At 48.6% G+C, this 105,684-nt stretch overlaps 1 protein-coding gene, 2 long non-coding RNA genes and 1 other non-coding gene across 4 annotated transcripts; all 4 read left to right on the forward strand.

The window, feature by feature from the left end:
• The first annotated feature begins 22,784 nt into the window (after positions 1-22,784).
• Positions 22,785-33,024, forward strand: LOC113984714. Its single transcript, XR_003539605.2, has 3 exons — positions 22,785-22,876; positions 24,457-24,841; positions 32,994-33,024. It is a non-coding gene; the product is annotated as an uncharacterized LOC113984714 (long non-coding RNA).
• A 1,268-nt stretch (positions 33,025-34,292) lies between these two features.
• LOC113984712 lies at positions 34,293-45,673 on the forward strand. The gene is made up of 3 exons (XR_005566845.1): positions 34,293-34,457; positions 42,793-42,925; positions 44,835-45,673. It is a non-coding gene; the product is annotated as an uncharacterized LOC113984712 (long non-coding RNA).
• LOC113984715 lies at positions 34,508-34,686 on the forward strand. Its single transcript, XR_003539606.1, has one exon.
• Positions 45,674-47,461: 1,788 nt separating the features above from the next.
• SEC14L1 (SEC14 like lipid binding 1) lies at positions 47,462-89,778 on the forward strand. Its single transcript, XM_039390257.1, has 17 exons — positions 47,462-47,552; positions 49,635-49,725; positions 71,788-71,937; positions 72,030-72,161; positions 74,232-74,360; positions 74,604-74,838; positions 75,565-75,674; positions 76,425-76,614; positions 79,725-79,813; positions 80,610-80,680; positions 82,234-82,405; positions 82,724-82,858; positions 84,589-84,723; positions 85,211-85,462; positions 86,480-86,658; positions 87,181-87,282; positions 89,223-89,778. The coding sequence occupies exons 2-17, from the start codon at positions 49,663-49,665 to the stop codon at positions 89,236-89,238; spliced, it is 2,160 nt and encodes a 719-aa protein (XP_039246191.1). The 5' UTR covers positions 47,462-47,552; positions 49,635-49,662; the 3' UTR covers positions 89,239-89,778.
• Positions 89,779-105,684: the final 15,906 nt, after the last annotated feature.

Here is a 105,684-nt window from a genome sequence, read left to right on the forward strand (position 1 = left end):
CACTGCTCTGCCACCACAGGCAGCAAATAGGGTCAGCTGGAAAGGAGCAGAGGAGCTCACGACCAGGAGAGGTGAAAATGAAGTAGCCCGAGCACAGGCAGAAAAGTTGTGTTCAGGAGTGTTGCTGGGGAATGTCCTGTTGCTTTGTGTCGCTGACAGTGCTGGAGCAGTGCCACTCACCTGCCAGCTCAGGGTGGGATCCCTGGGTCTGTGCATCTGGAGCTCCACGTGCTGGGTGGGAGCAGTCTCCGTGATGTCCCCCAAGCTGCCCTGGAGCAAGGGTCCCTCCCCGTGCTGAAGGACCCTGCAAACACGTTTTCAGGTGGAGGGAAAGACAGGCAGTTGTCTTGATCCCCTCCTTGACCCAAATTTCAGCCTCTTTGGAGCACTGCTGAGCTTCCTCTGCGAGGGCTGTGCAGACACTTGCTCTCCACTCGCACGCAAACACTTGCTTGGAGGCTGTTGCCTTTTTGCAAGCTTTCCCAGCTGGAACACGCTGCTGTGGGGTTTGTTGTTGCTTCCTCCTTGCAGTGGTGCTGAGCAGTCCCTGTAGAACATCCCTCACAGAGGGATCACCTCCTCCACACAGCCGGCTGCCCGTTGGCTTCGTGCTCTTGGGACCCGCTGGGAGGGTGGGAAGCACAAACCAGGATTACAAAGCAGCAGTGAGAGGGAAATGCCAGGGAGCCCTGGCCAGCCTTGGGCATTAAAATGCCATGGTTTTTCATCCCCTGGTATCCCCCCGCAGCGCCTCAGCTCATAACAAACCCTTCCACTGCTGAGCAGCAATCCCACACAAATCCTTTGGTATAAAGCTGCTTCCCAGAGGGGTTTTAATAAACATTGGATGAAGTCTGGTGATGTCTGCTCTAGTTCCCTGTGCAGACCAGCACCAAAGAACCCTGTATTTTCCCCTGCCCTCAGGGAGCAGCTCTGGCAGCGGTGAGCAGAGGTCACCAGCGTGGTTCTGTGCCCCCTGCCAGGCTGACAAACCAGCACGTGGTCCCAATTTAACCTCATCCTCCTTCCTACAGGCGAGTAAACAGGAAAACTGCTTTCCTCTTCACCTCCAGCCCCGGCTCCCTGGGCTCCTGCTGCCAGATGGCAGCGAGCAAAGGCTTCTCTGCCCGTCCCTCCTGCCGGCGTGTCACGGCCGCGCCGCCACCGACGGAGGAGAAGCTGCTTCCCAACCATCTCTCCAGTGCTTTGCACCATCTGCAGCAGGAGCCCACGGGGCTCAAGGCACTGCCTGAATGAGCAGCATCCTTCCTAAGCGTAAAACTGGAAGCAAGGGGAGCTGGATCAGAGGCGACGGCTGCGTTTGAACTTGCTGCCTTCCCTGCGTGCAGCCAGGGTGGATCTCCACAGTATCTCTTCTTTTCTCCATCTCCCTTTGCTTTTTTCCAGTGTCTTTTGGCGGGTGTTAAAAGCAGCCTGGCCTCGGAAGACACGCTGCACGTAGCTTTTATAGGTGGCTGTAAGTTACCTGCTGGAGGAGCCCCAACATGGATGTTTGCTGCCTGCAAATGCTCTTTTGCTCATTTTTTTGTGGCTGTTGCAGCTCCACGGTGTTTTGATCGACCAGGGAAAGCTCAGCCTTGGCCAAAGAGCAGCCACGAGCCCTTCTGGGGAAGGGAAGGGGGCACAGGGGGGTCCTGCTCATCCCCTTCCCCTCAGGGCTGAGCCCCACAACCATTCCCAGCTCTGGGAATGCTCGTGTGCACTGTCACCCTGAGCCACATCAGGCCAGGAACACCCAGGCTGGGGGAATCTGTATCCCCCTTGGCTTATTTCCAGAAGGAAATAATCCAATTTCCCCCCTGTTTTTTTTCTATTTGCTTTAGTTTTGAACAGGTTTTTTTCCAACTGGGAAATGGGGGAAAGCATCCTGCTGTGAGGGGCCAACTAATGGACTGCAGAGTAGGGAATGCTCAGGAAATACACTGTATAATGTGTGACAACTCAGGGCTTCCATTTCTGGAGCTCAGCTCTTGCTCTGTGAGCAGCAATGGGACCAGTCCCTGCGCTGCAGAGAGGATGGGGGGCTCTTCCCTGCTGTTCTCCCAGTTTTAAATGAAAGCTGGGATGCTACAGGAGGCAGTGATGGTGCCCATGGCTCTGTGCAAAGTGCTGGTTAGGCAGCTCCTACAGGATCCCCAGCTTGAGGGCTGGGACACATCACAGGAAGAAAAACAAAATCGTGCCCGTGTCAAAAGCAAGAGCTGAATCTGCTCTGCTGATTTCCCAGGTGAGATCCCTGCCAGTGTTTAAAAAGGATAAATGAGACGACCTGGATAATTACAGGCTTGTCAGCTCTACTTCGATCCCGGGCAAACTGATGGAGTGGCTGATGTGGGAATTGATTAATAAAGAATTAGAAGAGAATAACACCAGTAAATGAAAGGGAAGGCATGAGTGTCTATCAACAGGTTAAAGGCAGGAAGTTTTGCAGAAGAAGATTTTTGGGGCAAAGCTGGCTGGTTTGGAGAGTGGGTTTGTGTGAGGTGTTTCACTTGGAAGAAAAACAGAGCTGAAACCAGAGTGACCAGCCCAGCAGGGCACAGGATTTTGTGCCACCCAGCTGGATGTCACCGTGGGGGACTAGTTTCCTGTGCCTGTTGTCCCCATCCCACCCCAGCTTCAAGCTGTGCCCCTCTGGACAAAGTCCCATCCAGCATCCCATTGGAGTCACATTCTCCTGGCCATGCATGGACCAAGCACAGAGCTGCTGTGAGGTAACCAGAGGACAGAAAACACCAGGAAAAGGTGTTCCTGCCCTGCTCATTCCAGCATTGCGTATCCCCCCACGTTCTTTTGGCCTCCTTACTGCCAGGAAGGGATGTCAGCATCCGTGCAGGATCCATCCCAGTGCTGGCTGCAGTGCTTGCCTCCTTTTCCAGTTGCCATAGCAACAGACAAAGGCCTCTAAAGCATCGCAGTGGGGTGCGTGTCTAGGTCATGCTGGGGAGCAGGCAACCATTTTATAGTGATAATAAATTCAGGGAATTGGGAATTTGGCCGAAGTAGCACGCAAGGAAAGGACTTGAAAAGGCAGGATGGAGATAAATGAATGAAAATAATTTTATGACAAATGGCCATACGCTGTGCCTGACCTAGCTGAAATCCTTCTCTGGAGTTCAGGCAAAAGGGTCCGGGAACACAGATTGTAAGGAATTATTTGTCCCCGAAGCCTGGAGACAGAAAGGCGAAGGCAGCACCTGAAAGTGTTTAGGGACTATTGGATTTCAAAAAACCTTCATTATCTTCAGTCCCTGCGCTGTCTGGCTGTGAATTACTGCTGGCCAAAGATTTGCCATCTCTCCATTTGCATGACAGGAACCGGAGAGGCACCAAATCATCGGAGACGAGAGCTGGCCAAGCAGAGCCAGCCCTCTGAAGGTCATTGAGCATCTGCTGGCAATGTCTGCACGAGGCATGGAGGTGGATGGCTCAGTGGAACTCTACAGATCCCTGAAGGTCTCCCAAAGCAGCACAGGGCTTGGGGGTCTGGGAGGTCTCCCCAGGATCTTGGGGAGCTCCTGGGTCAGCTGGTGTTGGCAGAAGGTTGATTTCTGGAGCTCTCACCCACGTGTTCATACTTGGCTGATCCTCCTGTGCATTGTGGGGTAGAGATGCTCTCCTGCTCCAACCCGAGATGCTGCTTGGGTTCTCCCCACCACCCTGGCATACTACTTCCTCCATTTCCTGCCAGACCCATGTGCTATGCAGCATCTTTCTTGGTTGTTTTCCCCTGCCTGGTGAAGCAAAAGCAAACTCTTTGCCAAGTTGCTCTTTGCTAACAGAGCCCATCCCCTCGGTGTTCACACCAGCTTTAACACATCCAGCTCCTACAGCAAGAGTGTGGCAGCAGGAAACACGTGGGCAGTTGGTGTGGGAGATGGTGGCAGGTCACTGACTAGAGCTGGCACTCAGGACAGCAGTGTCCTTGCATGCTCCAATGAGGATGAGGGGGCTGAAAACTGGGAGGAATCAGGTGTATTAGGCAATCTCTGTGTTTTCCCAGCCCTCAGAGCACTAAGGAGGGAGGCTCTTGGGTGATGCAGCCCTCTGTTCTCCCCCAGCCCTGCACTGCTGGCATGGCACAGCAAGCTCCATGAAGCCCAAGCAGGTATCCCCCTCCTCAAACCCTTCTCCATCCTTCCCCTAATTGAGATTTGAAATGCATTTTATCTCACCGTGTCCTCTTGGCTTCAAGAAGCAGAATTTCTCATGCTGATTTAATCACCTTGTTATGTCAAACAAGTTCAAGTTATTGTGAGGATGGCTAATAGGTGCCAATTTATACCTCCTGGCAGCACAAGGTCTGTGCTTTGCCTTAGCACTTCTTTTTTGGCAAGAAAAAGAAAGACTTGAGCTTGTGCTTCGTACTGCAAACAAGGTTCAGCTGGGACCTGGGATATCTGGTGCTGGTGTTTTTGCTTTCAGCTGCTGCCCAGTTTGGTTTAACAAGGTGATTGATGGTAAGAACTAGGAAATTACTGAGCTGGGATGTGGCCAGAGCTCAAGTCAGGCAGGCACCAAAATCTGCAGCAGCTCTTCCCTGCTGCCACCTCCTTGAGCAGGGAAGCAGCTGTGGGGTGGGGGCTGCTCCCTCCTGGGACTGAGCCCTTTCCAAGGCTCTCACCACTCCCAGAAACCAGATTTCCACTTGTATGTTCCAGTGGAAGGGATTAGACTTTCCCTGTCCTTCTGTAGTCCCATCCACAGCCCTGGCTACAGGGCACCTTCCCCTGTGCTGGCTTGAGGCATCTCTTCTCTTTTCTGGGGGCAGGAGGATGATGGGGAGAAGGGTTGGAAAAGACCTCTAAGATCATTGAGTCCAACTGTTAACCCAGCAGATGCTCAGCTCCTGGAGCCAACATGGCTGTTGGCATGTGGGTGCTTCTCCCAGAGGAGGCAGTGGCATATTTAGCATCTCTTCCTCTGGGAGGGCTCAGAGGGAGCCCTGGGTGACGAGCTCACTCTGCCAATGCTCTTCTTGGGTGGAACAATTGATGCCAAGACACAAGGATGGGTAAGATATGTGTAGGAGAGCTGGAGGGACCCCAGCTTCTGAAGCAGATGTGACTAGGGAGGCCCAGCCCTGGGGTCTCACCGCTGGCTGATGGTTGTAGATGCCCCTCTGAAGCCTCCTGCCTCTTCCAAGCAGATGCTGGTAGCTATTCCCAACCAAGCCAAAACACAGGGCATCTCACGCTGCTCACACCCAAGCCCTTTCCTTGGAATGGGATTAGGGAAGGGGAATGTTTGCTCTATTTCAGGTTATGCTTTGTTCCGGGAAGCTTCTCCAACTGCACAGAGTGTCTGACACTATTCTGAGGTCCCTTTCCTTCCCTGCCATCCCCAGAGGCTCCTTGCTGAGCACTGGAATAGAAAAAAACAGATTATTGCTACATCTTGCTGAGCTTCTCTCTTTCATACAAAAGAAAGATGCTCTGGCTTGCTCAGGAGTGGGGGTGTGCTTTGGAAGAGAGTCAAAGCCAGACATGCCAGGAAGGAATTGGATTTTTTCCTCAGTGTCTTCCCAGGATGCTGCCATAGCCAGTGGGAAGGTGTCCCACCATGTCCCTGCGTGCCCTCTGGGCTGCCCCAGCTCCTGCTAAAATCCCAAAGCCTCTCTTCAGACGTCTCTCCATCTGCTCCCAAAGGACGACGCTTCCCCAAGAGCAGCGGGAAGGACCTTGGGAGCCTGGCATGGAGGAGTGTGGAGCCCTCGCTGCTCCACAGTAGTGGGGAACCCACAGGTGGTGAGTTCCTATGAAACTTGCATGTCCTATCCATAAAAAACTTGGGAAGGGGCGGATTTGCTGGCTGCAGGGAGTCAGGACCCCATGTCTCCACTCTGTGGCTCTGCGTCATCCATCGTTTCCTGAATGTTGTGGGTTGTGCATCAAAATGGAGCCTCAATCATCACCCTGCTTCTTTCCTAGTACCCCTGACTCTCCTCAAATCCCAGTTTTCTTTCTCTGATGTGTACAGTCAGGAACAACTGTGGGATAAGTGTCTTTCCAAGCCTGTGGCATTGGATGGAGCCAGGACTGGGAAGGATTGAATGACCCTGGGCAGCCCTTGGCACTTGTAATTTAGGGTTTTTAATCCATGGGAACTCAGCACCATCCTGAGAGCCACAGGATGGGTAAGACCTGGCAGGTCCCCTACCACTGTCCCACCATGTCCCACCACTTCCCACTGCATCCCTTGGAGTGCCAGAGCTGCCTCCCACCCTTCCCTGACCCTTCCCAAGGGAGGGAAGGAGTTTAAAGCTGAAGACTTCACAGATGATTTATTTCAGCCACTTATTTCAATGATAATTTAAATTAGCAGAGCAGAAAGCTTGGTTTGAATGATCCACTTTAATCTTGTTTCTCATTTGTAGGTTTTATTTACCTTCTTAACTTGATTCTTCCTTGTTGGTAACCTGCAACCTGCAGGTTTTATTCTTCTACAACTCTTCTATTTTGCTAAACAGAAGAAAACACTTTATGTGTGTGAGGTTACTTAGGCAATTATGTAGCTTAATGCACATTTATAGCAATTCTTTGTGTTTGCATTTTATTATGTTATAATATAGGGGATGATGCATTTCTTTTTTATGAGATGATTATTAATTTTGGACTCACAATGTGTGCCATGGTCTATTTGGATGGAAATTGGTTTTCAATTTAAGATGCCCAAAAACAGCATCAAAAATGGGTTTTATTAGTTAAATAGAACTATTTAAAATGTGCTAGCTACAGATGAAAAAATTAGCTTATCTGAGCATGCATTTAAAACTGATTTCCTAAAAAGATAAGCACTATCTGCTAGGAGGGAGCTGAGTGCTTTGGTCCCAATTTTCATATTCTTTATGGGCTTAAAATTAATATATTACTTTGGTTTTATTCACAGGCAGGAAAGGGCAAATGAGCTTTTCCATTTTTCCTCATCCCAAGTTCTTTGGGTTTGCAATGACTAAATTAGTGGGAAATGTTGATGCAGAAGGTATTTATTTTGCAGAGAGGCTTTTATTTTGCCTGCAGTTTCAGAGGGTGATAATGCTGGTTGGTGCTGAATCCATGCCTTGATCCACTAAAACTTCAGTGGTTTTAGAGCTTCTTTACAGAGCTGACAGCAACCATGTGCTGCTTAATGTTTTTATACAAGCTACTAAAATTACTGTTGGTTACATCTCAACAATAAACTTGATTTTTAATAAAGAAGTGTACTTAAGGTAAAGAGAAACTGCTCTAAAACTAGAAACACTCCAAAAATAAAGGTGGAAACCCAACGTGGCAGAGCAGGCAGGGAGCACTTCAGCCCCTAATCTTTCCAGACACAGAAATTATTACTATTATTTGCCTTGCCACAGCACAGAGTCCAGTCCATAACTTCTCTTTCTCCTTCCCAGGAAGGGGAATTTTTCCCCATTTGCAGGTCAGAGCCGACAGTAATTGCCCACCACTGCCTGGCTGGGGTTTTCACTTTAACAATCCCACACAAAATAAATGGCCTCGTGTTGTTATCAGCAGTTTTCTGCACACCAGGTCTGGTGGGTTATATTATCTCATAGAAAAGAATTCAGTGTGTTGAACACAAAGAGAGGCAGGGCCACCTTAATAAAGATAATGGATTATTTGAATCATAAATCCCCCCCGGGTGGGTGAAATCTCTCCTTTCTGGAGAGGCTGGAGCTGTTTTCAGGGCACATCCTGTAGCTTTGCCCCTAAAGACAGCGATGCTGGAAGGGAGATCCCAGGGCTGTGGCTCCTTCTGGCACCCTGGGTGAGGGGGAATTATTTGGCATTTCCAGGGATGCGACTCCTGTGAACTCAGGGGTGCCAGAGGACCAGCCCCCGTCCCCATCACAACCTGGGGATGTTTTGGGACCTCCTTGTGGGTCTGGCTGCAGATGCACCATCTGCCTCCATCCCTGGGCATCGCTCCCACTGCAAAAAAATTTAATAATGAAAAAAAAAAGGCAGAAGAAGGAAAACAGGAAAACAAGGCACTTCTGTGCTCTCAGTTCTGCGGCAACTGGCAGCAGTTTAATGTGTATATATCACTAGTGCTGTTTTATGAGCTCCAGTCCTACTGGCATAATTTTTTTAAAATCCCTTTTCCAGTGTAATTGCTGTTTGTTTTGTCATTTCTCAGTGGACAATTACAGTTCAAAAACAAGAGTGCCTTTGAAGATTGCAGGCGGCGAGCGCGGGCTTCATTAACACACTATTAATACTCCATCGAAACACACTTGAACTCCACCTGCCTGGGGCCTGGGACACGAAAATCTGGCTTTGCAAAGCGATGATTATTTGATCTATTTAAAATACTCACAGTATTACTCTGGTCTCCTGGATACATCTCAACGTCAGCAGTTTGGGAGGCTGAAACATCTCCCGCAGGTTTGTTCCGTTACTCGATCATTCAGAAAAACTCACTGCAAAGGATAAGCCTTATTTATTTCTTTTTCTGCAGAAGAGAAAGGGAGAGACAAAACCTGACTCAGGCTTGACACAGGATGGGGTGCTTTACCTGTGCCAATATTGGGATTAAAGTAATAGGAAGAATAGAAAGAGATTTTGGTTCAAACAAGCATTTCTCCAGCCAAAAGCAGCTAGGGTCACCCCACTGAGCCTGTCAGACAATGCCTTTAGGAGTGTATTGGAAGACTTTCCAAGCCCTGAAGCTGCAGTGATGTCAAGAGTGGGAAGATTTGTTAAAAAAAAAACAAAAACAAACATGGAGAGAAAATAAGAAAGTTTCCTGGCTAGCTCAGTTTTAAATTCTTACTGTAAGGGAACGTTTGCCCTGGCAAATCAGGTTAATTGCTCATTAGGAATGTTCTTCCTTAATTAATATTATTTCTTGTTCATGAATAAGCCTGTTTGCTGGGAACTGGTGCTCGGGGCTGTTGCCAGATCCATGCCCTGCCCCTGATGCAGCTCCCAGCAGGGCTAGGGAAGCATCCACCACACCGAGCTCTGGCCTCAACTGGGAGCTCGGAGCTCAACAATCAATTGGCAAAAAGATGCAAATGTGGCTCTGGACTTGTGTCCCAGGACAAAGAGCTTTTCCCAAAGGGAAGGAAGGGCTTTTCTTGCTGCTGTGCAAATAGGGTAAATGTCCCTGGAGCAGGAAGGTGTCTGCTCGAGGCTGTTGGAGCTGGCAGTGGTGGAGGGACCAAGCCCTGCAGTGGGAGCAGGGTAGTGATGGGCTGTGTTCCTGGGAGATGCTGGGCTGGGATGAACGGCTGTACCAGACCTCCAGGAGAGCTTGGGCATAATGGAGTGGTTCAGTGCATGTGTAGGTACAAGATTCTGGCCACTCTTCTGCGATTTCCAACATGCTCCTATTGCAAAGTGCAACCCTGGAGCCCCAGCACTGCCCTCCTTCACCGCTCAGCATTGCTGGGCAGGGCGAGGAGGTTGCAGTGGGTGATAAAGAGGCTGGATGGAAAAGGAGAAGGGAAAAGGGAGCTGCTTGAAACAGCTGCCATTAAGCCATTCTTTAAAACCCAAAAAAGCTTCCTCCAGTCAACCTGACGAGGCTTAAGAGACTGTGTCTAGCAGGGAGGCGAGCAGCCCTGGAATTACGGCGCAGTAATTGCTTGGTACTTACAGTCCAGGTCTAGAAGATCTCCAAGTAATAACTCATTGGAAGGATATTGAGCTCGCATCACAAAGAGGAAATATGGTCTCCAAACAGGCAGCTAATGGCATGCAATTTATCTGATGGCAAATCACCCACGTTCATTACTCTCTGCAGCACAGCCAGAAAGAGAAATACAAAATTAGCTGAAGGAGAGAGAGAAGGAGGGAAGGACACATTTCCTTCCAGCATTTCTGCAAGGTGGCTCCTGAAATCTGTGCAGCAGCTATTTGCACCCAGGGCTGCTGCCAACACAACCCAGCCAGGAAAAATCACTTTATGTGCATCTTCCTCCCTGGAGAAAAGAAAAATATTTTCCGCTATATTTTCACACTATTCAGAGTTCTTGTTGAGAAAAGCCTTAGCATTCATCAAGGAAAACCTAGGACTGGTGGAAGTTGTATTGTTCTTGCTCATCTTTGCCAGTGCCACAGCTCCAGGGGTGAACAAAGACCAGATACTCTTTTATGCCCTTCCAGCTCCTGAGTGTCACCATGCTGAGGCTGGGAATGCCTTATAGCTTCCTCTGCTTTATAGTTTCCTTCCTCCCTGCTTCTTTTGCTCTTTTCCAGGTATTTCTGGTTGAGGAAATGTCTTGCTGGCTGCCCCTGGCTTTTCCTGAGGGATGAGTAATGTTTTCCAACCAGTGATGTGGGTGCCTGGCAGGGGGACTGGCCAGTAGGAGATGCAGGGTGAGCCCAGGCAAGGAACACCCCAACTGAGCACCCCCAGAAAATCTCTCTATCCATCATCCTTGGGAGAAGAGACCAACCCCCACCTGGCTACAACCTCCTTTCAGGTAGTTGGAGAGAGCTTTGAAATTAAATGTAGCAAAACTCACTGGCTGGTGCCAAAAAATCCTCCTTTGTGCCACCAGCTGTTGTTGAAACTCCTGAAGGACTGACCCCTGCCCAACACTTGCAGAGGATCCATCCCCCAGCAGCAGCCCCCGGGCACTGCTGAGCATTGTCAGGTTGCACACACTGAAAGAAAAAAAATGCTAATTTTAGTTTCCATGTCCTTGCAAAGCAGAGCAAGTGCTTTCACCAGTTAATTATCCTTCATCTTGGAGTTACACAGGAAGATTGGGGAAAAAAACTATAGAGCTTCTTAACACCCAATTTGCCTTCTCTAGATGATCAGAGGGACAAAGTGAGTTGGGGTATGTTTGACTGAGGCTGCTGTGAATTTTGCCTCCTGTTTTTTGATGGCCAGGAGGAAGTTATAAAACTCTGACATAACCTTGATTTCTTGGGAGGGGATGCTTTGTTTCAAAAAGTACCTTTTCCTTCCCCCATGACTGTGAGAATGATCTAGAAACAATGTGAAATCTTATTTCCAGTTAGTCATAGACAAAACACATCCAAGTCATCATTTCATGCTTGGAAATTTGTCATTTTAATGTGACTGGAGATCCCGATGCAGTTCTGAGCTGCCACCAACCAGTGCCAGGGCCAAACCACTGCTGGGACTTTCCTGCTGCAGTGGCTCAGCCCTCTATTCCATCTAACTGTGTGCCTGGAAAAGAAATCAACAGCTCAGGGCACAGAGGGGAGACACCTCTTTCTTCCCTTGCTTGCCCACCATCTATTTTGGAAGGTGCTCTGCTCCTCTCCAGTGAGGTGGCTCAGCAGCACTGCTGCTGTTTTCTGCTTCTCATCCTGTTTTCTCAGATTCCCAAACAACTACCATTGCCTTCCCCTTGGACTGGTGCATTTTGGTGATGGATAGATGTCCTTGGAGTCCAGAGATGGAAATTAATTTAAGATGCATTTCGGTGATGGACAGATACATTTTGGTGATGGACAGATGTCCTCAGAGTCCAGAGATGGGAATTAATTTAAGATGCACTTTGGTGATGGACAGATACATTTTGGTAATGGACAGATGTCCTCAGAGTCCAGAATTAATAAATTAGGGTAAATTTGGGGGCAATTTCAACAGTCTGTTCCTGGAGACCTTCTTAGCAAGGCTGGCTGCTGGCAGGAGTCCTGCCTGGCTCAAGCCACCACCAGCTGTGGGTGTGAAGCACGAGCCACGTTGTCCCAAAGGCTTCACCACCCCACAGCAGAGACCTTCAAATTTCATTCCAATCTCGAAGATTCCTGCGACAATTTTTAATTCTCTAGGGATCAGCAAGGGGTGATGTCTCAGCCTTGGTGGGGGGGCAGTGGGACAGCCCAGACCCTGGGGACTGCCAGGGAAGGCAGAAGGATGCTGGTACCTGTGGTGGCTGTGTCTCCCCATCCCAGGAGAGCCAGGCTGGATTCACAACGGGAGCAATAATTTGCAGAGTGTGTGCCAAGCCAGGAACATTAAGGATAAATCACTCATAACTGGGAAGACGATAATAACAGAAGCCTCTGGGGAAATCTGTACTGCTGAACAGCAGCTTTTATTAGTTTTTTCTTTTTCACTTGAAGTCACTTAACGAACCCTCATGTTGAAATCTTCAGAAAGACTCACCTTAGGGGGTATTGGGAAATATTGACAAATAGTGCTTGGCACTTCTGAGGCTCTCAGAGAGTGGCACTGACATTGTCAGAGCAGATGGACTGGATGCCTCCGTGTTCTCCCACCCTCCATGGCTCTTCCTACCTGCCAGGTGCAGGCATGGTCCAGCAAGAGGTCGGCATCCCCCAGCCCAGCACTCACACCCCTTGCTGGAGCCTGATCCTCAGGGAAGGGGCTGTTAGCTCAGCAGGAAGATGCATTTAATCCCAAACTTTCCCAAGTAGCAATATATTAGCTGTAAAACAGCTTCCACACTTTATTTGCTGGTAATTTACAGCCCACACTGTGAGACAGTGTAATATTTGCAAGCAATTAAACAGAGGATGACTCAACAACAGCCACCTCGGGTCAGATTTTCGAGTGTTCATCGTTCATAATTAAGAAGGGATTTGGGAAGCAGTGGCTGCTGCCCCACTTCCCAACACTGCTCTGTCCCTGGCAGCTCCTGCCATCAGGCCTTGGGGGCTCTGGGCAGATCTGCTGATGGAGGGAGAGAAGGTATTTATTAAAGATGGGAGAAATGGTCCCAAGGAGCTCTAAGCAAAGATGCCTGACAGTCAGAACAAGGGAGGTTTTTGGATGGGGTCTGGGATGGTCCCAGCCAAGCCTTGCTGGCTGCAGCCCCTCACCTAGTGCACGAGGGGGACTAATGCAGAGGGAGGATTCCGTGACATCCCTCAGGCTGCTGCCCTATTCCAACAGCCTGGCACCTCCAACCCTTCCACTCTGTGCCTCCCATCCCAGACTCCCCAGCCAGCTCGGCTGCAGGCAGTGCAGAAAAGCAAGGAGGATTTCTTAAGCTTGGCTAACCCCCCAGCAGAGACCGTGTGTGCAGACTCCTGGATTTTCCAAGCCTTTCATGGGTGAAATCGGGATGCTCCGGCAGGAGGCAGGACCGGGAGCTGGCTCTGCCCTCCTGCCAGCTGGGGCTCTGCTGCCAGAGCTCATCACTGTCTGCTCTTCCCAGGAGATACAAAGAGGAAGTGTTTGACTTGGCTTTTACATCTCTCAGCAGAGATCCTTGCTGTGCTTTGGGCGTGTGACGTGTCACTGCCGCGCTGTGACAGCAGAGCCGGGGGGTACGAGCTGGGAAACTGAGGCACAGCACTGAAGTGGTACCTTGGCTGAGCCAGCAGGGCCAGTGGCTGTGCCAGCAGCATTCCTGGATGTCACCAGGCTGGGGACAGCCCAAACCTCCCAGCAGAAGGCAGTTTGCCTGTTGGGTTTCCTGCTGGCTGGGTGGGGTGACCCTGGACTGCTCTCCTCTCCCACCCAAGGGATATTGCACCTTCCCCTCCTTTTCACCACGTCCCCCTGACTCCTTGTTCCTTCAAATAGCTCCATTTGCTCCTCTGCTGCTCATTCTCTGTGTTAACCTTGCTCCAGAAAATGAGTCTATTTACCATCTGCTTTTTCTCATCACCGCTGGCAGCAACCAAACAACACCCTGGGAAGAGATGGGGGGCTGGAAAGGGAAGAAATGGGAGGGCACCGATATGGAAGTGGCAGCCCAGGGGGGCACCTGGCCTACAGGGAAGGGTCTCTGGGCAGATAAGGGTTAATGGCCCTTCCTGACTCGGAGGGAAAGGGAGAAAGGTGGTTGGCATCTCCTTTCCTTTTTTAGGGAGAGAGAGGACAAAGTCAGGTGGTGCATGTGGGCAGTGCAGGACTGAGGGCAGCCCCAGCTGGGCAAGGCTTGCTGCCCCATGGATTTCCTCCTTTGGCCCATGGTTTTTCCACCTGCCCCAAGTTTCAGAGGAGTTTTGATGCTGCTGAAGGCATCCTGGTGCCTTCAATCCAGAGCTACTTCTGACCCCAGAGCTCTGAGGTTGTGGCACTGGAAAAAGATTGGAGAGTCAGGGGTTACATCCACTTCTTGTCTCAGGTGGGAGCTGCCTTCCCTCTTCTTGGCTGCTGAAATTGCCCTCTAGTGTGTGCTGGCTCCAAGCCAGGCTGCCAGGGGCTAAAACTGGAGCTGGGTTGGGAGCAGGGATGGGATGGTGAGAGCAGCCACCTCATCTCTGCCACAGGATGGGCAGGGGGACTTGAATCCAGCAGAACCCTGGAACTGGCTGTAGCTGATGGAGAAAGGAGGGGCAGCCTTTGGAAATGGGGTTAATAACTAAAGAAACAGCCTTGTTGAATCTTTGGGAGGGGGGAAATCTTTTCTCACTCTCCAGGGACAGCTAGCAGGGCTGGGATCCTCATCCCTTGGCTGGCAGGGGCCTGGGTACCCCAAGGAACATGATCCCCTGGACCTGGTGGGCAGACAGCAGTGCTGGGTGAGACAAGGCTCCTGCTCATGACTCAGGTACACAGGAGAAAGCAAATATGGACAGAAGTAAACCTGCCTTGCTCTGCCTCGTGGCCCCTGCTGTAAATAAACAGCATTTCACAGCCAGGGATAAAATGCTGGAATAAATCACAACAGCCACGAGAGCAGGTACAGCTCCCTGGCCACAGTGGGTGGGCAGGGACATCATTGCTGGCAGGGCTCAGCTGATTTGTCACCCCTTGAGGTGACCTTGTGCCCTTCCCCTCCTGGGCATCCCTGCTTTCCAGACAGCCCCTGCTCCTTGGCACCTTGCCCAGCAACTTCCAATGATTAAAGGAAACCTCAGTGCTGGTCTATATAAGAGATGCTGATTTAACAGTTTTGCCATAAACCATTGTTCATTGTCTGGGTTTCACTGGATAACCTGGGCCCTGTTGGAGAAGTGCTATTTCTTCAGCAGTCAGCTGTATTTTAATAAGTTACATTACTGGTAAAACACCCCCAGAGAAAATCCAAGCATTGTTCTATTCATCAGCCACGGCAAGTTCAGAGTAAAAATATTCCAAGGTGAGGTAATGTGCTGTGACACTGTGCAAGTTAATTTATAAAAGAATTAACTGCGTTTAGAAGAGAGGATGAAACTCCATTCTCCAGCCAGTCAGGATTGGAGTGGCCCTAAAATGAAATGTACTGGTAGAAATAACAATTCTTCCTTAAAAGATGGGTTGTTTTGGGGGTGGGTTTTTTGTTGTTGGGGGGGGGCTTTTTTGTTGTTTGGTTTGGTTTGGTTTGGTTTGGTTTGGTTTGGTTTGGTGGGGTTTTTTTGTTTTTTGTTTGTTTTTAAAGTTCAGGTGCTAAAAGTGCAATGAATAGAACTGGAGTTTAAGTGGAAGGGCAGCTCCTTGGGCTGGTCAAGCCAGGGAGCTTTTGGTTTTGGGTAATTCCCATCAGCTGGAGCACTGCTACACCTCTGGCTGTTAATTAAGTAATGTTAATGAGAGCTCTGGGATGGTAGAGGACACCAAAGGCTTTCCTGGGCTATGGCTGCCCTGCAGAGCTGCCCCAGGAGCTCAGCAGCACCAGGTCTCTGGAGCTTCAGACCTCTCCCAGCCAAAGTTCACAGGTATTTGGCCACCACGGACACCCCGTGTGCTGTGAGGCTCCCAGTGGGGAGGGGGCAGAAGCACTGCTGTGTGTCCTCTGCCAGCAAAGGGTGCTGCAAGCTGTGGGTGCCAGCTGTAAAAGGCCTGGGATGCAGTTATCCTGAGATTTCCATGCTGGTTTCTGTGGCTGCGCTTCCCTGGGTGCCTTCAGGACGTGGGATCTCTTATGGGAAAGTCCTGGCACCTCCTTGGGCTCCTCTCCCCTGCTCAGTGCAGCCAGAGGTCTGGACACATCCCAAGGTGAATCCGTGGTGCCTGGGTGGGGACACACAAGTGATGCTCCCCCTGGCCCTGGGTCTGGCTGCAGGGATGCCCTGGTCCTGCACACCTGAGCTCCCACTGGCAATGACTGATGGAGCCAGGGATGACCCTCCAGAGCTTTTATTCCAATGAATGTTTGCAAATTTGTCCCCCTTATCTGGCAGCTTTTGCCTCTGCTTTGCAAAAGCAGTGAGGAGTCTCTATTCTGGAGCTATTTTTCAACATAATGATTTATAATAGATGAAGAAAATGAAACTGCTGGAGGAAGAGAGGCCCAGTCTGGGCGCTCGGATGGCCTAATGAAGTCCCATCCAAGTTCCCATTTGTTGTCAGCTATTAATTCTCCCTCTGATTCAGTCCCCAAATTACTTTCCCTAGAACTGAATCTAAATATGAAAATCAATTAAGAAGGGAACGAGTAGCTACATCTGGGAGAGGAGGCAAATATAATGACAAATCACCTGGTTCCTTTCGAGCATGCAAATTAACATTTAGAGTGTATTTTGAGGAAGGGGAGCTGGGAAATGCTGCTTCACAGAAACTGCTAGATCAATTTTCCGAGCCCGAGTGCTAGAGATTCTTCAAAGTTACTGAGGGCTCTGTCTTGGGATAAAAATATAAAAAAGACAAGAAATCAATGCTGATAATTAATTTAGCAGAATCTATTCGTTCTTTCTCCTTCCAGTCAATGCAAAGAGAAAATCATACAGGAGCTGAATTTTACATTTCCACAGAGATTGTGCCGGGACAAAATGAATAAACGCTCATAAATTAGTTCAAAAGCTCTGCAACATTGTTGGAGTGGGGCTTTTTAATTAACTGGAGGAATTTGTCATCACTTTCCCCCCTGCCCTTGTGAGGGAGAGCGACTGCCATCCAACGTGCTTGGGCAGCCCAGCCCTCCCGAGGTGATGCAGCTACAGACCAGAATGTGGAAGAGCTTTAAGCTGGAAAACATCAGTTCCCCAGCCTCTTTTTTAAGGGAGTGTTTTTTGTTTTACGTCATCTGGTGTTCAGTTTGATGTGCAGCCAATGCATTGCAAAGTCCAGCCTCCACATTGGGAGCTTGTGTCCCAACCAGGATCCTTCATGTGTCCTGCAAACAGGAGCTGACTGGGAGTTTGTGGGATTAATCTCCTGGGAACAGACTTCTTAGTAGGGCTTGTTGTGACAGGACAAGGGAGGATGTTTTTAAATTGAGAGGGTTAATTCCAGCTAGATAGAAAGAGAAAATTTTTTATTAAGAGGATGATGAGGCTTTGGCATGGGTTTCCTCAGAGAGGTGGTGATGCCTCATCCCTGGAAACACTCAAGGCCAGGTTGGATGGGGCTGTGAGCAACCTAGTTCAGAGGAACATGTCCCTGCCCATGGCTGGGGGGTTGGACTAGAGGAACTTTGAGGTCTCTTCCAACCCAAACCATCCTGTGATTCTATAGATACCTTGAGGTTTTCTAGGGTTCCTAAATAGTTTAGGGGGTTTGCAGGGTTAGTAAATAGTTTAGAGGGGTTGCAGGGTTTCCCCCAGGTGCTGGGCTGGGATCCTGGAGCAGGGGTGAGGGGCAGAGCAGCAGCACACCCTTTGCTCCATCTATCACAGCCAGAGAGGAGCTGGCTCTTAATTATTCAAAACTCATCTTCCCTCCCATTAGCAACAAATAGGAAGAGGATGGATTTTGGTAATGAATCCCCAGTAGGGTACTTCAGTTTAAAGCAAAACGTGTCCAGTTAAATGTATCCTGTGGAAATGGATTTGATTGCTCTAATCCTCCAACTTCAGTTTGGTGGGAGCTGTGGCATATTGCCAGACAGAAGGGCTGTGCAAAAATGTGAAAGATGGAAAATAAGAGGGGGGGAATGGTCCTGGGCAGGTTTTGCCTTTGTCCTCAGCTTCACCAGTGATGGGCAGGCTGTGGGATGAGGGGATTTGGGGACACAGGGCTGCAGCATCTGCTGGGGTTTGCCTGGCTCCCTCCTCCTGCCAAGCAGGGTTTGCCTGCAGAGCTGCCTGTGCTCTGGGAAAGGGAAAGGTCTGGTTTGATTTTTCAAACCTGTTTAGTGTGCTGTGGCCCAAACCATGCCTGGCTGAGAGGAGGGACGTGTTGGTGCAATGCCGACATGGACGAGCCCAAGGTGCTCGTGGAAAAAGGGCTGGGTAAAAACCAGGGCTGGTGGGAGGGGTTTGCTGCTGGTTTTGTGGGCATTTGGCCCTTGCTCCATCCGCAAATTGTTCATGAACTGATTGATTTCCATGAAAATATCCTATATTTCTTGATTAATGTATGTGAGACTCGGCCAAGGGTGGGGGGGTTGCTGTCTGGAGGGGTTTTGTGGCCCATCCCAGGCAGCAACTTCCCCAGGAACCCCAAGAGCTGGAATGGGGACCCATACCTCTAGTAAATCCAGGTTTTGCCCAATGTCCAGGGACAGAAACGTGGGATTTTTCTCATGTATGTACAAAACTTGTTGTTTTCATAATAGTTTGTGTATGAGCTGGGGGAAAAAAAAAAATCAATCCTGCTGTGCCAGGCAGCTGAATCTGCTCGGTATTGGGAAGGAGAAAACGTGCACCTGGTGCTTTAGAGTAAGGGATGGCTTCTGGGACAGGAAGGGCAGCTGAGGAAAGGTTCATTTATTATCCTTGTCATGGCTTTTATCAGCAAAGCTCTATTATAGGCATTTTTCTCTTTCTTCTTGCTCATTGTCTTTCCTTAGGAGTGGCCAGGCTGTTCCCCCCTGGTTGGGTAATGAGGGTGCAGGGTGCAAACCCTGCTAGTCAGAGCTGGAGGATGGGCTCTGGGGTACGTCCCAACCCTCATCCCAGAACAAACCCCATCCCCAGTTCAGCAGGAGCCAAATAAGCCTCCCGGGACCGGTCCAGGTGCCCTCTGGTCCCGATTCACTCGGTGCAAATCCACACGAGCTCCAGGGCTGTGTTTGGCAGCAGAGCTGAGCTGTTATTTTCCCTCCCTCATTAACAAATAAATCTCTCGGTGGAGGAGGTTTGTGTGATGGATATTGGCCATGATCCGAGTAGGGCAGGCGATCATGTTCAATTACTTTATTAGCAGGACGAGGCTCATCCCGGTGACGCCGGGCCCGGCAGGTCGGAGCTCCAGCAGGATCAGATGCTGCTTCCTCTGGTGGAGTGGCTGGTCCAGCCCTGTCCCCCATCCTCAGGGCTTCTGAGCAGCATCTGTCCTTGTCACAGGCCTGGACCACACGGCAGCTGCTTGAAATGAAGGAATTTCTATTTTCTTTGTCTTAAAAATACATAAATGATCTATTGGAACAGAGGATGATCAAGGGTTAAGCTTTTTATTGGATGGTTCAGTTGCTGTGTCTGTGTTTGGAGGTTTTGTGAGTTCCTGCCCCCAGTTTGATTAGCATCAAACCCCAGCACGTTTGTCATGGGGAAGGAGAACATCAACTGACATTTTTAGGCCAGGGCCAAATTCATCACTTGTCAGGCAGCTCTGCAGCAGTGTCTGTGCATTTGCAGGGGAAGATGGAAGGGATGCTCCCAGCCCAGGTCTAGCAGGGAAAAAAACCAGTCCCACACCACCTACTGTGTTCCCTGTCCCGTCTGCCACTGTCCCTTGGTCTGCTTTGTGTTCCAGCACATCTGGCCCGAGCCCAGCTGCTTTTTGGGCTGTCTGTCCTGCCTTCTGCTTGGGTTTGACTCGGCAAATGGAGCTCCAGGCTGGAATGCTGTGACCACTTCTATGTGTGTCTGTAGGGAGGGGGTTGTCCTGCATCTTACCCAGAAATTCCCCCTTCTCCCACTATAAATAGTGTGTGTGTGTGTGTGTGTATATAGATATGTAGAGACATATAGACAGATTTGCAAGTTGATATCCAATCATGCAGTGCTGGGTTAACACCTGGTCTCAATGATCTTAAAGATCTTTTCCAACCTTGATGATTCTGTGCTTCCATGATTACATATATATATATATTCATATAAATAAAATAGGCAGATTTGCAAGTTGATATGCAATCATAGAGTGCTGGGTTAACGGTTGCACTCGATGACCTTAAAGGTCTTTTCCAACCTAAAGGATTCTGTTCTTCCATGCACTGTGAGAAGGAGAAGTGTGGTTTTGCAGCTGGGGAAACTGAGGCACAAGCTACCTGGCTTGTACCTGGAGCCAGTGGGTGAAAAAATTAATGTTCCTCACATTTATTCAGTTATCCCAGTGAAGGAAAGGCCTCCCCTGGAGTTCAGCTCTGCACAGCAAACTGCACACAGGTGGGCACAGAGCATCACTTTATTTCCCAGGTACGCTGCTTTGTCCAATATTATATGAAAAATGAGATCTGAATTGGAATCTTGTGGGGGTAAAAGGTACCAGTGTGCATTGGGATTAGGGTTTTAGTTTTGTTGGTTTTGCTTCTCCCTTTATTTCCATGAGGAGTGACAGCAATAGCATCTTGGCTGCAAAGGCAGAGCTTGCTTGGAGAAAATCCAGGCTGGTTTGACACTCTGTTGCCCTGAATGACAAGAATAAAATTTAAAAGGGGAAAAAAAATAAAAAAAAAAAGGAAAAAAATGGAAGGGAAGAAATTCCAGCAGCCACTGCTCCTGCTCTGGCATTGCTAATCCAACAGCTGAAGGTTTATTTGTACTGACTAAGCTGGAGTGAGCAACTTAATTCCCTTTTAATTCTCCTCAGAAGGCTTCAAAAAGCCTAATAGCTGTTTTCCTGCATGCTGTTAACTCCGAGGCAGCCCCCGGCCTTCCCAGGCTCCGTGGATTTTGTGGTGGTGGCTGGATTTTTGTCAGCCCTTCCCAATAACGGGTGGGATTGGAGCCTGGAGCAGGACTGATGGAGGTGCTGAAGATGGAGGTGTTATTTCCTGGTGCTTTATGCATTAGTCAGGCAGTGACAGCAGGGCTGCCCTGAAGGCTCTGGCAGGGGTGGCCTGGCTCTGTGCCATGGGGTCACCCTGAAATTTGTCAGCCAGGGCTTGGCCAAATGTGTCTTTTAGAACCTCCCCTGGCCCCTGTGGCTCCAAAAGTGTCTCGGGGGGTTAATACACTGCAAATCCCACTTAGTGTTTCTGTGAGCATCTCCAGGCCTGCTGTGGATGTGGCAAAGCTGCTCAGTGCTGGTTTTCCCCAGCAGACTGAGCCCTGTACCAACACCTCCCATCCCTGCACGTGCTGCCTAAAATCTTGGGAAATATGGCAGAGCATCCCCCCTCCTCTGCCCTGAGCTGCCATAGGTTATTCCAGACCACCAAACCAGCCTCCATCCGACCCCCGTGGGTGCAAGGCAACCTTTACCTGTAAGAACACCTTCACCAAATAGACCATTGAAAAATAAATATCAAACCAAAAAAATTAAAATCAAACCAAACCCAAAGAAAAAAAATAACCCTCCAAAACCTGAAATCTCTCAATCAGTGTGGACTTTCAAGGACATTTCTGGATATAGGCCCTGCAGAGAAGAGGCTGCTCCTTTGTAGCCTTCTGAGTCCTGTAAGATATTTGGAAGGACAGAAATGGAATTGGAAATTGCACTTTCTGTGTTTGAGGGATGGGGTGTGTAGCAGCTGAGTGTCAGGACTGGGAACAGCGAGGACAGAGGGAGACCCCACATATGCACTGAGGAAGGTTGGCAGGAGAATGGGAGTTTTACCCTTCTGTAGTATTTCATACCTGTGAACCTCCAGCCCACAACCAGAGACAGTTGAGATTTTGATGCAAAGCACTTTTTTTTTTTTTTTACTAGAAAATGGTAATTTCAGGTGATATTTGCTGGGTTGGTCTTGATGGATTTTGCTGGAGGGAATTATTTCAGACTCTGCCTGAGTCCACTGGTGTTGGGAAACTGCATCTTGTCAGGAGGTTGCAGCTGATGTGTCATAATTCAATGAGCACAAAATCAAATTGCTCCGCTTGGTAACATCCTTATTCCTCATTTTCCATGAAAATGAGACATATTTGTTATGTGTCAATGCTGTAAGTGAGCCCAGCTTGCTGGAGAGGGGAACTGGTCCCATGTGGACAGTGCAGTTGGGGGGCAGCAGGAAAGCTCCTGGTCTGGATCCCTGGAGAGGGAGGATATGGATTCAGCTCAGAGGAGCCAGGTCAGGGGCTGCCCTCTGCCCTGAGAGCATCCCATTCTGGCTTGGTGCTGTGATGTGGCTCATCCCCAGTGAGGAAGCCAAAACAATCCTTCGTGCAAAGGGCAAAATCTGTTGCAACAGGAAAGCAAAGGAACTGTCAAGTCTTGGCTGCTTTTGGGAGGATGTTAAACAGTTGAGGTGGGAAGGAGTGGATGCTTTTAGGGGGATGTTAAACAGCTGGTGCATTATTGCTGGTGACAGGGTTTTGGGGACAATGCAGAGCCCAGGCTTGGGGGACAGCTGATCCCACAGCTCCCTCCGTGCCAGCCTGCAGGATGGTCCTTGGAAAAGCTGCCTCCTGTCCCTCCTTGCACACCAACAAGGTGTTTGTAGCACATCCTTCAAAGAAGCTGCCCGATTTCTTTCCTTTGCTCTTTTCACATGCTGTTTATCACCTAAAGAGGAGTAGTTCCCTGCTGGATGGAGGATGCTGCCTGCTTAGGGCCAGGAATGGGGAATTGGCCTCCTGAACCCTTGGCCACAAGGTTCAAAGGTCTCCCCCGCACCTCCCGAGGAGCCAGTGATGAAAGGGAGACCTCTGAACCACTGCCTGGCGGTGGCAGGTCACACTAAGTGTCTCCAAACCTCGCAGAAAGGGGTACAGTGGGGTACCCACATCCAAGCATCCTTCTTTTCTTTCCCAGCTCTGCTGCCGGGATCAGCCCTTCCCAAGCAAAGCCCCAGCTCCAGTCTTCACTGACATCTAGTGGCAGTGCTGACGCTCAGAGCTGGCAGGGGTTGCTGCTTGAAGCCAAAATGAGCCTTTCTTGCAGGTTCCCATCCTGGGTGGGATCCCACTTCCCCTGGGAAAAGCCGCCCCCTTGCACACACCGTGTAAGGGACCTTGGAAACAGTGTCCCTGCCACCACTTCGGCTCTGCAGGTGAGGACACTGAGGTGGGAAGGGGGGGAGTGGCTTTGACCCTTGTAGCTGCCTTATTCAGTCCTCTTATTTTAAGATTAGGGGAAAAGGATGGGGGGAGGATCCTCATCCTCCCTTGTGCTAAGGGGAAAAGGAGCAATGTGCTTGCTAACCTGAGGCACTCAGCAGGAGTCATAAATACTCCAGGGTGAAAAGGCTGTTTATGTATAAGGTCCAGGGTTAAAAGACTTGCTCCAGGGGGTTTTAAATATAACAGCAAACCTTTGCTGGCTGCAGGTTACCCGATCTGTCACCCTTCTCCACACTGCTCAGCAGCAGGGAGCACGGCTGCCCTCCTGAGCAAGGGAGGGTTTGGAACATGCTGCTGGAGGCATCAGTCATGAGGGCTTCTCACATCTTTCCCACCTTAAGGAATGGAAAGATTTGGCAGGATGGGTCAGCTTTGATCTGCTCAAATTGAGTTAGAAACTGTAAAATGGGGGAGGGTGGGAAGAAGTAGCAGGAGAGGCACCTGTGAAGAGTTGAGGATGCTGAGGCAAAGGGGCTGGAATGTGCCCAGCTCCACAGATTCCCCTCAGTGGAGGTGGGTGACACCCCACCAGGTCTTGTAACTCCACCAAGGACAATGGATGGTGTTGCTCTGCACCCACAAACCCAGTTTGTAAAACCTCAGCTGGTGCAGCCACCCAGTGCCACCCACCCTCAGAACTCCCACGGGTGGAGGGGCTGGAGCTGGCCCTTGCTGCCTGGACTAATTTATCTTCTCCGCCAAAAAAATGACAATTGATTAACTTTGTTGCCATGCAAACACAGTTTTATGGGTTTCTTATAATCTACACTATTCTGGATTTCCCTCCCAAAGTGCCACAGAGCTCAGCACAGCCTCCACACTGCTGGGAATCGCTTATACAGGAACACATTATTTGATAAGAATCTCCCTGGGTTTTTTTTCTTCCCCCTGAACATCCTTATCACTGCCCTGGTGTTGTGTGTGCAGGCAGGAAAGCGGCTCCTTCCCATTCATCTGCTGGATTGGGTCGATTCACTGCCCTCTGAGGACCATCAGAGCACAATGGTCCAGCCATCCCTTTTCTGCAGAACCAGAGAGAAAATCAGCAGCTCAAAAGCCCCATTCCCAGCTCCACAGAGGGGGGAGCAGAGCAAGGGCAGCCTGACCCAACTCCAAGGGGGAAAGTGGAGCTCCTGAAGAGCTGGACCCTTCTTCAGGCCCAGGCCCCTGATCTACACGTGGTACCTAATTTTAATCAGATTTGCTGATTTTCAATTAAATTAACTCCTGGGCAGATTTTGAAGCCAAGAGGCTCTGCTAAAAAATTTCTGCACTGAGAGGAAAAGGTTTGCCAAGGAGGCAGGAGCCAACAGCAGCTGGCAGGCGTGGATCTCCACTGCTCACCACAGCCAGAGCCCGGCACCGTACAGCCCAAGGTGTTCAAGGCTCAGAGCTAAATGCTTTTTTAATGGGGTAACATAGCCATGATATTTATTTGAGGATCATGTTTTGCATGCAAGATGGTTTTTTTTTTCACTATTACTCTTTTTTTTTTTTCCCTTACCACCAGGAAGAGGAAAATAAAAGCCTGTAATCTCTAGCTGGCAGACACTGAGGAGATAAGCTTCAGGTGCCTCCCGACGCTCACCGAGGAGTTTTGTTCTCCCACTTTATCTCCACCTCCAGGTCCCATCATCCTGGGGCTCAGCACAGTTCCTGGGGGGAGTGCAGAGCGCTGCTGTCCCATCCCTGCTCCGGACAGGGTGTCTGAGGGTGGGCTGTGATCCCAAACCATGCAGACAGCAGCGTGTTTCTCAATGATAACCCTTCTCCCAGCTGGTGCAGCTCAGCCACCACACGCAGACGCTGCTCCTGGACCACAAACCCATCCTGGCACAAGCATCCCTGGAAGGCCTTGATAATCAGGAAGAAACCAATTTTCCCCACCTCCTCAGGTATTGTAGCTTCCAGTGCTAATTATTGTGTGTTTTAATTCATCCATAACTGATATGATCTTCAAAGCTTAAATGTCTTGCTCTAACGCTTCCAGATTTTTATTCTTTTTTTCCTTTGAACTCCTGCAAAGGAGCCTCTGGGACCCTGCAGCTCTTGCTTTATGTTTACTTTTAATCAGCTTGCTTTCCTTCCCAGAAACAAAGACAAATAATGCTGCCACGGTTTCTCCTTGGAAATTTCTCCACATTGACAAGAAGAGAGGGGGAAAGCATGACTTGTTAACAGCTGAATTTCCTGATGTCTTTCCTCCTTTTTGTCTGGTTTGCTGCAAGACAAACGACTCTCTTAATTTAGCTGAGAAGTTGAAGGGCACCCATATAATTCAGGAGTGGTCCAGCCAGCTGCAGGCCTAGGGAACCACGGTGAGCAAGTGTGATGGGGTGTCACCTCCCACCTGACACTGTGGCATCACCAGGCCAGGGAATCTGGTCCTTGTGGCAGAACACCACACCAGGAGCGTGGCAAGAGTGGCACTGGTGCTGTGTGGTGAAACCTTGGTCACTGGGGCAGTGAAATAATTCTGGTAGGTGGCAGGAGGTTGGTTTGTGCTGCTCCAACATAGAGATGACAATGTGGGTTGAGGTGGTTCTTGGAGAGGGGGGAAGCATTCGTAGTGCCCATGGGTGCCATTCCTTTTTATTCCTTTATTCCTTCAAACTCCTGCAAGGGAGTGTCTCAGACCCCACAGCTCTCGCTTTATGTTTGCTTTTTATCAGCTTGCTTTCCTTCCCCAAAACAAAGACAAATAATGCTTCCATGGTTTACCCTTGGAAATTTCTCCACATTGAGAAGAAGAGAGAGGGAAAGCAGCACCTCAGGAAATGCTGAGTTTCCTGGGCATTATTCCAGAAGATGGATTTGTTGGCCAAAAGCTCAAGTCCTGCCCCTGTAGAGGACCCTGACATGAGGACTGTGCTGTGCAGATGCAGACACAAGGAGATGTTGGAGGTGGCTGTCCTGGCAGTGGTGACAGGGCTCAGAAACCACAGCACAGCCCCCGTGCCTGTATGGGATGGCCAGGACACAACCCATGCCAGGAGGTCATTTGCAGGGCCCCTTCTCTTCTCCTTCCAAAGAAGCCAAGTAGAACATTTTGGGTCATTTTTCTGCTTTTCTCATACTCGCTCCCTGCTGGAGCTGATTTATCCCTGCAGCTTGCAGAGCTACATCCAAGAGGGACATGTTTTGCCTTCGTAGTACATGAGATTGCTATAAATTATTGTCTGCTTTGTGTCAGCCAGAGCCTGACATGGCCCATAAAACCTTCTGGCCGTGTTACTGCACTTGAACCTGGCACCAGGCTGCTGCTGGTGAGCTGGCCCAGACCCAAAGGAAGGGGTTGCCAGCTTCAAGGATGTATTGTTCTCCACAGTGACACCCTCAGCCTTGTTCCTGAAGTCACACATGGACTTTATGAGTCCATGGAGCCCTCAGAAGAAAGAGCTCTGCCCTTGCTGTCACTTGTGTCTCTGGAGAGCCACTGCTTGCTCCAGGTTTACAGGGGAAGGTGCAGAGGATGGTGCCAGGCTCTTTGCAGTGGTGTCCAACAACACGACAAGGAGAAATGGCCATAAACTAAAACACAAGTTCCACCTCAACACGAGGCAGAACTTTCCATGGAGGTGGCAGAGCACTGGAACAGCTGCCCAGGGATGGTGTAGAGTCTCCCTATCTAGAGACATTCCAAAGCCACCTGGACACTTTCCTGTGTCACCTGCTTGGGGTGACCCTGCCTTGGCAGGGGGTGGGGGGTCTGGATGATCTCCAGAGGTCCCTTCCAACCCTGACTATTCTGGGATTCTGATTCTGCACCATGGCCACCCCTCCCCTGCGAACAGGTGGGCAAAGCACCTCACAGCATGTGTTAGTGAGATTTGCAGATGGAGTAATAATAATAATAATAATAGTAGTAGTGGTCATAATAACACTAATAGTAGTAGTAATATCATATTCCTTAAGCATAGAACCAGTGAGGTTAAAACTCAGCATTCTCAAGGCAAGATTGCTGCATGTTCACAATATTATCTGTAAGTGATGTGCATGGGAGGGCAGTGGGAAGCAAAGGGGGCCTCGTGAGAGCCACAAAAGCTGGACTTTTAATTTAAAACTACCTTTTCCTGTTTGAGTGTCTCTCCTGACAGTCCATCTTTTATTTCCCCTATGCAGCAGTGATCAGCAGGTAGCAAGGGAGAAAGGAAACCGATGGTCTCTGCCTGATTTCAGTGCTGTAAATTATAGATATATATGGAACAAAAGAGTGCTGCGATATTAATTTCTGTTGTTGAAAATCACAGACCCTCTACTTTAATTTACTGCTAAATAATAAATGACTTCGTGAGATACTCGGCAAAGATAAAGATGCCTCGGTAAATCAAACAGCTCATAAGCACTTATGGATCAGTCTGTCTTGTATGTGTACTTAAGTGGTTTATATTGTTCTCAGAAAGCAGAAATAAGCAGGCGTTTAACTGATGCTATCTGCCAAAATAAAGGATGAACTCGTGAATCAAATGGCTTCCTGCAAATCCTCATTTGCATTTGCAGAATAGAATGAAAAGTGGTGCTTTAGGGATCCTGAAACGTTTAGAATACAAGCTTAAAATGTGTCCCGCAGGGGGGCCGTCATGGAGAGCAGCAGGTAGGTTTATATAGGGTTTGTATAAGGTTTGTATAGGGTTTATCCACAGCTCAGCAGGAGGAGGAACGGAGCATATGGATAAGCCTGGAAGATGACAGGTCTCTCCTCATCCTGCCTCTGCAAAAACACCCCGAGAGCATCCATTCTCATGGCACTTCACGATAAATTGTGCAAAGGTGAGACAAGGATGACATTGGGAACCCAGATCTGCAGCGTGGATCTGCCACGGAGAGCCAGACCCCTGGCTGGTCCTGCCTCAGTTTCCCTCTTGGCATGCCCAAGAGGGCATACAGGTCTGTCTCCTGGCTCTACATGTGATTTTCTCTCCTCCCTGGGTCCTCTTGTGCTGGACAGCAGTAAAAAAGCCACTAATTCCATCTGCAGGGAAGTCAGGAGCTCTTGGGTGGCCGTAAGTAAGATGGGTGTTGGGCTCTGGGAGCACAGCTCCTGTTCCAGGAAGGTGACATCCTCAGCGTGCCAGGCTCCAGCTATTTGCAAAGGCAAGTTAGAGTCCGAAGGACGCAATTAGAGTCTGAAGTGAAAATAAGATATGGATGTGGCCGATTTTGACATTTATAGCACATGTTTGTTATGCAAATTGGCCAGACTCTATAGGAATGCAACAGAAGGAGATTGCAAAGGGCACCAACTCATCGGAGGCGCCGCTGCTGGAAGCGTCTCCTGCATGACTGTGGCCGTGTTAAACAGTTTGTCGGGGTGGTGGGGAGGCAGCCAGGGGCACAGGGGCTCTGTGAGTGGTGGCAGTGCCTGGCTGTGGGGATGGGGGACATTTAGGGATGTGGGTTTGACAGAGTAAGAGGGTGTCAGAGCAAGCAGACGTCAGTGTCGGTCCCCAGGGTGCAAATAGAGAGGCATTTCCTTGGGATAATTTCAGCAGCCAGAGCTCCTGGCCTCACTTTCAAGGGTACAGGGAGCTCCTGTGTGGAAAAACAAGTGCTTTGGGGTATTTCAGAGTGTGGCTACCTAAGCACAGAATACAAGGGACTGCCACAGTCCTTTAAGGGTTGACATTTGTCTCTGCACTGCCCAGCCTTCCTCCTGCTTACACATGGCTCTACTCTTAAAGATGCTTATTTACCCCCAAAGTGCAGGCACACTAAACTGGGCAGTTTAGGGAGGACTCTCCAACCCACTTTGGGATGTGTTTTTGCTCTGTGGAGAGGTCTGAGGATGCTGTTGTGCAGCACAGAGGAGCTCAGGGCTGGGCACAGTTAGTCTGTGCCTCAGAAGGCAGTCCAGCTCCATGACATAGTGCCTGCTGCTGTCTGCTGGAGAGGACAAACAACACCTGGTACAGCTGGAATGAGGGAAGCACAGTCCTACGGAACTGGGTCTGGCAGAAATTCTGCCACAGCAAGTTATTCTTCCAAAAAAAGCCCCCGGTAGGTGGGAGGCAGCAGAGTGGATGTGCTGCAATCAGCAGATGTCTGGCCACCACAGTGCTCCTCTGCAGGCCACTGGCTCTCAGATTTATCATCTTCGGAGTGGAGGACACCAGCCCAGCTGGCTCCATCTGAATCATGCACACAAACTGCCCAGCTGGCAGGCTGATAGGACAGAAACCTCCAGCTGGGGACAGTGATGAGTGCCTGAGAGAGAAAACATCTTTCCCCAGCACAGCTGGATTTGGTCGAGGATATTTCTCTACAAGCAAGTGGGTTTGAATAACAATCCATTAGATACACGAACCTCTGCAACCTTTGCTGACAGCGGGGGATTGGGGGCAGAGGAGATGCTGATGGGAGTAATTCTAGATACAACTGAGCTCTGTGGAGTAAGAAATTTTCACTTTGTTTTTTAGGTTAAGCCAGAGATCCCTGAGCTTTCAGCTCAGACACTCCACGGCACCGCGGTGGGAGGGATGTGTGCTCTGCAAGTGCCTTGGGCTCAGGTGGAGCCAGGTGGGAGTCAGCTTCTGCTCCCAGGGAACAAAGGACAGGATGAGAGGAAACAGCCTCAAGTTGTGTCAGGAGAAGTTTAGATTGAATATTAGGGAAAATTTCTTCACTGAAAGGGTTGTCCAGCCATGGAACAGGCTGCCCAGGGCAGTTCTGGAGTCACGATCCCTGGAGGGATTTATAAGGCATGTGGATGTGGCATTTGAGGACATGGTTTAGTGGTGAACACAGTGGTGCTGGGTTAATAGTTGGACTCGGTGGTCTTAGAGGTCTTTTCCAACCATAAAGGACTATGAAGTCCCTCAGTGTGAGCAGCCTCAGGAGAAGCAGGAGTTTGTGTGTGGTGGGAGCAGGCCAGGAGCACGTATCAAGTGAGGTTTTCACATCAGATACCCAAAGTACAAACATGCACTGGCCAAGGGCTCAGCTTCATGTTTCAAACTCTCTGGTAAGTGCTTTTAGCTGTTGAACACTGTGCCTGGACATGTGAGACCAACTTTCTGGCAAAACTGCCCAACCATTTCTGGGCAGAGCTGGGTACCACCCTCAGCATTTCTGGTCTTGCCAACAGGAGGACACAGAGAGGTCAAAGAGGTTTTAAGGACTCGATGCACTGAAATGTTCCTGTCCTTTGCACATCACCTGGAAAAGCTCTGGTGACAGCAAACCCTCTGGTCTGTGCATTCTCCCCATGTGTGTGCTGAGCTGCAAACCCTGGAGCTGATGGAGCTTCCCACCCTCTGCTCCCAAGGAGGCAGAAAGCCTCCACTCCCTGCTCTCAGGCACCACATGCTCCTCCCCGTGGAACAAACATCCCACAGGATACCCTTCACAGGGACAATGGATCAGCTGTGGGAGCTGATCAGGCCCCATCAGGACTCGCAGCGCCGTGTCCTGCCACGTTCCACACCACAGCAGCGACTCCAAACGCAGGTGGATCCAACCCCAGCATGACCAGGCTCCCAGAGCCACATGCTACTGAGTTCTGCTAATGCTGTTGAAAGACGGGGCAGCTCCAATTTGCCCAGAGCTGCTTGGTCGTAACGTGGCACGGCGGGGACGGGCTGTTCCCGAAACCACTTCTGACAGTGAAAGCATTTTGCCGGAGCGCAGCGAGAGAAAAACAAATTACTGTGGCATAAACGAGAAAATCCATCATCGGCGGGAAGAGGAGAGAATTGGTTTAAGGATCCACGTAGGAGACTGTGACAGTAATCACACAACAGCCCTTTAAATGTCAAGGGGGGCGAGCATGGTTTAATAGCAACCGAAACGCTGCCAAGCCGGGCGACGTGTAACAAAGCAGACGGATGGATAGATCCACCTATTATCTGCTCCCTGGAGAAAGAGAAGAGGGAGATAATTCAGGTCTGTGCTTGATCTACTGTGTAAATCTCAGAGAGGTAATGTTTTCTTTCATCAAAAAGGGAAAAAAAAAAAAAAAAGAATGTTGTTTGTTTTCTCAGCGCTGTCCCTGCTGTCAGTCAGACAGCCCGGGCTCAGCTGTACAAAGGAGATACACAACGTTTACAGCTGGCCACAGCCTGGGCAGTGCTGCACCCACGAGGAACGAAATCCTGGGGGTGTGTGGCAGCCAGTCAGGCAGTTCGTGGGCCTGTGGCTTGGTTCAGCAGTGCTGCGACAAAGAGGAGAGAGAAGACAGCGTGCGAGGGGCCAGGGCAAAGAGGGGCAGCAGGCTGGACCATCTGCAGCATCGGCATGAAATGCTTTTGCCTTCCCAAGTGAAATTCGTGGAAGGGTGTGAAATGCTTTTGCTCTGCACACACGTGCCCCTGTGCTGCTCCAAGGGAATCGGTGGCTCTCCCTGTCCACAGTGGGGGGTCTGGGTGCTTCTTCTACCTCCCTGCCAGACTGGTGATAGATAATGTTTTGAGGGTCTTAGAGCCCCTCTAATTCAGTTGGAAAAGCCCATCTCTTTTGTGAGAGTGTCAGCACAGCCTGGCTGGCTCATCCGGGCCCTTCAGGGAGCCTCAGGTGACCACAACACATTTGGCTCCAGGGTCCAGCCTCAGGCTGCAGGGCTCTTCCCCCGTGCTCTGGGCACCTCCTGGCACCATTAAAGGACTCGCTGCAGTCACAGTTGGATGTGGTGATCTTGGAGGTCTTTTCCAACCTGGATGATTCTATGAATCTGAAAGAAAAAAAGAATACTGAGCAGTATCAGCTCCAACGTGAAACCAGCAACACATGAAAACCTGGGCTGTGCTGGGAGAGGAAATATCCCTTGGATTGTGAGCACTGGTCAGGGGGCAGCAGGGAAGGGCTTCATGCTCTCAAAAGCACAAGAGCAGGTTTTGCAAAGCCAGCTCCTCAGATCTGAGCCTATTTGTGTTTTCATTCATCTCTTCGCATCACAATTCTTTGTGCAAAACGGGGATCGTGACCTCTGCTTTCAGAGGGACTGGAAAGATGTTACTTAGTATTTGTAGAACATTCCAGCTGTGTATTTACAATCACCAGAAGAAAAATCACAAGGAAATGGAATAGTTTAGTATTCAGAGCAGGCTCTGAGCAGTGCAGGCACCGATTCCTGGGGAACCAGAGCGTTGAATTACCTGCTCAGCTGGCACAGTGTGGGGCTGGGCTGGTGGGACAAACCTTGTCCCTGTGTCATTCCATCCCCTTCTTCGGATGTGCCAGCACTGAGAGGCCACACTAAGGTTTAATGGGCCACCCGAAAATGAGTGTTTGCTTGTGCTGTGGTGCTTGGCTTCACCAGCTGCTCCTCCCATCCAGGTTTTGCATGATTTAGACCTGTATGTATATTTTATAAAAGGTCTGCTAAAATGTGTTATTGCAGAAATAAACCAAGCTCTGGCTCATTTTTAATGAGCCATCAGGGAGCAAGTTATTGTTGGAGAGGTTTTCTTCTGCTGGGCTTTTTATACTGAAATGTCTTGGAGGTAAATTTTTGATTAAATTTCATGAGTGAGGTACCTGTATTAGTGCTGAAAGCCTTTCGCTTAGCCAGGAGTGGGGTTGTCAGAGCCACTGAAAGAGCAGCACAACTCAACATAAACAGGTGGGCTTGAAAACCATCAATAGAAAATTAGATCTAAAATACTGATTTACTGTGTATTAACTCCCCTGTAGCTTCAGCTCCAGCAAGAGCATCCTCTGAACCTTCTGTGTGCAGAGATTTTGCTTACTGGGGACATATAATCACAGAATTATGGAACGATTTGGGTTGGAAGGGAGTTTACCCTGCCATGGGCAGAGACACCTTCCACTATCCCAGGTTGCTTTCAAGCCCCATCCAACCTGGCCTTGGACACTTCCAGGGATGGGGCAGCCACAGCTTCTCTGGGCAACCTGTGCCAGGGCCTCCCCACCCTCACTGTTAAAAGGTTCTTCCTTATATCTAGTCTGAATCTCTCCTCGTTTAGCTTAAAACTGTTCAATTGTGTCCTGTCACCGCCTGCCCCTGTAAAGAGTCACTCTCCATCTTTTTACAATTCGCCTTTAGGCACTGGAAGATGCTCTGAGGTCTCACTGGACCCTTCTCTTCTCCAGGCTGAACACCCGCAGTTCTACCAGAGCAGAGGGGCTGCATCCCTTGGAGCATCTGCAAGGCTGCATCCCTTGGCGCATCTCCGTGCCCTCCTCTGGACCAGCAGCTCCAAAACCAAACGGAGCGACACAGGTGTCTGTTCTCTGCCTCCCCCGAGCCGCTCCCGGCAGTGTTCCCCGCGTTCCCTGCCTGCCCCAGCCCCGGGCTCATTCCCGGCCGTTCCCGGGGGATCGCGAGCGGATCCCGGACCCCGTCCCGGCTGCAGTGCCGGCTCCCGCCGCGCAGGGGCGCTGTCTCTGGCGGGCCGCGCCCCCCGCGCCGCTCTGGCCCGCGGGCCCCTCTCGGTGGGTTTCCGGGCCGCGCTTCCGGCCGCGTGGCGGGCGGGGGGTACAAGGGGGTGCGGGCTTTGGGAGGCCGGGGGGGGACACAGGGGGGTATGGGGGCGCTGGGGGACGGTGGAGGGGCTGGCGAAGGTAGAGTATGGGGGGCTGGAGCGCTGGGAGGGTGCCGGGGGGACAGTGAAGGGCTGGGGGCAGTGTAGGGTTCTGGAGGGGAGGCTGGGGGAGGAAGGGTTGGCGGGCTTGGGGACGGTGTGGGGGGCTTGAGATGCTGTGGGAGGAGGGCGTGAAATAATGAGGGGCAGGATATGGGGCTGGGGGAGGCAGGTATTGGGGGGCTGGAGCGCTACGGGAGTGCAGGGGGAGCTTGGGATGCGGTGATGGGGTAGTGAAGGCTTGGGGGGCAGGGTATGGGGTACAGGAGGGCCTTCAATGGGGGATTGGGAGAGGCAGGGTTTGGGGACTGGAACACTGGAGGGGATGCAGTGTCGGGGGGTGGTGAGGTACTGGGGGCCAGGGTATGGGGCTGGGGGAGGCAGGTATTGGGGGCTGGAATGCTGGGGGGATGCAGGGGTGCGGTGCTTGGGATTCAGTGGGGAGGTGGTAAGGTACTGGGGGGCAGGGTGTGGGGTTCCGTGGAGGGGCTGGAGGAGGCAGGGTTTGGGGGGCTCGGGCAGTGCAGTGGGATTTGGGATGTAGTGTGCAGGATGGTAAGGTACTGGGGGGCAGCATATGCGGTTCTGGGGGGAGCTGCAGTGTAGGGGGGTCAGTAGGAGGGCTGGGGTTCTGTGCAAGGACAGCCCTGGGCTGTGGTTCCTCCCTGGGGGAGGTGTTGGAGCCCACAGCAGGGTGTGGGTGTGGGGCAGGAGCACAGAGTGAGGGGGCTTGAGGTGGTGGGGGAGAGCTGAGTTGGGCCCAGGGGGTGAGCTGTGCAGTGGGGAGGGGGCTGCAGGGTGTTCTCCAGGACCAACAGCCAGACTGGACTGTTGTTTTTCCTGGGAATTTCACAGAAGTTTTTCTGTCACAGGATTTCCTGCCAGGGCCTCCGAGGAGCCACAGCCCCTGATGGTGACATGGGCGGGTGTGTTGGCACTTGGTGCTGCCATTCCTGAGGGGAGGGAGGACCAGGTGAGTCGGGTGAGCCCCGTGTGTCCCTCCTGGGCAGGGGCAGGGGGTCTGTGGGCTGGGGAAGGGCTGCTGGGTGGTGGGGCCAGCAGGCCCAGCCTCGTCCCAGCCAGTCTGACCCGTGCCCGAGATCAGCTCCCAGGTGGGCTCCGTGCTGGGGCTCACCTGTGCAGTAACAGGTGTGAGCATTCATGAAGCATTTTGATGGTCATGTATGATACTGCATACAACATCTGCACCCCCTTATCCAGGGAAACACAGGATTTAGATTCTTTAGTGTATGCTGAGTCTTGTTTCGAAAATCACGTAGCAAAATCAAAGTGATACTCTCTCAGGTGTGGAAAACAGAACTTGGGTATGTTTGTTCAGACTTTTTTTTTTTTTCACCTGATTTATCACTAGATAGTATTTGAGTTCCAAAACTTTGTTCCCCACTCAGTAGGAAATAGTGATAAGGTGGTTTCTGTACTTGAGCAGATGGAAGGCTTTGTTGAAGTTGTGTACTTTGCTCTCTTGTTACATGTTTGGTTTCTCTCCTGCAGTTGGGGGGGATTCAGCTGGGGTCAGCTCAGGGGAAGGGGAGAGGAGAAGGCCTGTGCTGGGAACCTGGCACCAGAGTGATCATTGCTTTGGCAAAAATTCCTTGCCAAAAATAAAACGTGCTTTTCCTGCTTCTTGTTGCTGTCAGATGGGTGATCTGGCTCTGGTGAGCTGTTGGGAAGTGTTCATGGTAGAGATGCTACTGGGAAGGACTTGTGGAGAGCTGAGGGTGGGATAATGCTTCAGTTAACGCTGATCCAGAGGAGATGGGTCTGTGTAGGACAAAGGTCTCTGGCTGAACATCGTGGTTGTTTCTTTTCAGGTGTCTGGACCAGGAGATGGTTCTACAGATTGGTGAGAGCTGCCCTTGCAGTTTAATTTTACCTGTATGGTCTTCTAGGAGGAATGGTTTGGATTGGAAGGGACCTGAAAGATCATGTAGTTCCAACCCCCCTTCTGTGGGCAGGGACACCTTCCACTATTCCAGGTTGCTCCAAGCCCTGTCCAACCTGGCCTTGGGCACTTCCAGAGATGGGGCAGCCACAGTTGCTCTGGGCAACCTGTACCAGGGCCTCCCCACCCTCTTAGTAAGGATTTTTTTCCTATCATTCAATCTTACCCTGCCCTCTGTCAGTTTGAAGCCATTCCTGTTGTCCTGTCACTCCAGGCTCTTGTAAAAAGTCCCTCTCCAGCTTTCCTGTAGTTACAGAAAGCAGATTTACCTAACTAGACGGTAAACATAAATAAAATCCATTTCTCAAAACTGACTTTCTTCCTTTCTTCATATTTAATATTTCCTACTGTGCATGAACGAAGTAGAAGGATGCTTAGCATGCTGCAGGTGTGTGTGCAGGCAGGCACAGAGCTGCTGCTGCACTGACACCTGTAGTCACCTCAGTCCTGCTTTGGGGAGCTGTAGGGGGAATTGGATCCTGCATTGAATTCGGGAGTGCTGCAGGATTTGGGAGCATCTCCGTGTGCCAAGCTCCCACCTCCACTAGAGGGTGTGGAGCTCCGCAGAATCCTTGGCTTTCACTGCAACTGGAAAAGCAGGAGACTTTTTTTTCCTTTAATGGGATGCACAGACAGGAGGCCGTGGTGGGATTACACCCCTGCTCTGTGCCTCAGCAGCAGCCCATGCTGCTGGTGCATTATACAATTCCCAGCTGGGCTCTCCAGGTGCTCTGTGGACAAGGCCAATCCTGGACAGCCGGGAATTGCTCGTAGGCAGCGTCTGTGAGCAGGGGGAGGCAGGTTAGCCGTGGGTTTGATCAGTTAGTGCCCACCTCCAGCGTGGGTACCTGGGAGAGGCTGCTCAGAGGGATAACTTGCACATGCCAAGTTCCCTTTCCTTCCACCTGGGGACAGGTCCTAGCTCTGGGGCAGGGAGGCCACCGGGACCACCAGTGCCCTGAGCCTGCCTGTGAGATTCTCCATCCAAAGGGGTTGTTGCCAACGTGGTGATCTGGCTGAATGGGCACTGGTGTGAATTAACCCGAGGTCAAAGCTGAGCCATTTGGAGAGGGCAGTGCCAGCAGGGGAGGAAAGCAAGGCTTGTGGAGCTGTGCAGGGATGGTGTTTTCTCTGCACACTGGTCCCAGCTCATCCCTCTCCATGCCTGGCTTTTGCTGTGCCTGACAGTGTCCTGCAAGGCAGAGCAGGAAGAAAAGCCCCCCGGGGCCGTGGTGGGTGGTGCAGCAGTGGTGCTCAGCACTTGCATCCTGGTGTGCTCATCCACGGCCAAGAGTGACTGTGGGAGGTAGGTCAGGGACCGACCGTGTCCTCCAGTGCCAGATCCTGGTACAAAGCCAGCTGTGGAGCCCCAGCCAGGGTCATAACCCAGCCAAGCAAATCCTCCATCAGCTGAGCATGAAATGGATATTTATGTGTGCAGCTCAAAAATAACAAGGAAGGAGGCAGAGGTGTTTGCATGGGCGCTTGTGTTTTACCTGAACTGCAGACAGGCCAAATCCCAAGCACTGGGGCCAGGCTGGGATCCAGTCAGACCCTGTGGAAAGGAAGCAGGTACCCTGTGGGCAGGGCAGATGCCTGGGCTGCAGCAGGCAGCTGCCAAAGTAGGGCAAGTTGGTGAGCAATGGGAAGAAAACCTCTTTGTCCTTCAGAGCACGTCCCAGCGAGTGCCTTGCCGTGGCTGTGGCCTCTCCCCTCCCACTAAGCCCTCAGCCCCTGTAACCACGAGGCCACAGTGCTCCTTTACTGGGTCAGTCCTTGAAAGCTGGCCAGGAACCAGCCCCACGCTGGGAGCCCAGCCCTGCTGCGAGGCTGCCTTCTGCTCTCTCCTCCTCTGCTCCTGGTTTATGCTGAGGCTGGAAGAGCTGAGAGGTCTGTGCCCGGCTGGACCTTGAGCTGGGGCAGGAATTGGTTCACAGTGTCAGTGTGTTATGCAAAGGGTTGAACTTTGCATTGTCGGAAGAGGAAATGTCTGTACTTTAGCTCTGATCTGTGCAGGAATTGCGAGTGTGCAGAATTGGGGCTGTGGCCACTTCTGCAGGGTAAACAGCCAGAGAACTGCCTGGTTTCCACCTTTCCTCTCCCTCCATCACCTGCTGAGGTGGCTCTGACAGCTCTCTTAGAGTGTGACATCTGGGAATAGTGCTGGCAACCAGCAGTCCAGCCCAGATCCTTCCAGTCAGCATCACTCAGCTTTAGTGAAGGTTCACCTCTGCTAAGAGGCTGCTTTTATCTGCTCCCTCGGGAGCTGTTTTTAGGTCTGGCTGTAGCACTGCTTTTCCTTCAGCAGCAGATAAATTCCTGTGGTCTCTGCTGGAGGGAGAGCACAGGCTGCAGGAAGGTCACATCTGCTGTCTCACTGCCCTGACCCTGGGGAAGGACAAGGCTGAGCTGGGCACAGCCTGAGTGTCCCCTGGGCTCTCAGCTCCCACCAGAGCCAGGATTGCGTGGCAGTTCCTGTCAATCACTGTGATGACAAAAGGAGGGGGCAATCAAAGAAACCTTAAGAATATATATTTTTAAGCCATAGCTAAGAAATCTGCCATGGCTTCAAGTTGAACCTTTCAGCCAGAGGTGAGCAGGCTTAATTTGACAGCTATTCCTTAAATATTTTAAAAGCTGCCTGGAATAAACTGAATGCTTCCGAGTAGTGACCTAAATTCCACTTGCTGTAAATTTCATTAGAAAGTGGATTTGTGTGCCTGCCAGGCCGCTTTGCAGCTTCATTGATCTGCCCAAACCATGTGCTGTGCAAGTGCCTTCCTCAGCAGATTTTTAAAGAACTCACTGCTGCATGCTGCTAGCCCGGAATGTGGCTTGTTTTCTTCCTTTTTTCTCCCCTCTTCCTCTTTTTTTTTTTTCCTTCCTGGTGCAAATGCATCATCTGTTTACTAATCACGTTGCATCATTAGCTGCACGGAGTCATCCCACCGGCTGTGTGGGCACGGATATAGCAGCTGGGAAGGAAAATGTCACTCTCTTCAGCTCACTTGATGTGCTTTGCTCTCAGATCCCCATCCCACGCTGTGGAGGCCAAAGACTTTTGCAACCCTGGGAGCTGCCTGCAGCTCTCTGCTCTCCAGCAACGTCACCTGTGGTTCTGACACCCCCTCGAAGAAGCCTCCCTTCCCTTCTGCTGTCCCCAAAGCGCTGTCTATCCCTGTGCAACCACGGCTTTGGATCTTGTGGAGAGGTGTGATGGTAGCACAGATGGCAGAGACTGAGACTTACTAGGGAAAAAATGCCTGGAGAGATGTGGGAACGCCAGACCTGTGGATGCAGGAGCAACATGTATCTCCCCAAGCCTGAGCAGGGTCACTCGGGTGATGTCGAGTTCCCTTCCTGTAGCATGTTTGCAGCCCACCTGCCTGGGTTAAAGGTAGTGTGGGAGGGCTCCATGGAGCACCCTGGGGACACAGGGACTGTGCAAACCCACAGCTGCTCCCGTGCTGTCAGACACAGAGCAATTGTCTGGGTGGGATGAGTTAATGGGTGAGGAGAAAGCAATGTGTCTCTGTAGTCCTGTAGCTGGGTACTCAGCCCTGCTGGACCCATTGGGAAACCTGGGCTGTCCCTGTGCCCCTGGCACTTCTGCCGTTTGTTCTGCGTGGAGCTGGTGCTCCTGTGGGGGCCTCCAGCCTGGGGACAGGCCACGTATCAGCATGAAATCCATGCTTTTGAAGCCCCTGTCCTGCATCCTTATAAGGAGGGGGCTCTGTTGGGCTGAGTTTTGGCAAGATATTGGCAAAGCAGATTCCAAGGAACAGCAGCCTTTCTGCTGCCTCCCCTTCCCCTTTGGCTGCCAGCACAGGTGATGCGTAGTGCTGGGACCCTTGCTGTCCTCTGTGCTGGGAGAGGTGCTGCTCCACCTCTGGCCTAGGACTGTGATTTATTTTGGCAAGTTAAGCTGAAGGTCTGAACAAAGAGGCCACAGCTCAGACCAGCAGAGTGGGCTGTCTTGGGGACAGGGCCTTGCTGGCTGCCAGAACCAGACTGGAGCTAAATTAATTTCCCATAAATCTGAAATGCTCTGCTGGTTTCCCAGCCTCTCAGCATCTCTGCTGGAGTTGCCTGTTATTTATTTCCCTGAGGTCTGAGGAGATGTGCAATAAGCTTTGCCAAGGTGATGACCCGGGTCCATTTCCTTCCTGCTGCCAAAACTCTAAGCTTTTCCTTGCTCCGGCCCCTGATGGGAGGTTTCTCTCCTGGCACTAAGTGGCTTCACCTGTCCCCAAGCCTTGTCTGTCTCAGTTGCAGGAAAGACAGGGAGGAAGGAGAGCTGGAGGCAGGAGGTCTCCTGGCTCTCCCCTGTTTTGGTTTTGGGCAGTGTGGGTGGTTCAGCCACTTCGAGGGGAGGCTCTGCAAGCTCACCTTGGCAGGTGAGCAGAGGCACTGGGGACTGTGCCAGCCTGGACATGACTGGGTGCTGGGATGGCACTGGGACCTTTCCCTGCCCAGCATGGGGAGGCTGGAGCAAGTGCAGCTCCACTTGTCAGTGCCAAGGAAAGGGCTGGTCAGGGTGTAGCTGCCAGGGAAGCTGGATTTAAATATTGGGAGCATCACCAAAGCAGCTATTTCTCTCTGCAACCCATGATGGGGTTAAGTGAAAAATGAAATTTCTCTCTATCTCCTTCCTTGTGCTTTCTCATCTCCGCCAACGGAGTGAAGATGGGAGAGGATTTTTTTCCTATATTTAGCTTTGGAGAAATTGCTATAACTAATCGGCTTTAGGATTCTGGGTTCTCTCTTTTATTTTATCTTTTCCTGTCGCTAAGACCTTGTCATGTGGCTGTGGGCTGCGGCTCGCTGGCTGTCTCTGTTTGCTGGGCTTTCATGGAGTCAATTAATAACCCATAAAAATAACACCTCCAGCTGTTCCACTTGCAGCTGCCGGGCTGGAGTCTAATTACGGGGCCTTGGATCCCAAATCCTGCTTTGCATGTAAAAGTGCCAGTGAATAGGAAGAGGCAGAGGAGATGGCAATGCAAAAAAAGAATGAGGTTTGGGGTCTATTTTTAGCCTTTTCAAGCCAAATGTAAAAAGACCCTTAGGCTGCTTGTGTCCTGCTGAATCTGATCACATGCACAATATTGTTCCCATGGCACAGCGCAGCAGCCAGGGTGGGTTGGGGCTTATTTTTGGCAGTTAGCTTGCCTACATTTAAGCCTCCTTCTGGGTTAGTTTGAGCAGTGCCGTGCTGTGGTTTACATCCACGTACTAATGGCTTTTTTGCAATCACCTCTGGTTCTCTGCGTGTTGCTGAATGTGCCAGTGCTGGATGTGGCCACAGCAGTGAAGGGAAGGGAAGGCACACAGCTGCTCACTCAGTGCATCTCACAGTGGTGGTAAAGGGGTGCCCAGGCTCCTTCAAAAAGTCCTTTCCTACTGATTGAGATATAAAATTAATTTAGCTGGGGCTCTGGTGGATAGGCAGTGGTCTCTCTCTCATGTCATTCTTGTCTATTGTGCACCCTCCTCTGCTTCCCGAGCTGGATGTGATCTCTGGGTGAACCTGCTGGGTTCTGGAGCCTGGGGTCTTGCTGCTGATGGGCCGGTGCTGCCTTGACCCTCCCCACTGCCATATTCACCTGCCTCTTGCCTCCTCCTGGATGCTCAAGACTCCTCCCCTTTCTTGCTCCCCACAGAAGTGGTGTGGCAAAGGCCCAGGAGGGCTCAGGCGCACAGGGGGTCTTGGGGAGGGGGCACAAACAAAGCATTGGGCTTGTCTCCAGTCTCTGTCCAGGGAGTTGTTCTGGGGCATATCGGCCCTTTCCATCACTGGGCTCTTGTTTAATTCAGACTCAGCCTGGCTGTGACCAAAAGCAAATCAAACAGCTGTTCATTAGCTAATGTCAAATACTTAGTGGTCACACATTAGTCTGTAGCCACCAGCTGGAAACCACAACTGCAAATAGGCTTCCTGTGCCGGAGACCATCCCCCTCGTCAAACCAAGTTATTTTGAGACTGATATTGGAACCTGCCCTCAGAAAAACTCCGACACCTCCCACTTGCACTGGGGTTGCAGAACCAGTGCTTGACTCAAAAGGCAACTCCACCTCTTCCCTGTCTGCTCAGGCTCCCCCTGACAGCTACCAGAGCCAGGAGGTGTTAAACATCTCACCTCTCATCCCTAGGGAGATGGAGCCAAACTCTCAGGTTGTGTCCCTTCAGTGGAGCTCTGCTACCAGTTCACTTACCCAGGGACAGAGCATGCTATCAATCTGTTCAGCCTTGCCTAGCAAAGAGATTGCAAACGTGGCTTTCCGTCACGCGGTACATTAGCCAAATTAATTCCAGGACAGACAGCCAGTGGTGCTCGAGGCCGAGGCAGATTAATGCTGCAGCCGTGTCAAAATCAGCAGAGCTGCTGCCTGCAACGTGCCAGCTCCCTGGACGCAGCCAGCCTTCTGCTCAGCCATGCCCTCCGCCTCACACCTCTCCGGAGCGCTGAACCCGCTGGAATCAGTGACACAGACGATTCAATTGGAAGGAACATCTGTCTCTGAGCTGAGCTCCCATTCAGGCCACCGCCGCCGCCGCGAGTGGGTGACATTTTTCATGCGTCTTGCTTGCTTTCTTTAATCCCCCAAACACAGGCTCGCCTGTGGAGGCACAAGGAATGTTCCTCCCCCATGAGAAGGGAAAAGAAATTAGCCAGCAGATTGAGCGTGTATAGCAAATAATGAGATTGCCTTGGATACAGGACCGGAATTCATGCAAAGAATGATGCTGATCGGAGAAGATAAGCAGCATTTTTAGGGGCTGCAAACAGCATCATGAAACTCGTGTTTGTCGAGTTCTAAAACATGCTTGGATGAAAGCTGCCAGCACAGGCCTGATCCACAGACAGTGTGATTTCAAAAATAAACCCTGAAATAGCTATACTGGTAGTAATTTAGGTGTGCAAGTGCCTCATAATGCCTCATTTTCCTCCAGGCACAGGAATAAGCTGAACAGATACAGGCACTGTGATGCTGGCGGAGCAGCAGCCACAAAGGAGGCTTGTCCTGATGGAGCCCCACTGAAAGGTGCTGTGTTTGCCCACAGGGTGCAGAGCCAGCACTGGTGGAGTCAGTGTGTCCTTTAAAAAGAGCTGGATTTGTGCAATACTTTTAATAATAAGTAGTTATTTCTTATTATTCCTCTAGTATTAAAAAAAAAAAAATAGTAATTATCAACATGTTAGAGGCAAACAGGGACAAAGTCTCTACCTGGAGAGTGACCCAACAGCTTGACTCAGTGCTTGTTGAAGTAGCTGAGAGTATTTGTACTGTCAGACTCATGAAAAGGAGGGATGGTAAACAGCCTTTGTTTTTATTTTTATAGGAAATTTACTCATCGTTGCATTTGCTGAGCCTCTTGGCTGAGACTGCTGTTTTTCTAAGGATTGACTGATCAGATCCTGGCAGTCCTTTAAGTCACTTGAAGGGACAACTGGAAACAGGCTCTTCCCTGTGAGGTAGGTACCAGGAAGCTCCCAGGCAGTGGCACATAGACACAGGGCTGTGTCCAAAGGCAATTAGAAAAGCTGGGCGTTCCCAACAGGCCAATGAACCCTTCCTTGCTCACAACTCCAGCTCCCTGTATTATGAGCTTGGCATCTTCAACAACGATAAAATTCCCCAGCAAATAAGTTATCATCCAAGTGTTTTTCCCTTTAGACTGGAAAAAAGGTCATTGGGGGGGGAGGGGAATTCCATTTGGTATTTTGCCCCCCCAAAGTCTGAGGGATAAAATAATCATGTGGAAGCCCCAAGGGGTGTCTCCCCCTCCTCGCGCTCCCCTGAGAAGACGGTGCCATCAGCCTTTTAGGTGTTACAAATATCCAACACGGGATTGGAATGTGTGTTGGAATATCTGCTCCAGCTCCTCATGCTTTAATTATTTCTGTACGAGCAGCCCCCCCTGCACCACCTGCTCACTTTTGTTTTAGCACCGCACGGCTCATGAGCAGCGACACTGAACTCCAGGCAGGGAGCCTTGGATGGTTACAGGCTTTGCAGGGAGAGCGTGTGGCTAAGGGCTGGGATGTGTGCCACACGCTCATCCTGATTCATCTATTTCATGAATCAGGACTTGGGGCCTATTTGCTAACGTCTGTCTGCGTAACCTTTGCTATGTCAACGGTGCCTGTGCTCTGATGTCAGCTGCTGGACTCCGAGCGCTGGCAGCTGGTGTCCCTGGCCAGCTCCCAGCCTACAATTCAATTTTCCTACCAGTCACTTGAGAAGAGAGGAAAAAACATGTTTCTGGCTGTTTGTGGCATCAAAACATAAAGGGCTTCAGTTTACAAGGTCATTTAAGGCTTTTCTACAGCGGGACACATGGGAAAGTACAGATAAATCGAACAGTGGTATAAAGTTAATACATCTTCACTTATGGGGCACTGAACTACAGCAAACTAAGGCTGGTTTAATTCTGAATAAAAATCTCAGCACAAGAGTTTAACACCTTCTAGGTATCGTACATTAACATCCCCTCTCTGAACAGAGGCCAGTCTGGAGATATTTTTACCCTTTTCCCAATCTTGCGAATAGTGGAAAATTACCACAGAGCTAAAAGGCAGGAGTGTTTGGGAATAAGGGAATAAGTGTTTGGGAATGAAGAGAAGAGCTCTGGTCTCCTTTCTTATACTGACTTGCTGCATGACTTTTTCTACAGCATTTTGTGAGCCTCAATATTTATTCCTGCATATTGGGATTATTAATGTCTTCCCTGCCATTACAAAGGCCTTTAAGATCTTCAGAGGAATTCCTCCTCCTGTGTATCGTTTTCCCAGTATGGGCTGTCCAGAGAGCGTTCAAAAATATGTAAAGCTGTCACAGATGAGCACAGTCAGGTCTGTGTCTAGAGGGCTGAACTTGGGTGTCACAGTCAGTTTTAAGAGTAAAGGAGTGAAGGAATTCACACCTCCTCCCATCCCGCACCACCAGGTTCTGTCTCCCTAGACTGACAAGGGAAAGAAAAAATGGTGACACCTAGTGAAGTACCCGTGATGCATTAAATAATAAGTCTGTGAAAACCAGAATCAATGTCCCCAGGGCACAACTCTGTCCCATTAGCTGTTTGTCAGTCATCATGCTTATTTTAGCTGGGAATGGTATAATTTGGGACCTTTTTCATGGTTTTAAAGGTTCAGGAAGGAGGTATTTATTTCAATGTAGCCAGTGGTACATAAAAAATTCCACCGACTCAGATGGGATTGATTTGTTAGGGAATGGCTCTTGAAGCCTTCAGTTTGCCTGAGCTCAAACTCTCATCCCTTTTCCACATATTTTAATAAACATATGGCATAGCAGCAAGATCTTGAATGAACACGTTCTCTCTTGTCAAGAAGTGCTGACAATCTCTTTTCTTTACTACAACAGCTCTGAAGATCAGACCTGCTGGACAGTAAGAAGTCAGATTTGCTTCACTTTTCTTCACTCCCTGGGACACAAACAAAAGAAACTAGAGCAAGTTCCTGCCTGCTGAAATTCCAGGGGCTTGAACTACATTCCAGCACAACCAAGAGGCATTTTGAATCTTTTCTTGGTATACGTCAGCCCTGCACTGCTCCCAGGCAACTGCAGTTTAAGTTAGATATTATTAATTTCAAAGGTTTGACTACCAATAGTTCTCATTAATTTCCATGGCAACATCGCCTGAAACAAGATAACAATTGCTTGGGGTTGTATAACCAAAGTTCCTAACGTGAAGGAATGCAAACCAGGAAAAGTGCTCAGATGGAGGGAACTGACTGACCTTGCATAACCTCCCTAGGGCCAAACTTCCCTTCCTATCTAGCAATCTGCATTCCTAGTTTGCTGAAAATATTGAACAGTTTGCACTTTCAGTCTGTGTCCTCTGGGCTTCAGTCTCCCGCATGCCTCACAGCTTTCCTGAAACATTTCACCCACACGTTTATTCCTTTATATTCCTGCTAATGACACATGGCTAGAGCTTTCGTATGAGATGTAACAGGGATATAAATGATAATAGAAAATTTTAAAACCACATTACTTTTCTTTGTCTATCTTGCTAAGATTATTGTTTCTGCAGAAAACAGCTGAGACACTTACCATGATTGATTTAGACATTAAATTACGGACTTATGTGCTTTCACTCTATCAATAAACACCAAATATCTTTAAAAGTCCAAATAAAGTTTTTCTGGTTACATGGCCATTTGGTTAAGGAGAATAGTGGCAGTCAGTAAGAACTAAAACGTTTCCCAGAATCTAAAGAGAGAAGTGTTATGAACAAAGAGGAATCTGAGTGGGCGTAAATTCCTCGCCCTGCTATGCCAGTAGGATTATATCTCAGGCTTTCAGAGCAGGAAAAGGATGTTATAGGCATAATGGCAGGGAATATCAATCAGATAACTACAGCTAATTACAGCGTTACTAGATTAACTAGTTAAGTTCAGCTACATGAAGGCAACTGGCCAAGTGCCACAACAGAAACAGAATTCAGAGGAACAATTTCTCAACACATTAAACAAGTTTTTGTAAGGACTAGTTTCAGATCAGGCAATAGACTGTGCTTGGCTAACTTTAAAAGACACAAGGTTTGTGTAAGAAAGAGCAGTAGCTGAAACCCTTGTTAATAGTAATTAAAAATTCAGCTTTCCTAAAGAAAGAATTGCACCTAAAGGCCAGGATAATGACTCTGAATTTTAGTAGATTTATTTTCAGAGGGAGTGAGCCATTAGTAAAAGATGTTTTGGGTAAACAAAACACATTGATACTGCTGTTGAAGGGAGCAGAGGCACGGGCCCCTAACTTTGAAGTCCTTATTTTAACACAGTTTATGATACTCTGGTACTGTACAAAACATTACTATGTGTACCACGTCCTGCTCCCTGTGTCCTCCTGCACTCAGGGTGTGTGCGTGGCTGTGTGTGTGAGGAGGTGTGAGAGGTCCTCTGTTGAGACCCCACCTGCAGAGCTGCCTCCAGCTCTGGGGTCCCAGCATGGGAAGGACATGGAGCTGTTGGAGCGAGTCCTGAAGAGGCACCAAGATGATCAGAGGGATGGAGCAGCTTTGCTGTGAGGAAAAGCTGGGAGAGTTGGGATTGTTCAGCCTAGAGAAGAGAAGGCTTCGGGGTGACCTAATCGCAGCCTTCTAGTATAGAATCATAGAATCACAGAATACGCTGAGTTGGAAGGGACCCATCAGGATCATCGAGTCCATCTCCTGGCCCCGCACAGGGACACCCCAACAACCCCACCATGTGCCTGAGAGCATTGTCCAGAAGCTTCTTGAACTGAGACAGGCTTGGTGCTGTGACCAGTGCCCCGGGGACCCTGTTCCAGTGCTCAACGACCGTCTAGGTGAGAAACCTGTTCCTGATATCTAACCTAAACCTCCCCTGACAGCTTCACGCTGTACCTGAAGGGAGCCCACAAGAAACATGGAAGGAGACTATTTACCAGGGCACGTAGTGACAGGACAAGGGGGAATGGCTTCACACTGACAGAGAGCGGGGTTAGATTGGATATTGGGAAGCTTTTCCCTGTGAGGGTGCCGAGCCAGGCTGGGAGAGCTGGGGGTGTTCAGCCTGGGGAAGGGAAGGCTCCGCGGAGACCTCAGAGCCTCTCCCAGCGCCTAAAGGCATCTCGTAAAAAGATGGAGAGTGACTTTTTACAAGGGCAGACAGCGACAGGGCAAAACGGAACTGTGTTAAGCCGAAAGAGGAGAGATTTAGGTTATTTCCGAGGAAGAAATTTTTAACAATGAGTGTGGTGAGGCAGTGGCTGGGCGATCCCCGGAAGCGCTCAAGGCCAGGCTGGAGGGGGCATGGAGCCCCGGTTTAGCGGAAGGCGTCCCTGCCCGTGGCAGGGGGTGGAACAGGGTGAGTTTTAAACCCCTTTCACCACCAGAGCACCATACGATCCCATGGCCGGCTGTCCCCTCACGCTCTCGGGGCAGCGCCGCGCATGCGCGCCGCCACTCCCGCCCCAGCCCCCCCGCCTCCCGGCAGCGCGCAGGCGCGCGGGCCGCCCCCGCCCGGCACCGCGAACGACGGGCGGCGGATCCCGCGCCCCCCCCGGCGCTCCCGCCCCGGCGGCATGAGGGGACAGCGCGGCCGGACCGAGCGAGCGGTAAGCGCGGCGCGGAGCCTGCCCAGCGTGCGCCCTGCCCTGCCCTGCCCTCCCCTCAGCCCCGCCGCCGCCGTGCCCCCGCGGCAAGTTTCCCATTGTCCGCCCCGCTGCCTGCCGGCTCCTCTCAGCGCTGCCCGCGGCGAGCCCCCGGGAGCGGCCGGCGCTGCCCGTGGCGGGTGGTGGTGGTGGTGGTGGTGGTGGCGATAGTGATGGTGGTGATGCTGGTGATGGTGGTGGTGGGGCGGGGGGTGGCGGTCCTCGGGCGGGTCACGGCGGCGCCGCCGCGGCTGCTGCGCTCCCGGGCCCTGGACGGATCCCCCCGGGACAGCTCGGGGATGTCACAGGTGTCCCCCCATCCCGTCCTGTCCCCTCCCGGAGTGTCCTGGATCCCGCAGGGGCTGTCACAGGTGCTCCCCCCCCCCAGTCCCTTCTTGTCCCCTCTCGGGGTGTCCCGCAGCCCGCGGGGCATGTCACTGGTGTCCCCCCTCATCCTTTCCTGTCCCCTCCCGGCGTGTCCCGCATCCGCCGCATCCCTCGGGGACGACGCGGGGCTGTCACAGGTGTCCCTCTCATCCCTTCCTGTCCCTTCCCAGGGTGTTCCGCATTCTCTGGGACACCGCGGGGCTGTCACAGGTGTCCCTCCCCCTCCCTTCCCATCCCCTCGCGGCGTGTCCCGCATCTCTCCTATCCCCCTGGAGCAGCGCGGGGCGGTCACAGGTGTCCCCCCATCCCTTCCCGGGGTGTTCCGCATCCCCCGGGACACCGCGGGGCTGTCACAGGTGTCCCCCCATCGCTTCCCGGCGTGTCCCGCATCCCTCCGGAGCAACGCGGGGCTGTCGCAGATGTCCCCTCCATCCCGTCCCGGAGTGTCCCGTATCCCCCCGGGACACCGCGGCTCTGTCAGAGGTGTCCCCCCATCCCTTGGCGGGGTGTCCCGGCTGCGCCGCGGCGGGAGGAAACGCGGAGTTTCTTTGTTGTGTAACTCTTTTTTTTGTACGAGGATTAACAGAGGGCTTGCGGCTGTTTGTGCTGATCCAGGTGGTTTTTTTTTGTAAAATGCAGGGTGGTCACGGGTAAATTGCGCTCTGGAATGGGATGTCGGAGAACTTTCCCGCGGCTCCGGGGGTTGTTTGTTGGCTCCTGCCGTGTCCCAGGAGCCGCCGAGCCCCGCTCCGGGGCCGGTGTCGCTCCCGCGGCGCTGCAGGAACGTGAGAGCGCGTTAAGGACAGAAAAGCAAAGCGAACTTACTCTAACAAACCCATTTCTCTCCAAAATGACGCTGGCTCGCAGCCCGCGGCTCATCTGCGAGTGCTGCTGCCAGGATTTTTCAATAAACGTAATTGCAGTCGAGAGAGTTCGGGTCAAGCCGGGGAAAGCACACACGAAGCCTTTGGAATAACTCCTCGCTGTGTTGCCAGTGACATTTTTTCTGGCCGTATAGTGGAATTTTTGCAGTTTCGTCCAATTCGGTTTTTTTCCCCATCTCTCTCTTAAGTTTCTCTCCCAGAAGTTTTAATTAATTGTTTTTGGCGATTATGAAGGAATGCTTTGTATCGCTGTGCTGCAGTGATCCGTTTTTTTCTCTCTTTCTGAAAACAAGAATTTTTACCATTTATTTCTTAACCTCTTTTTGTGTTTTCTGTACTTACTTATTTATTTTTTTTTTAAAACCCAGTCCCAGTTCGGCATGAGCTCTGAGCAGGGCAGCCCACATGCAGCGCTGGGGGACTGGGAAATGCTTCTGTGCCTGTCGCTGGGATGTGTCAGTGTTTGGTTCTCAGCAGCACAGGAAGTCTCACCATCCTGACAAAGAGTCATAAACCATGTTAAAGATTCGTTACTAAAAGTGGCCTGAAAATGTGCTAATTTTATGTCGTGCTTGGAAGAAATGATAAGTCATTTCTGACAAATATATATATATAGCTTTTCAAGGCCCCCTTGGGTCTTAAAAAAAGTCGTCAAGGAATTGTGAAGGGTTTCCTGTGGAACTGCTCGCGGGGTACCACGCACGGGGTAATTGTATGAGGAAATTGAAAATGGCTTCCTACGTTTGACAGATGGTTTTAAAAATTTCTTTTTCAGGTTTGAGTTGGTCTCACTAACTGCAGCGATGGTGCAGAAGTACCAGTCCCCCGTACGGGTGTACAAACACCCTTTTGAGTTAATTATGGCTGTAAGTATTAATTTTTGCTGTAATTTTCTTCTTGACAGTCCCTTCTGTTGCTGAGTACTTACTGGGCTCCGTTTTGGAGATGCTGTAGAACATACAAAGCAGGAGCAGTATGCCAAATATGAGATGTATGTGTTTTGATGGCTGCTTCTCTGCCCAGAGTGGTTTTTTTAGATAATGTTCTCTGATTTTCCTGAATTTTAGATATAACTTACAAATGAAACTTGCAGATGATAATTTACAGATGTATTTGAAAGTTAGAGCAAAAGTAGGCTCAAAGTATGCTGCCCAGTTGAGTACTGGGAGCAAACTCTTCTAGAATGGGAGAAAGTGTCATGTACATTGATTAAAAGATTGTTGTGGTTGTGTCTTCATCAGGGTAGAGTTTACAGGGCTCAAGAGCACAAAGAAAGCCATGAAAGCAAGGATAAGCCTGAGTGAAAAAAGAGAAAGGACACCAGTGATACTTTCAGGGAAGGAAAGAAAAAAGCTTCTAGGGAGGTCAGAGAGATGAACAAAAAGCCTTTTGGCTGCATAGTTGCTAATTTGTGTGATAATGTTACACTAGTGATTTAAAATAAAAAAAGAAATCCTAATTAGGTTCCTTCTTCTTTCTCCCTCTCCCCTTCTCCCTCCCTCTTTTTAAAAAAAAAAAAAAAAAACAAAACCCAGAAAGGAAGTAGGTATTTGACATTTTAAAGTCTGTTCAGCTGTGGGGCTCTCATTAGTTACAAAGAGCAGTTAAGGAGCTTGTCCCTGATAAAAACAGTTAAAACTAATCATAACCTGAATAATAATTGTTTTATTTCACTTGCTGAAAATACTACGTCTGATGGCCTCAGAGGAGAGTTTTAAAAGTGCTCCTAGTGTAAATATTTGGATAGATCACATGGTTTGGAGTGCAGAGTTCCTTGCAGAAGTGATCCTTTGCAGTCTCAGGGCACAAAAAAAGGATTAGGTCACTCTACAGGGAATACTTCCATTTCTTTTTATCTCATTCCTGAAGCTGCCTCCAGTATTACACATGTAGGTCTTGCTCTTGCAAACACTTCAAGGCAGAGAGTGGTTATTTCCCTGAGCACAGAAGAATCAGACTGTGATGTGTTTAAGGTCTTTTAGGACCTTATTACGCTGACAGCTGGGCTTCGGGTGGTTTCTAATTTAAATTTGATGGTGTATGTAACTTCAGCCTTCAGTGGAGTTCTACTGGCTCTTATATCAATCAGCCAAAATGAGTTTCTTGGACGAAATTCTCTGGCTGTTTGCTGGACTGATAAATCTTCACCTCGCTGTCGAATTGAAGGCAAAAAATTCTTCCCTTGAGTTATTTCTTCAAAGATATTTTAAGTCAAAGTGCTGATATCGGGATTTTTCCCAACTCTTTATTGGGTGTAATTAGAAACACTTCTGACTATTAATATGAACTGTGAGTTCTCAAACTGTTCTGTGTCTTGGGGGTAATATTTGAAGAATAATCTTTACCAAATATTAGGTCTTCCTTACTTTAAGGCTTTTCTTTGGAGAGAAAGAGGCTGTGCTACATATGCAATTAGGATAAGACAGTAGTTGAAAAATTAAAAGTGAACTAAGAGGAGAAGAATGTTTATAAAAAGAAACAGCTGAACAAGATCCTTTCTGGGACTGGATGAGCGATAACACACATGATTTATTTAGTCTGTGTCAGGGCAGTGAGTTATCACTTGAACTTGTTCAGAATGTGAGCACTGGATGAACATCCTCCTCCTGCCATGTCGCTTCTGATTCTTAAAACTTGTAAAATTCCTGGAGGTGATCCATCGAAACTATCCATGCATTTTGTGAAGGGTGTAGAGGAGTGCCTCCATGAGCCAAATTCTGTAAGGAGTATAAACAGTATATGGTAGCTTGATGCTTTGTTACTGTTTTGTTACTGTCTTCCCTAGGTGGAATAGCGATTGCATAAGTTGGTGAAGTATTTCTGGAAGGAATATTCGTGTCAAATTTTGTGCTCACTAAAGTGGAAGCACTACATTGCATATTCTCAACAAAGAAGTGCTATAATGTTGTTTTAACAGTGCCACCAGCTCTTCTGAAAGGAGGTGCGTGGCCTGGCATATACCAAACTTGAATTTAAAGCACCCAGCAATGACTTAACAACATGTTTTATTTGATTCTTCTCTTCCCCTCTCTTTTATTTGCACCCAGCCTTTGAGAGAAGAATGTGTCCTCAAATAGAGGTTTAAACCCACACACCAGAGATACTCACCTGTCACCAGTAAAAAGCCCTTTGGAGAAACCTTTGTTTGGTGAATGTGGCAGCAGGGTTTTGTGTGCTGAGTTATCTAACAAAAATCACTGTTTCTAGCCTGGGTCTTGTTGTGTGGGATCTCATCTTCGTCTTAAGGTGCTGAGTACTTTTAAAAATGTTATTTGGCAAGTTGTCCTCCTTTTCCTGGGTTTTCTGTGGAACTGAAGAAGTAATTCACTCTGTAGAGTGGTAATGAAGTTCACCAGTGTCAGTGAAGTGATGTGAACTTCACTGTAAAGATTTCCTGGAGGATACGTGTTCCAGTTACAAAGTGGAACTCATTAAGTGAAACTTAATATTTAACCTTCAGATAGAGAAATCAGCATTAAATTCTTCTTTTCTGCCAGCAACCAAGTGAATGCCACTTGCAGAGTGGGTCATTTAGACTACAAAATTCCTATTTGCCCACTTTTCCTTTCCTGGGTTTTCAAGAGGTACTTGAGGGAGAATGGAGCACAATCAGCATTCCATTCATGCAGCTCTAGTGTGTTTTGAGAGAACTTTGTTCTCTCTGTGAAGTGTGAGTGCAGCTCTATATTAAGACAAAAAACTGAATTTAATTCCACTTTGATCTAAGCCAAGATTGACAAGACAAGTGCTTTGCAGACAATTATGACATAAAGACTTTTAAAATAGACACAGTCAAAATTCTTTTCCTAAGTCCAATTGATGTTGAAAATAAGTTCCTCTGTTAATGCTCCTCCACTGAAATCCAGAGCTCATCTGTTGAACCCTAATATAGCTCTATGGCAATGTCCTTCAAGGCACAACTCCTTCTCTCCCAGGTCTGGGAGGGCATTGGGGAGGTTCTGTGGTTGGTAGAGGTCAGGACATCTATTGCTGAAAGCTGCTTGCCTGCTTCATCATTAAGGGCCAGCTGTGTAAAATCTAGTATGAGCTACTTCCCGTGGAGATTTCCTTTTACTGGCAAATTGTATGGTTCTAGATAATATCTAAGATGCAAATCTCGTAGGGAAACTGTGTTCTGAACTTGAAAAGACTGTAGAATCACAGGCCAGAAATTACCGTGTTTTAGTCTGACACACCTAACACAGGCACGGTGATTTCACCAAACGTTTTCCAAAGCTGACCTGATGATTTTTGGCTGTTCTGTGGCGTATCTGTCATAATTAGCTTCTTGAAATCTCTGTGTGTTAGTGTGCATCTATATGTTTTTAAAAAGCACCCAGACCAACAGCTTGCACAGCTGTTCATCAGACTGAATAGAATCTCGCCTGGCTTTTCCTCCTGTTCCTGCTGGAGTTTACGTAATGCTGGAAGCAGCTGAAATGTGGAAAAATGGCTGTTTACTTAGACTCACTTGTCAAGTTACCAAGGTTAAATATACTGGAGAAAAACTGAGAAGCTGCTTTTATAAAACTTCTAAAGATTACAGATTCAATTTTTTTTATATTAGCTTAAAGAGATTTATATTTAAAGTAATACAGGGACTTTGCTGAATAAGTAGTTCTTAATATTAAAAGGCAGTTAAGAACTTGAATCTTCCTTACCACACGAGGCTAAAATTAACTTTGGAGATTCGCAGCTCATTTTCAGTCTGACATACTTTAGATAATTCCCCTTGAGTTTAATTTCCAAAGTAAATTTAAATAATGAATAATCAGCTGCAATGGCATTCCAAGGGTGGAATGCAAATGGAAAATAAATAAGATTTTGGAAAAAACACACATTGAATTGAACCATTGACCAGAGGGATTTTTTTTTCAGTTTCTGGAAGCTCTGTGAAAAATTTATTGCTCTTCAGCCCATTTAGAAAAAGACCTATATACAGCCACAAATTACTTAGTTTCAGAAATAAATGTGAATAAAAAAAATCCATCTCAACATTTTTCCTTTGTTCTGATGGAATATCTAAAGTATCTCAAGCATGAATCTTTCCTACTAAGTATAATGTGTAGTGCCTTTCATTATATTATCATTTTAATGGTTCAGATTTGCTGCTTTTGGACAGCAGGCTGCCTAGCTTTCTTTGTTTTTATAGATCTGAAAAAGCAGTTTTTAAGGTCTAGCTCATGAATTAAAGTATCCCTAAATTACAGGTGAGTAATAAGATTGTAGATGGGATAAATACACTTCAGCAATAGAGTAGATTAGAAAAAAAATTATCTATTTTTTCAGATTGACAAATCAAAGTGTAATCCCTTGATCTAGATTGTAATGAGCTTCCTGATCAGGCAGTACATTATATTGTCATTATAAAAGTTATTACTTTAAAAAGTAATTTAAACACCCCCCCCAAACTGCATCAGGTGCCACACCTGCACATAGATCCTTGCAATTTTTATTCCCTCCAGTCTCATTTTCTTTTTCCTGGAAAAAAACGCATTCCACACATCATGTGAAGAGGGGCTGAGAGGCTGGTGAGAAAACGGAAGCTCTTCTCCAAGTGCTTTTGAAAGCACAAAGAAGGCTTTAAATGTATGGAGAAGGATACATAGGATTTGTCTGGGGTGCTTAAACCCCAGGGAAGGGAACAGCCTGAGCGTCCACTCCCAAAACTGCTCGGCTGTTTTCCCTTCTGGTCTAGAACTCCCAGACTCTCCTCCACTTTGCTTCCTGCCTTTGTTGAAAACTCGGGTTTGTTTGCTGTTGGAAATGTGTTGGTAGAACCGCAGTGGAGCAGAGCCTCGTGTGGAATTTCTGGTTTTATACGAAGCGCCTGCAGTTTCGCTGCTGGTTTGTGTCGTTGGTGCTCTCCCGTGTCAGCACACGCTGTAAAGAGCAAATGACTCTTTGGCCACTTGTGTGGGTCGAGCTGTGGGTAACAAACAAATGTAAGAGTTCACTTGAGCACTGGGGAAAAATATTGACTTAGCAGCCTGCTAACTGTGCCCTTCACGTGTTATTTCATGGCTTGCTTAGATATTTCCATGGCTGGCTGTTTCCTGTTTTGGTTTTTTTTGTTTGTTTTTTCTCTCTGGGCAAACACATGACCTGACTGTGGCTGACAGCTGCAGTTCTCTTGTTCCCCAAACCCTTTTAGTCAGTTTTTTACAAGTCTTTTACACTTTAAAAGCTAAACCACCACTACTGTCACACTCTGAAAGGTGTCAGAGAAGAGAAATGTGTATCAAAACACTTCTTGTTGCTTTGTTCTGAAAGCACTCCAAGCTTTTCACCCTTTGCAGGTGTTTTAGCTCTGGTGTGAAGTGCTGCTGCTGCTCAGCCAGGTGATGTTTCCTTTGAGTTAAAACTCTTAAACAGGTGGGAGTGTGGCAGGAAAGAAGTGGTTTCACATTTTGGAGGGTCCTGGACACTCATGGTACTACAGTTACGATCTGAAAAAGGTGTAACTTCATGCCCACGGTCTAACACGTGGTTAGCCTTTAAGAAGCATGTATAAAAGCCTTCAAAACCCTGTGGGAAAGAGAGATGGTTATTTTTTCAGTGTTAATTAAAAAAACCATATTCAGTGAGAAGCCAGGGGTGGTTTAGAGCTCAGAATGAGGTGTTTCCATATGGCATGGCCAGCTCTGTGCACCTCCAGCGGGGACAGTCTGTGCTGCCTGTTCTGTGGAGCTCTTACACAGAGGAATATCTCCACTGCTGTGCTTTTAGGAAACAAGCACTTCACGAAAAAGGGAGTGGGAGGAGATCCTGAGGGACTGGAGGCCACCCCTGAGCACTTCCCATAGACCACCTTCAGTCAGAATCCAGAGTTTGGAATGCAGAATTGAGGGAGTGTTCATTGTAACCAGGATTACTCTTGCTTTGCACACAGTTTGGATTCAGCGTGTTTCTGGGGGGAAGGCTGGCGGGGTAATCTTTAAACTGTTGCATTCTGAATGTAGAATGAATCTTCTGAGAATATGCAAGGAAATCTGTTAATTAGCTCAAGTTGAAATTAATTACAGGTTAGTCTTAAATGGCCTATTTTCTTTTCTCCCAAGTGAATTTGTCTTCCGATTTTTCGTGTAGTTTAAAATTAGCCTGTATGTATTCTAAATTGAGAACTAGGCTGTTAAGCTGAGTTATTAACTTTTTATCTCGTTTTTGTGATATAGTTAAGACAGGTTGGGTTAGCAGCTCATGTAAAATGTTAAGTTAGGCCTGTTACAGGTAATTTAATAATTTGGCCTTCTCACAGTCAATCTGCAGCTGTTTTCAGTCAGTGGTGGTTGAGGTCAGAGCCATGCCAAGGACCCACACTGGTGGAAGATCTGGTGGCAACATGGTGGGAATCTTGTGTTGGAAGAACCATCTGGCATTATCTGGGCTCCACTGCAGTGTGGGGCAGCGCTGCCAAAAGACTTACAAGCAAGCAGCGAGCCATCAAAATTTCCCTGGAGTTCTTGGCTTTCCTCTGCATTGCTTTTGCCCGAGTAATGCTGGTTTCAGCCCGGCCCACAGAGGTTTTCAGCCTGTGGTTCACGGGCTCTCTGTTCTAAGGGTCAGAGAAACATCACCAAGTATGTGGTTTCCCATTATAGCTCAGCTGGTGTTCCAGGTTGCTGCTCTTGCTTTCTTGCAAAGGCAGGTTCATCAGTTAGGGAGACAGGCTGGTCAAAAGCTGTCCTGGAGGAAAGGAAGATAAATAAACCTTGCTGGCCCCGTTGCTGAGCACCCCTGTGGGAGCAGGTGCTCGTCCCCCCTGTGCTGTGGGTGAGCTCATGGCAGCTGGCCCCAAGAAAGAGCGAGTCAGCAGGGCATTTGTCAGGACACGTTGGGCTGTGGGAGCCCTTGATTCCATGGGGAAATAATTAGGGATCTGCAGTCTGAAAAATGCAGAAGTGGGCTGCTCTAACGGTAAGTGAAGGGGCCATTAGAAACCTGATTCAGCAGTCTTCAGGTATTATTTAGCAGTGCAAAGTACTTGCAAATTGTGCTTAATGGCTCGGAGTTGTGGGTTCTGAGAGTTCCTTTGGCATGGAGGGGCATCTGTCCTCACCTTAGAAAAATGAAAATTAAAAATTTATATTTTGTAAATTCTAACAGGGCCACGTGCGAGCAGACTGGCTGTTTTGCTTTGTATTCACGTATAAAACTTCATATTTGAGCTTTCTCTATCTTGGATTCCTCTTGGGTTTTACTTTATGATAATTAGGTTTGAGTTCTATATATCAGCAAATTTGAAAATAAAAATATCACAGGGCTGTTGGAACCTACCAGTTTTAACTCTGGTGACCACAGAGGGATTGTGGGAGGGAAGCTACCCTTTTGTATTAAAAATGAATTTTTATTTACACTGTTTTAATTCTTAATTATATATGTGTGTGCTCTCTTAAAGTAGCATTTCAAGGCTTTGTCATGGTCAGATTTGTGAAGCTAAATATCAAAATCCATAGAGTTATGGATTACATGTGGGATAATTACAGCAGTTTTCATTCTGACATTATTTATATTCTCAAAACTTGACTGTAGATGCCTTTGGAAATATATGCAGATCAATTTGTGTAGCAGTTGAAAGCTACATTGCAAACCTCAACATTTCAGCCTCTCTGATAACTTTCTGCCTCGCCTACTGCCGCTGTAATATCAGATCATATCGCTTTGGTAATAACAGATCTCATTCTGTGAAAATGAATATTTCCCTGGTGATGGTCAGGATGGCGACGTGCCATTTCTAGTTGTTTGTGCCACAGCAGAAGGGAACGGTTTCCTGAGGAGAGCACTTCCTTTCTGGAGTGCTTTGTGTCTCTCCATTCAGTGTAAAATGGGAATGCCATGGCCACTCAGTCCAACTCAGGAACATCAGTCAGCAGAACCTCTTCCAGAGGATGTATTTTTGCTGGCTGTTCCATTCAGGGTGTAAATTATACTACGTGATTTGCAAAACTGTCTTTGCTGTGCAATTCATTGGCTTGTAGATAAATTCTTCATTACTGAATTCATGGCTCTCTGAAATTACTTATTTCTATTGAAGTGTTTCATGGTCCGTGTGGTGCAGCCACTGATGTTGTAATGAACAGGATTTAAAGCAATTTCTCTTGAACTTGTTTGTTCCGTGTTGGCTAAACCTATTCATGCTTTTGTTTGCCTTTCTTTGCTGTAAAGGAGGGTGAAGAACAAAGAATTGATTGTCTCTAATCTATGATTTTAATAGCTTTTTAGAAAAGAATTAAATAACTCTAGACTGTTCTTTTTCAACTGGCTTATGTTTGAAGGGAGGTGATATCTTTGTCTGTGTTTTGTTGGGAAGCAGATCCAGGGGTGCAGAAGCTGTACAACCTTACCCTGCCAGTGGTACTGCCTGGTTATTGAGACCTGAGAGATGTATTTGGTCATGGGGAAGGGGGGTGTGTTTGTCTCTTAACAGGGACCACAGAACTCAATTGCCCCATAAGGCCTCTCTTTTGCTGGAGTGCTGTGTTTCTGGCAGAGGCCAGGGGCAGTATCTGCCTCTAGGGGAGAGGATAAGAGTGAGATAAACATATGGTAACACTCTCTTAGGATACTCTCATCCTCCAGCAATGTGTCTTGACAGCCCTTCTGGTCCCGAGTGTGCCGTTGTCTGTAATAACACTGCATGTGCTGGATTTCTTGTGCCTCCCAATTCCTTTCTGGAGCCAAGTGAGCTCTGTCATGTCACCCTGACACCCAGTGCTTCATGACATGCTCTGTCAAGTGATAGATCCCTTCTCTAGAGCCTGGCTCTGGCTCAGCCTCCCTCCTTCTTCTCGTGTTGGAAGAGGCAGTAAAACCAAACTCGGTTCTCTGTGCTGCCTGCCCTGGTAGATATGTCAGGTATCTCCCTCAGTTTTTAAATACTCATTTTCATGGTGTTGAGTCTGTTCAGTAGTTTATGATGTCATGTAAGGAACCCCTGCTTTGTACTGTTGATCTTCCACCATCAGTTTTTAACCTTTCTGAGGATCTCTGATACATCAGACATGGATATAAGGTAAAGAAATTTTTTTTGTTCCACTTCACTTCCCAGCTTAAGAGCTAAATAGCCTGTGGGCTCCATACCCTATCGTGCTGCATTTTGATGGCATTCCATTGACATTAGTGAATGGTCAAGTTTTAATTGGTGTACTTAAAGAAAATTTAATTGGTTTGCTTAATAGAGTATGGCTGCTTTCTGTCTGGAAGGTAGTATCTTGCTGGTCCAAAAGCCAAACTGAGACCTCTACATTAATTGAGGTGTGCTGTTTATCTTGAATTATGTCCTTTTGGCAAAGCTCAGTGTACTGATTATGGTCTTGGAAGAGTGAAATCACCAGTGCAGGGCCTAGAGGCCAACTGCCTCTGGGCCAAATGAAAACCTGGTGGGTGAAGTCTGAGGCAATGAAGTCAAACCTGTTTCGCTGAACCTTCATGGGGAGGGGGGGATCTGACTGGAGATCAGGAGACTTTGTTTTTTGTGGTAGTACAAGTCTTTACAGACACTGGTTTAATGAGGATTTCTGAGCCCATACTGTAGCAGTGCTGTAGTCATCCTTTCCTCCTCCACTCCTAAATTAAATTTTGTCTGCACAGTAATAATTTTATTTAAAATAGCCTAACATATTCCAGATGTTAAACATGTTTTAACAGACCTTCTTATTGAAAGTGTCTCTGATTCTAAGACCAAACAAGTGACGAATACTAATTATAGGGCTCATAAAAGTGAGACTTAAGCGTGGTACAATAGAGCAGTAAGGAATATTTGACTGTTCTAAAAATAGATCCTCAGTGGACACAGTGGGATTGCAGCTGAATTTTAAAGTAAAACTTTGGTTCCTCTTCAGAGGAACCAGACATGCAATTTTGTTAACTGGAAAAGGAAAGGGGAAGCCAAGTACCAAATTCTGCTTTCACTGTGACAGCACCCTGTGCCTTTGAGATGCCTGTTGGCAGCACAGAACATAGCTGTGATTGTTCAGCTGCTGTGAGACAAGTAATGGTTATTTACAATAAGTGGTGAGACGAGCTTTATGGTTTACAGTCCTTTTTATGTGTGCCTCTTAAAAAATTTAAAGAAAGATATGTCCCTGTGTTATGTAAAGGTTTGTGTATTGCCAGCGTTGCAGGGAAATAGGAAGTGCTTGGGAATAGCTCACATTCCCCAGTAATCACATGTCAGTCTCCAGGCATTTAAGCTTTCACTGGCCTGTCGCCAGCCTGTGCTGTGATGCTCTTTTGGAGGTCAGCCTCTTCTCCACAGTACTTTAACCTTGAGCCAAAACAGTCGTGTCCTGTGCAATTGGGGTCAGAAGCCAAGTTTCCTATCATAGGAACTCCTGAAGTTGACTCTAATTGCAGGGCACGTTCTGTCAAACACAGTGTTGTGCTGGGAGCTGTGTGGCTTCTGGGCCAGGCTGATTTCCATCTGTCCTGCTTGGAACACGGGCAAGGCAGACTTTTTTATTTTTTTTCTTTTCTGAACATGGAGTGGTTTTGCAAATGCATTTAATATAAACAAGTTACAGTGAGATTGCAGGTCTGTCTGATACTGCTGTTGCCCCCACTGGGTCAGGTAAGGTCTGTGTATACTGAAGGGCAGCTTGGAGCAGCAGCAGGGCTGCAAAGTCTGTCCTTGATATTCCACCTTCAGCCTAGACCAGAGCAATGTAAGTTGCTTTCTTTCTAACCAGCAATTTGATCTTGGTCTCAGTCATAAGCCAGCCTAACCTGAGTGATCAGGCTTTCCCAGCTTACTCCAAAGGAAAGGAAGATTAAAATTATTTTATTTGCATTTATTATTTATTTGCATTGGTTGGGTTTTCTGTCCTTAATCTTTTGGTTTTTTTGAGGAAGGAGTAGTACTTGCCCAACTTCTCTATTCCAGCTTCTCATTTTAGAGATTTGTGTCTCAGGATTGTGCAAAGCCTGCAATTGAAGTTAGGCTTGCTCACTCTTTAGTGGAGTGGCACTGTGCTTTGGGCTCTTTTGGGCTGTCTGGGCTTCCCAAAGGGAGGAAGAGAATTAATGATTCTCTGTGAGTGCCTGGGAGGCAAAGCAGGTTTAACTCCAAAACTCCTACACAAGCTGTCCACTTTCTCCTCATACCTCGCCCTGGTCATTAATGTGTTGTCTGAAGATGGACATTCAGGCTCCCAGACAAGAATTGTGTCAAGTGTGACACAATTCCACCTGTGCAGGTTTATTTAGGCAAACCACAGATGACTCAGATCTGTTTTAAAGAAACCACTCTTCAAATTAAAGTCCCGTTGAGGCATGCCTGTGGTTATTGAAGATCCTCCTTTTACAGATAAAACATGTCTTCAGGTCAGCTCCTTTATCCCCAAACTGTTCTGCCTGCTGAGCCGGTGCATCTTTTACCACCAGAAATCTGAGAGAAGCTGCATTAAATCATTGAAGATGTAGTTTTTATGTGGAAGAACATGGCATCTCTGCGTGTAGCAAAGTGGTTCTCAGATGGTTAAGAGCCAGTTCCCTTCCTGTTTCATTGCATGCAACATAAGCCCCTGTAATTTTGATGGTAAAGCTTCTCTGTGACCACTTTTCTGACATAAAAAACTCCCAGATGTTGAATAGGAAGGGTACACTGAGAGGGATAAAGTACTGATCTGTGTAGAAAGAGCCTGTGTGGGTGGCTTGACTGGTCCCATCCCTCCTGAGAGCTGAGGTTTCTGTCTGGTTGTTTTTTCCTGGTGCAGGAAGGAGGCCCTTGGCTCGCTCGGGTGGGTTGGTGGCCGCAGTTACGTAACTCGACAGCGAATTACCAGTAAAATTCCACTTACCTAGAAGATTGCTTCATAGCCTGTTTTGGATCTCCTGCTTTATTTATAAGGCCTAAATTATTTTAATGAAATATTAAAGTATTAGAGTAACTTTATTCATGCTTGAAAACACTGGATGCAAAGGCTGAGATTCACCAACTCTGGAGCCAATACATTTATGCTCCAATATAGATGCAGTTTGCTGCAGACCTTGCAGTCCCCCAATAACACTTTCCTCCTGCTTTTTGCCTTTTCTTCTATCCCCCACTTTACTTTTGGTTTCAGGCAGTCTTAAGCAAATCTGTGCTTTGTTTAGTATAACTCAAACTTGTCAAGAATGCTTACTGAATATATATATATATATATATTATCAAGTGCTTCCTAGGGTCAGCTGAGAGTTTTACAGATATTTAACTGTAGGTGCTGTCTAAATGGAGCATCCTTTCAATAAGCTGCCTGTGAAATCCTTCTGATTTCTGGCTTGTATTCTGGTTGAAAAATGAGCATTTATTTACTTCACATTTGCTTCGCAGAGAAGGTAAACTAAAACTCTGAAACGTGTGTAAAATTTTTAAATTGCTACAGGGAAAGGCTTTTTTTCCCCCTTGAAATTGTTACTGTCTTCTTGAGGCTGGGTTTGATGTCTTCTATAACTTTTAATAACTTTTTTTCTATGATTTTTTTAAATTTTAATAGAAAAGAATGAATTCTAACTCCTGCTAATGGAAGTGATGCTGACACTCATGATCTTGTCTAGTTGATTCTTAGCCTGAATTTCTCCAAAGCGTTCTCTGGAACAGCTACCAGAGGTGCTTTTTGCAAACAGTGTCCTGTGATTGACAGCTAAGATAGTACCCCAAAATCCACGTGGTTTGGGAAAATGTTTTATGCAATAAGAATACTTTGATTTCAGTACGACCCCTGATGGGATCCCTGCATGGTGGCCTCAAAGGACAGAAGTTTGAGCACAAGCAAGACAGACTAAGATGGGTACCAAAGTTTGGGAATATGGTGCTGATGCTGTGATGAGATTGCTCAGAGATCTGTCCCGTGTCAGTGGCTGCTTTTGGAGTGGCCTGGAGGGTGTAATGAGCAGGGTGCTGACTTTTCAGTGGTGGACTGGGCAGTGCTGGGTTAATGGTTGGACTCAATGGTCTTAATAGTATTTTCCAGCCTGAGTGAGTCAGTGATTCTGTGCCTGAGTTCATTACACCTCAGAGGGACTCAGGGCCCAGGTGACCAGAACTGGCCTGCAGGGTAGCTTTTAGGGCTGTTTAAAACGCCAGGTTATGCATTTGGTCTGGATTTGGAACCTGCTTAGAGCCAGTAGTGATCAACACTGTAACCATGGAAATGCTGCCTGAGCTACAGAGATGGACAGAAATGCCAGTATTTGTGTGTTAGTGTGGTTACATTCACTTGGAAGTGCTTTGTAGCAGTTCAGCACATGAAAGGTCCCGTTGTCAGAAATCCAGGGCGGTGTGTGATGTGCTGTGTAAAGCAGCACTTGAACTGGGAGCTATCAAACACACAGTTTCCTTTATAATACCATTTCATGATTTTTGTGATTGTCTATGTGTATAAACTGTTGTTATGCCCCAAATTTAACAGGAAGTTATTCCTTTTACACTGCAGAAGACTTGGAAGAGATTAAATAGGTGTGAAGTAGCCTGGACTGTGTCTGCAGAGCTGCGTGGAGATGAAGCTCTGTTATGTGTAACAGGGGCTTTGTTCCTTGTCAGAAGCCACAGGGAGTCTGTTCTGAAGGGTTGTTTTTGCTTCCCCATGTACATCCCTCATGTGCTTTGGATGAGTAGTGGTAAGTGCTGTCTGGAGCCAGAGGCCAACAAAAAACTCTCTAAATTTTAATGGTCTCAGCTGGAGTAATTTACTGGAGCTAAAGCACAAGAGTAACTTCTCTGCCGTTTCCTGACTCCATAGAGATTTTTAATTCACTGAATCAAAGCCCTTTATACAAGATTACAAAATAGTTATTTGGTTTGAGTTTAGTCTTTATGCTGGGTTATTTTGTAGTGGTTGTGAGGAACGTCCTCATTGTTTTCAGGCGCTTTGTTTCAGGAATTTGCAGAATGGATGTGGAGATGGGAGGTTTCTTGCTGTGTTTCTAGGATTTGAGCAGCAAATTGCTGTGCCTGCTTGGTATGACAGGCCTGTTAGCCTATTTGGTAGAACAAATAGGTATTGTTTATTCAGTGGTGAGTCCATAAGATGATTTTAACAGGTAGAGTCTATTTGAAATGTGCAAGAAACTTAACTGGATATTTACTTAACTGGAAAGTACTGTGGGCTTCTAATACAGCTAAATGTAAAAATGAGCAGAACAGTCTTGCCCTCTTCTTCATATGAAGTGTTAAGATCTGAGGCTTTATATAGTTAAGCCAGGGGGGAATTTGAATGTATTGGAATAAATCTCTCTTCCTCTTTCTGTGTGGACGTTTGCAAGGGTCTAGTGGGTCATTTGTAGCAGTGTAGGGTCTGAAATCCTTTCCAGTGAAACCTGATTAAATCAAGAGAACCCCTTTAAACAAGTGTAAGCATCAAAAGAAGACAAGGAGGGGTAGGGATTATGCTCTTCTGTGCAGCTGATAAAAACTTTTCTTCCATGCAGGACTCCTGAGTGACAGAGGAGCCATCAGGGGCAAGAATTTAATGGCTTTGGTTAATGCCAGGGAAAAAGTGGTTTCTTGCCCACCTCTGCTTATAGATGGTTTCGTTTTCTTGAGCTCCTGGTTTCCTGGAGAATTTCTCAGGAATTTTCATTTCCTTTCCACAGAAGGAGAGGCAAGTTGAGGAAGCTCAATTTACTGGCTGTTAAGCCCCTTAAGGCTCTCAGATGCTTTTCTCGAGACAAGGATACTGTGAAGAGCAAGTCATTGTAGCACTTCATGCTCCAGCAAGGCCCAGTGAAGCCCTGGTGGTGTTAATGGAATGGTTTCTCTGCTGACCTTCAGTGTCTGTAGGTGTCTGGGCTGCTCAGAGCACAGGTTATTTGACAGCTGTGAGTGTTCCAAGCACAGGGAATGCTTGGAGACTGTGCAGGATCCATTAATGTCTGTAAGGCCAGGACTGATTCCGTGATAGTCTCTCCTGAATCAGTTGAGCCATGGATTTTCTGATTATGAGAGACATAGGCCTGGGTTGTAAATTTGAGCACTACTTCAGTGCAGTACCATAAATACAGCATTTTAGGAATCTGAATGTCATGCTGCAGTACGTTTTTGAAGCATTGACAACTTTTCTTCCCAGTTACTCTACCTGAAAGCTCTGATCACTGCATTGGAGAACAGCTGAGGTCATTTCTCCAGCTTGCTTCGCTTGCTGTTGGAGAAATTAATTAACCTTCAGTTAGAATTCATGAACAGCATCTGTGCAGAGTAGATTCTTGTTAGCACTTGTCTCGTAATTTGTATAATAAAGTGTTTTTGTGTGGTCTCTTGGGAAAAAAAAAACCAACAAAAAATAGAACTTCAAGGACTAAAAAACTAATTGTAATTACAGTTCAAGGATTTGATGCATAATTATATAAAACTTTCATAGCCCCCTTTATGACAATTTTAGACCAACTCCATTGTTTATGAACTTTAAGGAGTGAATGTATTCCTGCAAAGTAGAAGCATTTGTGCTATTTTGGGCAATTACTGGGGAATGCTTTGCTTTGGAAGACTGTATGTGAACAGTGCTGTAAACTGACACTCTAAATGCACTAATGATCATTTAATTAGAAAGTCCAAGGTCAGTAGCACTTTCTACACTTGTGTAGCAAACAGGAAATTTTAGCTTCTAAAATGAAGCAGAACGTTTGTCTTACTGATAGTGGCTTGTCCTATTGATTTTTATTTTTTTTTCAGTGTGACTTACAGAAGGGTTATTTATTTTATCTTGGATACACTTAATAGTCACCATTAATACTTAAATGGCCAAATATCATCTCATACCACGGAACAACAGAGGGTGAAGAACAATATATCCTGTTCCTGAGTGACTTGTACCACTGTGGGGCAAAATGCTTTGCCTTAATTCTTATGATCCTTGAAGTAGCTCTCTTTCAGGTGAAGGATTATAATTTTTAATTTGGTGGGCTTCCACACAAGATATTTCCTGATGTGCTTTCTCATTGCTTAATCCAGTTCAGTGATAAGTTGTTATGCAAACATTTTGTTTGTTGATCTTGCTGTGACAGCCAGCAGGTTCATCATTGGTGAGCCTTGCTGGAAAACCTTTGGAGGAGTGTATTGTGTTCTAGTTCTAATTTGAACACTTTTAAACACTTTTTAAAGGTAGAAATTGCAATGGAAGGCTTAAACTTCCCCCCCCCCCTTTTAAAGTAAGGCATTGTGTTCTCTACATGGTCGAGAAAAGTAGTAGGGAAGGTCTCCTGCAGGTAAGGTCCACTTCTACACACACCAGTTGTGCAGTGGGTTATCATCCCAGTACTCTGAAAGTCTGACTGGTGATACCTTGATGGCATAAACTGGGCCAGGATTTACAGAGAAATCAAAAATAAGGATGGTTAAACTACCTCTCATTTGTCTAGGACCAGAAATGGTGCATATAGGAAATTTTTGTGTTTCAGGTGATGCACAGCCATTCACTGACAGGTTTGACCCTGCATCTCTCGTGCTGGTGGGTTGTCTGTAGTCCCCACAAACCTCATCTGTAACTAAAGCATTCTTGGCCTTTTCCAGAGAGAGAGTTCTAGAACTGAGTGGCTGCCAAGCAGCCCTTGTTTCCCAGGGATAGGAGAATAACTTCTCTCTTTGTAAATGAGAACGTTTAATGAAGTGAAAACGCAGTGGAGAGAAAAACCATTTAAGCCTCCTTTGAGCAAGGGCTGCTGTGGAGCTGCAGTGCTGGGAAAAGGTCACTGCAAAAAGCAAAGTGTAACTGTGCTGCTGGGACTGGCTGGGTACCATGAACGTGTCCTTGGAAGGCTGTTCCTCCTCCCAGAACTGGCTTCAGAGGAGGGTTTCTTTCCAGAGAGCTGACTCCCTCTATATTCAACATGTTTGTTCTTTCCCAAGCTGCAGTCTGGTTCACGTTCCTGTTGCTGGTGCCTGGGAGTGTTACCTTACCAAAAAAAACCCCTATTTCTAGAGCTTTTTGAGGTATATCCGCTCTAACCATCTGTTTTCTTCCACACACCCCCCCGAGCTGATCACTGCCGTGTGAGCTCACGTCCCTCAGACACTGGCAGAGAGATCACACTGCTTTGTGCAAGCATAATGATTTTTAAATGGATGAATGGATTATAAGGAGAGAGGTAGGGAGCTCTGAACAGCACTGTTTGGGGCATGAGGAGGTGTCTGCTGGTCTGTGAGAGTTAATCCAGAATTGTTCCTTTCCAAATGCAGCTGCCAAGAATTTGAAACCTCTTGGTTGCCCTCCCATGAGCCAGTGCTTTTCCTATTGATCTGCAGTGCTCTAATGCAGGGGGAGGAAGGGATGTAGTGCAGGAGTGCAGGAATGATCAAGCTGCTGGAATGCAGCCTGTCGGGCCAGGGCAGCATCCTGCTGGAGCGACCCTTCTTGTTTCTTGTGTGTTTATGAATAATTCAGGAGTCCCACGTACTGGAAGTGTATAGGATTAGTGCCCACACGTAGGCAGGTGCTGCAGGCAGGAATTAAAGTTGGGATGTGGCACACATCGAGTGCTGCAGACTAGACTGGATTGCCAGGATGAATCTGCTCGTGGGTTCTCTTGAGGTGCCCTTGGAGAATGTTGTGCTGCTCTTGGAAGGTCACTGTTCCAGCCAGTTTGATCAGAAAACATCAAAAAAAGAAATAAAGCACCTTAAGAGCTTGATTCATGCAATTAAGGTGTATAAAGCACTCAATATGCTTCATTTTTCAAATGGTGACTGAAATTCCTGCTTATTCACTGCTTATTTTCAGTTACAATTTCTCTTTGGAGGATTCAGCTACTAGAACAGCAGAGCATCAGATTGCTTGCAAGATTTTTTTTTTCCTTCTTTTCAGTACAGAAGGTAGTTTTGAGTCATCTAATGGAAATACTGAACAGTCCCTATCCCTGAGGGCAGGAGACTGGGAATATATTAATCTGGCCAGAGCAGCTGAGTAATTTATTTGCATAAATGACTGACTTTTCCCACTGAAGGGCTGAACACATGCCTATTATCAAGGTATTTTATTAGCCCTGGGCATGATTTGAGAAGCAAAAAGCCAGAATTCTTTGGTCCTCAGGAAGAGTGGTTTGGGGTCATACCTAGATGCTGTTTTAAAGGTGGTATGTTGAAAGGAACTCGTTATTCCTGATAGTAGAATTCCAGAATCTAAGGGCAGCAGCAGCAAGTACAGTTCCCTTGGCTATGAAAAACAACTGCAATGGGTTTAAAATAGTCTGACTTCTGAAATGCTTTCATGTCTTTAAACACAGCTGAAATACTAGCAAGGATAAAAGTGGAATAAATCCTGTTATTTCGACTCTCCTCCGAGCATGAGTTGCTAAGGGAGGCAGTTGGAAAGAAGCTTTATTACAGTGCTGTTTTGGTTGAAATTATGCCTGTCAGTGCTCTTGCTGTTAACGTGCATTAAGAAAGTTAAATTTGCAGTTCAAGCTGCTTCACCAGACTGTGTTTTTCTTGATGCAGCTTCGAATATATCAGAGTATGCAAATGTTCCAGAGGCTGGTGGGACGCTGTAAAAAGTACGTTATTGGGGAACTGCAGAATTGCAGGCTTAAAATCATCTTTTAACAGATCTGCACCCAGGTGTCTCTCTCTCAGCCAAAGAGGTGTTGCAGCTTCTCATGTCAAGCCCAGCAGCAGCTGTAGAGGTTTTGAGGGTGAGCACATCTGGGCTTTTTACTTGTGCTGCACAGCAGAATCTGCACACACCATGTGTGTTACATGTGACAGGAGAAAATGGTCCTTGCAACACCATTCTTAGGTGCGTTGAGTCCTACAGCAACAGCTTTTCATTCTTGCATGGAGTCCTTCAGGGTCTGCTGCAGCTTCTTTGCTTTTGAGGAACTAATTGTGTTTTGTGATTGTATTTATAGAGCGAAATTGGGATCCTGAGACAAAGGTGTGGACTATCTAATGATTTTATTTGTAAAGAGGGACCCGGTTTAACCACAACTGTATCATACAGGGAATGTGCAGCATTTTATAAGATACTGTGCTTTATCAGGCTGCTGGAGGAACAGTGGATAACTCAGTTCAGTTATTTCCTGTCTGCAAAGCTGCATTTGAGGCAAAACTTCTGGTTCAAAACACTTCAGCAGCGCAGGAAAATCCCTTCAGTTCTGTTAGAAAATAAAAGCAGTATTTGATCTTCCTTTAATCTTCTCGTGCTCTTTTAATAGCTGCAGTCTTGGCCATGCATGTGCTGCCCTGACTCACGTGTCTCTTGCTGTGTTGTACCCCAAATTACAGGGTTTTTTCCTGGGCTGTGCTGGTCCATGGTGAAGGAGGATCTATCAGTGTCCTGTAGTCTTTAGCAGCGTTTCCCTGCCCTCTCAGCACTGTCTGACACATGTGGAAGACACAAGTATGCTTGAATCAGATGGAATGTTTTGATGTGGCCGTGGTTCACTCTAATCACTTTTTATTCAAACCGTGAATTATTCTGAGAAACGATGCATTACAAGAACATATTGGCAATTGTACATTAAAAAAAACCCACAGGACTAATTTAAGAGCTCAATAAAATTGACTGTGAACAGCTTTCAATACTCTGTGTGCATGTTCTTTAGGGAGGAAGAATCCTGTGTCGCTGTTAATCTCTTTGGAACCTTCAAGTAGTTTGCTGTAAGCCTTCAGCTTGCCAGCTTTTGGCAGATAATTATTTTGTTCTCTTCCAAATTGAACACATTCAGTTCAGTCTTCCCATTCAGAACAACAAATTCTTCTTGGGCATTTCTTTGTTCACAGTTCAGTAAACGCTCAGGAGCAGGTAATGTTCTGATTTGCAAGCGTTCACAGGGCAAATGGGAAGTGTTTTGAGAACTAAGGTGGGAAAAACATCAATATGTGCAATGAAGGAGACTTGCAAAAAGGCTTGGCATAGAGGAGGCTGTTCAGATGGGGAAAATTGTCATCCAAATGTAAAAAATACTTTGAAAATAGTGAGAAAAATGTTAGATATGTACTGCCCCTGCTCTCCTGTCTATAAAAAATGGTTATAACACGAGGTCCTCCAATAAAACAAAATAAAAGTATTAAATGAAGCAGTCTGAAAACGAGAAATACTCCTCAGTTTTGTTTCTTCTGGAAATCTTTTCTTTTTCTGACTTAGGACAACATTTAACTGCAGTCGTTGCAGTGAAAATAGGGGTTAATTTAGGAAGAATGCTGAGACTTGTTCAGTGAGAGGGCTGAGGTACTAAAATGTCCAGCCTTCTGTCCAGAACAAGAGCCTTATAAAAGAAATAAGAAATTTCTTTGCCATACTAATAGGACCAAAGAAGGAAGAAACTTCTTATACCATGTTAATAGGAGCCATCCTCCCTTTGTGCTGGAGCTGTGAAAGACTTTTCCCCCACTGCTGGCTCCTGTGTTCCAACACTAATGCTCTGTCACTTCTATTGTGCAGACACCCCAGAGCCCAGAAATTATTGCTGTTCTTCATTTAAACAAAACCAGCTGTGCACAGATGAACTCTTGAAGAAGGGACCGTGTGTCCCCCTGCCCTGGTTGTGCTTCTGGGGCCTTACAGAGGAGCTTTATGAACTCGGGACGGTCATGCTGCAAAAATGGATTAAAAATATGCACGAGGGAAAAAAGCCAGCACTGTTTTAGTGCCTTGCCCCGCTGTCACCATAGTAACACTGCCTTCAAACTGGGTTTGAGCACTGGTAATAAACTGAAGTATTTTAATTGTTCTAAAGGGAGAATTAAGAGACCTTTTCTCCTCCAGGCCCACCATTGCATACTTTGTGCAGCTGCTGCTTATTTTGTTCCACACCCTCTCCCTGTTGGTGCTGCAGCCCAGCTGTATTCAGAGCAGTTAAAATCATCTATAAAGACAGGGTGGATATTTTAGCTCTTTTAAAGAGTTGTTTTGTGATGTTCTCTGAGGTTTACTTTATTTCATCTTTCTTCTGCATTGGGACACCTTGTAAAATCCTTTTCACCAAAGCCAGTGAGGTTCTGATAACAGCAAAACTGAAGTAATTGGGGATGTGGAAAGCAGGCTAAAGAATTAGTTACTTAAGAAAAAAAAAAAGCAAAGAGAAGCAGAGCTATTGTAGTGACTATGAAAGAAAAGGAAAAAAAATAACAGTTGTGTTGTTTTCTATAGCCACAGTGGTTCTAAAACTAAAATTCAACGAGTTTATTAATGGGGATATCACCCATTTTCCTCTTACCTGTTTTACTGATCCCAGATTCTTTACTATCCTGTCTGAGTGTGTCTGATTTAATGCCATCTTCTCTCTGTGTGTCAAGTATTTAGGAGATAACTTATTCAAATGACTTCATTCTTTCACCAGAATCAAAGCTGTTGCTAACTCTGCATTATTGCAAAAACTTTACATTTTCAGGAGTCTGAAAGGACCTCATTGTATTGCAAAGACTGACTGACTGTTGTTGGACAAAGCTGTGAGCTGATAAACTGCAGTGAAATCATTATGAACACTCTGCACAGGGAGCTTGAGAGCTCTGTTAGCTTAAGAAATAGCTTTTGAAATGTTTTTATGAGACCTTTGGGAGCTGTAAGAAAATCCCTCTGGACAGCTTGGTGAAACACCGGTAATTAGCACGTGGGGGGTTTTTTTAATCCTACACATAATTGTTTTGTCCTGTGGTATTTTAGAACTAGAGGGTCTTATTTTCCTGTTACTGCTGACAAGAGGGTTGTCGCTGCACAAAATGAACAACTGCCTTTTTCAGAGGGAGGGGAGAAATGAGGTATTTTGTGTGTTTTAAAAATCGTTTTACTGGAAAGGAGTGTATTAATAAATGCATTGCTTGGAATACACTGTGGCTCTCAGCTGGAATGTGGACTCAGTGAAGCTCAGCCCCTTCCACGGATGCTCTGAAGGACATTGAGCCTCCAAATGCTGGTGACATCAGCGAAGGGATTCTGGTGACATCAGTGAAGGAATTCTGTGCGCACCCTCGGGGATTAATTGTGATGGTCATTTGCTTTCTTCTCTTTCCATCTGTGTAGGCATATGAAAGAAGGTTTCCTACGTGTCCTCTGATCCCTATGTTTGTAGCCAGTGACACTGTAAGTGAATACAAGAGTGAGGATGAAGCCATCCATGTGATTGAGCGGCGCTGTAAGCTGGACATCGACGCACCGCGGCTCCTGAAAAAGGTGATGAGCTTTTCAGTACCCATTTCATACTTCTGGATGAATCCTTTCACATGCATGTTGTATCTTAACACAATTTACCTTCTCTTCCTCAGATTGCAGGAGTGGATTATGTCTACTTTGTCCAGAAGAACTCTTTGAACAGACGAGAGAGGACTTTGCATATAGAAGCCTACAATGAAACCTTCTCTAATAGAGTCATCATTAACGAGCACTGCTCTTACACAGTGAGTAACAGGCTCTTGGTGGTGCCACAGATGGAGCTAGGTTAGATTTCAGGACTCACACAAACAGAAGTTGGGTTGTTCTTGGCTTTTGCCTTGCAAGAAAAAATAACCAGCACACTGCCATGAGCGATAATTGTTGTCAGAGTTAAATGCGACACACTTGCTCGAAGAACTGAGACACGTTTGGCACCCTCTTGCTTGAGCATCTTCTCAGAGAGCAGAACACAACACAATTTGCTGTGTTGGACAGCTCTGTTTAGGCAAATCTGTGGTCTGTAACAGCAGTGTGGGACTTGGTGAGGCTGATGACACCCTGACAGAACTGTCAAAGCAAAGTTCAGCAGAGCTTGTTTTGCCTTCTGCTCAGCTCAGGCAGAAGTTCATCGAGTCAGTTATGTTTTAACCTATTTTTTTTCGTTGTTCTTGGTCTTTAGTGCAGATGTTTTCTGATCCAGAGGAGTCTGGTGGCATGCCTACTGCTCTGCTCCGGTCATGGTTTATTTCTGAATGGCTTAGCCTATGCCCGTAGGCACTTAAAGCACATGCTATAGCAATAGAACTTCAAATTGCTGTTAAAGGTCAGATCAAAGCTAACAAATGTAACTAATTTATCTCTATTATAGCATTCCTTTTATGTACAGGTCATAACACTTTCTGTTGTGTACAGACCTGTGGTCAAAAGATAACTGGATGTCAAACCCACTTGACGCTATTATCTGATTTTTTTTTTTTATTTTTATTTCTGCCATTATTTCCAAGGCAAGTTTAAAAACACTTTTCCCCTGCAGTTTTGCTGTGAAAGCTCTGTTTAAACAGGGGAGATGCTGTACAGAAAAGTGCATGTGGTAAATATGTACAAAACACAACATTTCTTGCCCTGGATCTACTCAATTAGAGAATTACTTAGGTAAATACAAAACCAGATTTTTAATGGAAGAATAAATTGTTTCTAAAAGTTCATTCTTATTAAAGGTAATTGATAATTGAATTTACGAAAATACAGGAAGATTCTTACATGATGTTATTATTATTTGTACTTAGTTAGTCTGTACAAGCTATTCTTGTACCTCCTGTTCCCTAAAGCAGAAGAAGCAAAAGAAGGGAAGGTATTTTTTTTCTGTAGTTGTCTCCTTATAAAGTGTTGATAGTGTTCCAAGTCAATTTTAGCATGTTTTGAGGGGGAAGGGAACCCTAAGGCATCAGGACAGTTGCATGCTCAGAAATCCAGCATTTGTGTAAGGACGAGTTCAGAGCCCAGCCCTGAAATGGCTTAAACAAGTCTGTTTTAGCTGAAGAGAGTTTAGAAAACAGCTTTTCTTAAAAATATCATCATCAATCATAGAATTTAGGCTGGAAAAAACCTTTAAGATCAAGTCCAGCTCTAAGTACCAACATATCCATTTCAGGATGATCTCAGCAAACCAAGAGATGAGCTGAGAGGAGAGGTGGGAGTGCTCTAGGACAGAGTATTCAGCTACATGAGAAGTGTACACTTCTTTCTGTGGCCTCATCACGGGAGAAAAAAAACTAAAATAGTTTTCATTCTACGAAATACTGAGGTACCTCGTAGGTCAACGAGCAGCAGTGCATTGCAGGGTGTCTGTTGGGGACAGCAGTGCCTGGAGGTGCTCCCACTGCACTTGCTGCAGGGCTCAGCCTGGCTGAGCTGGCCCTGGGCTGTCAGTCACAGCAGGAAGTTCACTGTGGAGGCTTTTACCCTCTTGCACAGATAACACTGCAGTCCCAGCCCTTATCTAGAATGAGACAGTGTGTAAAATGTGCCAGTCCTCTGGCTCTTGGCTGGTGCACTAGTGTTTCTCCACCCTCCTCTTTTGTGTTCATTTAAAAAAAAAAAAAAAGAGCCATGGCACCCTAGGAGGGCTCCTCAGATTTTTGTCCTTCAGTGTTGCCTCTTCCCAGTCGTGTTTTGCAAGGGAAGGAAGACACTGCAGATTCCTCTTGAATGTTTTTTTGACTGTGTGAACCTGTAAAACAAGAAGCATTTCAAATAGTGTGAAGAGAAAAAAACCCTAAATGGGTAACTGAGCTGTATGATCTTTTAACTTGCAGGTTCATCCTGACAATGAAGACTGGACCTGTTTTGAACAGTCAGCAAGTCTGGATATCAAATCTTTTTTTGGTTTTGAAAGCACAGTGGAAAAGATTGCCATGAAGCAATACACCAGCAATATTAAAAAGGTGAGCCTGCAGTTGGGAAGGAGGTGCCTGGCTCCAAGTTACCAAAAGACAATGAGGCTGCTGCTAAGTAACAGGCTACTCTGTTCAGAAAGCTGGGCTGCTTCCTCTTTAGCCTGGGGCAGTGTGTCTGTGTAGGGCTGTGTTTCAAGTGGAATCTTTACAGAGATCTGGCCACTTTATAGGTGTTTCTGTGTCTTAGGTGAGTGGTTTTTTAGTAGCTGAAGTAAATTTTCTTTTTTGAAGGGAAAAGAAATAATAGAATACTACCTGAAGCAGCTGGAGGAAGAAGGAATAACTTTTGTTCCTCGCTGGACTCCTCCTGTCACATGTAAATCAGAGAGCAGCACATCCCACACAAGGAGACCAGTTTCACCTGCTATTAATATACCAGAGTCTGCCACAAAGGAGGGCTTGAACAACAAGGAGATCCTCAACACCTCCAGCAGCCCCTCGGAGCCCACTGCAGGAACACCAGATGGTATGGTGGTCTGAGGTGTTTCACTGGGGTTCTTGGTACTGTAGAGCCTCTCAGCACTGTGCAACTTCTCGTGGGCAGCTGGAAAAGCTCCATGTTGGCTCTTTGTTTGGTGACATGCAATGTTAAAGTGCAGGCTTGCCAAGCAGTGACATGTGGGATAGCTCAGGGAGCTGTTACGGGCTGATCTAGTAAATGGAGATCAGGTACGAGCAGAAAAACTCTTCACTGCTCATTAGGTTGCAAATGAACAGCCTGCTCCTTGCCCTGAAATTCAGGGATGGGTATAAGTGTAGGAATAATGGGTAGGAAACAGCTGAAGCTTCCCTGGACACGGTCTTCTGCTGTGTCTGCCTTCCCCCTGTTAATAAGGGAATTTGGGAAAATTCTTGCACTGAGAGATCAAAGCTTCACTGAGTTATTTCTATAAGCAGCAATCCCTGTGGTGCTCTGGATTGATGAGTCTGAATAGACTGGCAAAATGCTTTTGAAAATGTCTCCTTTTGCTCCCTTCCTTAGCTTGCAGAAGGAGAATTTATCTTCTTGATTAGATGACTGTGTGTGTTGCCTTGCTCATCCTTGCATTGATTCGAAGAACCTTTATTCAATTCTGACTGCGCAGAACGCAGCAGCCGCTTCTGTGCCTGAGAGAGCAGCACAGCAGATCACTTGGTGCTTTGCCTGGGTCAGCCCAGGGCCACTCTAATCCCCTTGCACATCTCTTTTTAGACAAACTAGACGCAGACTACATCAAGAGGTACCTGGGGGACCTGACCCCGATGCAGGAGAGCTGCCTCATCCGGCTGAGGCAGTGGCTGCAGGAGACGCACAAAGGCAAAGTAAGTGACTGGTGATCTCTCGTGGCTCAGAGCGTGTGATGTACAAAGTGGGCCTGATGAAACAACCTGCCACCCCCCCAACCCCCCCAGTGCCTGACTGTGCCTGTTAAGTGGCCTGCCATGATCAAAAACTAAATTAAAACAGTGACTGCAGAAGGAGTTTGTTGTGACTGTCCAGCTGACTTTGCTGGCTGAGGGGCTTAAATAATCAGCGTGAAAGCCTCTCAGAATGTCAGTTAAACTGTCACAGGGCAATATCAGCAGTTTTTTTAAGTCTTCCTGGTTTCTACAATAACCTTATTTTTGTATTTGTTTGCTTTGGCCAAACATCACAGTCTCAAATACTGAAAGGGAAGCAGTGGGGCCAGTTAAATCACTGATAGCAAGGCTGGGTTTTTTCCAGTAGCTTGTGATTTGCATGTGTGTCTCAGCTTCCTCTTACTTGACAATGAAATACAGTCTGTGTTCTGTCCTGATTTATTTAAATTGGACTGGCTTGGTATGGTCACACAGGTGGAAATGATTACATTAGAGTTCATGAAATTTTTATCTCCTTTATGAAGGTACCTGCAGTCCCTGACAGGGCTCATGACTGTTTCAAACAAAGGCTGATTTCCTTGAGTAGCTTCCAGTGTTACACACCCTCCTCCTGCTCTGATGCAGGGCTGCACGTTTTTCAGCTTCTATTGTTTGTTTTTCTGTTCTTGTTTCAAACCTTGAGTACAAAACTGGGTTTGGTTTTGTGGACAGATCCCAAAGGATGAGCACATTTTGAGATTCCTGCGTGCCCGGGACTTCAACATCGATAAAGCAAGAGAGATCCTTTGCCAGTCTCTGACGTGGCGTAAGCAGCACCAGGTGGACTATATTCTGGACACCTGGAACCCTCCACAAGTACTCCAGGATTACTATGCAGGAGGCTGGCATCACCATGACAAAGGTATGGATACTGCACAGCCTTTCTGTGTTCTGAATCAAAGGTGATAGTTGTCCCTCTGGTTAACTAGAGGGGACTGGGAAGATGGTTAGAACTTCTCAGTTGTTATGTAATAAAGACACTTAAATTCATAGAATCACAGAAGGGTTTAGGTTGGAAGGAACCTTAAAATAATCTTGTTCCACCCCTCTGCCATGTGCAGGGGCAACTTCCACTAGACCAGAGATTGCTCAGAGCCCTGTCCAGCATCCCTGGCCTTGAACACTTCCAGGGATGGGACATCCACAGCTTCTCTGGGCAACCTGTTGCAGTGACGTTGCCAGCTCCCAGGAGCTGCTGGAGGCAGACTCCAAGATCATAGGCTTTCTGACTAATACCCACATGTTTAAGTCTGCTTTGCCAGGAGCTTAAAAAAAGCGATTAATTGTGCTTCTGTAGCACTCTGAGATGCTTAAAAGGGTGTTAGGCAAATGCTGAGTGTGCTCTTTCAGTGATTAAAAGATGTTTGCAAATAAGTACATCTTTGTAATCAATTTATTTCTGATGTTGTTTAAGTCTGCTGATGGCATAAATGATTATTTATTTGGCATTACAGTCAGCTTAATGATGAGAAGTGGAATGTTGCAAAAACATCAAATAGAGCAGGTTTATTTAAGAAGAGAAGGAGCTTTGGCTGAATTCCCTTTGCATGGTGAGCCACGGCCAGATCTTTGCAGCACAGCCTCCCTGTCCCTCTGCTTTATCGTGTGCACTGATCTGGTTGCTAATACATACATAGGAATGAAACATGCTGGAATTTGTGGCTTGAGGCAAGCTGGGCTCTTCAGATAAGGAAATGATCTCTCGCTGTGAGCAGATCTGTGTTCTGATTGAGTCTTTTCCCACTAGGCACCATTGTTTCTGCTTGGCTCTTCCTGTTACAGGCAGTGTATGACACAGGACAGGATGCTGCCAGCTGTAGTGGCCAGGAGACAGGGAGGACGCAGCAGAAGTTTAACCAGAGCCTGGCTCTTCCCTGCTGCTTTGGGTTTGACAGACCTCAGGCTGAGAAAGTGGAAAATGAGAATGTGCTTGTAAAGATTGTAGGGGAAAAGACCCCTGTGAATAAGTCCTCCCTTTCACCCAGTTCCTTGTCCTTGCTTTGCAAAGACTCCCTCTGTCAATAGCACATAAACTGGGTCCTGCCAGTGAGCAGGAAGGTACAGAATGCATCAAAAGGTTGTTTAATGTTCTTCTGAGAAGTTCTTCAGTCTTGTGGTGAACTTCATGCCCCCTCCCTTCCCCTCCAGTGCCTTTGATCTCTCCTGCAGCATGCCCACAAGAAGAGCATGGCTTTGTCAATAATGGAAACACAGTTTCAGAACTGAGCAGTTCTCTGTAATTTAAAATTTTACAGTGGTAGGTTCTTTTTTTAACCCCCCTTTTCTAGTATTGCTCCTTTTCTCCTACATATACTAAATGTTCCAAACTTAAGCTGGCTGAGTGCTTTTGGCTTTCAGTGCTAAAGCAAAAGCAGAGTGATTGTGAAGCATGTTGTCTGGAATGAGCTATCAGAGCTGAAGAAAAAACGTTATTATTTTGGCTTGCAATTAGCACAGTTTTCTGTACATCTGAGTGGCTTTTATTTTGACAGGAATGCTTCAATCTAATGTCTTTTTAAAATCACAGAGCTCTAATGGAGTATAAAATGCACAGTAATAATACAGCACTGTCAGCTGAGACTCTCCTTCATGTGTCATTTGGGTGGACCAGGGTTACTAAGCTGTTAGTTTGGGTTTGGATGTGCATGTCTATCCATGAGGGAGGGAGGGAGGGAGGGAGACCTGCTATGAAGCTTAATAGCAGTTTTTGTTTAGTGTTTCCAAAGTGAAACAGTTCATTCCAAGATAAGTGTGTACTGATTTTAAAATAACATTTTCTTTTAATCCACCTGATAAAACACAAAATACTGTGAACTTGCGTGGGGGTGCTGTCTTTGCCAAATTAATAACTTGCCTTGACTCTGCAGTTTTGGTTGGTTGTTGGGGTTTCTTTTAATAGTGTGTCTCTACAGTTTCTTTCCTTGTGTCCCAGAAGACTTGATGATAATTTGATACCCCTCTTGCAGGCTGTTGCACAGACAACAGGACTTGAGGGAGACTTTCATGTAGAAAGCCTTCTTTTTTTCTTCTTTCTGTGTTCTAGCATATTCACTTTTATAAGTTGCTGATTATTTAACCTGTGTGTTAGAATAGATGAAGCAAAGCTTAAAAAGTGCACCACAGGTTTGAGAGGAGGCTGGGACCTGTTTTGGACAACTGGCTCCTATTAGGAAGTGCCAGAAATGCAAGCTTTGATTCTCAAATTCAACCAACACAGTTATTTAGCTTAATGCCTTAGCATCCTGCCAGTGCCAGGCTGCCCAAGTGTGCAGCCAGATGACTGTGGAAAGGCAGGGCTCTAATGCAGAGGGTCCAGCTGAGCTGATCTCAGGAGCAGAGTCTGTTCTCACCAGGTTTAACCTGCATAAACCAGGCTGTGTGCCAGTTCCGCAGAGTGACAGAGCTCGGAGTGTGGCTCCAGCAAACACTGCAGAAGGCAAAGCTCTGGGTTAACACTTCGTTTCATTAATTCCCAGAACTCAGCGTAGCTACTTTTCTAGAGGGGTTGCTGTTCTATCCAGAGCAGTATTGCAGCATGTGTGATAGAGGCCTTACAGCCTCCACTGCAGCTCTGCAGTTACAGGAAACACTCGAGTTCATTAGGGTGTCCTGGAAGCTAATAATAGTCCTGCGTCGTTAATTGTGTGTACCAAGATCTTGTGTAGACCGAGGTACTTGAAGTCCTTGAAGGTCGAGGAGCTATTATTGCATCAGGATGTCTTTGCAAACTTTTGCATCAGAAAACCTTTAACCTCCCAATCCGAGTTTTGCAGCTCATTTACAGATAACCTGTTGGTGAAGCTGCACAGGGTCCAGTTTCTGTTGCCGCCTGCTCCAGGTTATTCCTCTTCCAGGGGAGTTTTAACTGATTGTGGTTTGTTTCTGTCTGAAGTTTTAGCGTAAAACCAGCTCGCTCAAACTGTCTCTTGCTGTAAGGTGAGGGTCACTGTGGTGGTTTGTCTCTCTGTGCAGACGGTCGCCCGCTGTACGTGCTGAGGTTGGGACAGATGGACACCAAAGGTTTAGTGCGAGCTCTGGGGGAAGAGGCCCTGCTTCGATACGTGAGTATTTCTGGAGCCTGCGAGTTGCTAACAGGGTGATATTTTCATTTAGAAATTTCCTCTGCCGGAGCATTCATCGCTCTGGGTGTTTTGATGTACTCTCTGGCCGTCTGTTTTTGGTTTGAATACATCTGAAAGCTCCTGGTAGCTGTTCCTTCTGCCTTCTTTCCAACTGCAAACTGAAAGGCGTAGTCTTGGCAGCTCCTGGAGTTACTGGTTGGCATTTTCACGGATTCTTCCACACTCGTGCAGGGCTTCAAGCACAGCTCTGCATTTGCACAGAAGAGAAAACACCCCAAATTTTGTCAAGCCTGTACTCCAAGGAGAAGAATAATTTTAAGAAAAAGTGCTTGCTTGTAGTTCTGCCTTTTCTAAAGGCATCGCTCAGACTCTGCTATTGTGGGTCGGCTCAGTTTCCAGGCAGAAAGCTGGCAGAATTCCAGGCTTGCACTAACTTTTTTTGACTTCTAATAATGACAGTCACAGCCATAGCAACTGTTAGAAGCAGGGACTGGATTTTCATGTTTCTCTTCCAGTGGCATTTCCAGGCAGACAGTAAATTTTGTTTGCCCTAGTTCTGTTTCAGGGTTTACTTTCTGTGATTTCAAAAGGGGCTTTAATTTCTGAGTAACTAGGGGTAATTGTAGAGATTCCTAGTTTGTTCTTTGTGGTAAAAAAAAAGTTTATGCTGGTTTGATCTTGTAGTTTTAATTAGTCTTTGGATATAAACATATTTTTCTTTATCCTGCCTACTGAGTTTGAGACTCTTCTCTAAACCACACACTTTCTTGTACAGGTTCTTTCAATAAATGAAGAAGGACTGAGGCGATGTGAGGAGAATACAAAAGTATTTGGCAGGCCAATAAGGTAAAATAACAAGTGGATCTGCTCTTTGGGAATTACCTGCTTTCATGGTGTGCCTGTGGGGATTGTTGGGCAGTGGAACAAGCGAAGGGTGGGCTGTGTCTCACGTGCAGGTACAAGCACAGGTACAGTTAACTGAAGCCTCCCCAGTCAGTGACAGAGGGAATGTGCCTGGGGCAGCCTGAGGGAAGCACACCTGCCCCAGGAACCTCAGTCTCATACTCCTGATGGTTCTACTTGGGGCTGCTGTGCTTCTGTCCTCTGCTGTTGGATCTCTGCAAAGCAGTGCAACCTAACTCCCATTTCTCTTTCGGGGGGATTTTATAGACAGGCATTGGTACAGGCTGTCAAAAAGTCAGGCCATGATAATACCATGGATTTCACGTGTTGCTTTCACGTCACTTCTTCATCCATGGTCTGTACCAAGGCTCGTTACACTCAGTTCTTGTTTGCACTCTCCATTTTTTATAAGTGGCTTCTCAGCTCTCGATCCAAGGTGAGGTCATGAGGCTCCTGTGAAGCCTGGGGTCTAGTTTTCCAGGTACTGGCACGACTTCAGGTGAAATTCAGTCACAAACGGTTTGCTGTCCCATCCTTCAGTCATTGTAGGGTCACTTATGAAATTGTTAACTGCAGAGTGGATTTATGGGTGTGGAACGAATGCAGGACCATCCCTGAAAAGATCTCACGTTTCTTGGCCTCTCTTCAATTTCTACCTCCTTCCCTTAATCTGTAAGGTCCAGGGATGTGTGGTATGTCTGCTTATCTTTTCCCTGGTACAGAACTTGCTGTCCTGGCTGTCAGTGGGAGGTCACGTCCCAGGAATAGGTTTCATGTGTGTAACTGAAATTGTGCTGCCTGCTGGATGTTCATTTGTAGCCATAATCCTAAAGGGCTGCATATTAAACATTTAAAGTGAAGCAAAGAAGGGTTTGGTGTTTCATAGAAACCTTATGCATAATGTAATGGCTGCTGGCTGGTGCAGCACAGCTGTAAATCTTGAATTCTTGCCCAGGGCGAGACCTGAACTTGGAAAGTAACTGAAACATGTGCTGATGCTCAGTATTAGTATTAAGAACATATCTCTCCCTGTAGAAGAAGCTTCCCTCCCTGAGATCTGACAACAGAATTAGCTTTGACATGTATTGGCACCGTTACTGCAGCGTTGTTAGCAGGAAATCTGCCCTGTGAATGTCAAATTGCCTCGTGGCAGCAGTGTGGCCACTTAATTGATCTCCCAGTAAAAGCACTGGTTCAATGTTTGGGCTGGCTGTTGACAGGATTTTTTTTTTTGCTTGATATGAACCTTTACCTTGAGTCTGAAATATCTGTGGGGGAATCTGCATGATTTGCAAAGTGATCATTGCATGCTCTTAAGGCAGACCTTAAACTGGAGTGTCTACAGGTACCACAAAGCAAGGAGGTGAAACAGGAGAAACCAAAACATGCAGTGGGCTCCACACATCTCAGTGTGTTGGGCACTTGCATAAGAAAGGAGAATTTTGATGCTATTGAGATTTTTCTATTTTTTTTTTCCTTGTCTTTCTCAAATTCAGCTCCTGGACATGTCTAGTAGATCTGGAAGGCTTGAACATGAGGCATTTATGGAGACCTGGTGTCAAGGCCTTGCTGAGAATCATTGAGGTGGTTGAAGCCAATTATCCTGAGACTTTGGGTCGTCTTCTTATCCTAAGAGCACCTCGAGTATTCCCAGTTCTCTGGACACTGGTATGTTTGTAATTCAAGGTATTACTCAGCTGTCTCAGTACACTGCTACACTTGTTGTTTGTAAAAGCACTTTACAGATCAGGTTTTATGAGCAGGAAATGTTGCCATTTGGAAACATGTCTTTTTCAGGATTCCTGCAGTGGATTAAAAAACACCACCTCAGAACTTGCTCACGTAGTGGGTTAATTTGGCTTCTTTGTAGTGTGAACTTTGTGTAAAACCAGGATGGTAACACTCATTGTGATCAAACTGACTCCTTCAGAATTGACTTGAGAAAAATGGGAGAGCCTGATCTATTCTGTTTTTCTTTGTTTGCAGGTTAGTCCATTCATTGATGACAACACTAGAAAGAAATTCCTTATTTATGCTGGAAATGACTACCAGGGTCCTGGGGGACTGTTGGATTACATCGATAAAGAAATTATCCCTGATTTCCTTGGTGGAGAGTGCATGGTATGAATATAAACTACTGCATATACAGCAGCTTATCTGTGGGGTTTTTTTATATTTTTCCACTCCTCTAAGCAAAGAAACCTCTAAGCACAGAGGGATTCCTAGTGTGGTTTGGAGATGGGGGCTATGATGTAGGACTCCAGGCTTAGTGGTGTTTTGTGGATCCACTTCAAAAAGAGAAGTACAATGCTTCTCTGCAGTGAGTATCAAATAGCTTATCAAAATAGCCAAGCACAGTTCAAAGCCAGAGTCTGTTACCTGACAAGTTCAAGCAGACAAGGTTACACAGCTCTGAGCAAGAGCTGTCACCATCAGCTGATCAAAAGAGCCTGTGTGACCTAAAAGAGCTGATACCATAAGGAGCCCAAGGAAACGTGAGGCACATGTGCTAACAGGGCTCAACAAACATCCCTGTCTCCTCACACAGGGGTGTGCATTGACCCCCAGCAAAGCAGAAAAATCATTTTACTGCAAGATACTGTAATTTCTAAGTCCCTTGTCACATGCCTTAATAGCTGTTTCCTGCCCAGAGTCTGGGTATCAGTTGAATCTGGCGTTGTAACATCTCGATGATACTGTCAGGTCTGTTTTCCCTTTAATGTTTTTGACAACACAGGCTCACCGGTGGATTATTTTTTTCTGGAACTTCCATCATAGTAACACTTAAGTTATTTTTTTTATCTGAACTCAGGTGTGTTAAAATAGAATCTCAGGCTTGTGTTTTAAGCCCCTGTACACTCTCTAGATTAATTTCTGTACCGTTCTTGAAAATACATCTATGTCTGTTCAAATACAGTCTCAGATGATAATGAAGTACACTTAGATGTGTTGGAGTAGAGCACGTGTTTATCTTCAGTGGGCTGCTTTTTGCTGCAGCAGTAGCTCTCAGTGTTATCTAATTTGGAGCTGGAAGCTGGCAAAATCCACTGCTTAAGTAAGCAAAAATGAATGTTACCAGAAAGCAAATTGCTACAATACTTCCTGCCAGTTACAGGCAGTGGCAGAATCTCTCTGTTCTTCTTTGCTTCTGGGTAGTTGAACAAAAGTGACTTTCCTGAGAACCTTTCAGTTCTCTGTTGTAATTCAGTTACCAAACACTTCCACTGCCCCAGACACTTCTGTGGAACCTTCTCCTGATCAAATAGTTGTCTGACTCCATTGCTAGAGGCTTCTTAAAAAAGAAGGTTACTTAGGGAAGTTGTGTAATCACTTCCAGTACTTGGCTGTAAGACAGTTGTAACTTCAAAACTGTTACCTTCCTGGCTACAATGTCCTTTCACCTGCTGGGAAACTTACTGTATCTCCCAGTATCCATCCTTAAATTTAGCTACCCGGGTTCTTTCAACTCTCTGTAGGCTCTGTTTTTCCAGGCTGAGTCACCACTGCCACTTTCCTCAGGGTTCTGAAGTGGCTCACATCTTCTTCCTTCAGTGTAAGGTGGTCTGAGTGATAACTGCAGCATTTACACAGCCCTTTTCCGTGGTGCTGGCTGTTGTGTTTGTACAAGAACTGTTCCTCTGGTGTCCTGTTCTGCAAACACCTAAGCCAGGTCATTGTAAAAGAATTTATGTATGTATAATGTACAAGCTGTAAAATTACTTTCCCACTGTTTGCATCTCATTCTTCAGACCATTGCTGAGTGTGAGGTTTTGTTTCTGAAACGGGAGGCAGGGAGCGTGACAGGGAGGGAATGGTCACAGGAGATAATTTTTATGGCTGTTTGTTTTCAGTGTGAAGTACCAGAGGGTGGGCTGGTTCCCAAGTCCCTCTACCGGACAGCAGAAGAGTTGGAAAATGAAGACATAAAGCTCTGGACTGAAACAATCTACCAGTCTGCAAGTGTCTTCAAAGGAGCTCCACATGAGGTACGGCTGCAGCCTGACCTTTGCTTTCATCTCAGCTGCTGCTCTGGACTCTGTCTGGTGGACTGAGGGTGGTTTAGAGCTCACTTATTTAGTTGCTGTGCTTCCACCTTGCTCTTCTATAGTTGTGCTGCACAATGATGCTTCAGTTGCTGAAGTTTGTGACCATTCCTGGCGTCATCTTGTTGCCGTTTTGAGAATATCACCAGTTTTCATTCTATTCAAAGCCCTTTTCTTCTAAGCAAAGCAAACAATATTCTCAGAACCTGCTTGAGAGCTTCTTTAAGTCGTGTGTTATAATAAAGACACCCCAGCAGGAGGGAATTTGTATCTGAATGCCTCTTTTCAACTATTAAAAAGCCTTGACTTTTTAACAGTGGAAACTAAACCCCGCAACAAAAAGCTCTGTCCTTTGTCTTTTTTTTTTCTGGTAGGAGTTTGCCTTTATTGAGCAAATAGCTGTTGTCTAATATGACTTTTCCTGTCCCAGGTTCTCATTCAGATCGTGGATGCCTCATCTGTGATCACGTGGGATTTTGACGTGTGCAAGGGCGACATCGTTTTTAACATCTTCCATTCCAAGAGGGCCCCACAGCCCCCCAAGAAGGACTCTCTGGGAGCCCACAGCATTACATCTCCTGGTGGGAACAACGTCCAGTTGATAGACAAAGTCTGGCAGTTGGGGCGTGACTACAGCATGGTGGAGTCTCCCCTGATCTGCAAGGAAGGGGAGAGTGTGCAGGTGAGGCACCAGATCCTCGTGTGGGAGCGGATGGAGCCCGGCTCCAAAACTGCCTCTTCCCATTCACAGTGGCTGATGACAGAGTGGTGATTCAGTCCCAGGCTGTCTGCTCACTTTTTGGCCAACATTTCAGCTCATGTTCCAGGCTGGATGCTGCAGGGAGCAGGGACTGGATTTATGTGGGGATCTGCTGGGAGGGGAGGTTGCATCAGTCCAACAGTGACTGAGGTTGATCAGGAAGGAACATAGAGAAGCCACCTAGAATGAAGTGCACATCCAGAAAGCAGCAAAACACGCTTTGTGCTGTAATTCTGACTATTATTTTCTGAGACAAACAGTCTGTATCTGAAGAATATCATAGTGCCTTCCCTCAGTAGTTAGGGAAGTCTGGAAATTAAGACTGAACTTCTGTGTGATTGTCCCTCTAACAGCCACTGTGAGGCTGTGGCCAAAGTTCCTGAAAATTTTTTTAAGCCATTTTCGACCTGTCTTTTAATTAACAAGTTTGATATTCTGTGCAGTGTATTTACAGTCACACTCTGCCACTGCTGTTCCTTTTGACTTGAAACAGGAGTCGGGCAGCCTGTGAAAAAGGAGCTCCTTAAGTCACCTGGTTGGAAGTGTTAAACTGGAAATATGGGCGGTGACCTCTTGCACTGCACTCTCTGTGAGGCAGGAACCTTGAGTGCCCTTTTCACTGTCTCGAAGGACAGCTGTTAATGAAAACAAATGGAAAAAGTGGATATTGTTTTAAACCAGAACTTTGTCCTTTCAGTAACCCCTGGACACTCTCAAAAAGCCAGAGGAGCTGTTTGTTGGTGTTCTGTCCCGACTTTGATGAGCACGTTCTGTGGGAAGTCACCCAGCACAACCAGTTGGCTGAGGAGCTGAAATATTGGCATTGGGGAAGAATAACGGGCATGTGGGCACTTCTTCCAAGCTTGGAAAAGGAATTTCAAATTTTTCAAATCTGTATTGACAAAGTTAATGTTTAATTTTTGCTGTGTCTCTTTCCAGGGCTCCCACGTGACCAGGTGGCCTGGTTTCTATATTCTGCAGTGGAAGTTCCACAACATGCCTGCCTGTGCTACAACCAACCTGCCTCGTGTGGATGATGTATTGGCATCTCTACAGGTGTCCTCTCACAAATGTAAAGTGATGTACTATACAGAAGTGATAGGATCTGAAGATTTCAGGTATGTCTGCCCAGGGTCAGCCAGCGTCAAACCTTTTTGATACTTAGATGATCAAGCCAGTGTCAAGTTCACTTAAATATAAGTAAATTGTGAGGGCCTTAAAAAAAGGAATTAACCAGTATCGGCACTGAGGGCAACTAATGTATAAAAAGGGTTAATTAGTTATCTTGTGGTAATCATCACTGGCCACTTCGCTCTGCTTTGAAAGCCCTGTGTGAGTTGTTGGGCTTGGCAGGTAGAAATGGGTACAGTTCAGAATGGAATTGAGTCAGTTCTGTTGCCTGCCCGTTGATAAACTTGACTGAAAATATTTCCCAGACTCTTTGAACAGCATGTTTTTTTTAAGGCTTGCAGTGTCCTCATTATTTTATGTGTTGAGGCAGAAAAGCTTTTGAGTATCTTGCACCAAAACTCTTACTTGCTTTTTATTTAATGTGCAAACAAATACAATACAGATACAGAGCAGAAATCAAAATCTTTTGCATGTTCTGAGGCTTAAAACTGCTTTCTTTTTGATTGCAGGGGATCTATGACCAGCCTTGAATCAAGCCACAGTGGATTCTCCCAGCTCAGTGCTGCCACCACCTCCTCTAGCCAGTCCCATTCCAGCTCCATGATTTCCAGGTAGTGCCACAACAGCTGAAAAGCAAATGGATGTGATGGCTGGACCCTCGCCCGTGGCAGCTGACTGCAATACAGCATATTCAACTGGCAATTGTGCAAAAAAAACCCCACCCCACAAAAGCCTTTTATAGATAGTAAAGTAGCTGTTTGAATTTTACACTTAGTGGTTTTGGTCTTTGTTAGATCCAACAGCTTGTCTCTTTAACTTTAACCCTTTTTCCTAACTCAGCCATAAATATTTTTGCAAGTGTGCTTGCACAAATCCTAACTCTGAACACAAGGGCTCTTATTGAAAAGGAAAAACAACCAGTGCATCAGTTAAGAATTTTTTTTTAAACTGTGTAGATGTTTAAAAGCAAAAAAAAAAAAAAAAGAGAAAAACCCTACCAAAAATGCTCCGTAGTGCATTAGAGATCAACTGCAATTCTCCTGTCAGGACATTCCTTGCCATCCTGAGAAATCCCCTGTGATCTTCCAGTGCTGCAAACTGTTCTCCCATTGCCACCATTGATGTCCGAGACAAAGAACAGCAGTTGCTGGATACTTGACTTTGTGAGTCCATTTTTTTCAAAGCGTGCCCACAGAGCTGTGGCCAGGCTGTAAACACTAAATATACCTTTTGTATGAGCACATTTTTTGGGGAAATCTGAGCTCTGGGTCTTGATGGGTTAAAGCAATTCATTCTTTTCCTTGGATTTGTGCTTGAAGCACTGCAGAGAGAGAGGCAGAGAGCAGGCTCTCCCTCACTGTGCCACGCTGGGCTGATCCAGAGCTGCTCTGAGGATTTGTTCCCAGCTCTGTGCTGGAGCTTCACTCTGCTTCCTTAGTGCATTCCAAGTGAGTTGATTTTACTGAGATTCTGTTCTTACCAGGAGTTTATGCAGAGCTTTAGCTGGCTGCCTGAATCAGTCTGAAGGAGGTATGGCTTAACATCCTTCCTGTTCACTTCTCACTCCCTCGGGCCTCCTGTCCTTCCCTGTCAGAAACAGAGCACTTCACTTCTGAGCAGCACAAGCTTTAGTGTGGGCAGGGAGCACAGGGCTCTTCCCTCTGGGGGACACAGGAGAAGATGCTCGAAGCATTTTCTGGATTGTTTTCACTGTTGCCACTGCCACTGTGGGTTTTGTCCCTGTCTGCCCAGGCCCGGGTTGAACTCCTGTTAAAGTCCATTCAGGTGTTCTTGCACCTTTAGCCCTCTCTCCACAGACAGTGAAAGGCTCCAAAGGCTGAAGTGCTGAGCAAAGGGCTGTCAGACAACTACAAACCACGCCTGGCAGTGGAGCAGAGAAGATTTAGGTCTGAAATGCAGCAGGATTTGCACAGTTAGACCCTGCTTGGTCTTTCCTCACCCTCTTAGAGCTAAATTGTCCATCCAGGCACAAGGAGCTTCTGTGCTGCAGTCCCTGCTAGGAAGGCTCTGTCCTGGGGAGCAGCACTGCTGGGGGTAGGTGGTAGAGGATTTTGCACTTAGAAAGCAGAACTCACTCGAGGTCCTGGACCCCCTGCCTGAGGAAAGCTGGTTCTGAACTCAGAATGAGGTTTTTTTTGTGCCTGCAGAGCTCCTGAGAGGCAGGTTACTGACCTCTGACAGCACCTGTCCTGCCAGACCAGTTCTGGCTGTGGGATGTGGCAGAGCTGAAAGTATTTTAGTAACAGATTTAGAGGTGGTGAGCGACCAGTCTCATTAAACTGAACCAAACTGGTTTATTCTGGAGGGTTTTAAGGACTTATAAATTGAAGATGGAGGTTGGACTGTTACTTAGGCTGCCAAAGTGGGCAGCTGTGTGAGACAGGCCACTGCTTTGGTGTGAAGCAGCTCCCACCCAGTGTCTGCACAGCAACCATTCCACTGCCACTTACCAGGCTGTAAGGGCTGAAGGTGGTCCCCTTTCTCTCTCTCTCTCTGTCTCTCTCTCTCTCTCTCTCTCTCTCTCTCTCAGATGGCGATTTTGCTGACAACTGTAAAGAATCTGCTTCAACACTCCACATCTGTCCAGAGGTGTCTGGCTTTGTAGACCTTTTTGAGTTGCAGTCCCTTTTCAAGTCTGAAGATCTGTGTTTTGTTTTTCACTTGAGCTGGCTCAAAAGTGGCACTTTGGGTTTTTCCTGCTGTTGATCTTAACACATCTTTTAGAGCTCAAAGCACATGACAGCACTAACAGCTGGGAAGATAAAATAATAGTTAATCTTCCTCTAAGCAAAGTGCTGTGGCAATATGACTTGATCACTGCAGTCTGACTAATTAATTTCCCCTACACTGGTCTTTCTTTATGTGATATTACTGCTCTTCTTCCTTCTCTCAGCCAGTAACTCTTCTGTTGGCACTTTTCCTGTTATCAGTGTCCTTCTGCACTTCACTATCTCTCCTCATGAACTGCATATCAAATTCGGTAAATGTTTTGTATACATAATACCTCATTCTTGGTAATAAAATACAGATAGTCTTTAAAAGATTTTTTTATTGTTATCAATAAATGTGAACTGTTTGGAAAAAAAGGGGTCAATCTCTTTATTTCATTTATCTACTGCAAAGCTTCCAGGTTATTTTATGTGCTGAATTCAGGTCTGCAAGATCTGCTCTGGGACAGTGCTGTTGTGGGGGATGCAGGAGACTCTTCAGCTCTGCCACTGGGGAGAAGTTCAAGCAAAGCAGTTTGTTTTGGAGAGTAGAAACCTGAGCTGCACAAGGTACAGGAAATGTGGGTGAGAACTGGGTGTTCTCAGTGCAGGCACAGCTACCCAAGCCATGAATCTGCCTCATTTTCTCTCATTCAAGAATAATGCTGCTCTCATTCAAGAATAATGCTCAAGAATAGAGCCGCCCATGCAGGGGTTTGATCCTCTCCATTTCCAGGGGTGAGTGAGCCTTAGGACACCTGACACCTTGGGCAGGAGACTGAGACAATCACATTTGGGAAATTAGGATTTTTAATTAGCAGAAGTAGACTAAGCTTTAGCTATTTTTAAAACAGGAGCCAATAAATGTCAGGCTGTGGTTTTTCTAACCCCTGGAGTTAGAGCAGCGGCTGAAACATGTTTATGGGCGGTCTTCAAAATTTTACCCAAGCTGTGAAGTTTCTAAAATAAGAATCTTTTTAACTATGGTCTGTGGAGGTCTGTCAGCAAGACCAGATGGCTGCCTGACCTACTTTAAGTTTTAACATGTGGCCAGTATTTTTATGCCAGCACATAATTATACTGGACCAGCTTTCTGCTGTGCTGGACCTTACTGAGTGCAACAGCCCTTGACAAGGAGTCCTACAAGGAGGTGGCTTTGCTGCTCAGCTGGGCTGTGCCCTGGGACATGGGGGGAGCTGCCTTGCCTGGCCAGTGCTCCTCTGAAATGGGAATGAAATAAAACTGAGCCTCTGACCTTACTTGAGCTGGGAAGGTGACAATGGTGTGGGCCAGGGCTGCTCTGCCGTGCAGCTCCCCTGGGAGAAGTGTTAATCTGGTCGAAATGTATTTTGGGCTTTGGTGTTTGTTTTTTGTTTGCTAGTTGGTTTTTTGTTTGGTTGAGGTTTTTTTGTTTTGTTTGTTTGTTTTGGGGTTTTTGTTGTTGTTGTTGTTGTTTTTTTTTTTTAAGACAAAGCAAAATTCCTGGCAGAAATTTCATCTGGTTTTTTCCACCTGCTTCCCCTGCCAGCCCTCCCTGCTCCCTGCAAAGCCAAGGGCTCCCTGTTCTCCAGGTGTAAGACCCTGTTGTCCTTCCACTTTCAAACCCAGCTTGCCAATGCACCCATAAATTCTCAGCCATCCAAGGTGAAGGGTCCTGAACTGCCATTTCCAAGTCTCCCCATGCATCCCTCCTGGCAGAGCAGGAGCTGGTGGTGGCTCACTGTCCAGTGGCACTGCCCAAACAGCAGCACGTGCAGGAGCAGCCAGGACTGTTTTCTCTTCCATTGCCTTGCAGGGTTGGCTAATTCTGTCCGTGGTGTAGGCAGGCAAGTTAAAGTGATGCTGGAAAAAAGGCTCCTGTCATTGCAGGCAGTGCAGGATGCACGTGGAGCCCTTACCTGTGCCACGAGTACCCAGCGTGTGCTGGCACCATCCTACATCAGGGGAAGGTGCAAGGCCAGCACAGCACCCTGGAAAGCTTCCCAGGGCAGGGGCTGCTTAAATCCACCAGGAGAGACAAATCCTCAGCCTGAAGCCCTAGGTTTTGTTTGTCTTGCCAGTCACCATCACCCAGCACAATTCAGGCTCTAAAAAAATTCACCTTTTTTTTTTGAAGGGAAGGAAAGCACCTATTTTATTTTGCAAACTCATGCTGGCGTGAGGAGTTTGGACGCTGGGGAATAATGCCAGAATTTTGCAGCTTGTTGTTTCTCTTTTATTCCCTCCCCTGTGGACGTTGCTGAATCCATCCCACTTCATGCCATCAGCCTTGGTGCCCTGGGGGGCACGTGGCAGCTGCCAAGGGGAGCAGGGGAGGGACTCTGGTTTTGGGGCTTGAGCCAGGTCTGGTTCAGCCCTTTCCCCCATGCCCAGAGTGGGCTACAGAAACAGGGGCTAAGAGGGGTAGAGATGGGCCTCCCCCAACCTTTCTCCTGGCCTAATAAACCCACAAATAGATAGATCTCAGGCTTTTCTGGTGCTGATGGAGTCTTCCCTTGTGCTGTGGGGTGACCTGAATGGGGCAGCTCCCCCTGGCATGAGCAGCCTGAGGGGAGTCCTGGCTCCCAACACCCCACAAGTATTGTGGGATGCTGCTGTACCCCAGCACTGCCCCACACCTGAGGGCTGTGCTTTGAATTGTTTGAAAACAAAAGGGAGAATGAAGGAAGAGGAGAAGGGGAAAGAGGAGGAGAAGAAAAAGGGAAAGAAGAAAAGAAAAAAGGAGTTAATGATACACTTCATCCTGTCACTACCCAGCACCAAAAAAGTTGCAGGGCAGCCCCAGCCACCAGCTTTGCCTCCCACCCCATGGCTTACACACTCCCATGTCCTAAAGGGATGTTGTGCAGGAAACGTCCAGCTGGTTGTTGAAGAGCAAGTGCAGGGGGGCTCTGTGTGACCCCCCAGTCTGGGCTGTGCTGGGAAGATCCTCAGCCTGGCTGGGGGTCTCTCGGTTGCCAGACCCCAAACCCTGCCCTGTGTGGAGTCCAGGGCTCGCCCTGCCATCGCCCCCCAGCCCAGTGTCCCCCTGTGACCCCTTGGACCACCCATGGGGGGTCACCAGACCCCCACGGCTGCCGGCCCAGGGGTGAGCAGGGCGATGCTGAGCCCGTGTAGGGGGGACCCAGCCCTGCAGGCAGCCCCTTGTGCCCCCGAACACCCCCTCTGTCACCTCTGTCACTGTGGGGGCACCGGCGGGGGGGTCAGGCACAAACCCACCCCACCAAACCTGGGCTGTAGAACCAACGGACCGGGGGCACAGGGCTGGGGGAGACCCCTGGAGTGGGGGGTTCCGGGGCCGTGCTGGTGCCCGGGGACAGGGCAGGGACACGGGTGGCGGCGGCACCGCCGGTCCCCGCACAAACCCCACTAGATGGTGCCAGCGGCCCGCGCTCGGCCGGGGCTGGGACACTGCTCCTGCTGCCAGGGAAGGGGGGACACTGCCCCCACTGTGCCCGTCCCCACTGCTCCCACTGCTCCCACTGCTCCCACTGCTCCCACTGCTCCCACTGCTCCCACTGCCAGGGGCTCGGCACTGGGCCATACTGGGAGCCACCAACAGGGCAGGGGAGCCCCGTGTGGCCCCCCCAGAAGGGAGCAGCCGCCTCTCCAGCTCCCAGACCCATGGGGCAGCCGGGCTGGGTCACCCCCGGGTCCCCCCAGACCCTCACCCTGAGCCCCATCCAAGAGGATGCTCTGCCGGTCCCCCAGGCATCATCCTGCCTCTTGGATTGCTCTCCCACTACTGAGAATCTTCCTAAACAGTCACCATCTCCCAGGAGTCCTGAGAAAGTTAATCAACACCGGAGACGACCCTTGAGGAGCTGCTGGGAGAAACCCTGCAGAAGTGAAAAAATATTCTGCTTATTTCTTGGCCCCAGTAAGAATCAGCCTATGAACTGCAATGGGCTGTATCCAAACACTGAAGTTTAATTATGAGCAGGATTCCACCAGGGAAAGGGAGGTGGAGAGAGGAACAGCCTGGTGAAAAAGATGGGAACTGAAAATGCAAGTTCTCCCAAAAAAAGAACCTTGAAGGGATGGCAAACCAAACTTTTTCTCACGTATTTTTGCCTTTGCATAGTTATTTATATTATTATAACATGGTACCTCTTCTTGGAGGTGCTGAAATAGCAGCAAAGTGGCTGGAGGACCCTCAGGTCCAAAATGTGTGTGCCAGAGCAGGGAGGGCAGGACTTGCCCCTCTCCTCATGGCTGGCACTGGCACTGCCAGGTCATGGCAGGGGTTTTTCCAGCCCTGGGGAGTGATCGGCAGTGCATCCCTCCTTAAAGCTTCTGCCATTCCCTCCAACCTGGAGAGGCCAAACAGCTCCAGCCACATCCCAAGTGGAACCCCAGAGCCCACCTGCTGTGGTGTGCAGGACATGGGCTGCTGCAAATACAGCCTGTTCATGGATTGCTCCTGCTCCAGGGGATTTCCCTGAAATCCCTCATGAGTTGGTGATGGATATTTCGTAACAGCTCCCAGAAACCTTCTCCCATCACAGCTTGTGCCAGCAGCCCTGCCAGGCTGCACCTGCCCTCCCAAAACTCCTTGCCCAGGGGTGAGGGCTGCCCAGGGACACACCAGGACAAGGATCCCAGACCAGGCTGTGGCGATGCCATCTGGCCACCATCATCATCCCAACCCCATGTGCCCACCCTGGGCTCAGCACCCCCGTATGGGGCCGGCACAGCTGGGGGTGGGTGGCCCTGCAGGACCCCAGCACCCATCGACACCCAGAGCAGAGCCAAGCAAAGCAGCCAGAAGGTTTTTCTTGCTGGACATGGGGCACTTCAGGGGTGAAATACCCGAGGCAGCTCTGGCCCCACAGAGGGGCCAGTTGCAGCTGGGGGCCTCTGCAGGGCAACCTCCTCCACACAGTTTTCCCTAAAAACTCTATTTCCTGAGCAAGGGAAGGGCCTGTCTCCCCACTGCCCATTCCATCAACCCCTCTGCAGCAGCCTTGTCTGCATCCCTCCCCCAAGAGCAGCCAGGATACACTTGCATGATGACACTGATGCTCTGAGCCAGCCCTGGGCAGCCACAGACCCGGGTGTTTGTTCATCTTTCACAAGAATTAAACAGGAAAAGAAGCAGGAAAGCATGATGTGAGCTCTCCCCAGGGAGGGCTGGAGCTGCCCAGCACTGGCAGGGACATCACCCAGGGCAAGGTCGGCTGGGCCCTTGCAGTCCACCCAGTAACTCTGCTCTGCTCACCCCAACAGAGCTGCAGCACCCAGGGCCCTGCAGGACCCCCAGTATCCGAGGGCTGAGGCTGCCTGAGCAATTCTCTTTGAAGATATTTGATGCTCTGCTGCTGCAGAGAGGAGGGAACCTGCTCTCCATCTGCCTCTCCGACCCTCCTGGGCCCTGGATGCTGCTGGGGGGAACTGCGAAGGACTGACAAGGAGGAATGGCAAAGCCCATCCCGTGGGACAAGGAGAGCTCTCTGGACCTAAGGAACAGCTTTCCCCACCTGGAATGAGGCAGGATCTTGGCAAGGGGTGGCTGGAGCTGCTGCCCAGGACTCAGTGGGATGTTGGGGCTGGAGCTCCAACCCCTAGACACAGCCCAAGTGGTGGCCCCATGGCTGGCACTCAGTGAGAACAGAGGGCACCACACAGACCCACCCCAGGCTGGGACCAGTGGAGCACTGGTGTGCAGGCAGATACACCAGACTGGCCCAGTCACCCCTCCTGGTACTGTGCTGATTGCCCTGTAGGATCTCCCACAGTGGGACACTCAGCAGTCACATCTCCAGGTCCTTCCCCTGGGGGACACGGAGCAGTGACATCAATCTGTGCAAACAGATATCCAAAACCCCACTGAACCACAGCCCAACCCCATATGGGACACACTGCTGCTGGGAGCCATGGAGGGGGATCCCAGAGCACACCACTGCATCCCAGAGGACGTGATACCAGCAATGCTGGGTCTTTGCCTCCTGAAACAGAAGAACAAATGTGTTCAGGCTCAAAGGCTGCGATGCTGTTCCATGTTTGCTTTGCTTTGCCCTTTGAGGTGCCCTGGCTGGGGGCAGAGAGGCACCTGTGGGTGTGAGTTAGAGCTGTGGATCTGAAATAACATCCCTGGGAATGGTGCTGGATCACTCCTGGAGGAGCAGGGCTCTGCCCTGGGGGCCAGGGGCTGACGTGGGATGGGGACCAGCTGCTGGGACTTGCACAGAGCCTGGCACAGGACCTGGTGTGGAGCTGCTGGAGAAGGAGGATGAGTGTTAATTAGTGAAGGGCTGGGAGACAGGGCATGAATCAGATCAGTGGATAGCACAGAGCACCAGGTTTTTGGAAAGCTGCTGTCTCTCTGTGTCATGTTGGGGAGCTGGTGGTGCCTGGAGCTGCCCCAGAGCTCTCGGTGGAGAACAGCCAGGAGACACCATCATCTGCTCCTCCAGCCCAAACAGTAGCACCAACCCATCCCCAGGGATGGACCCCTTGTCTAAGAAACCAGTCCAAGGAGCCCACTGGGGATGAAGAGAAAGGCTGTGGGGACCTGGAGTGACGTCTGGCACACACATACCAACCTCCCCGGGAGAATGTGAAGACCCTGGGGATGGAACAGGCAGGGCCTCAGAGCTCTGAGTCAGGCCACAGACGTCATAAGCTGATGGCCCCTGCAGTGCTGGCAGCCCCTGAGAGCCCCCACAGCAAGCCAGAGATGCTGCTGAGTCAGTGCTCACTGGGAGAGGCTGGGGGACAGCCTCTGGCAGGGACCTGGAGAGCTCAGACCCGGTCAGGGAAAGCAGAGCAAGGAGCAGAGCTGCCACCTTCATCCCACGAGTTTCAGGGTCCTGGTTCAGGGAGGGCAAAGTCATAAATTTCAGCTGTCTGTGGTTTGCAGCTCCATAGAAAGTGCTGCCAAAAGAAAGTGTTTTCAGCCCTGCAGCTGAGAGCAGAGGGACACCAGAGCTGACCCAGTGCCAGGCTGCAGCAGGGGTGCTCATGGGGCGAGTTTAACCCCCCTGACAGTGAGAGTGCTTTTCCTGCAGCCCCTCTGTGCAGGGTTTCTTAATGCCTTTAAAGTGCAGGGTCCCAGGGGCTCGGGCAGCCCTGTCAGCTTCAGAGCAGCATCTCTCCCTGGGCAGAGCACCCCTCTCCAGCCCTGCATCCCACACTGCCTTCCCTGTGCTGGGAGGGGAGAAGGTGAGTTTACAAAGTGCCTATATCTGCCCCACATATAAGAATACATATATGGGGGGGGGGGGGGGAATGGGGACTTTAAACAAACCAGGATGGTGCAGGCAGGAGCGAGATGTGGCTGGAAGCTTGCAGGAGGAGATCCCTGCATCCCACCCTCAGCAGGGAGCCTTGTCCTGCCTCTGCTCAGCACTGCCACCGTTGCTTTGCAATCACTGCTTTATTTTGCCGACACTGTGCACCAACACACCCACAATGTGTGCAAACACTGTGCACAAACACACCCACATCTGTGCAAACCACCCCCCCCCCTCATTCACAGGTGAGCACAGCCCTGAAAGACCCTTTTATCCGAGTCCACCTGAAGGCAGGAGCAGATGCCAGCCCTTGACCGCGGCTCACCACGCATCTGTGCCCCTCCCCAACACCAGGGCACACATACTGTGCCATCTGGAGCGTGACACGGTGGCAGCAAATCCAATTTATGAGCCAGAGGATTGCCAAACACATCTGGCTTTGTCAGGTCACCCCGCACCGCTGGCGCTCGTCATATGGATCCAGGACAAACCCCCGCCTTTGTTTGCTCCTGTTTGGGCATCAGGAGCGTCCTGGGCACTGCAGGATGGCAGCTCGGGAGCATTAGCTCACCGTAGGGTGAGTTTGTCTTCATGCTAAACCCTTCCTGGAGATGTCAGCTGCCAGAACGTGTCATTTCTGCTTCATGGCGCTGCCTTGGCGCTTCATGGATGTGACAGAGTGACAAGCAGCAGCACCCTTGAAGGAAGGGCTCGGTCTGGATGGCTCTTCTCTGACAAACAAGTGTGAGCCGGGCTGGGCTGAGCCAGTCACTCAGGGTGACCACTCTGCGGGGGCCAGGGGTGTCCGTGGTGGTGGGGACACGTCGTGAGCTGTGCTGGAACAGCCTCGGTCACTGGGAGGTGCTCCCGAATCCCAAAGCAAGGCTGGGGCTGTCACAGCTCCGTGTCAGAGCCGGGATGCTGCCTGCCCGCCCCCCGGGCTCCGGTGAGTCACAGCACATCGCCCTGGGAAATGGGGCGGTACTGGAGGGAACTGGGTTGCTGCTGTCTGTGCAATGGGCAGGCTGGAATGGCAGAGTCAGCTTTGGGAAACGAAACCGGGGGGGTTTCTGCCTGTTGTCAGTGCACTCATGAGGGTCCTTCTCCCCATCCATACCAGGAAAATCCTTCACCAGTGTGAGCCTGCCCACAGAAACCGACAGCCACTGCCACAGCCCCTCTTCGTAGAATCACAGCATGGTTTGAGCTGGAAGGGAGCTTAAACCTCACCTTGTTCCAACCCCCTGCCATGGGCAAAGAAAATTCCACTAGGCCAGGTTGCTCAGAGGGACCAGGTTACTCAGAGGTTACTCCTGCCATTCGCCTCTCTGATCCTCTCTGAGCCAGAGCAGGTTTTCCAGTGGTGCCAGTGCTGAGTGGGGATCAGAGCAGGGGACCAGTGCAGTGCTGCTCCAGCAGCCCACCCCTGCTGTCCCCAGCAGGCTGAGGCAGTGGGGATGCTGGGAGGCACTGGGGAGTGTCAATGGGGGGCAGGGGGAATGCTGGGGAGCAATGGGGTCTGACCCCAGCTGGCAGCCCCTGGGGACATCTGCTGCAGTCCAGGGGACAGCTGGCCATTTGCAGCTTTGCACTTCTATTTCCACCTTCAGAGAAGCTGCTCTGTGAGCCAGGAATGCAGCAGTGCTTTGCCCTCCTTGCTTCAGTTTATCTCATAAAAACAAATCTCACCTCTGTCCCCTTTGCAGCAGCTCCTGCAGAGGGTTTAGCAGCCCTTGGCCAGAGGGATGGAGGCAAGGAGCTGGAGGCATGGGCTGAAGGCTGGGACATTTCCCTTCCCACATCCCTGCTGTGAGACCAGGAGGAACTTGGCCAGGGTCAGCACAAGGAGCCACATCCATCAGCTCCGGGTAAATACAGACGATTGTTCGGAGCGCTGCTGGAAAGGAGAGGAGGGAAGCACATGAGCACCCACACGGGTCACTGCACAAGGAAAATGGAGGCAGTGGGAGGGCCTGGCTGACCCACAGGGCGAGCACAGCCCTGTTTGGGAGACGTGAAGAGGTGCTCAGGTCCTGGTGTCAGATCAACATCCCCTCCCCTCCTGATGCCACTGGAGCCACACTGGCCTTGATAGAAATGAGACCCGAATTTGAGCATAAAGCAGCTACATGGGTTATCTTATCACTGCCAGCTCCTCTCTGCTTCACACTAATGCCAGAGGAGGCTGATGGAAGTGCACATCATTCCCCATCTTCAGAGCCATAGAAGAGCCACAAAGCACTGCTCAGGCACTTGGGAACAGCTCTGATGCCAGGAGACACCACAGCTCAGAGCCCTGCAAGGAGGGGAGCCCTGAGCCCCCCATTCTCCCACCAAACCCCCAGGTCTGCAATGTCCCCTGCCCTCCAGTCCCCTCTGACAAATGTGATTTTGGGTTTGTCATCTTTTAGTCCCAGAGCATCACCTCACACCAACCTGGTCAGTGGCCCATGGCAGGGGGTTGGGACAAGATGATCTCTTAAGCCCCTTTCAGCCCAAACCATTCTATGATTCCATGATTCCACGATTCCACGATCCCTCCTCCTGGCTCAGTTGGCAGCCTGTTCTGCTGGGGATAGTCCCCAGTGTCCCTGCTCACAGAACATGCTCTTGCCTGCTTACCCACCATGAGAGGGGACTTTCCTCATTTGCAGCTGGTTTACAGGTGCCTTGAGTGTTCTGCAAACCAGAGACATGGCACTGCTCATTCTTCAGGGCAGGGAGGGCCCCATGACAGCAGGCTCCATCCACAGGCAGCCAGGGAAGGTGCCTCTTCATGGCTCACCAACACCACTTTGATTCCTTCCAAGCAAAAATTTGGGGAAACCAGGAGAGCCGAAGGGCTGTGCTGGGGACACCAAGAGACCTCAAAGGCCAGAAGCTGGGAGACAGCACAGAGCTGGGCACACGGGGGCTCAGCAGGAGGGTGCCCCTGGGCACGGCCAGGGCTGGCTGCTGCTGATAGTCCCCGACAGGAAATATGTCACGAGCAGGAGATGCCCTGACAGGCGTCGGCTGCGCCGGAGCCCCCGGCAGAGTCTGCGGAGCCGAGACAGCGGCTGCCCGAGCTGTGCTGTCAGCAGCTCTTATGGTGACAGTGCCTTTGGAGAGGGGGTGGTGGGGCATGGGGACAGTGCTTCCTCCTCTGAAACCAAGAGGGGCAGGGGGAGAGGTTTTGGGGGCAAGCCAGACCAAAACGCTGAGACTCGGCAGCTGAAGGCTGCAGCCAAGGAGCTGCCAGCCTGGGTCAGCTGTCCCCCAGGGCAGGGGACATGCAGCCCACACTGTGGGACCTGGCACATTCAGAGGGAACATGTAAAATGAATGAAAAGCTCATTTTTTTTGACCTTGCTTTTGGCTAGACCTGTCCTTTGCTCCTGCCCTGAAAAAGAAGGAGCATTTTGACCATGGACATGTCTACAGCAATAATCAGCTCAGACCCAGGACAACGCTGAGGTCACTTCTGCCCCAAGATGTGAAGGTTAATTTGGTTATTTAAGGATAAGGAGTCACTGGGGAAAGGGTAGGGGACCGTGGCATGAAAGCCCAAGGAGTCAAGGCCATGCAGAGAGTGGGGAAGGGCTCCTCATGGGCAGTGACAGGTGGCCCCAGGCAGGCAGAGCACTGGGGGATGTTTACAACATGACATTTTCATGCACTCTGGAAAGAAAAAAAAAAAACCACCCCAGTTGGTTTTCAGGGCAAGAGCGTCACGTCTGCCTGCCTTTGCACCGGGCATGGCACAGAGCACTGCTCCCAGCAGGACACGGGTCAGGGGAGCCTTGGCTGCCAGCTCTGCTCCGGGCAGGAGCTCAGCCTGGCTGCTGGGAGCAGAGATGTGATGATGGCTGCAGTGTCCCCTGGCAGCCTCAGTGACAGCCTGGGAGAAAGGAGCCATGGCTGAGCCCAGGCTGGGTGGGTGAAGACCCCCTTCTGTGGTCCTGTGTCCCCAGTCTGGGGTCTTGGGCATCTCCTGCCAGCACCAGACCCTGCTGCACCAGACCTTGTGCTAACACTGTGGATCCACTGAAGATCCCATCTCCTTCTGACACTGTCATGAGAAGCCACATTTCCACTCCCAGCCCCACAAACCCCTTCAGGCATCCCTCGAGGGTGCCAGGCTCTCTCTGAATTTAGAGTAGCTCTTCACTTTAAATTTCCTGGACAACGGCAGGGCTCTATGCTGTACTTCAGGGGTGTTCTTACCTAACTTGACATTTTTCTCCTGGAAATCCCCTGCCTGTGCCTTCTAGGACGTGTATCACTCATGCAGAGATGCACTGCCAGGTGCACCCCTGCAGTCCTACCCTGGTTAATGCTACTATACTTTGTACCACCAGGACCACTGCAGCCTGCTGCAGAGGGCTGGGCTGGAGCCCTGCTCCCCCATTGCACCTCAGGGCTGTGGGACACACATCTGAGACCTCGGCATCACACATTTCATCTCCTGATGACCCGAGAGCTCTGCCGTGTCACCCCGTGTCACCCAAGGAAACGCCGTGTCGGTGGCCCAAAGAGACACGAGCTCTTTGCTCCAGCCAATAATCCCAGCCAGGGCAAGATAAGAGATATTACAGAAACTCCTCTGAGCCTGAGAACAGCTGCACTAAATCCCTTTAGTCCTCAGCAAGACATTTGTTTACGAGCAGGCTGGGTTCTGTTACCCGAGGGTGTCTGGTACAGGCTGTCCGTGGCTCCCTGCCCACCCCCCGCAGCACCAGCACGGGTCCCTCGGCCCCCTCGGTCAGGGGCTGTGGCAGGAAATGGGGCTGGGGCCAAGGTGGGTTTTGAGACCCCAGATGACCTCTTTGACCTGGAAGAGGTCGGTCGTGTGGAGCAGGGATGAGGTGGGAGTGCCTGTGCCAGAGTCGGCTTCCAGTGCCCCTGTGCCTAAACTGGGTGCCACAGCCATGATCCCAGGGCTGAGCTTCCTTGCTGATGGCAGCACAGGTGACACTGATTTCCATGAGCCTGGCTGTGACTTGGATCAGCAGGACATGCCATGAGGATGCCCTCGGTTCCCCTGAAGTGATTGGTGATGCCAGCAGGGATCTCCTCCCATACCTCCTTCACTGGCACTGGAGGATCCCAAATCCAGCACCACTCTCCTCCTCTCTCCCCACTGACACCCAGCCCTCAGCAACTCCTGCCTCTACCCCCATCTGGCACTGGGGGTCACCAGGCAGCAGGGCAGGAGCCAGGGCGGGTGTGACCCTCTCCAGGGCCTGTCACCTCCATATGGCCCCCAAACAGGGCTGAGCCACAGGCTGTCCCCCTTTGGAGTGGCACGTTCCCCATGGTGGCCCCACCAGCTCCGGGAACAGGATCCATATGGTGACAGGCTGTTCCAGACAGGCACAGAGCCCCACGTATGGCTGATCCATCTATGCATCCAGGAGGGCTGCAGCTCCCCTTTAAAGTGGGGGTGGAAGCCACAGCGGTTCAGGTTTCTCCTCTCACCTGTCGCTAAATCAAAGGCCATTTGGATTTAATCTCCGAGAGAGGCAGGTTTAACCCTCTCTGGTGCAGCTGGATGTCCCCACGCCGGGCTGAGGACCTGCCTCCCTGACCCTGGTACAGGCAGCAGGGGCAGACAGGCAGCTCACTGCCAGCCCTCTCTTCCCCTCTCCTGTTTTCTACTGGTCTCCCACCCAGGGCTCATTCCGGGTGGGAGAAGCAATGAGTCACACCCCCCACTGCCTGTGGTGATGGACAGCAGCTGGGGACACACCAGGCAGTGCAGATGATGTCACTGGGGTTCCTCATTACTGCCCATTTCCTTCTCACCACCTCAGCTGGAACACCAGAAAACCCTGCTGGAAACGCAGCTGCTCTGACGTCCACCATGAATTTATCCATGGGCAGAAACAGGAGGCAGGGGCACAAGCAGGTGGCATGGGGTGGGAGCATCCTGCAGGCACAGGCTGCCCTCACTGCCGCTGTGTCCTGCTATGGGGTGCAAAGGCACAGGGTGCTGGGGCAGCAGGCACCCCATCGCAGGAGTCAGCGCTGTATCAGCTCCAACAGCTTCCAGAAGCTGGCCCAGAGTCATGGGAATGTGTCACCCTGCTGCAAACTGCTCACCACCACATTTATAATGATGCTTCACTGCCTGTGAGCAATGGGCAAGGCCCAGGGCTCCCATTTCCCCCGTGTGTGACCCGTGGTGCTGATCTGGGGCACCGTGTCCAGGGCTGGAGCAGTGCCCAGCACCAGCTGCTCCTGCACTGTGCCTGGGAATGCTAGAGCCACCGCTCCCTCTGACCCGTGACAGCCGAGCACTGAGATCTGAGCTCCCCAAGACCACGTCCAGACACAGCATGGGCTGTTCCTGCAGTGTGCAAATCGTCTTGCTCACATCTTGGAGCTGCAGCAGAGCCGTGCCTGGCAGTGGAGCTGGGCAGCACTCGGGCAGTGGAAAGGGTCTGGTGTGCTTTTTTGGCTTCCCCCTCACACAGTCACTGTCAGACACCAAACATAAGCTCAAGAGTGAAAAACAAATGTACGTTTTCTAAAGATGCTGCAAATCTTGTCAGGACACTGAGGCCTTTTTTGGCAGAACTCTACTCACACCCCTCCATCAGAGGAGCTCTGTGGGCTGGTTCAGGGACAGAAGAGGCTCCAGAGTGTCCCACATTCCTGCTTGCAATCAGTAGTGTGAGGGGAGCAGAGCCCAGGGTTTCTCCTGTATTAAGTGCTGTTGGCTTTGTCCAGGAGCAGGGGTCCAGCCCCCTCCTCTGCCCTTGCCCCCGTGCCTCCCTGGTCCCTTCATCTGCAGCTTCCCCCCAGTTCTCCCCTGCCAGCACATGGTGGGAAGCAGCAGCCCACATGCCATTTTCCATCATTCTGACCCAAACTGCCCTCTCCTGATGGCCAAGGGCTGCCCAACCTGCCGGGGCTTTGCTCAGGCAGGGACTGGCTGGCGTTCCAAGCTTGGCTTATGGCTGTGCCTTAGCCTTGACACTGACTGGGACCCTGGGGACCATCCCTCACCTTCCCCCAGGGTGTCCCAGTGCTCCGTGGCTGTTGGCCCTGCACAGGGTTGGCTTTGGGGAAGGATGAGCACTTTATGTCCTGACGCACCCTTTGCTCCAGATGTGCCTGTGAATGCTGGATGTTCACAGGCTGTGACTCCACCTGCCCCAAACCCACCCCTGGCTCACTTGTGCTCCATCCCAGCTCCTGCCCATCACTGCTGATTCCTCTCATCCTTTCTCCCAGTGCCTGCCCTCCTCCCTGCCCTGCTCAGGGCTCTTTTCCCTCCCTGCTGCCTCCCTCCCTCCCTCCCTGGGGCGTCATGGTCCTCTCTCCCACGGGCACAGAGCTGGCAGAGGTTTTGCCCCCGATATGCTCCAGTCCCCACGGGTGCAGCGTGTGCCCTCAGTAGCAGGATCCAACAGTGCACCTGGATTACGAAATCCCACAGGGATCCTGCTCCCTCCTGCAGCACTGCAAAAGCCACGAGCCACCTCAGCTCCACTGGCCATCCCAATGGGTCCCACTGCTCATCTCACAGGATGCAGAGTTCTTCTGTAGGACTCATCCACAGCTGTCCCCATCTCCAAGTGCCCATAAGGGCTCTGTGAGTCTTTCCCTGGGGGAAACACAGACTTGGAATAATTATTTTTTTTATAATACCTGACCCAAACTGGTCAGCCTTGAAAAATACAGCATTTAGGGACATCACTGTGGGCACAAAGGGCTGCAGTGGAAAACAAGTTGCTGTGTTCATCCTTCCCTGTCTCTTCCCTTCCCTGCACACAGTCCCCCCCACCCTTTGCTTTCTCTGCTGTCAGGGGCCATAAGCTCATGGGGAACGAGCTATCCATGCAAAAGGCCTTTGGAAATATTCATTGCTCATCTCCTAACAAGATTATCCTGAAATCCTCCACTGCTCTGAGGGAGATTTAAAACCTTTCAGGCTCTCGGTAACCATAGCAGCACAGATGTGAGAACTGAAGGGAGACAAGTGATGTGAAAAATCATTGGGGATGCAGAGACTGGCTCTGTGTGACTGTGTGTGACTGCAGTGCCACATCTCTTTGTCTCACACAGCCTGGGCTGGCCCTTTGTCCTGCCCACACCATACAGGACACTTCCACTCTTTGCAGAAATGACCCAGACCAAGGACAGTGCTCGTGACATGACCCAGTCTTGGCTCCCACAGCACCAGGGTCACCTTCCCAGCCAGAGTCTGGAGTTTGGGAAACCCTCCATTGCTGCTTGGCATTTGCCAGTGTGTCCATCAGCTCATGGCTCCTTCACTGTGGGGTGCTGGTGGAGGGTTTAGAGCCAGGATGGGGTGTTTGGAGCCTGGGGTGCCCAAATCCCGCCTGCCACGGGGTCCAGCATCATTTCTGCACCTGTGAGAGAGACACTGGGTGTTGTGAGGTTGGACAGATCCATGTTTTGAGGCCCTTTGGAAGGAAATGCTGGGAAAAGGAGCAGCAGCAAGGGCATTACAAAGTCCCCCAGCACATCCTGAGAGCATGTGGAGTTTTGCTATAGCAGCTGGGAGGAACCACAGGAAAACCCTTTCATCTCCTCCCTCGAAAACCCCTGTCACTACGTCTATTTAAGCACAAAGAAGCATTGACCAAATTCTTTTCTATTAAAAAAAAAACCAAAAACAAAAAGGGTTTTGGCTTTAAACAGCTTCCAAAAGCTGGGGTAAGATTACTTGTCCTGCCCTGCTTCCTCAGCATGTTTGGGTCATTTCCACCAATGCCAATGGCACAACCAGGCAACAAAGTGTGATCACTCCTTCGTTCATGTGCTTACACCCAGCACCTCTGCTCATCCACCCCTTCTCCTGGTTTTCAGCCTGTTGAGGTCCTACAGCTGTGCCATCACATCTTCTGCATCCTCAGCTCCTTCTCACAGCTCAGCCCTTGGTATCACCTTTGGGCTCTCCCCATGGCTCAGGAAATCTTACCAGAAAGAGCTTCATGTTGGCAAGCAAAGGAGCATCACCAGATGACACCGCGGGGTACTGGAGACCAATCCTTTGCCAGTCTTGTTAGGGACCAACCTTTTCCTTCTCCAAGGG

This window comes from Pipra filicauda, unplaced genomic scaffold, assembly GCF_003945595.2.
Source record: "Pipra filicauda isolate LSUMZ 115617 unplaced genomic scaffold, ASM394559v2 scaffold80_size11013439_pilon, whole genome shotgun sequence".
NCBI classification, from domain to species: Eukaryota; Metazoa; Chordata; class Aves; order Passeriformes; family Pipridae; genus Pipra; species Pipra filicauda.

What these genes read in the sequence shown, in the direction of transcription:
- SEC14L1 (XM_039390257.1), top strand. Translation starts at nt 49,663, where the DNA reads ATGGTGCAGAAGTACCAGTCCCCCGTACGGGTGTACAAACACCCTTTT. An exon ending in ACGAGCACTGCTCTTACACA is followed by an intron (nt 72,162 to 74,231) that starts GTGAGTAACAGG and finishes TTTAACTTGCAG; the next exon opens with GTTCATCCTGACAATGAAGA. An exon ending in TCCTTGGTGGAGAGTGCATG is followed by an intron (nt 82,859 to 84,588) that starts GTATGAATATAA and finishes GTTTGTTTTCAG; the next exon opens with TGTGAAGTACCAGAGGGTGG.